Below are 144,179 nucleotides of genomic sequence, written 5' to 3'. Positions count from 1 at the left end.
TGTCAAAGAGGGATGAAGCTATATTTAATTATGTCTTTCTTATGAAATATTATAAATTTAGGAAATTAATTCGAAAATCTCAAACTTTTAAATAATGAGCATTCGGATTTGGCGGAAGTTTGGCAATTTGGAGAGTAATAAATATTAAGATTTTATGAAGTAGAAGCCTTTCTGGCCGCTCGCTCTCCTAACTTACGAAGTTGAGGTTTCGACGACAGGATGTGATTGTTTCACACCACGCTGACGAAGCCAACGCTAAGATATATTTTTGTTAATTATTTAAGAGCTCGGAAACTTTGATATTTTTGTCAAACTAGCTGCGTAGAAAAGAAATTAATACAACCCCTAATATCAATGACATGATAGATTGTAGTGATTGCCTTTTCCAAATGCTCTAATCTTTAGCAACTTACCTATATAATAAAACATCTGAAAATTATCACAAAGATTTTTACTAAACACAATCTTAAGGCAATACGTCTTAAATTTCTAATAATGCTAACATATGATGATACTGCAAAGAAGTTTGAACTACCTGTTTAACAAACCATCTTAAAAAGACATATTTACCTTTTTACTATTACATACACAAAAACGAACTAGCGCACGCACGCATTGATACACATATACATACCTACATACATAATACCTATATAATATTAATTTCATATGAAATCAAAATAAATACTATACTGTACTGTATTACAAGAACGACAATCGATGGAGCGTGTAAATTTGGCATACATTTTATATCAGCGACCATTTGAGGGAGTTTATCAAGAAATAATAACCAAAATAATTATCTTCTAATTGTCTTACTGCACTCTGACAAAAACAATGATGGATGGATTGTGATGTCCAACAGAGAAGTATGGAAGACATGCTGCGCGGACACCAAATAAAATTGGGATAAGGGCAGGAGGATGATGATGATGTAGCATAACGATATTCGGTACCAGAAGCAAGGTAGTTCCTAACTTTTTTATTAAATACTTTAATAAAGTCTTAATGCACTTGGTGGTAGGGCTTTGTGCAAGCTCGTCTGGGTAGTTACCACCCACTCATTAGTTATTCTACCGCCAAATAACAGTACTCAGTATTGTTATGTTCCGGTTTGAAGGGTGTGTGAGCCAGTGTAACTACAGACACAAGGGACATAACATCTTAGTTTCCAAGGTTGGTGGCACGTTAACGATGTAAGGAATAGTTAATATTTCTTACAGCTTAATTGTCAGCCTCTGTGCTCGTCCTCCAACCTATACCATAAAAAAAGACATAGCATCCCATCGCCTCGCCTCCTCAGGACCATAAGCTGACACCATAAAGCCGTCCAATTACAAAATTGTTTATAAAACTTTTAACTTCGCACAAACTCTTTTGAATTAATTAATATAGAAATTCCCCGACCCTCGCTAGTGGACAGTAATTTTCAAAAGGCGTTTCACTCTGCCGCTTTAATAAGGCACTTTATTTTAAAGTTCAATTCGTATGCATGAAGTTACTATTTGATTATCTTGACAAGGTTTCAACTAGACATGTTTTGTGTGATGTTAATTACGCCGATAGTATATCTGATATTACTTCATAAATGTTTAAAGTTGACACGCTGTCACACCAGTTCCCGTGACATTTTATCTTAATCTATAAAAGATAAGCAGACTTTCCTTTGCAATTAAATATAATTTAGTTGGAATTATATGTTAAATACAAATTACAGTTCGTGACTTTGTAAAATCAACCAGTCACCAAAAACTGCACCAAATAGATAGCTCTATACTTTATTGTACACCACACAGAGATATTAAATACATCAATTACTTCTACCTTGATACAGAACCAGGAAGAGAATAGTAAAGAGAAGAACCTATCTGGCGGATCTTTGAGCTAAGATTTGGTATTGACAACATCATAAAAGCCCTGATGAGCCAGATGTTCGGGACAAAAATCTTAACCTTGGATTCTGAGATCAATCCAGGGGCAAGCACATTTGTGTTTATAATTCACCAGGCTCACTGATGAAGAAATATATCATTAAAAAACCTGATGACACTCTGTTACGTGAGGGCTTGAACTTTTTCCTTTTTTTATGGTATAGGTTGGCGGACGAGCATATGGGCCACCTGATGGTAAGTGGTCACCATCACCCATAGTAAATGACGCTGTAAGAAATATTAAATATTCTTTACAATGTCAATGTGCCACCAACCTTGGGAACTAAGATGGTATGTCCCTTGTGCCTGCAGTTACACTGGCGCACTCACCCTTCAAACCGAAACACAACAATACTCAGTACTGTTATTTGACGGAAGAATAACTGATGAGTGGGTGATACCTACCCAGACGGGCTAGCACAAAGCCCTACCAAGTGAAAATGTTGAATGTTACCACTTAAAATATTTGACATCGATTATTTTTTTTTAATTCAAATATGCTCGTCAAATTATTATCGATGTTAATTATATATAAATTTCGACACTTAGCAAACACTATTATTTATAAATGGGCAGGCATCCTTACAATTTCATTTAATATCGAAATATGCTTAACCGTGTTGTATTAAGTATCAAGTTTTAATCGTACAAAATTTGTGATTTAATGCGAGAAATACAACCCCATTGAGCTTCAAATTCCCTTAAAATATAAACAGTGAAATAATCAAAACATATTAATCATTAAACAATGTTTCAAACAAAATAAATAATGCGTTTTCACACGATACGCGTTACACATTCCCTGCACTCGGATTAAAACAAACAAATTTTGACAGATTTATTATATACGATGCCAGCGTATGACTTTGTTCACATGGACGGATTATATGAAGACCACATATAATCCTTGAGGTAAATATCATTCATATATGGTCTGTCCTTCTTTAACGCAACCTAAATATAGTATATAGACCTAAAAGTGACATATCTGTTATATTCATTCGAAATATAAACTATCAACACAGATACGCGATACCCGATTTCTGAATCGCGCTATCGTTGCGATCTCTGTAAAATGATATATATCACGCCCGACAATGAAATATTTATTTTATTTTTATTTGTAAATGACGAGCTCGGTGGTCGAGTCCTGTGTACACCGGTTTTCATGGGTATACAACGCTGAGGTCCCGGGTTCAATTCCCGGCCGAGTCGATGTAGGAAATGTTCATTAGTTTTCTTACTGTCTTGGGTCTTGGTGTTTGTGGTACCATTGTTACTACTAATTTTCTAAAACACAAGTGCTTTAGCTACTTACATTGGGATCAGAGTAATGTACCTATGTCCAATATTTCTATCAGATATTTTATGTATTTAAAATACGAATCAGCCTAAAATATATCCGTTACTGTTTTTACGAAACTAGAAAGACTTTTAGAATTTTCTCATAAAGTACATATTGAAAAATTCCAATTTCATTATACATATATAATAATATAGTAACCTATTACATAGATTCTCTGAGAATAACCAGCTGTTTATCGATGCACGTGTCGTTAAAATCTTTTGAAACTTTAAAGGCGTGTTGGAACATTAAACAGGAAATGGCTGCAGAATGTTTAACAACTAATATCCAACTAAATAGCCGTACGGCGTAAAAATATAAATATTCTAACTCGGGCTTAATTTTGTTCCGGAAAAAAAATATACTTAGATATTAATTGCAGCACCTAGATGTCCGAAAATCTATAACAGCACGATTTTTAAAACATTTTCTGCCTCGCACAACCATTCTGTTGAACCAGCTTTCGACAGCGGTTTATTCGAACCGATATAACTCGCGAACCTACAAGAAAAGAACGTAGGCTTTCCTTAAAGGCCAGCAATGCAGTTGCAAGCACTGGTATTGCAGATGTCCATGGGCGGTGGTGGTCACTTTCCATTAAATGAGCCTCCTGCTCGTTTGCCACCTATCACATAAAAAGGGACCGAATCTAATCCTTCCAGGTACTAACGCACAACCAAACCAAAAGGACATGAAGATTCCTTCATGTCTCAATTTATTTTAAGTTGAATCCAGTCCATATCAGGATAAGCTTGTAAATTCAATGTGAAATAAGTGAAATAAACTCATCACGATATCATGGAAACAGTAAGTATAGCTGGCTTGAAATTTAGCATAGCCTTTCTTAGGTTTGGAACATATTCCACCTCGCTGTTCCAATACAGGTTGGTAGAATACACATGTGGCAGAATTTCTATGAAATTTGTCACGTGCAGGTTTCCTCACGATGTTTTCCTTCACCGCTGAGCACGAGATGAATTATAAAGACAAATTAAGCACATGAATCAGCGGTGCTTGCCTGGGTTTGAACCCGCAATCATCGGTTAAGATGCACGCGTTCTAACCACCAGGCCATCTCGACTCGTTGTCATGTATCAGGCAAAAGTAGTAAAATTTTGTCAAATTCGGTTCAGCTGTTTGGTAGTTACTTTCACATTTATAATATTAATATAAATATGTCGTAATTTACTATTTTATTTTATGAAATGATTCTGATAATTGTTTTTGCATTCGAATCAAAGTTATATCTCAATTTGAATGATTTACAGCCCCTCTAGCGATGTAAGTCAGGATCGATCCTGACCCCTTGGGCTATTGTCGTACCCATTTCTAACACAAGTGATAAGCTTAAAAGGAGGGATAAATAGGAATAAATTTTGGATATTACTAATATTGCCTTTAAAAAAAAACTGTTACGTTTTTTATCGAAAATGTAGATTCAGGAAAATTGTTAAAGAAGATCTCTTTAATTATACTCTGTAATACTTTTACGTTTAAAATTGTAAACACAACTTTGTTCTATGGTAATGATATTGTTAGTCAACGCCATATTGTTATCTCCGTTACTAAATGCATATTCATTTGTCATACAAGTATAGTACGACACAACTTAGATGTAGCATCGGCAATATTCGTAAAACCGATTACTGACGATTTACACAACCAATAGAAATAGCTCTCTATCGCGCCATTCGACGCTATTCGTCGCTATAGACTCCCGCGTCAGTTCAATCCGAGAAAGCAAGTGCATGTAAATCGACGAATATATTAGGTCATATGATATTACAAGTTATTGCGTTTTTACAAAGATGATATTCGCATAACAAATAATTATTGATAATTTGAGACAGCGAACTTAATTCGGATGTGTTCGGTTTTACGAATTTTGCCAATGCTACATCTAAGTTTTGTCGTACTATACGCTATCTCAAATTATCAATATTTATTTCTTATGTGAATATGATCTTTATACAAAAGTAATTAACTTGTAATGTCATATTTGTTAATTTGACACGTCACTGACGCGAGAATCTATAGCGACGAATAACATCGAATGGCGCGATAGGGAGCTATTTATATTGGTTGTATAAATCGGCAGTAATCAGTTTTACTGCATTTGCCGATGCTACGTCTAAGTTGTGTCGTACTACACTTGTGAAATGTTCCAGACAAAACAAAGATAAAACTGTCTAGCTCAGAACAATTATAACAGACGAATACATTACCGATGTACGCGAGTAAGTAACCGTATAATTATGCGGCTCGTGTTCTGTTACTCAGATGTTACTCAACATTTGTGTGTTTGTTTAATTAGGAACAGAATATGCTGATCTTGGAAATCGCTGAGAAGAAACTGTGAATCAAAATAATCTTTATTATATACTTATAGAGGCACTTGAATGTAAACCGAACTAAAGTTCGGTATGTTAATCATACATTAAAGACCTCTGCACTTACTCTTATTCAGCAATTTAGATAGCTATGATAATTAAATTCATTATTCGTTCCGAATAAATTTATTATTTTATACAAAACATAACACACTCTCCGCTTTTTGCCAGCTGTATAGTATTGTACTTAAAAATAGGACTTATTCGTAATTCCCTACGTATAATCTCGTAATTAAAAACTTTTGACACCTAGGTTAATAGATCTTATGGTAACAACTTAATCGGCATAACACAGAGATATATATTTTAGAGAAACAACGAAAACAACATGTTGAAATCACACACACAAAATAAAATTGAATGTTGCCACCGCTTGGCAAAGCTTCCTATCCTAGCCCCTGTAAAATGGCTCAGAGCTTATTCCACAACATTAAACACGTGGAAGAATTTCATACGATATGTGCAGGTCACGACCATCAGATTAATTATACACACAAGATAGGCTCGTGACAACTCAGTGTGCTTGCCTGCTATACTGCTACATCTTATCTTAATATTAAGATGAATCTAACACTTGGACAGTCACTGAACTTGGTCACTAAGTTTCAAAATAAATCAAAACAAAAGATTCAAATACTGGTCACTAATCATGGTCACTAATCACGGTTTTTATATTCAAGATGACCCAGTGGATGTGCACTTCATTTTTATCGTAAAGGTCATCGGTTTGAATCTTGATAAGAATCACTCACTTTATTTCTGTTTATTATTCATCTCGTGCTCAGCGGGGAAGGATAACTTCGTGAGACGATCAGTCGTGCATCCATTATGCTGCACTGAATTATGATATTGATGCAGACTTGTCTGGATCCAGAGTGCAGAGGGTCATAAATCTAGGGTGTCTTAACAATGATACTACTTTTCCAAGACTTGACCAAGAAAAACTTGGAAAAGTAGTAAGGAGTCCGACAAAGTCACTTGGAACGTTTTTCAAACCTTTTTGGGGAATGGAGATTGCCAGAATACTTGCACCTGGACGTTTTTTTTGCTAAAAATGAGGTGGGACTATTGCCTATTGACACTATTTTTATTTCATTCTCACCCAATTAATTGGTATGTCCAATTATTATCGAGAAGTAACTGCATCAAATATTACAAGTAATGTAAACAATAATCTGTTCTAAACTAACATTTCATCAAGTATCGGGTTCCGTTAGCATAATGAAAAATTCAAGACGGTTCCATAATAACATCTAGTAACCCAAAGCATCCTGGGTCTATCCTGAATATTTCATAGCGTCTTGGGAATCGAGAACTCCAAAAGGCTGGCAACTTTTACATATTGACATAAATTTGCACTTTCATCTTCAATGGTCTGCCAACCTTAACTGACAGCATTACATTATGAACCTTAAAACATTACCACAAAGTTTAATTTACAACTGAGTCATTGTTAATTCCTCTTACCAGTTAATCTCTGGCCAATTAATAAAAGAAACATAACTCAGGTACTGCTACTGCAAATCTAATATAAGGAATGATTACTGTATATACACATGTTTTGGGTTTAATTCATTAAATCATAGTCCAAATTTGGATTAAATAAGCATTTCAAAACATTTAAAATGTTTTAATTTTTAACTCAGACTTAGGAGGAACCGGTAAGAGAAAATTACTGGCCTTTTTATCGTAGCACGTTATTTTACATTATATAAGGCTCCATTGATTGATAATATAAAAAAAGGTTTTAATGATATCTTCGAAGATATTTAATTTTGATAAGATTAACATCACGATATTTTTATTTGGAATGCTTTGAATGTCTCCATTTGCCATCATTTCAATCATTTCAAATGATATGACTTGCCTTTAAACTCAAGCATTATACTTTCAAACCTCAAACAAATATAAAAAAAAAACATTTAAACAATAATAAAGTCAAAGAGATAAGAAACACAACATCGCCACTTGTTCCTATCGTGTTAAAACTCGCAACAATGTAAAATGAAAGATATAATTGAACAAATGAATCAACAATACACGTGGACTTGTGACCATATTACGCAACTGGCACACGTGTGGCCTTGTACCATTATGATACACAATACTGGGATGTACAGAATAAGATGTATAGCACGGCGTAGGGGAACGTGTAATCCACGATAAGCCAGCATAACTAATTAACGATTACAATAATATAAAAATACATCGTTGGAAAGGAAGAACAGCTTAAGCGCCAAAATGATACTTTTGGAAAATGATGTTTAAAGTTTGTGAATTAATTCTTATTTTTCAAACGTAGCATTTCGGCGCTTTAGCATTTCTTTTCCACTGATAATATACAGAGACTCCTTTCATTTTATGATTTCATCAAAGATATTTTTGTGTATATGTGACAGTTGTTGTTTGGCCCCTCATTCTGCGATAATAACATATTTTTCTTATGATATCGATTAATTATGAATCAACGCGCATTACATTTCATCCCTCAGTTAAAAGTGTTTTACGTATACCATGATAGCCGAGATAGCCCAGTGGTTAGAACGCATGCATCTTAACCGATGATTGCGGGTTCAAAAAAAATAACGAGAAATGAAAGAAAACATCGTGAGGAAACCTGCACGTGTTTAATTTCATAGAAATTCGGCCAGATGTGTATTACACTAACCCGCATTGGAACAGCGTGGTGGAACATGTTCCAAACCTTCTTCTCAAAGGGAGAAGAGCCTTACCGTGAGAAATTTACAGGCTGCTGTTGTTGTTGTACGTATACCAAAAAATCAGGCAATATATTCGCAAACATTTTCCTTAATTTTCAACAGTGTAAGCATACATCTTGAGATAAAATTTCTGTTAATCCTAAAATAAATAACACGATATTTGTCCATGGATCTGTATGCATTCGTTTCGATTACACGTGTGGCCTTGAACGGAAACGTCACAACATTAGTATGCATCGCACAGCGTCAATAATAAGAGATATTTCGCGATAAACCGAACATGTTACAAATATTTCTAACTTGTTTTGAACTGCGACGTGTTTTAGGCCCCGTTCTCACTTTAATCAGATCTTTTTATGCAAAAATGTAACCATTCCTATGTAAAAAAGCTCTTATAATATCTAGTATCCAACAGTTATGTCGAATGCGTATTCACATGACAACTTAAACCATTTCTGCCGGTTTTTCTCAGGTTTCTTTAACCGAACAAGCAGTAGTGTTTAATTTGACCATCAAGAAGTAAGTGTAATGCTTCTATATTGAATAAAGATTTTGAGTTTGAGTTGAGTATTGTCATATCAATCAATCAATCAATCAAAATAAACTTTATTCAAGTAGGCTTTTACAAGCACTTTTGAATCATCATTTAACAATTAAGTGAAGCTACCACCGGTTCGGAAAGTAGATTCCACCGAGAAAAACCGGCAAGGAAATCAGTAGTTACTCTTTTTTAACATTTAAAGTCATGTTAGTTAAATACAATTATTTAAATTAATATCTCCTGCTTGGAAGTCAACGGGTATTAACTCATAATTTTAAAATGTGCTTTATACCTCTATATACATACATTTAATACAAATCCAAGATCATCATAAGCTACTCTTGATCGTGCCCGTAAAAGTACTTTGAAAGTAATTAATTGACAAATAAAGACAATGATTGACTGTCCACCAAACCCGTAGAACCTTAAGAATAACATTTGATCAGAAGCATTACTTATTCTTTGCATTACGAAGGATCTCCTAACTAAAATATCTGATCTAAATCCTTGCGCCTCAACTTATAGACTATCTATTCGTATATGAAAATTTGATTACCTTATGTTAATTCAAAAATGTAACCTTGTGTATTTTAATTTTTTATTAATAAAACAATCATTATATATATTCACACATGAGGGCGCGATTATTTATTATAAAATATACGTAACCAATATAATCTTTAGTCGCAAGTACTATGCGACTTTCATATATTGTAAGCACGTGTGACACTCACACTAATGCAAACCGATATTAATTTCAAGTGAAAGGGCGCATCATAATTGAATAGATTTAAACCTTCTGCCCGTACATAAATAAACATATAACACTTGATGCACAGCTGACACAGAAGCCAGTTCATACATATGTATATTGTACTTTTTAAACTAGACCTCCAACCATTTAGATATTAAGTTAAACTAATTGTTTGGCCGTAGAGTGCACCATACTACCATCAGCGTAGATAATATATAAAAAAAAATTGGTCAATTCATTCTTTTATATATAATTTTATGATATAATATTAAATATCTTATATGTAATGTATATGTATATTGAAATTCCTTTATGTATTGAATACATGTTACCAGTGTGGATACTGACGAATTATATGCAAAGTAATCGCCTTGTTGCATCTTCCCGAGCCTTATTTATAACTAGCTGTCGCCCGCAGCTTTTCTCGCGTTTTAGACAGTTGATTGTCATGTGTTAGGAAAAAAGTACCCTATGTCGTGTGTTATTTGAGTTCAAATTTTCTTCACACCAAATGTCATCAATGCGATCTGGACACATTCCATTTGGAACATTTGCGCATCTGATGGGAGTGGTTCCGCATCCTTATTGTTCGATTTGTGGAATTGTGGAGTATGCCTATCATGTTCTGATGGAGTGTATCAAGAACGAAACTATAAGACGCCAAATCTTTTGTGATAAGCTATTTTTTTCATACCTGATTTATCCATACCTTGATTCTATCCCGGCAAAGAAATTGTACAAATTGTTTGAAAGTGTACAAAGAAGCTGAATTAATATAAATGCTTAATAACAGAGCGACATAGTCGCATTAGCGACAAAGCTCTCATTAAAGAAAAAAAAATATTAAAAAAAAATGTCGTCAAATTCGGTTCAGTGTTTTGGTCGTAAAAGAACAACAGACAGACTGGCAGAATTACTTTCACATTTATAGTAGTAGTATAGATTAATATAGATTACAATAATGCGTATTTAAATTCAATTAATATAACATATGATAGATAATAGAGTACTATAAACAATTACAAAATAAGATAACACTAATTAATTTAGTTTAATGAAGTATAAAAAGTGTCTGTGTGGTTGTACATTCGAGATTTGTGATAAGAAATTAATACGTCATGTCTGTTTCTGATAGACTGCCTCGTGTGACCGTTCGTGTTATCTGGTATATAAGGATCTCTTGTACATGAATGACTTCTTTAATTCCACTCTTTACAAATACAATTCGCTCTGTGATAATCTAATTTTACATCATATTAGCAATTGTAACAAAGTGTATGTTCACGATATTTATTTTTTTAATTTACTTGTATTAGCAAATCGCAAATCGTCAGCTATTGGGTATGCTACTTATTTCCATCGAGCAATGCGCATGGTGTTAGTTCCCCATGCCCTATTGAGGTCCGCGATTATTTAAAAAAAAAACATAGTTCATTGCAGTCGGATTGAAAGGTGTTCTACAAATGAAAAGATCCAATTTCAATCTAAGAACAGAATATAATGATGGTTATCATTATATTCTCATCATAGATATAAATAATCAGAATAAGTTGTCAGTTGCGATTTCTTGGTGGTGGGGCTTCGTGCTAGCTCGTCTGGGTAAAAACCAACCACTCAAATGTTCTACCGCTAAACAGTAGTACCCAATATTGTTATGTTCCGGTTTGAAGGGTGAGTGAGCCAGTGAGCCAGCCACTACAGGCACAAGGGACAAAACATCTGATTTCTCGAGGTTGTTTGTCAATGTAGGGTTTGCCTTATATTACTTACAGCGCCATTGTATATGTGCGGTGGTGACCATCAGGTGGCCCATTTGCTCAATCATCATACGACAAAGTAAGCTCAAGTAAATTGTTGATAGGAATAGGTATAAATTGGACCGGAATCGAATCGGAAACATATGATAACTGTTATTAGAACTTACCCAGATACTTACAAGACGTGTATATAAAATGTCATAATGATCAGTTTTATTTATTGTAGTAGATAGGATTTATGAAGATATTAAGAGAACCACCACGCTTCGCCACAGATTATATACACGTGTTGCAAGATTATACGGTGATGGTGGTGAATTCAACACGTTTAATCAAAAAAAATCAAAAGTTGCTTCAATCAAGTTGGTTTTTACAAGCACTTTTGAATCGGCATTTTACAATTAAGTGAAGCTACCACCGGTTCGAAAAGTAGATTCTACCGAAAAGAACCGGTATAGAAATTCAGTTGTTACTCTTTTTACAACATTTTAAACAACAGTCATTTTAATTAAATGCCAATAATTATATATGTATATAATATAACCTTCCCTGGAATTCCATTGTTTTGATTCCATGCTTTATCGTCTCTATAATCTTGTATTGAATATATGCCTTCTTCACCATTAAAATATATTTCCCAGATTCGCTGCTTTGCATAAATCTATATCAGATTTTAATCTTTACATTAGAAAGAATTCTTTATACAACTATCACATGTTTCACCACGAGCTTACAATAAAACAAGTTACATAAATATTGCATACCATTTTAACATTTACGTTTACGCAATAAGGATCAAAATGGGTCGATATCATTGATCGATAATAATTTTTCTACTTATTTCGAATTGTACATATATTACGATAACCGCGCACGTTCGCAAACATGTTTGATAATATTATATAAAATATAAATACTTCATTATATTAATGTAATATGAAATGATAAGGTATAATTAATATTGAATCATTATTAAGACAAAATAATGCTTTTTGTTGACGATGTACAATATTATCTATAATACTATTTAATTATACTATTTGCTTATACACATTTGGGTAGGTACCACCCACTCATCGGATAATCTACCATCATCATCAGCCTGAGTTTGTCCACTGCTGGACATAGGCCTCTCCAAGTGCACGCCACTGTGGTCTTTCTATCGCCAAACAGCAACACATAACTTAGTATTGATATGTGCTTCTTTTAAGGGTAAGTGAGCCATGTCTTAGCTCCTAATATCTTTGTCGGTGATCACTAATAATCAAGTAAAATAAAAGTAAAAGAAATGACTCTTTGCGTTAGTGGCCTTTTAAAAGATGCTGAGCCTAAACCTCAATTCAATGGAATCACTATTATAGATGCTTTGGTTCTTTTTGGTTATTTGTCTGAAACGATGGTCTTATGTTTATTGTCCCATCACATAATGAGAGAAAGGGGAGTAGAGTGCACTTCAGTTTGAGCACTTGAGCACTATAATAATATAACAAGCTGTATATTTGGTTAGTATTCTTTGATCATGACCACCACAGACGATATCGGTCACTGTACGAAACATCATCAGTAGCTTATTACCGAAAAATTAAGTAAAATACAAAAAACTAATCAAAGTAATTTAAAAAAATGTTTCACCTATTGTTGTTTTGTTACACCTGTGTAAACCCTTAGACTATGAAAAAAGAAAGAAAGTCTTCGATAATATAACTCTAGTATTAGGTAAATAGGTTTATATTAACGAACTATTCGTTATTTTTTTGCGGAGGAGTACCTTTGGTATCACTCTAATAGATCTGTTATAACCCTAAAGAATGTGTATAATTGAACGCAATCAAGATACAGATAGTCCGCTTAAATTATTTTTACAATTCTAATGAAGAAGACTAGATTCTGATAACAAGGAAGTTAGAACTGCAACGATAAACGTGATAGATACTTTATTATTACGTGACACATTCAAAAAAATATCAGAAAAAAGTATAAGTTCAAAATTTACAAAATGAACATTTAATAAATTTACAAATTTTCAAGTTATACTTCTTTTGGCGCAAGTGAATTTTATGATTTGCGTGCACAGGGCGACATAAAAACTACCATATGAAGTTTATTACTGAACCGCCTAATAAGTATCAAGTCACTCGGAATAAACAACTTACACACCTTACCTTACCGCTTGAAATTTGATACGTTTATAAGTGTTATATTAATGGTGAAAAGAGACATATTACATTATTTTGAAATTAATTAGCAGACGCACCCTTAAGTGAAAATTAATCAATAAATCTTAATACTCATTACAATAATATCTTTGTACAAATTATTTGTCAATATAGTTTGTTTTAAAAGATAGTTAGAATATCGAGATGCCCCAGTGGCTAGAACGCGTGCATCTTAACCGATGATTGCGGGTTCAAACCCAGGCAAGTACCGCTGATTCATGTGCTTAATTTATCTTTATAATTCATCTCTTGCTCAGCGGTGAAGGAAAACGTCGTGAGGAAACTTGCATGTGACAAATTTCATAGAAATTCTGCCACATATGTATTCCACCAACCCGCATTGGAACAGCGTGGTGGAATATGTTCCAAAACCTTTTCCTCAAAGGGAGAGGAGGCTTTTAGTCCAGCAGTGGGAATTTACAGGCTGTTGTTGTTGTTTGTTGTTGTAGAGTAGAAACTCTCATATGTATTTTACATAAGAGAGTTTCTTGCACTTTTCTTTCAGCTTCCTGTAACGGTAGTAGAATTGGAATATTGACTATTTAAAATACTCATTTGTAAACTTGAATTGAATTATAAACTGTGAATTCATTTATATATCATTTAAGCTGTCGAAACTCTTGGCCCTTGGAGTAGTGGTGAAAAAAGCTTTATCAAAAGCATAACACCTCGCCTCATTGCCTCCACTGGTAACAGGAGGGCTGGTTCGTTTTTTGCCCAGAGGATCGGAATTGAGATTCAACGGGGAAATGCTGCTAGCATTCTTGCCACCATTCCACGCGGTCAAGATTTATACAGTAACTAATTTTAGTTCATATTTGTATATATTTAAGCACTTAATGTTATTAATTCTTATGTTAATAAATTATATTTATTTATAATGTAATTAGAAACAAAAACACTAATATTTTAGTAAACACATTTGATTGTACCATAAGTGCACTATTGACAGTTTAAGCAAGTGCGTGGGCGACTGTGGCGCTTCTTATTATGACGACATGTGACCCGGCCCACGAGGTACTATTGAGCAGAAAATTCACAGAAGTTAATAAATACTTATTTAACTAGCGACCCGCCCTGACTTTGCACTGCAATGCGGATACTAAGTATACTACAGATTTTTACTTGTTTCTTTATTATATGGTCCATGTCTTCTGTGCAAAAAGCTTCCTCTTGAATCACTCTATCTATTAAAAAAACCACATCAAAATTAGTTGTGTAATTTTAAAGATCTTAGCATACATAGGTACAGACAGCGGTGAGCGACATTATTTTATACTATGTAATAATGATGATAAAAATGAAATATATTACACACTTATTAAACAATTCTTTGACATTTCAAAGAATAAGATGGGATTGTTTTACTAAACATGATGCTTTTATCAGTTATTGAGTCTCCGTTAATATTACCATGATATGCAATCGTTGATACTTAAAAATAAGCCGAGTTAGACGATGTAAAACCTAACCAAGGATTCCGAGCTGGAACCCGGTACACTACTGAGTTTCCATAAACTTGATTTTATCTTGTTCGGTAACTTACATCGGAGCAGCGTTGTAAAGTAAGTCCCTAATATTTTCCTAATAGTCGTCTTTAACCCAGCTGTAAGACAGTCACAGGCCAGTGCCGTAAATAGCCTTTCCTGCGCCCTGTGCGAGCTTCTATAAGTGCGCCCTATTTAAGGAGACCCTTTTCCTATTTTACTGTCTCACTCACTGAAACTTAACCGCAGCTTCACTACTGCATTAAAGATAAACACTAAACACAAATACGCTCGTGAACTGCCAAAAAAATGAGCGCGATATTTGTTTTTAATGATACTAGTACGTTTGTATTGGAATCGAGTACTAGGGGCTCAGCGGAATCTTAACAAGAGCAAAAGGAAAAAACAATAGTCCTGCCCAGTCTATTCTTGCGCCCCCGAGAGTCTGCGCCCTGTGCCTGGGCACCGTGGCACCGCCCTATTTACGCCACTGTCACAGGCTGTTTGTTTTTTAACGTCATGATAGCCAACAAAAAAAGAACCTGCTTAAAATATTTGTATGTATTATAATTTATATGTGTTGTATTATTATTTATATAAATTAATAAAATAAATCAAAAGGCATATGTATTATTTAACTACAAGGTTGTATAAAATAAATATTAACATGATTGAATATTACGTAAATGGCTAACCATAGGAAATGAATTTTAAATCGAAACAAAGATTACTTGCTTTAAAAATATTTAATACTGAATTGGATTTTGTGGAATAAATAAATCCGTTACGTTGAAATGAGAATCTTAATTAAACCTTTAAATTACTGTTAATGATATATTTGTTCAAAACAAAGTCGCTAACAGCTGTCTGGCTCAATGTATTGCTTAGACTTTTTTTAAATTACGCAACGAATTTTGATGCGGTTTTTTTTAATAGGGAGATTGATTCAAAATGAAGGTTTATATGGATAATACTCGCACAATATAGTTAACACTGAAAATTTTAATGGTTTCTGAAGTGATGTCGTAAGTAAACACATTTTTTGAGCATACATTGCAAACACTGTCTGAACCCCACGAAATACAAAATAATGTATTACAGAATCGTACAACTTATTTAAATAAAAATATATTTTATACGTATTTCTCTTAAGGATAACCTATAGTAAACATTTTTTATCCTTCATTACATACTTCTATAGTATATTTTATATCAGTATTGCAGCCGGGAGCCGGGACTGGTTAGGACGCGTGCATCTTAACCGATGATTTCGGGTTCAAACCCAGGCAAGCACCGCTGAATATTCATGTGCTTAATTTGTCTTCATAATTCATCTCGTGCTCGGCGATAAAGGAAAACATCGTGAGGAAACCAGCACGTGTTCAATTTCATAGAAATTATGCCACGTGTGTAGTTCATCAACCCGCATTAAGACAGTGTGGTGGAATATGTTCCAAACCTTCTCTTCAAGGGGAGAGGAGGCCTTATCCCAGCAGTGGGAAATTTACAGGCTGATGTTGTTGTTGTTGTTGTAATACATCCGTGCCGAGCGGATCGCTAGTGTCTTTATAAATAGTTTTGCTTGTTCTACACGATGTTACATCGAGTTTGTGGCTGCGTCTATGGTAATATTTTTATGATGTCGAGAATGTAATATTGTCTTCGTTTTTGGAAACGCGTTACGTCTTCCGGATCTTTAAGTTTTTATGACGTAATAACCGTTAATGAAAATATTACATATAATAAACAAAGTTATGATATCAAATCTTTAGCAACAATTCGTTTGGAGGCTTTAAAAGCGATTTAAATAAATGAAATAGTTTTACGTAAACACAATTTCGTTATCATCGTAGTTCCTCCTATTTGGAAGGCGTGTTATTAATCCCTATTGCATATTCCCTAGAGGTTAAGCTTTAGCTTATATGGTAGTTGATCCCAGAAGAGTCCAACAGTGTTCAAGTTATAAGATCAAGAAAGTATGCCACTAAAATTAATTGAATATTGTGAATCTCTATTTGAGCACTAATAAGGTTCACTTTAAAAATGTTCTGCGTAGTTTAATTGTTAAAATTGAATTAATTATGAAGACAACAATGTACTGTGATTAAAGTACCTCTTAAGACCCAGCATGAAACGTAATTAATTGACTTTGATTAAAGTAAAGTAAAGTAACAGCCTGTAAATTTCCCACTGCTGGGTTAAGGCCTCCTCTTCCATTAATGAGAGGTTTTGGAACATATTTAACCACGCTGTTCCAATCATAGACTTTCATTGAAACTAAAATAAAAGTATGCAAATGTCCCACTTTTGGGCTTAGGCCTTCTTTATACCAGGAGAACATACAATCCAATCCAAATACCAATCGACCTATAAGATCCCATAAAACAATACGCAGAAAGCGATTTAAACGTTTTTCAAATCATTCGCGTTTGAAGTGTCTAACAATCCATGAAATAACACAAATGTTTCTTTGATCTCGTGTGTTTGTATTGGGGGCGCTGTTTACTGAAGGAAGTAGGCCGAAGGTAGGAAGTATACTAATTTTATTGAAAAAATATATAATGTCTACATCTGTTCATTGAGTGTTTAGAACACGTGCATCTTAACCGATGATTGCGGGCTCAAACCTGGGTTTGGTGCTTGCCTTGCTTTGTTTTTTTTTTGTTTTTGGAATAGGTTGGCGGACGAGCATATGGGCCACCATCACCTATAGACAATGACGCTGTAAGAAATATTAACTATTCCTTACATCGTCAATGTGCCACCAACCTTGGGAACTAAGATGTTATGTCCCCTTGTGCCTGTAGTTACACTGGCTCACTCACTCTTCAAACCGGAACACAACAATACTGAGTACTGTTATTTGGCGGTAGAATAACTGGTGAGTGGGTGGTACCTAACCAGACGGGCTTGCACAGAGCCCTACCACCAAGCGCCTGAGCAAGCACCACTGAATATTCATGCGCTTAACTTCTGTTTATAATTCATCTCGTTCTCGGTGGTGAAGGAAAATCATCGCGAGGAAATCATCATAAAAATTATGCCACATGTGTATTCTACTAACCCGAATTGGAATAGTGTGGTGTTACATGTTCCAAATCTTCTCCTCAAAGGGATAGGAGACTTTAGCCCGGCAGTGCGAAATACAGACTGTTGTTGTTGTTGTTTTTTTCACTTGATATACAATGATAATTACACTTTTTTATTATAGATAGGACTGACAAATAGCCATCACCTCTATTAGACATTAGCTCTGTAAGAACTATTCACCATTAATTACATCGCTAGCGCCACCAAACTTCGGAACTAAGGTGTTATATCTCTAGCCTCTTTAGTTATACTAGCTCAAAAGTATACTGTAATTAATACATTTGAATGCCAAAATAACATTTTTTTTACAGTTCGTCGTATCATCTCATAGAAAACTCTTCTACATCGACTCCAATTGAACCCGGGACCTCGGAGTGGCTGGCCCAATTCACCAAACTTTTCAGAACGTAGAAACTCAATAAGTACTCATATAAAATACACAGTCTTATATCGTATCCATTATCAATAGTAGAGCTTTTTCATTTATAACGTGCTTCTTTGGTATATTTTAAATACTTGGCTATTTAAATGCCATTTTCTTTTAATTAATGATTTAATTAAGAATCAGGCAAGTTGAAAATGATTTATTTATATTTTATCATATTGTGACGCATGGAAAGCCATTTCCCTCTTTTTGTAGACCGCTTTGTCTATCTATACTAATATTTTAAGGCTGAAGAGTTCGTTTGAACGCGATTACCCAAGTACAGTCATGGTAAGAAAAAGTTCGTCACCTTAAGATCTATTTACGTGTGCTCAGTATGAGCGATAATCTGCTTTACAGATCGAGAATGACATATTGCGTCGCAGTGATTTGATGTTTATATTTAAAAGGTACTAAGACTTTGACGCTTGATAGAAGAATGAATTTGAAAACTGATGGAGGTTTTCTTACTCTGACTATTCATTTCCTTTGCAAGTCTACCCTTATTAGCTCTCGGTGTAACCACCTGCTGCAATTTCATCACGCACGAAATTTGGCAACACCTTTCTTTGTTGTACCGCTAATAATAGAATTGGAACCAGCTCAATCCCATCCTCTTGTAAAAAAGGATCTTAAGGAATCTAGTAACGAAGCGTGAAGACCAAGGCAAGGGCTGCTAGCCCAGTTCATTCTTCCTGATTTTACTGGCAAGCTTCGCGTTTGCACTACCGCACTACTATCAGTGGAGGAGGAGGAAAGTCATTTGCCAGCCCGGAAAAAAGCATACCAGTCTGAAAACAATAATTACATTTATCACCATTTCATTGTAGGAGATTATATCAGATGAATATACAAACTAAAAATAAAAATATTGAAACAGCAATGTTTAACGTTGGAATCTCCCCTTCATAAGCCAAGGCTTCTTTTGTAGGCGGTCTTTGTTTAAGCCTAGCAGGTAACTAATTACCAAACCAAGTTCCCATTTGGAGTATGATGAAGCCAGTGCTACAAGCATAAGTAACATAATATATTAGTTCCCAAGGTAAATAGTTTATTGACGATATAAAAGATGGTCATCATTTCTTATGGTGCCAATGTCTCTGATTATGATCGCTTACCATTAAGCTCATTTGCCAGTCGTGTCAATTTAAAATTTAAATTCAAGGCTTAGAAAATGTGTGTCTAATGTCTGTTCCTCTTACAATCATTTGTGGAAATTAAATATCATTCCGATGGTCGAGTAGCATTGACGATGTGAAGGCAGCACGGAGGGGCGGCGCGGTCGAGTGAAAGTTTTCTTGTCTCGAGAAAACAGAATTTTTACTCTAAGTAATTTATATCGTATTTTAACACCAATCCCGCTGTTTGTCAAAGTATCCTTGGGAGGAAATAGACCGACGTAATGGCGGTACGACAGATAGATTGTAAATATTATTCCTTTGAAAGTAAAATTTTAACGTGAAAACGTTTGTTGTTGTGAATAACACAGTTTATTTTCGGTATCGTATGCCTATACAAAATAAACGCGTAAGAAAAAGAGATGAAAATTTTATAAAGAAATATACTAAGATGTTTTAAAAATAACAGACTAAATACTGACGCATAAACAATGAAACTATTATATATTATTGAGACAGAATAAAGTTTTATTAATATTATTGCATTATATTATTAGCCTATGATAAAAATATTCAACCGTAAAAGAAAACATACTGATCATCTTTCAAATGACTACTTGAGTTCTAGTTGAGTTTCATAAGTTCTAAGCCCTATTGGAACTTTTATATAGAACCAATAATGGAAAACAAAGCTTTATTATCGTATGGCCTTAATATAATTTTGTAAAACAGTAACGGAAAATATACTGATCAACTTATGCAAGTGTACAATCTGAATAAAGCTGATTTTTATAAGATCTAAGCCTTAATAATAAATTACAAATTATTTATATAACCAAATCGCTTCTTTTAAATACATTTCATAAAGGGAGGAGAGGTCTTGTGGGATACGACCAGTTACAAGATTATTGACGTGAAAATAAACGGATGCACATCTCAGTCTACCGTTATAAGGGTCACTGACCTTTATTGACATCACCGATGCAATATTGATCAGGGCCGAAGACCTTTAAAGAGCTTAACTTTATATCCCAACATTGGCCCTTATATCAAATTTTAATGCTATAGTATTTTTGTCGTCAGTGATCACATAAATAGCGTTGGATAGTACCAGCAAAGGTTTACCAGCATTTAGGCATTTTTTAGTTTTTAAATATATAATTATTTGTGAAATTCTATCCAAATATTATAAATACGAAATGGACTGATTATCTGTTGTTTTTTTTTTTCAAGGCAAAACTGCTGAACCGAATTTGATAAAATTAGATATGAAACAAACTTAAAGGAAGGAAATTTTTAATGGCTAACATTGAACAACCAATCCCCTAAAACGTATAAAACACAAGCTAAGTTTCCATTGATAATAATAACAAAGTTAAAAAAGATATACTAGATATAAATTTAACGAAGATATCTTATGTGTTCATGGCGTATGTCGATTTTTAGCCCTGTGATTATTATAGGTCTTAGTTTGAAGTTATCCTGCAGTAGGTGTGCAGAAAATGAAAGAGGTGTCTTAATTGTAATTTATCAAACTATTAAAATTTAGTAAAAATTTAATTTTAGAGCACGGTAAGCAATTACTGGCCGCTTATAGAAAACTAATGTTATAAAGAATAATAATATCATTTAAAAAATGTTACACCAGTTCCCAATGACATTAAATCAAAACCAAACATGTCTTAAGGTTTGAAATACCTAAAAAAATAATTTGACAAAACGCGAAGTTTCGCGGAGTCCCGCATATTATTACTCGTATATACTTAAATCACATGGGTTAAGATGTTATTTCTATTAACGTACTTAGGTACCGACTGACAGCGGTGATGTCATAAGTTATATCAATACAAAAATCTTCATTACTCAATTCATTTAATAATTAAATGCATTGATTGAATAATATTCACTTGTCACAGATTGTGTATTTATGGATATTCGTAGGCGTAAATAGACAATAAATTATATGAAATTAACATAAGAGGTATGTCGTAACAAACAAAACAATCAACGATGAACGTGGCCTATAAATCTAGAGGAACGATACAATCTACACAATGTTTTTTAGGGTTCCGTAAACAAAGAGTAAAACGGACGCTATTAAGACTCCGCTCTCCGTCCGTCCGGTCGTCTGTCACCATACTCTTATCTCAGATGATGAAAACAACATAAATATGATTGATGATGATGATGTCCGAAAATACACAACAGCGCGATTTCTTAGACATTTTCTACCTCGCACAACCACTTTGTGGATCCAGCTTTCGCCGGCGGTTTTTCCGAACCGATACGACATGGGAACCTTCAAGAAAAGAGTGTAGGGGGAAGTCCCGTAACGTCGGACGGCACCTAGCGCCGGACACTCGTACTATTTAAGCGAATATAAATCTGTTCGATTCAAATTACAAGTGAAAGGGGTGCGGGGGTCACACAGGTACGGGATCATGCGACGCACCTCGCCAGTGACGCACACGGCCACGGCTGGAGCAACCATTTGCTGTTTTAGGCGCGAAATCACGGCGTCACCTAAATATCATTGTAAGTAATTCTAGTATATTTATGCATTTACATTTGAGTAGTATTCAAAGATAAAAGTAGTACTTGATTGTGATCCGTAAAATTGTAGAATATTATTAGATTTTTTAAGCAATTTTAGTAGGTACCACCTAATGAACGAAAATGTCTGTCCCTTAGCACCGGACACTAAGTCGTCCCTTAGCGCCGGACAGTAAACATATTTATATTTCTAATGAGAATTCAAGGCATTTATTCTAATTATTTAATTTTGTTTTAGTATATAAAAGAAAGAAGAGAATTAAAATAGAAGAGAAGAAAAAGAAAGGATCCTGGGAGCCACAGAGCTTACAAACTGCTATTGATAAGGTTATGTCAAAAGAACTGAGTGTAAGACAAGCTGCAATGCAATACAATATTCCTAAAAGCACTATACATGATAAAATAAAGGCTCTAAATCGGGGAGAAGAAGTAACAATGAAACCAAAGTTAGGTAGGTTCACTAGCACCTTTTCAGCAGAGTATGAACAAGTCTTGGTGGACCACATTAAAGATTTGTCGAATAGATGCATGCCGCTCATGAAAAAGGAGTTTCTAAAATTAGCATACGACTTAGCTGAAGCCATGAAGATACCTCATAAATTTAATAAAGAAAAAGGCAGTGCTGGTAAACATTTTTACTTCATGAAAAGGCATTCTGACATTTCGTTGAGAGCACCGGAATCGACAAGCATGATGCGCGCCATAGGATTTAACAAACCACAAATGTAAAGAACATGAAACATAAAAAAAAGGAAATAGATTCTAAGTTTGAAGTAGCAATTGAAGGTAAAGGAAAGCAAACCAAAGGAATTAAAACCAAACGAAAGAGCGTAGACAAAGTAAAAGAAGCGACAAATGTGAAACCTAAAGCAAAGAAAGGAAGTGAAATAGAACCATTAACTGAAACATCTAACACAAACATAACAATTTGCGTAGTTTGCTTAGAAGACACTGACGAAGACTGGATCCAGTGCTCATCCTGTCGTGGGTGGGTACATGAAGCATGTGCAGACATTCCAGAGTGTGGAGATGGCTACATATGTGATCGATGCAGGTTATTTTGAAATGTCCGGTGCTAGGGGTATGGCGCAAATATTCGTCCGGTACTAGGTGCCACTTTTTAAAATTATATTTTTTGTTACCAAAGTTTGATTGATGGTATTAATTATTTTTTAGCAGAAGTTGCATTTTTGTTAATTTAATTTGATTTTTAACATTGTTATCTAATATAAGTCATAATTTAATAAACATTTCTTAAAATATTTGTTGTTTTATTTATAAATAACCTTAGGTGTCCGCCACTAGGGGACTTCCCCCTACTCCTTTCGTAAAGGCCGGCAACGCACCTGCAAGTCCCCTGGTGCTGCAGATGTCTATAGGCGGTGGCAATCGCTTTCCATCAGGTGAGCCTCCTGCTCGTTTACCACCTATCACATAAAAATTAAAATATATATATATATATATATATTATTTTGTTTAACGGGGATTCATACCACTAAAATGATTATTTTTTGCTCTTTTTCGGAACGTACAGAACACTTCATGGGCTATTCCTTCTCGCACTTGGCTTATTATTTTTATATACTTGGTTAGCGATCCGGCTTTATTGTATAACACGGAGGTAGAATTTAAAAGTATTATTTACAAAAATACAAATGACATAAGCTTAGTTTACACCATACTCGATTGTATGACTTCATATAATATTTGCGCTTTATTTATGAGGTTAGTGCAAGCTCGTTTGGATAGATAATACTGTCAAATATTCTACTGCCAATCTTCAATCCTTTGTTCTGATGTTATCCAGTTTGAAAGTTGAGTAAGCCAGTGTAACTACAAATACAAGGGACACAACATCTTTGTTTCCAGGATCGTTATTGTGTGTTATGTTTTATACAATATGCCAATGTCTATGGCTGTGATCGCTTACCATTAAATGGCCAATTTGTCAGTTCAACTAAGTATTTGATATACAAAACTGTCTCCTTGGTCTAGAGAATGTCTAACAAAGTGTATATGCGAAGGTCGTGGTTTGACATCCAGGGTTCCACAGTAAGAAAGTTAACAGACACACAATATTTTTATGTTCATCAATTCTCAATAACAGCTGATATCTAGTTGAAGACTATTTTGTTGTTTGTTACTGTTATTACTACATTCTAGTATTCTGGAATACACTTTCGGATTACTCCAACGTATAATAAATAATAAACAAAAATTTTAAGATAAAAAAAAACGACTTAAAAATATATATATTATTTCAAAACAAATTAATATGCACCAAAAATTAATAAAAATAATGGCTTGTTCAAAACATTTTTAGAGTTCACCTACGTAAAAATGAATAGAAAAATATGAGACTACTTGAAAGTCGATTAACGATTATATAATGTAGTTAAAATTATTGTTATATTTGGAGCCGGTGTCAGCCAAGAAAATACTAAAATATATCTAGCAAAAATAATACGAGAATAATCTAAGGATGCACAAGGGAAGCACTAGCTTTCAAATATATATATATATCAAAATACATTAGAATACAGTCGAATTGAGAACCTTCTCCCTAATAATAAAATAGGGATGTATGTACAAAAACTTGTTCACCGTATAAGCTTCTACGCTTCTGGTCCTCAGTTTGTGGCATCGTTTGGTCAGAACGAATTAATTTCACTCAGCATACAAAACATTGCACCTCGATTCGAACCTTTGATATTTGAAATCGTTCAAAATTGTTAATTGGACTGTGAATAAGTGTCTACGAGAAATTTCCGTCGAGATAGCCTTAAGCGACAGTGGCGCCATCATTAGTGAAAACTGAACGACTATAAGATGTATCCATTAACTAGCTGATATCCGCGAATTCGTTTCGTATGATATTAGTATTCTTGTTTTATTCATTGGTCAGGCTTTCTATAGATGGTAAGGAATCCATCTCATACCCAATAATTTTAGAGCTCAACTATTTTAAGCCTACGTTTGATCTCCATATAAAAAATATCAAATCGGTTAGGCAGTTTCGTAGTCAAAACGTAACAAATAGACAGACGCTTTCATATTAATTAATGAGTAAGAATCGCACAGACAGAGGTGTGCAGGCTCAACCGCATGAGATTATAGTTATTGTTATATATATATATATTACCGGTCATTGAACGATTTAAATGCTTTTTGAGTTACATAACTCACAGGAATTAAGAAAATATAATAAATAATTCGTCTCTTACTGTCTAATCTTAACTCTGGGTCAAAGGATTGCTTTTATTAATGATGATACATTAAAGTAGGCGGACGAGCAAAGAGTCATCTGATGGTAAGTTACCACCATCGCTCGAAATATTAACGATTCCTTGCATCATCAAAACGCCACCATGAGAACTAATATGTTATGTCCCTTATGCCCGTAGTTACGCTGGATCACTCATCCTTCGAACACTACAATACTGAGTACTATTATTTGGCATTGGTATATCTGATGAGTGGTACCTACCCAGACGGGTTTATACAAAGGCCTTCCACCAATTAAAGGATCCTCTTTATAAATAGATAGGCTTAAATGAAGAGCAACGTAGAAGTTCTCTTGTGTGATTTGACACTGATTTCGCCAACTCCCCCGAGTTTGTTCATTTGATTTCCCTATCAATTTCATTCTAGATTCATATGCTCTAACTACTGGCCTATCACGACTTTTTAATTATATAACAACAAAGAAAATTAAAAAAAAAATAACACAACTGCATATCATTAATTTGAAATTGACTTACAATATTCTAATCATTACACCAATCATAAATGACTATCACAGAAAAGCATAGCCTCAGGCTGCGCATGCACATCATAACGGCACATGTCCAAATTTATTAAATTCAAATCTCTACTTTATTACAGATGAATGAAGTTTATATTTGCGTGTAACAAGACAACATTAACGGTTATAAATACCGAAAACCTTTCAGTCAGCGTAAGAACCGGCGCCTAGAAAGGTCACAGCACGAGAACGTAAATTGTATCTATTATAAAATATAGATAAAGATAATATGTTAATGAAAATATAGTAGGGCCGTGTCGGTGCACAAAAGTGTTTTCAATAAATATAATATTAAACCACAACCCAGAAACTGATATCGAATTTGTACGATTATTTGTGGACTATACTTTTCATCTATATTAATATTATAAATGTGAAAGAAGCTCTGTCTGTCCGTCGCTCTTTCATGACCAAACCAACGAACCGAATCCGATGAAATTTGCTGTGAAGCAAATTGGAACTCCAAGAAAGAACATTTCTTTGGCCTAACATATTTTATAGATGATACAAAAGCGTGGAGTTAATAATTGTTGATTTCCAAGCAGGATATATTAATTTAAATAATTGTATCACTAACATGACTTTGTACTTTTTAAAAGTTAAAAAAAGGGTAACTACTGAGTTTCTTGCCGGTTCTTCTCGGTAGAATCTACTTTCCGAACCGGTGGTAGCTTCACTTAATTGTTAAATGACGATTCAAAAGTGCTTGTAAAAGCCTACTTGAATAAAGTTTATTTTGATTTGATTTGATTTCAACTCTTATAAACCTAAATATATCAGAAATACAAGAGTCTATAACAAATACCAATGTACACGTGCTGAAGTGAAACCATCATCAAACCAAAAAGTGTAAATAAACGTTATTTTACTAAAAATTCAAAAAAAGTTTAGTAAATATATATACAGATAATAATAATAATCGAACACATTTTTCACGTAACTGTACAAGCCGCGTTAGAGAATGGTGGGTTAAATTACTCTCTTAATATTAATTTGAATATTTGTGTCAAAACATTTAATGATATAACACAACGAGTTTACACAGCCAGCCCTCGCTTTCTTCGCGGCGCCATTGCATCGTTAGAAAGGCTCTATCTGCGCGTGCGCTGATTAACCGCCACTCGTGCCGCCTGTAGCGCTCTAAAGTTCCGTAACGTTTGATGCAGTCGTTTCTACCAAAATGTTAACCAACAAGGTTGATCTTGTTAATTGTTAACAAAAAACGTCATGTAGATAGATGTGTATATCGTCATTCTTACGCAACTTAATAAGTGATTCTAATTGCAAAATAGAGTTTTCATTGCATGTTCATAAGTCTTTCATGAAAATAATAAAATAATGTATTTTATGCTTGCCACCTCCCGACCTCTTGAGGATGCTTTCCTGTAATGGTACTTAGCTATAATACCTTCGTCGGTACAATACCCAAGGTTGATATCGGTTGGCTCAATCTACCGGAGCCTCACGAATCATGGAAAATAAAAATGTTACAAATAGTCGCAATACGTGTCATTTCAAATCACGATTCACGTGAAACAAAGCATAGTCTGCAACTACAAGTTTAGCTTATATATTTCTTTATCATGAGAAGCGGTGTGTTCAAGGGAGAAATACAACTATAATTATATATCTGGTATAAAAAAGCATAAGCATAAGCAAGCAAGAATATACAAATGTTATAAATAACCCATACATCTTACATCACCAACACGCCACCTTGGAAACTAAGAATATTCTCTGTGCCTACATTTAGTCAGCCTCCAAATCAGAAAACCAATATATAGGATTACAATTCAGCGTCAAAGAAATTCTGACGACTCACGCAAGGCGGCAGGCAGGAGCTGAATGCGAGTAGCCGGAGAAAGACCACAGTGGCGTGCACTTGCAGAGGCCTATGTGCAGCAGTGGGCAAAAACGGGCTGATGATGTGATGATGATGATGTCAAAGATATGCGCAAAGTCTTACCACCAACCCGCATTAGAACAGCGTGGTGGAATATGTTCCAAAACCCTCTCCTTAATGGAAGAGGACTTTACTTTACTTTACTACTTACCACTGTGTCAAAATATAAGTACTTTCGAAGATACCAAAATATCTACATTTCGTTGTAGTATAGGCATTAAAGACCTCAAAAAATATCAAATTTTCTCTTCAGAGCGAACGCCTCGTTTTCCAATGTATTATTGGTGTCTAATATGATGACAAATACAATTCCGTGGTCTATACGAATGAATTTTGATATTCGCATATCTAAATCAAAGCGAGCGAATATTTTTAGGTCACGACTACTTGTTTTGTATCGAATTAATTCGAATATCAAAGGCAGGTGTATTAGACGCAAGGTGTAACACGGGCGCCGGTCCAGTTTGCGGTCGTTTTCTATTCGATTTCAACGAGATAACGACGAATCGATTACAAGTCCACCGAGTGATTTATTACCTAGAATAATAGTAGGTTTCTGTAAATAATAGCTCATAAGATTTTACATAGACGGCTGGAATATTATTGAAACTTAATGCCTTTAATAAATTGAGAAATAAAAATATTAAAACTTCCAATTCATCAACTATGTAAATCAATCATAAGGTCTTAATTGAAGGTTTATTTTATAACGCAACAATAAGTACACGAACTTATTAAAAAAGCAATAATAACTCAAAAATGTGACGTCACTTATGAAACGCACAAATATTTAACTTTAATAACTAAAGAATAAAGTACTATATTACTCATATTACGATTGCGCCACCAATCTTGGGAATAAAGACGTAATATCCCTTGTACCTTTAACAAGCTCACTTACCCTTGAAACGAGAACCCAACAAAAGCTGTTTTTCTGTTAGCCAAACCCTAGCAAGTATATGTGACCAATGTTTGGCTTGGTTTGGTCTTGGCTTTCTCTCGATACCTTAAAAAAAAACAATAAACAAGTGTGTCGATTCCATCTATATCAATAATAATAAATTGTCTCCCATTTGAGAAGACGCGACACGAAACTCAGTAGTTACTCTTTTTCAACCTTTAAAAATACAATTAATATATTCGGCCTGGAAATCAAGAAGTATTAATTTTAATTATGACATAATTACTGGTTCGTCTATTCATGCTTAATTTTAATTCTTCCAACTAAGGCTTCATACATCTTGATATTAATTTATAATAGCTGTATAATTTCAAAGAATGAATATTCTAAAATTAATCGCAAATTGAACTAAGTGAGACCTGACTATCACGGGTTCTGATCAGTTTATAAATTATAGTCAATTAAGTATCACCTGATTCTACAAATTTTGCGACAACGTTTATGAATTCATGAAAATATTTTCGTTATTGCTTTGCCTGCGAATGTAATATAATATGGCCGGTAGTAAATGGGTATATTTACTACCGGCGGCCTGTTTGCACGTATTTAATTGTTTTTATAATTAAGAACAAGTACTTTTTTGTTATTTATTAATATTAGTGGGTCACAGTGAAACTTCGCGTTTATTCAAAATATCAATAAATTAATATAAATTTGTTTACGTTTTTCTTAATTTTTATTATACTCTCCGGCCAGAAGCATTCTTCCGTCCTTTTTTAAAATTGCAATCAAGAGTCCCTTTTAATTTTTCTGAAACAAAATTTGCTTACGCTATTAATTTAAGAGATATTTATACATAAGATGAACAGAATTGTGATATAGAGAGAAAATAATTATCGTAGATAATGCTAGGAATTATATTAAGGAGAGTTATAACGTCTGCCCAAGATCATTATACTGCCAAAAATTAATGTATAGTGTTGTGTTTCCGTGAGTGACATAGCTAGCCAGTATTATTTTATCTGTTATTAGGTTTGGGACACAGCATCTCAATTCCCAAGCTTGGTGACGCGTGTAAGGGGTGGTTAATATATCTGACAGCGCCAGTCTCACAGCGGTGACCACTTACCCTTATCTGACCCAAACAAAGTCTTAATATTTAAAACTTATCCATCCCTACCTCGAGGGACCATAATACGATTTATGCTAACGTCAATATGCCTAAACTTCGTAGAGTGTGAAGTTTAAAAAAAAAATAACAATATAATTTCCGGCACCACTCATCAATGATTCAAGTATAATTTAGTGCAGAGCCCGCATCACCGAACAACTCAACTTTCATCTCGGAAGTGCTTGTGAGCAGAGATCTTGTGAATAATGTAGCACTACATCTAAAACTTTGTTTTTATCAACCGCCTATCACACCGAACACATACATAGACTTTACTTATATTAAGCAATCCAAAAAATAACATTTCAACGTACTTTCAATTAGAACTTTAATCAAAAAAATTTTAATAGATTCAGTCTTACTTTTTCTGAAATATTATTTCGAATAAATGTTTTTTATAATCATTTGTTTTATAGATTACGTTAATCAATAATAAACCTACAATATACAAGCTGTTCTCATTTTAAACTACTGTGTTTAAAAAAGATAAAATATCTGCTAATATAACTGTAAAAGAATACGGTGTGACATATATCCATAGTAAAGAAAGTGTATGATAATGAGTTAACCTCATTCAAGAACAGATGTTTTTATCTATGGCGCCTTCAACGCTTAACCGACCGCTGCTAAACAATGGCCATGTGTTTGTAAAACAAATTCATAATTCATTTATTCAATAACGAATAATTACACATACTTATAGGGCGCCGGCCTATATTCTGATCTTTTGCCCGAGATATTTTCCAATCGTATACATGTATAAGAACTGCTTGATTGTATAATAATACACAAAATTGATTTATTTGATGGTAGGACTTCAATCCTTTCAGAATATATACCAGGGTACCTTATCATCAAATATACTACAGTCTAAAAACAGTGTATGGTATTGTTGTGTTCAGGTTTGAAGGGTGTGTGCAATTATAAGCATAAGGAATATAAAATTTTAGGTCCTAATTAAAGAAAAGGTGGCGTATTGTATATGCAAGAGTTTTGTTAATATTTTTAACCGTCCAAATGACTACGTGTGGTAGAAATCCCTTACTATCATTTGCAAGTCTGCCAAAAACTCTATTACTTTTTACATTTACCAACAGAGACAGTATATTTTTGATAACCCTCTTATAAAACCGCAGTTACTGGTTATATGCAGTTTTCACCAGATTGCTCTGAACCAAACCGCTTTGATGTTTGGCAGAAGAATAATCAAAATTATCTGTACTCACGAAATTTGAGTTTGAGTTGTACAAAATAATAATTAAATTAATATGATTAATTAATATTGAATCTTTTAAATTTTTTTTTGTGTTATTTATTACAAATAACACAAATATAAAGTTATATATTTGTGTTATTTGTAAGTAGTTCAGTATTTTTTTTATATTAAAAAAAAATATTATAATAGTTGACGCCTTACATATTTTAAAGAGCAATGTTGAATAAAATATAATTTGCATGAATTAAATAACATCTACCCATTTCAGATAGGTATTCAGAATAGAATTATTATTTGAATGAAATTTTGATACATATACAGCAATCATTAAAATGACATGTTGGGAACCCTCTAAGCCCAGATGTGGGATAATTACAAGCTTTCGTTTTATTATATTAAACTAGAGGCAATTGGAATAACCATTCTTAAATGCAATAACATTTTTATACAATTTTCTAACAACCGTTTTACCCCATTAGGGAACTCTACATCCTATAAAAACCTATATGACTCTATGATTTTGAGTAGTATTTTGCTTTTATATACATACTTTATTTCTTTAGTTTAAAAGTAAGTTCTAGAATTATTATACAACAGGTTAAAATAGAAAGTTTGTTCTAAAGGTAGTTAATATTTTCATAAAGGAAGTACATAATGATTTTACTTTCTCGCCAGTATTTTCTATACTTGTAAATCTTTGGAAGTAAACGTTACTAGTATTGGAGGAAACGAGAGCTGCCGGTGCGGGACATTAATGGGCGCCATTTTATAATTTTCTAGCTTTAACGACGTGTATCGAACGTTTTCTAAATCTTAATAGGTTATCACTACATATAGTCTGTCTGTATGTTCGCGATAAGCTCCAAAACTACTGAGCGCATTTTCATGCAGTTTTCATAGACAGAAGGATTCGTAAAGAAGGTTTTGTATTTTAAAAAGAAGGGGAAATGGAACGGCAATTGTTATACACGACGGAAAAAAGCACCAAAAAATATAAATAAAAGGTAAACCAGCCGCCGCTTTATATATTTAATAAGTTCGGTTACGAAAATAGTTCAGTACCTCTTCTGTCTATAGATTTAATTGTTTTGTTCCGTAGATACAGACGAATTTAAGTGTTACCAATTTAAAATAAATTGAATTTATAATATTTATAATATATATAAGAAATATTTGTCGAATTTGCATAGTCTACATGTTTCCAATTTATCAATAATGATTGTTGTTTTTGAATTTAGATCTATTTTTAAATGCTACATTTAAAAAAGGTTGCTGGTATATTCATATGACCTTTGACTGTGTCTTAAAAGAAAGTTAACTTCTGTAATATTTTATTCATGAAAGAAAGAGATTTGTATACTACTCTTTTTCTTAAACTTTAGGTTAGGTTATGAGCAATTATAATTGATCTTTCATGCTTTATACGAATCTAAATTTTATCTCTTGGCAATCATCAATTACGTCGTAATGGACGGCTGTTTTTGAATTAAATCATCAGTTATTTATATACAAATTCATATGGCTTATAACTTAATTTCAAGAGAGAAGATCTTTACTCGGGAAGGGGGGCATTTAATTTTAAAAAAATCTTACTTGCACAAAAAATAAAACCAAATAATTCCGAATAGGACTCGCTCAATAAGGGTTCCAAAAGTTATTTTACATCACACTAAACATAGACATTTTGTAGATAGATAAGAATCGTCAAGGTAATATTGTTTTAAAAAGATATGGATAGACTGTTTAATCAAAATCAAAAATCAAAATCTATAAATAAACTTTATTCGAGTGGGCTTTTACAAGCACTTTTGAATCGTCATTTAACAATTAAGTGAAGCTACCACCGGGTCGGAAAGTAGATTCTACCGAGAAGAACCGGCAAGAAACTCAGTAGTTACTCTTTTTCAACATTTAAAAAAAATACAGTCATGTTAGTTACTACAATTATTTAAATTAATATATCCTGCCTGGATGTCAACAGGTATTAATTCCACGCCTTTTTATCATCTACAAAATCTTGTATCGAATAATACGCCTTTTTTACCAATGTATTTTTTATAAGCGATTTGAATTGACGAAACGGCAAAGTTAAAAATGTCTGCGGATATGTCCATGTGAGTTCGGAAACCTAAAAAATGTATTTTAATAATAATCAAAATAATTTATTTCAATTCCTTAAACAAAACGTAACTTTTGTCACAATAACGAGTTATTAATAATTTATTAAATAAAGATATTTATAATGCATATTTTCAATCTTTAAAATCCCAAAGACCCCTCATATAGAAATACTCGTTGTATGTTAAAGTCTGTATGTACATACATATAGCCATCACTTGGATAAATACACTACTTCCATTGGCAGCGGTCGGTTATTTACTGTCTAGTAATTTATTAGTGTTAAGGCTCCGTATTTCGTCGGTCTTTTGGATAGTTTGTACAGCTGCTGATTATAAGATCTTAGGTTCAAATATTAAAGTGGGCCATTATTTCTGTGTCGTTTTTCTTATGCCATAAGGATGTATACACGTTTATTGGCTACATGGCTGCACAAAATCTTGGCTTTATCAAGCGAAACACCCATGGATTTTCTAAAGACACTAAAATACTTCTATACAATGCCTTGGTACACAGCAATCTTGAGTACGCCAGTATCATCTGGAAACCTTTTTACACTGTTCATTCTCAGCGCATTGAGAGTATACAGCGAGCATTTACCAAACATCTTGCTTACCTTGAAAAAGATTTTTCGCATAGACAATTATATAAGGACCGTTTGGCAAAATTTAATATGGTTTCACTACGGAGTAGGCGCGAAATTATTGATCTAAAATTTTTACATAATATTATAAACAATAAAGTAACAAATTCAGAAATTATTGAAAGACTACTTATATCTGTTCCTTCTAGAACACCCAGAAATACTCACAAAATATTCTACACTCCTTGTTTAAGAACGCATGTTGGCAATCAAGCCCCCTTGATACGAATATGCAACGAGTATAATAATATCCTTAAATCAATCCCTGGCATTGACATTTTTAACGACTCCCCCTCTATCTTCAGAAATAAGTTATTTAATTACTATAAAACGCATGATTAGTTTTAGTTTTAATTTATTTTGATTTAATTTTTAATTCAATTTTGATTTATTTAATTTTTAATTAATTAAATAATATAAATATTTTTTAAATTTACACTGTAACTGTAACTATCATTACTTATAAAATAAATATACATACTCAATGAATGTTATGTACACTTGTAATTGACGTACATATCAAACTTTAATATAACTTTTAAATTTCAATAAAAATGTTTGTAATATGTATGTTGTAAGTGTGTCACCACCAGTATGTGGTCACCACCAGCTAATTGCAACTGTAAGAATCATTAACCATTCACAACATCCATGAACTCTGGGAGAGGGAGAGAGAAGGTATTAAGTAACTTGTATCTGCAATTACACTGACTCACTCAGTCATCCAGCCAGTTGCCACTTGAAAATATGATGAATGGGTGGGTAACCCAAACGGGCTTGTATAAAGTCGTACCGCCAAGAAAGATTTATTCCGATAGCGTTGTATTACTTTTATATCGCAATTTATATTAAGGAAATAGGAAGCACATTAAAACGACTTCTGTATCGGCCTTGGACTCGGTAATTAGGCGCGTCCTCAATAACTCTTGATAAATATAAATGACTCTTTGTCCAATTTGCGACACTATATAACACACACAATTATAGAAGTCACACTAGTAATTGTTTACGTAGGTGTGTGTGACCTTAAAGAGTTTTGACACAGGACAAACTTTGAAACTTGGTACTAAAAATTTGACAAAAGAACTAAATTACTTTTTATTGGGGCCTATAAGTTAAGTCCAGGACTATAGAAATCTGTTGTATTACGAGGTCCCAAGTCTTGGGAAGCTGCTGGTCCTACAGCTAAAAAGCTTCTGTACGTATCAATATTAAGTTAGAGGAAATTAAAAATATTTGCAGATTTACAACTAATAATTCTATCCAACTATTATTATAAATTCGAAATGAGAATGGATGAATGTATGTTTGTTACTCTTTCACGAAAAAACTACTGAACGCATTTGGATGATATTTGGCAATAACATAGGTTATATATCTGAATACTACGTAGACTACCATTTATGATTATGATCATATGTAATTCGGTTATAAATTAACGATAAATACCAAGTACCCGTGCGAAGCCGAGGCGGGTCGCTAGTATTTAGTATATTGATCAGCGGAAGTCGGTCAGGATGGCACTGGTGATTTTACTGATGTTTCTCCGTAAATATAAAGCTACGGAACCTTCTTGTTAAATAATACATCAGTTGTTGCTTTTTGATCTTCAATTTCAGCATCTTAATATCTATCTCGAGATCGTCTCATGAATAATTTATGAAATTTTGTTTTCGCTGGGAACGTTAAATATTTATGGGCAAATAATTAAAAATATAAATGTTCGATACAAAAATTGTGAAAATGTTTTGACGTTTGTATATTTTTTTCTACCCTAAAGGATATATATATATGTATAACACTGCAGGGAATTTTGACATTTTGAGAATAATGTAAATAAATTTATCGAAAACAGTTGATATCAGCCAAAACACAAAGAAATCAGTGGTACTTGCTCGGGATTGAACCCTTAATCTTCGGCTTAGACACCCACACTATGTAACGACTGAATCCTCACGGCTTTATAAACATAGTTATATTTTACAAACATCTTCGATTACTATTCACATTGTATCATTCGCTCATAAATTTATACATATTAGTAGAGTTACCCCAGCTAACAAGTGATCCTTAGGGACCTACATTTACCACTATATATTATTAATATGTTACATATAATCTCCAACCTCTATCAGAAATGCAATATAGTTAAATGTTTATAAAGCCATAAACTTCTAGGCTGGACAAAGGGTGGTTGTGTCACGTCGCCAGCATAAATTTGCTTACAAAACGACTAAATTCCGTCCATGTAAAGGATATTTGTCACGCCATCGTGTCACGCTGACGGACAAAATGGTATAAGAACGTTTTAATATTTATTTCTTTTCAAACGTAATAGTACACTCTTACAACAGAATCCCAGAAAAGATTCAACGATTCTAATTTTAAAATAAAAATATAACTGAACCGCCGTTTAGATATTTATGTTGGATGGGAAAAACATAAATTAATATGTCAATGAAATATTCAGAACCAAAGGATTCGTATAACTTAAACGTGCAATTTTCGTATCATAAATAGAGAGATATTTTCCAAGATGACGGAAAAAAGTTATAGGAAATCATGGCCAACAATATCAAGTTATATACTTTACAAATCATGAAGTATAAGAGATTTAAATAATAAACAAAATATAAAATCAATTTTGTCACATTAAACACTATTCCCTTGAGTACCCAACATTCATTGACCCTTTAATATATATTCTATTACATTGGCATAAGGTTTGAATTGTATTAAAAACCATCTGAAAGCAAGGAGTATAGAATTCATCACGTATTATATTGACCACGTGTTTGAATGAAACAGGCCCAAACAGTTGATAGCAGCCTGTCTGACTTTTGTAAATTATGATACATTGTACATAGCCGTGTTTATTCAAAATAGTAACGCTTCATTCCTGTCACATTAACTTTATTTATATAATAATACATATATAATATATACTTTACTATATATTATATAAATGAAAAAGTAAAAAAGCAGGGCATGAAAAATTAAATCAAACAACAAAACCGAATATATATTTTGTTATTTCATTTGCTTGGTAAAATGTTTGACTATCTTGTTCATATGATCGCCAGATCCCGTGATTCTGGGTTCAGAACTCAGATCGACCTGGCACAAATTTATTAGGTTTATCTATCAAAAGATGCTCAGAAGCATTTTGGAGTTTAAACTAATGTACACTCTCGTGCTTCATCAATACATATTATAAAACAGATTCCCCCGATCATGTCTTTCTGGCCTTATATACAAAACAAGCTAAAAAACTGAACGCATTTTCATGCGGTTTTCACTAACAGACAGAAGAATTCATAAAGAAGGTTTAGGTATATAATTTAAAGCTTAGGAATATAATTTTAAACTTTTTGTGTAATAGAAAGATAATTGTTAAAAATCTCGGAAAAAAAGCAACATATAAAAAAAAGTAAAAATAAACATAAAAACTTTTGTCCACCCGTGCGAAGTCGGGACGGGCCGCTAGTAGCACATAAAGCCATGAGCCCTGCACCTGAACTCTTGGTGAATTTATTATGTCATTGGATAATTAGAGTAGGAGAAAATAAATGGCAAATGTCTTTGAAAATACATTTCGATAATCTAGTCTTTTTAGGCCACTAGGTCATCGTCATAATGTGGGACAATTTTCTTATTTTTTGCCATTGATTCTTTCACATGTGTATCCAAATCTGTTTAGAGGAAATTATATTAAATACTCTCTTCCGCTACCGAGAAATGTATTTACAACAATTTTAATAAAAAGATAAGGACGGAACAGTTGAGTCTCTTATGTTTGTCAAAATTTTCTTTTCTAGAATATCTATCCTCTCGTTTGTCTATAATATCAATCAATACTTTCTACAATATTTTTATTTTTTAAACGTTGAATTAGAGTAACTACTGAGTTTCTTGACAGTTCTTCTCAGTTGAATCTACTTTCCGAACCGGTGGTAATTTCACTAAATTGTAAAATGACGATTCAAAAGTGCTTGTAAAAGCCTACTTAAATAAATTTTATTTTGATTTTGTCAGTGAGTGACTTTGTAAAAAGGGAGGTAAGTGTGTAACAGGAACACTTACGGCGCTAGAGTTGGTCTTCAGACGGTATCATTTTACACAAAATTCCACAGCATACACCATTTTCCGAGAGCACCATAGCATATCCGATAGTTACCAAGTGAGATACATATATTGCCTAGTGTAAGAGTAGCTCATTATTTTCTTTATTATGGGTAACATAGAAGCAGTTATAACAATGACAAAAATAAATGCAAACAAGAAAAGAAATAGAATACAAATAGGTCATACATGCTTAAAGTAATATGTTTATCAAGTTTTCACAAAATTAAAATCAAATTATCCTTAATTCAAGTAGACTTTTACAAGCACTTTTGAATCGTCAATCTACAAACTATATTAACTGAAGCTACCACCGATTCGAAATCTAATGTACCCCTTTTTAATATTTAAAATACAAAGTCATGTTAACCACCCATCTACAGAAAATAGTTACAACATTAATCAATTAAAAATTTACTTTAATCGAAAACGCCGTAATAACTAGTTACCCAAATGTGTTGTGAAAATTTCCAAGGTCCCAGTTTGTCAAAATGTTGAACGTAATTACAGAACAAGTGACTTTTAATTACAAACTGACCCTCGCGCCAAATCTAATTTTAATAGGATTATGGTTTGAGAACTAAAATGTTGTCAGCAATTATAGTTTCAATGAGAGGCTGTGTTACCATTCTCACGACATTCATATTTAGTCGCTTATTACTATTATGATGGGTATGAAAGGCGAATAATTAAACATATTACATTATACGAGTGAATTCTAATTCTATTTAATTTTCTGAAAGAAAATATGGAATAATTATCGCCCGACACGTCGCCTGTATCCAAGATTTTGTTTTTTTTTTTTTTAGTTATTTACGCCCGCAAATTATCTCGTATTTTATGGTTAAGAGAGTAAATAGTAACAACCTGAATATTTCCCACTGCCGGACTAAAGCCTCCTCTCCCTTTGAGGAGGAGTTAAGGAGCATATTCGACCACACTACTCCAATGCGGGTTGGTCGATTCATATGAGGCAGAATTTCGTTGAAATTATACACATGCAGGTTTCCTCACGATGTTTTCCTACACCGCCGAGCACGGGCTCTTCCAACCCTAATCAAAGCTTAAGATGTACGCGATCTAACCACTGGGCCATCTTGGCTCTTTTGGAGTGTTTGCATGTGTGTTAGTAATGATAAGACGACTAGATTGGAAAGTATTGGATTGACTTGTTTTTTTTTATTATTTAAATAGTAAGTAAGTTTTTTTTTAATATAAGTAATACGCTTAAAAAATTGGGTTGCCTTATGAACAATATTAACATTAAAATTATAAAATAAATAAGTTTTCTAATGTAAAACTGCCATAGGTTTCTAATGTACTGCAAAGAACCACATAATGTTGTAAATTCTATTTATATGTTATTTTGTTGTTGTTGTTGATGTTTTTTTTTTTATTTACTATAGTCATTTAAAATTAAGATTCAATTGGGATAAAATAATGTGTTAGACTGCCTGGCGAGTAAATGATGACACACAAATCGAACAAATAGCAATAAATTTTTTTGGTGTAATACCTTCACAAACTTCACCAGTGCTCTTGGTAGGAAACTGGTAGCTCTTGGTAAGGTTATCTGGGATACATTCTAATAAACCAGGAAATGGAGATTATGCCAATATAACGAATTCATGGCCCCCACTGACATGCCTTCTGCAACCAACGTCAATACTCGTATTTTATTAAAGAATAGTATTACTGTTATATCATAGAATTACTAATAATCATATTTCCCCCTAAAGTCAAGCTTCTGTTCGAAGGGAACAACCCCAAGGGATCAGGAATGAACCTACCATTCTCACGTCACTGAACAATCCTTATAATTTAAAGTTATTAAGGCATACAATATCAGAACTTATAAAACAAAAATATCACAAACTATTCCTATAATTATTAGCTACACTGTTTCTAAATGTTACCAGTCATTCCATCAAAGCTTAAGAAGGTGCAAAGCTATAATAAAAGCGTATTAAAACATTTGCATTCGTTACTTTAGATGATGGAGGGGTTCTATCGCGTGACTGCGAGCAATTGCAAAGTGGTTATTTTTGGAAAATTGACTTTAACACAATGAGCTATCGCACGCGAGTCACGATGTGAACGTCTTTGATATAAAATACGGATTTCTTATTAAGTGATGATGTTTTTTCAATCGAATATCGTTTCAGTAAAACTTTGCCTTGATGGTAGAACTTTGTGCTATCTAGGTACCCACTCATCAGTAATTCTATCGCCAAATATAAGTTCTCAGTATTGTGGACCAGCTTAACTACAGGCAAAAGGACAGAACATCTTAGTTCCCAAGGTTGGTGGCGAATTGGCGATGTAAGGAATGATTAATATTTCTTACAGTCAGGTTGCCCATTTGGTTGACCCAAACAAAAATTTGGAAATTAGCTACGAATATTTTTAAAGAGATTCTTTATAGCTGAGATAACATTATTGCTTAGCTCATGAAGTAGGAGTGAAGCAAAATATCAATGTACCGTTAATCATAAGATACAAAATGTTATGTCCCTTGTGCCTGTAATTAGCTCACTCCCCTTTAAATCCGGAACACAGTATCGCTGTTTGGGGGTCGATAAACTAATAAGTGCCCACCTACCCTAGCTGTAATTCCGGACGAATAGAATAAGTCCCCGTCTTAGTATGTTTGTGTGAAAGCCGACTAAGGGTGATGTTGTGAATACACATCCATCAATCGAGCACGTAAGCACCTCAGCCAATGTTTATGGCCACTGACACATTCAAAGCAATTTCAAAGTAGATCTTTATTTTCACTGCGATCTATACATATAATAAAATTGGAGCAACTGTTTGTAATATTAATCCAACCGCTGATTATAAAAAATTACTTTAAAACTAAGCCAGTATTTCGTAAAGTAAATGATAAAAAGTCGTTAATCTCCGACACCTTCTTTTTAGGTGTGCGATGCAGCACATTATGTATGAACCAGCCATAATTTGCAATGTAAGCGTAAAAAATGTTTTTATTTATGACATCAAATTAGAAACCTCTTAAATTATCAGTGTGTTTTTTTCTACTTAAGTGTGCATGTTTCATACATATAAACCTTTCTCTTGAATCACTCTATCTGTTTAAATACACCGCATCAAAATCCGTCGTTTAAAAAAAACTAAGCATACATAGGAACAGACAGCGGTAAGCGACTTTGTTTTATACAATGATTATGTTAGAATTCGTACAAATTAAAAATTGTAATCATTTTCAACGTAAAACTAGTTTAAAAGATTTTTTATTGCGTCGCCATAAAATAAATGACATATATGACTGTATGTATATACTCTCGCACATAACACTCAACGGAAAGCGTTCAGGAATGTTCAATTATTTCGTTCCACTACCGAAGTGAAATATAGGAATAATATTAGGATTTTTATGGTCCACATATTGTGAGGGCATGTCAGCGAATATGCAGCGGATATTTTGGATACGAGGGGCGGAATTCCAACTTTATGGACGCTAAGTTTTACCGGCAATATCGCTTGTTTTATGAAGAATAAATTTGTGGTTTTCGCTTCTGGTGTCTGTGTATCCGGAGCGATTTAAGTAGATTTATTCGTATTAACGTTGGTTTATGTGTAGTCGCGCGAGGGACGAGTACTCTGCGATGATAAGGGGAATTTATTAATATGCACTGGTGTTTTTGTAGAGACTGTAATGTCACACTTTATTATTTATTCTTTATTATTATGTATAGAACACCGTGTATAAAACATATACCGAAAATGAAGTCATATCGATAAAATTTATAATTAGATCAGTAAATACGTAGATTACTAACACCGCCCATAGACAATGACGCTGTAAGAAATATTACCAATGCGCAATCAATTATGAGAAGTTTTTCTGTTTCTTTGTTCTGTTCTTTTGTCTTCTTGTTACACTGGCTCACTCACCTTTCAAACTGGAACACGACAACATTGAGTACTGCTATTTGACGGCAGATTGTCCTATGAATGGGTGGTACCAACGATAGGCTTGCTCAATCAACAAGGAAATTGTTTATCTATTTTTAATATAAGTGCAGATAAACTTTCTTTTTTAATCTGTAATAATAAAAGGAAGATCTGCAGTTGATAAAGATTAAGATGCTTTACTAGTTACTACAATAGATACTGCAATAGTAACTCAGATGGACTCTCTTACAGAGATGGCTGATTATCCATAAGTCCGCTCATCGTTATTGATCATTATTTCTCTTTTATTAATTATTTTTTCAATTTATGTTTAAATCTATGTTTTCTGTATTTCTGTTTGTGGTGTAGAATAAGTATATTAATATTATAAAGTAAAGTAAGTACGTCTCTCTGTCTGAATATGATAAAGTCAAACGACTGAAAGCATTTTCATATGATTTCTAACAACGTGTGTGATTCATGAGGATGGTTTCGTCATAATGATTCATTAATTTTTTAAAAAATCATGCTGACTGTAGCTTCACTGGCGCGCGTTGTGATAATACACTTATTACCGTGTATTACGATATTTTATCCTTTGTACACCCTTATTTAACCCGTGCCAAGCAGGGACAGGATACCAGCCCTTTTTATAAAACTTGCAAAAGTACATTTACATTTTTATTTATATTTAACGAAAAACCTTATTAAGGAAAGTAATAATGGACGAAGGAACCCTAAAAACACATTTCCCTATAGCCGAGATGTCGTAAAACTGTCGAGTAATAAAGATATTCTAATGAAATGCTAGCGTTACTTTTCAAGGCTGAAAAACAAATAACGTGACGTCATGCTAAGTGTTTCAACTCTTTATATTTTTTGTTATATACTTTACAGTTTTCCAAACGAGCCGAGATGGCCCAGTGGTTAGAACACGTGCATCTTAACCGATGATTTCGGGTTCAAACCCAGGTAAGCACCACTATATACATATATGTGCTTAATTTGTGTTTATAATACATCTCGTGCTAGCTGTGAAAAACATCGTGAGGAAACCTGCATGTGTCTAATTTCATTAAAATTCTGCCACATGTGCATTCCACCAACCCGCATTGGAACAGCGTGGTGGAATATGTTCCAAGCCCTCTCCTTAATAGGGGAGAAGGTCATGAGCCCAGGAAAATTTACAGGCTGTTACTTTACTTACTTCACAGTTGACTTAATGATAAGTTAGAATGAAAACATCCTTTTAAATGTCACGATTTCATACGGGAAAAATAATTAAAAATTACACCTGACATTTCGATTTTAAATTATTTTCTAAAAGACCAGGTCAAACAAATGGGTCTCGTGAAGATCTTTACTGGATATAAACATTGGTTCCGTAAGAAATTTAATCACCAATGATTTTCTAACTCTTGAAACTAAGACGATGCCCCTTGTACCTTTTGTTACATTGGATTATTCACCCTTCAAACCGAAACACAACGGTATATAATTATAACAAGTATATTGTTTTAAAAACAGCAACTACTGAGTTTCTTGTCGGTTCTTCTCGGTAGAATCAATATTTTGAAATAACATTTTTTTTTTCAATTATATTCAAAAGTGATTGTACTACGTATTACTTATATAATCATAATTTATGAAGTATTTAAGTAAACACTAATTTCTCTTTTTTTTTTAATCGATTTAACGCTCGATAGAATAATGTAATTTATGTAGCGATATTTTATTTAACAATTGTCGGTTTGTTTCAACTTATTTATACAAAAACCTTTATAAATTATATATCTAAACCTTCCTTATGAATACACCTATCTGTTTGTACAAACCTCATGAAAATCCGTTCAGCAGTATTGGAGTTTATCGCGAATATAGAGACAAATAGACGCTATTATTTTTAAACATAATCAATACCTACTGATATGTTTAATCCAAATGTCAATTCACGAATATTCCCCTTTAAACTCAACCCTTTAGTGTTTAGTGACTACACACACATACATACACAGTGACACAGTGCTTAATAGCACATCAATTATTCTATAAAGCTGGAGGGGCCGGAGTTCGAGTTTTAATTAATTGATGACCGATATCGTCGTTTATCATCGTTTGTTTTTATTGAGAAAGTTTTCTGTTTCGCGTTCGAAGAGTATTACTTAAGTATCTTTAATAATCCGTAACCTATTAATCTTTATCTTATATTTTTCTTTTTTTATGCAATAGCTATGAGAGCCGAGATGGCCCGGTGGTTGGAGCGCGTGCATTCTGACCGATGATTGCTGGTTCAAACCGAGGCAAGCACCAATGAATATTCATCTGCTCAATTTGTGTTTATAATTAATCTAGCGAAGGAAAACATCGTGAGCCTGCATGTGTCTAATTTCATCGAAATTCTGCAACACATGCATATTTTCCAAATCTTCTCCTCAAAGGGAGAGGAGCCTCAGCCCAGAAGAAGGAAATTTATAGGTTATGAATGTACTGTAAAGCTGTAAGTCTTCTTATGGTAAGTGGTAACCACCACACGTAGACAAATTTACTTACATCACCAATGTGTTACCAGCTTGAAATAAAAATGTTACGTGCCTTGTACCTGTAGTCTCACCAGTTCAGTCACCTTTCAAACGGAAAACAACAATGCTAATTATTACCCTTTGGTTGGTTTGCCCGATTAAATAGTAACTGGACAACTATGTTTATTTTATATATGATTGTTTTATCACAACGTGAAGGAAGGAAACCGCTCCTTACTTTCACCGAGTCGCTTAGTAGTTAAACCCCAATATTGATTTCGAATATATTTGTTATTCTATAGGAACGCATCAACATGAGGTCTCTACTACTCGGAATAAAAAAAAACATCAAATCGCAAATCTGAAATTTATTGAGATATACCATGCTTTATTTGTTAATGTTTTTACTTAACATAAGCGTTCGTGGTCACGGGCAGTCTACCCGTGACCACGAACGCTGTAAAGTGCTCGAAACGCCGGGATGTTAAAAATAATTAATATACGCGATTCAAATCCGTTATAGCTAGTTTTATTTCGATGTGTAATCGCGAAAATTTAAGACAACATTATATGACAAATCGACTAAGTTAAAAATACAATAAGTTATATAGTGTTGCTGTAAATAAAAATAAGAGGATTGTTTGTGGGGAAAATTTATCAAATTCGTCTGATATATATTTTCATTCCCGGAAAAATCGTCCCGGTCATTGCTGAATTCGTCCTCAATCTCGAACCTTTTTAGAACCCGTTATCAATCTCGAAATAGTCCACTTTCTTTTACCGAAAAACATTCGTCTATTTCCCGAATCTTTTTTCATAAAGCTATCGTGATTTCTATAAGAATCTAATGTTTATATCAATACGACGTTATATTTGTATTACTTTGCTTTTACCAGTGAATAGAAAAATCGTATTCAAAGATCGCAGGACAAAACAAGAAGAACTCAAAAAAAATTGGATTATTTTTTTTTGAAAAATGGTAAAAAACGTCAACACTTATTTTATTTTTAATTAAAGTTAGCTGACTTTGATCAACTTTTCTAAAACCGAAAACCTTCGTGTATCAGATGTTTTAAGTAAAATATAATACTTATAGATTGACAAATAAATAAAACACAAAACTAATATTAACTAAGCCTATATAGAAAAGAAAAAGCAACTACTGAGTTTCTTGCCGGTTCTTCTCGGTAGAATCTACTTTCCAAACCGGTGGTAACTTCATTTAATTGTAAAATGACAATTCAAAAGTGCTTGTAAAAGCCTACTTGAATAAAGTTTATTTTGATTTGATTTGATTTGATACATAGGTATAGTACGACACAACTTAGATGTCGCATCGGCAAAATTCGTAAAACCGATCACATCCGAATTAAGTACGCTATCCCAAATTATCAATATTTATTTCTCACGCGAATATGATCTTTGCACAAACGTAATAACTTGTAATATCATATGACCTAATATATTCGTCAATTTGACGCGTCGATTTACATGCACATGCTTTCTCTGACGCGTGAATCTATAGCGACGAATAGCGTCGAATGGCGCGATAGGAAGCTATTTCTATTGGTTGTGTAAATCGGCAGTAATCGGTTTTATTTTCATTCCATTGCATTTTCCGATGCTACATCTAATTTTTGTCTTATTATAATTTAGGTATCATCGAAAAAAAAACTAAAATGCAAAAATATCCAAAAGCCTAACATAAAACTCAGTATGACAATTCTAATCTGTAATCTTTGATTTCGGGAGCTTATCTCTGACGGCTATCATTGTACGTGTATGTGAGCTGTATAATTAAAATTTAAGACACATAGTCCTCTGTTCAGCCAGTTGTGTTAACAGGCCAATGTGAGCGTACAAGCTACCATTTCACCAACATGCATGTGTTTAACTGCGCGTATTGCTCACTAAAAATTTAAGCATAAAGATGGACTTAACGAGTGATAAATCATTTCATTAAAAAACATACCATTTAATGTAGTCACCAGAAATAATACTTAATGCCATTCTAGTCAATCTATAGTTCCACAATAGGTGACTGCTCGATCATAGCCATGATCTGAAGGGATGGAAATGCAACAAGAATGAGGTAAATTCTGCCTACCTAATGCGTAATATTGAGTCACAAGATTGTTCATTTTTAAAGTTCAGACTAGGAAGAGTTTCTATGTAGAATAAAATATCCCAAAATATGTTATTGACTGCTTTAAAGACTTGAGGATCTCAGTCTCATCGGTTAAACACAATCAACAAAGCAGTAAAAAGAGCCTAGATTTCTTCATGAGAGAAATATTTTATCGTTAGCTATTAAATATTATTTAAAGAGTTTTTTTGTAATGAAGGATTGAAGACAGAGAGATACATGATAGTGGTATGTGGTCACAACTGGGGTAGTTGTTAGGTACTTCGCCAGATCAAGGCTGCTTGATGGGGGAATACTAGTGACAGGGTTTTTCATAAACAGACGACTCTTTCGAATGAATCAGAATGGAAAAAATGAACAGATATCGTTCGTTAATTTAAGTTTTAGTTATTTCATTTGCAAATATTAAATGAATGTATTTTTATTTATTACTCGTAATCCGCCCCGGCTTCGCACAGGTGCAATGCTGATACTAAACATACTACAGGATTCTGCTTGTTTCTTTACTATATTGTGTTTGAAGTTGTATCTGTCTTTTTTCTGTATTCTTGTTTTAAGTGTTATATTTCAAATACTGTGGTGTATCGATTAAATAAATAAATAAATAAATAAATAAATAAATAAATAAATAAATAAATAAATAAATAAATAAATAAATAAATAAATAAATATTGTCCGTGTATTAGGTATATAAAAACCTCTATTAAAAAACCGCATCAAAATCAGTTGCGTAATTTTAAAGATCTAAGCATACATAGAGACACAGCGGTAATCGACTTTGTTTTATACTATGTAATGATAATGATAAAGATTGAATAAACTTCATTATTGAACTAACCTTCATCGAGGGGCGGCGAGTCTTAATAAAATTTCTTCTATCGCTCCAAGATTATTTTCCGCATTTACCTTATAAAATCCGCCCTTTTCTATTGCAAATTCTCTTATCTTTTATTATTAAACATAAAACATCCGTTTTATCTTATTCCGGATCTTCCGTTAATATGCTTGTGAATGGAAAGCTTTAATTATGCATACGTTCCAAAATGTTTTACATAGATGTAATTGCTGCTCTTTCATGGCCGAACCACTGGACAGAATTTGTTTAAATTCAGCATAAAGCAAACTTGGACCCCAAGAAAGACTACCTTTTTTCCTAAGACATGACAACGAACTCCTAGAAAGCGAGGGAAGCTGCCGGTCACAGATAATTTTTAGTATTAGTAATTTTATCAATAACATTACTCAGGAAAACCTCGCATTTTTACAAAAAAATGTAGTGACGTGAAAAAAAGGAAAATGAAATAATACCACTTCTTCTACGATACAAATCAAGTTAGCAATAAAAATACAGAAATCTAAGCCTCGGGGTAGTTTTATATGCAATAGCGCAGAAACTGCTTGGATCAGCGATCACGTGCGGCGTTGATAGAACGTCCGTGACGTCATCGCTATTGTACACAGGGTGACCATAAAGAGCACATTTATTTTCCTTCTACAATAATGTCTATTTTTTGTTTAGAAAATAGAATTCGTTTCATATATAAAAGTAGAATATGTAATAGCCTTAGCTTGTTAAGTATGAAATTATTTTCGTATTGTTGTTTTATGACTTCATATAGGACATATCATATATGATTTAATACCTACGTCTCTTGGCATATTATGTGTTACATATTTTGTGGTTTATATTAAAACTAACTACCCGACCCGGCTTCGCACGGGTGCAATGCTGATACTAAATATAGTAGAGAATGTCCAAATTATTAGTGTTTCCACGCAAAGGCCTTCTTCTCAAATCACTCTATAAAAAAACCGCAAGTATAGGGTATCAAAGGGTAATTTTAAAGATCTAAGCATACATAGGGACAGACAGCGGTAAGCGACTTTGTTTTATAATATGTAATGATAATGATATCTTATTTTGTTAGACTCGATAAAGCATAAGTTATATATATATAATAGTGTTCTGGTTTCAAAGTAGAAGCTCTATGTAGAAAGATATGGTATCATAAACTTTACTCTACAATTTACCTGAGCGGATTTCCATAAAAAATATTCATTTAAGAAATGCACGTGTTAGATATTTTATTATTGATAATATATAATGTCAGGATAAGTGAAAAATAACATCTATTTCTTTATTATTTCATAATATTTTAAGGTTTAAGGCAATAAAAGATGATATCAAACTCAAACTCAAATTCCTTTATTCAATATAGAAGCATTACACTTACTTATTGATTGTCAAATAAACACTACCACCGGTTCGGAAAAAGGAACACCCTGACCTGAGAAGAACCGGCGAAAGAAACTCAGCGGGTCTTTTTTTTTGTTATTTTTTTTTTGTCAAATTAATAAGATACATAGTAGTATATGATTAGAAATAGCCAGGAGGCGATCGTTTCATTCCCAAGGTGTGCTATCAAACATAAACTCGCTAATTGTATAGTAACCTTTTGCACACAAGCGTTCCTTAACAATTTTTTTAAATTTGGCAACAGAAGCATTTTGAACGCTTTCTGGGATCCTGTTGTAGAAGCGTATACATTGCCCCACAAAAGAGCTACTGACTCTATGCAGTCGAGTAACAGGAGTAACAAGATTGTGTTTGTTCCTTGTACCAATGTTATGAGAATCACATTTTCTCATAAAAACATTAATATTATTCCGTACATACAAAACATTACAAAATATGTATTGAGAAGCAACAGTCAATATCTTAATTTCTTTAAATCTATACCTTAATGATTCCTTGGCTCCTAGGTTATAGATTGCGCGAATAGCCCTCTTCTGCAGCACAAATATAGTTTGGATAGCGGCTGCGTTACCCCAGAGCATAATACCGTAGGACATTATACTGTGAAAGTAACTAAAATATACTAGTCGAGCCGTATCAACATCAGTAATATGAATAAGAAAATGTATTTCAAAATCAATAATATACTTTATTCAAATACCCTTTTAAAAGCACTTTGAATCGTCATTTAACAACTATTTTAAGTAAGCTACAACCGGTTTGGAAAGTAGATTCTACCGAGAAGATCCGGCAAGAAACTCAGTAGTTACTCTTTTCAACATTTAAAAATACAATCATATTAGTTAATTACAATTATAATATAATTACATAACTTATTCAACCATTATAGTATCTGTAGAAATCTAATATAATTTTATTTAATATCTACAACCAAACTAATTATCTCAAGACTAACTTTGTATCTTCATAATTACAATTTAATTACAATAGACAATTCATATATCTTATCAATCATTTAACAAGCAACAACAATTATAATTTAATACAAAGATATTTCGTACCTTAATTGTCAACACCTCGCTGGTCCAGGGAAAAGAGTGTCTTGGTATTAGGAGCTTCCCTCACTTATATTAACCTCACTACAAATCACGTGATTCACAATAATGAACAGAAAAGTCAATGTACCCTCTTATTGAATATAAAGTATCAATACAATTCAAAAATACTTTAAATCTAATTATTATTATTACATATTTAATTAAACCATATAATAAATAATGTAAACATTTTCATCTAGAAGGTGCCTTAATTACCAAGCTCAGTGGTGAATTTTTAATGCTGATGAGCTGTGATAACCATCCTATCAGGTTGCCTATGTGCCAGACTATTCTCGTTTTGCAAATAAATCCTTGTCATCCTACAGTTATCCCCTATCCAAAAATATTTTACCTGACATCTCTAAGGCCTGTGTAGGAACGCCTCTACCCATTACAGCATTACGTGTGCAAATAACAAATACACGAGGATATGGAAGAGGCATACATACATATATGTACCTATATATGTATGTATGTTGATGTTCATATATCTGTTGGGATCATAGATTTCGACACTATTTGACTAAATAGTATAAATGGCACATAAATGCAATTTTATGATACATACACATCTGTGCTGTGCCCGCGACTTTACTTTCGATAGAATTTAACAAAAAAAATATCGTTCTAGCCTAAGCTACTACTTATTACATCAGCTTTCTGCACTAAAGTGAAAGAAAATCGTAGTATAGAATCAGTGGTATCAAAGAATAGCTAGAACAAACAGACAGACAAACTAAAAATTGAAAAAATGTTATTTTGTTATCACATATATGTATACAAATACATACATAATTTTTATGCATTTAGAAAAAGCTGTTATTTTCATATTATACATTGAGTATCTCACGTTAAAAATGAATTAAAACAAACGACAAAACTTTATTATCTTGGTGTGCGTGTCAGCTAACAAAGTTTGACACTCACCAAACATACTCAAATCATAGTACGTCATACTACTTTAATAGTGTGCGTGTACTTAGCACCCAACTTTTGGCCATTATATACACGCTCACTAATAATAAAAATACATATAATTAATATATTTTTTGGTTATTTTGTTTCTCTGTCAATATGTTGTCTGCTTGGTAGCACATCTTTAATATTTATGTTTATTTCAGTATCCCTAAATATATTTTGTTATGAGACATCAAAATATTTTCATGCCATCTAATGTGTTGCCAGGCCACTAGAATGTATACCATTTAATCGTCAACACGGATATCAAATTTTAATGGGTAAGAATCCCACTTGATTCGGATCCCCCATTTCCAAGCGCCCGTGTACCTTTATAGAAAATTCCCAATTTTACAATAAAAAGTATAAATATAGATATATTAAATTTATTATATCATAGAGATAGATTATAGTCTATAATACCAAAAAGGTTACTTTTTATCCGATAAATTTAACATGTACAAACCACTCGTGGGCAAACGGTCTGAAATTAGTAGTATTGTAATTGCCAATTTTTTATGATAAGAAAGTCGCACTTTTGGCAGTATAGTGATAGCAATTACAGACGAATGGACAATTTTCTTTCCGTTTACATCATATCTAAAACAATAATGTATTAAATGAATCAAACATTGGCGCCCTAAGAAATGTAACCAATGCTTAAAACTCCAAATCGCCACCAAACCATGACAGCTAAGATATTGAGTCCTTTACGCTTCAGTGTGGTTCACTCACCCTTCAAACCGGAACGATACTATAATTTCTGTTTGCTTGTAACTATACAGATTTATAATACATAACCACCAAGTAAAGTAAACATACTAACACAATATAAAAGTTCCATATCAAGCAAACTAGTAGTTTCTACGTGATTCCGAGAATAACAAACAACCTTACCTCTTATAATATTCGGCCTCGTTTAAGCAAACTTACTGTATAGCAACATAATCATTACCGTACAACTTTATCCAAGTAAGTGAGGAAAAATACATAAAAAATAAAGCGAGCGATGACAACGTAATATACATAAATATGTGCATCTGCGATGAGACACAGGCATGAGCCGACGTATTATAATATCACGGCAAGGCCATAATATTCCTCGGGTGTGGTGACATTGACGTTTCGGAATATACTTACGTGTCGACGCTGCACTTTTGAACCTATTTATAAAAACCACGTGGAGTCAATTTCGGGTGCGATTTCACAGCGTCGAGAATATTGAAACACTGATCGTTTTCCGCGACTACACTTGTATATTATTGAAATTTTATTAACACACTTCATTACAAAAATAACTTTGCGTGACCATCAATTATTTATCCATTTTTTTATGTGATAGGGGGCAAACGTGCAGGAGGCTTACCTGATGGAAAGTGACTACCACCGCCCATGGACATCTGCAGCTGTCTAGCCCAGGGGGCTTGCAGGTGCGTTACCAGATTACGCTCTTTTCTTAAAGGTTCCCCCGTATCGTATCGGTTCGGAAAAACCGTCGGCGAAAGCTGGTTGCACAAAGTAGTTGTGCGAGACAGACATCCATATGGTGGTGGACCATGAAACAGTGAGATTGCTATTACGTAATCCATTAATACATCTTCATTTACATCTACTAGTTTTAAACATTTTTTTGGTATAATTTATATTTTTTTCTCGTTATACCCACTGTATTTTGATTCCAAATTAAAAAAAAAACACGTATCACACAATATTTATTAAATCAAAACAAAGAATAAATACTAAATTTAATTTCAATACCATGATCACAAGAAAATTCCAATTAATAACGAAAACAAGAAGAAAAGTAAAATGGTATTAAACATTTTATTAGACTATTTCCGCCTCACGACCTCGCCCGGCGGCGTGTCGATTTTTTCAGATGTTATCTCGTATTGCGTGTCCAGTCTGTGAAACAGAACAATCTTGATTAGTCAATTAAATCGTTCGTGTTCTAATAAATATATCAAAAATAATGACTTTTTTGTTGATTGAACACTTTGGTAATCCAGTCGCCTGCAGGCTATTTCAACAACAACAACAACAGCCTGTAAATTTCCCACAGCTGGGCTAATGCCTCTTCTCCCTTTTTTAGGAAGAAGGTTTGAACATTTCCAATTCCAAGTTCCAATATAACTGATTTAGGTATTTTAGGTATACCCAAAATATATCAGTTCATATATATTTTGAACCCAATTTTATTTTTATTATTTTTACAGTTGTAGGAGAAAAATTCTATTAAGAATTTCAATATTTAAACATTTTTAAACCAAAGCTAAACCTGCGCTTAGTGAATTTTTAATTAATAATCTCGCGCCATTCTATGCTCATACCTACTGTTTTTTTACTGAGCTATATTCAATGTAAGCATTATTAAATTCAGAGAGATTTCGAAGTCAATGCCACCAGGTGATCGACCTTTCACACCCGGGTCGTCAGTTCGATTCCCAACTTGACCTGTATAATTTCACTGCCTTTATACGACAATACGTGTAGATGGGACTCACTTAAATAACTTATGAATTTTTAATAGCAATCGTGAACAATGATTCACGGACCCGAATCTTATAATATTTATAAATATATTTAAATTGTTAAGACGCCATTATGACGTAGGTTGCCTTTTTGGTTAATTTTTTATATGACATTTAACGTGTGGCGTCAAACTCAAATAACTTTATTCAATGTGGAAGCATTACACTTTCTTATTGATGGTCAAATTAAACTTTGATATTATAACATTTAATCAAATCTTGTAAGCCAGTATTTAATCTATATATGTATATGAAAGCGAAATACCTCTGGTTAATTACAAAATCTCAGAAACAACACCTACAAATTTGATATTTTTCAGGTAGGGTCCTTACAACTCCACCCCAGAGGGGTAAAACGGACTTAGAAAGTCCATTTTAACCTTTGGGGCTTGTGTTTTATAAATTTCGCGTGGATAAAGCCAAGTTAATCTAGTAACTGTATATATTATTCTAAATTATTTTCGTTTTAGTTTAAGGTAAAAATATAAGTGAATACAAGAATGTTTTTTACTTTGTTTAACTTTTTGCATAAACATAGTCCACATAACAGAGCTGCCTGCAATGACATGTTTAACTTTAAACCCATAAAGTACAATACACGTGAATCTAAAAGCTACATAAACACTAGTAACTGACAAAACGAAAATTTGTTTTTATTTTTTTATTTATAAATAGTAAAGTAGAGTAACAGCCTGTAAATTTCTCGTTGCTGAGATAAGGCCTCCTCTTCCATTAAGAGGAGAGAGCTTAGAACATATTCCACAACGCTGTTCCTATGCGGGTTGGTGGAATGCACATGTGGCTGAATTTTGATGAAATTAGACACATGCAGGTTTCCTCACGATGTTTTCCTTCACTGTCGAACACGAGATGAATTATAAACACAAATGAAGCACATATATACATTGATGCTTGCCTGGGTTTGAACCCGCAAACATCGGCTAAGTTGCACGCGTTCTAACCACTGGGCCATCTCAGCTCTATAGCATATAAGCAACAATTTAATAGCAGCGGCACCAACCAGCGCCATCTAGTTAAATTTCCTCGTACCATATTACACTTAAGAGCATAGTATATTCCGATTAAATACAAACTTTATACTGCTCATAGAAACAGTTGCAATGAAATTCAACGAATTGTCGGAATGAGTTGAATACTCAATACGTTCCACATCGTATTATGCATACGCTGTGATATATCTACAAGTCACCTTTGAAGGCGGTCAATCGCCGCTGGAATAGGATCATTTCATATCAGGGCATACATCAAATCGACAATATACTTCACGAAAGTAAAATTCTAAATCAATTTTACACAACCATATCACTCTTTTTACTTGGTGGTAAGGCTTCGTGCAAGCCCGTCTGGGTAGGTGCCACGCACTCATCAGTTATTCTACCGCCAAATAACAGTACTCAGTATTGTTGTGTTCCGGTTTGAAGGGTGAGTGAGCCAGTGTAACTACAGGCACAAGGGACATAACATCTTAGTTCCCAAGGTTGGTGGCACATTGACGATGTAAGGAATAGTTAATATTTCTTACAGCGTCATTGTCTATGGGTGATGGTGACCAATTACCACCAGGTGGCCCATATGCTCATCCGCCAACCTATACTATAAAAAAAAAAACTGTCATATTTGTCCCTATATCCATGTATTCTTAAATCTTTAAAACTACGCAACGGATTTAGATGCGGTTTTTTTCAATAGATAGAGTGATTCGAGAGGAAGGTTTACGTACATAATAACTGGAAAATATAGTAAAGAAACACTGATATTTTTTAAGTTTGTAATGTGATGTCGTAAAAAAAAACAAATTATGTAGTATATTTGTGCGAAGCCGCGGCAGGTCGCTAGTTAAACATAAAGTTAACACCGGTTCGGAATGTAGATTCTACAGAAAAGAAACTCAATAATTACTCTCTTCAAATGTATGCTGAAACATTATGACTCTTTGCTAGTGACAGTACTGGCGATAAGGCTATCACGAATTGTGCTAGCTAGTCTGCTAGCTCTCGATGATGATAATATCGATCTGACAAATTAAGGCGTCTGCGGTAAATGCAACCGAGCTATAGGTGTATGAAGTTATAACTGTGCACAAATGTGTGTGCGTCCACGTTCTCTTATGTACCGATGAAGATGGTTGTATATATCAATGTTTTAAAGAAAGAAAGAGGGCAATTAAAGTTTATGACAGTTAGTCATGATCATAGAGGTATGTGAAAGTATAACATTATTTTTTTCGTTGTCTATGATTTTGTATTTCATGTAAAAACTGAACCAAACGAATAAAAATATGACTAAATATTTTATTACATTAATAAATATAAATCCAATCATAATGACCTTAAGAACACAACTACTGTTCTAATACTAACAGCCTGTAAATTTCTCACTGGTAAAAGAGACGACGACGAAATAGTTTAGTAAAAAAAAATACACAACAATATCACCAGGAACTAAAATATTTGAGACAAAACATAATCATGTATCTTGACTACATTTTCCAGCGAGTCATTGTGAAAGACCATAATTGTTAAAACAAGACTACCCTACGGCTATCGCTAGTCAATAAATAACCATAATGTGCGTTTAGCAATTCTGAACATTCCAAGGTTTTATCGTATGTCAACGTACAAGTTATCAATTCCATATTTTGTTGATTCCCACACGAAATTTGGATAACATTAGAAGCATTTTTATGGGCAGTGTCCCTCATTTTTCTTATCTATTTCAATACATGTTTATATGAAAGATGGATGAGCAAATAAACATCTTAAGTACTTCGCTTTAGGGCAGCTCCAATCCTTCTTTGCAAAAGGAGGCCTCGGGTTACCAGTAAAGTAAATTAACAGCCTGTAAATGTTACTGACATTTATAGGCTATTAATTTACTGGGCTAAAGTCTCCTCTCTTAACCACGGGAATGATATTGATTTTATGTTTCAAGCTTATGATCACACTTAAATAAAATAAATATATATTTATTATTGTACTATGATGACCGAAGATGTAGGACGAAAGGTACAAACGTGCGAACGATGTTCGCACTGATATACCAAAACCAATATATGTACATACATGAGCTCAGGTTTCAAGTATTTTAAATGAAAATCTGAAACACTTGCACTGGATACATTGAAAGTATCGCTGCAAAATGGCGTATCTAATATTACTATAATGGCGGGAGCTGATTACCTAAAAATACAATTCATTCTTAGAAAATTAAAAATTTAAATTTAATTTAAAAATCAATCTTAGTAAAGTACACTCAGAGTAAGAAAATCTTGAACAGTTTTCAAATTCATTCCTTTATCAAGTCTTAGCTCTTAGTGTTTGAATCTAAACATCGAATCATTGCGACGAAATATGTCATTCTCAATTAGTAAAGCAGATTATCGCTAATACTGAGCACACGAAAAAAGATCTTAAGGACGAACCCTTTCTTACCCGGACTATATATCTGTACATTTACGAAAACAAATTAAATTTCAGAACATATTACAAGCATATTAGTATTCGCTGCGTACCAAAATTTCGTAATGTAAAGGAACTTCACAAACAAACTATCATAATACACTAAATTTAAACTAACCGACTAAGTTATGTACGATCACATATCCTCAACTTACTTTAATAACATATCATCGTATTTTAACCCTTAAATACACGTGTATAAGAGTTATAATCAGTGAAAGTTGTATTGGAGATTATAGAAATTAGGGCGGTGTGAATGGGGTCACTTGGACCCGCACTCGTACCTCTTTGATTAGAACTCATTTGTAGTCCTTGAAGCGAGTAGATTGGAAGGGTATCGGACAGGGTTATAATCTAATGATCTCTCTAATGCTATGTGAATAGGGTGGTTTACAAATGACATCATTTCAAAGCAATTTAAAACTATCTATTGTATATATAATACTAGTTGAACCTGCGGCTTCACCCTAAAGAAATTTATAAAACACAACCGACCGTTTTAAAGAGATAAAGTTTCATGAAATCCATTCTTAGAAGATGTCGATACCCTATAAAGAACCAGCCACATTTCAAATTTTTACGTGTTATTGTTTCTTAGAATTCGTGATTGATCAATGAGTAGTATTTATCTAGTTTAAATCCTTCTTTTTCCCCTCATGTCGTGTCTGCCCAATAAGAGATATCTCTAAAAATACAAGAGGCTACGTTCGAGGTATCTAACCGATTCATTAAAAACAAAAATCTTAGAGAGCCAAAATCGGTATAGAATGGACAATAGCATAACCTCCTTTTTAAATTCCAGGCGACCGATGAAGTATATACAGAGTATATTTATATTTACATGATAGAGGTATTAACCCCTTCGACTCAAGTATATCTGGGTTACATGAGGCGCCGTCTTGACCACATCCCGACATTATCAATAACGAAGTCACATTATTGCACTCAACACTCCGGTAAATGAGACTTACACAAACCATTCATCAAACGAACAAAAGCTTTTAGCGGTACAAAGGACCGGCACCGTGATCGACCGGGTTATGGCAGGGATGCTGTAAACAAGGGTTGTATTTCTTGAAAACAGTATTAATATATAATATATTGTTAACAACATCCTTGTGTGTACAATATAATTTCAAATAACAATAAAAATATCTACGAGTATATTAATATTATAAGTGTGAAAGTAACTTTGTGTGTGTCTCTTTTTCACGACCAAACCGCTGAAACGAATTTGATGAAATTTGGTATGAAGCAAACTTGAACACCAAGAATCCTTTCTTGCTACTTTTTTGCCTAATACGTGACAACCAATACCCTAACACGCCGTGTGCGATACACACTTAACAAGATACTTTTATACACACGCTAATGAACTATTGACTTTCTTGCCGATTCCGATATTTAGAAGCCTTACAATAGTTCTTCACTAACATGATAATTCAAAATTGCTTTTATGAGCCTATTCGATAGATAATATTTTGTTTTAGACGTTGTGACGTCGTGACAAAGTGACTTGTACATTTTGAGCGGTAGAAACTAAATCACTCTGCAGAGCACAGAGCCATCTCAAGCTATTCCAGAGTATGGGTACACATGAATCTGGGAACCTTTAACAAGATATTAACTATACTTAAATACCTCATAATGGTTAACAAAAAACACTGAAACAATTTATTAACAAAGTTTTAGAGAAATCGTTGGTTCCTCAGGGCACTCACTGGCCTTGGATGGGCCCTGGGTGTGTCCTTTGTGTCCTTATCGTAAAGACGGTAATAGTAGCGCATAATCTATGTCCATGGAAAAAATCACATTGATTGGTCAATCCTTTCAAGTGTATATTCATGTAGACTGTTACAATCAATTTTGAATTGTCATTTTATATGATACATTAAATTAACTTTCGATAAATATTCTGTGGTTACTTTTTCCATTTTGAAAATCGACCAACGATAAATTGCGATAATTACGAAATTACAACTGAAACCTGTCATATATCTGCTAGTTTAGATTGTATGACTTTGAACTGAATTACATATCAATAAATAATTATTAAGAGCGATGATTAGATGTGTAAAGGCAGGCACCACTATATTTTTATCTGCTTAATTATTGTTTATAATTCATCTCGAGGTCGGCTGTAAAGGATCGTGAGGAAACCTGCATGACGTGTCTAATTTGAACGAAATAATACAGTTGTCTTAAATTTTCGCGATTATTACACATTTGAATAAAACTAGTTATTACGGAATTTTAATCGCGTATATTAATTATTTTGGACATCCCGACGTTTCGAGCACTTTACAGCGTTCGTGGTCACGGGTAGACCCGTTGATGTCCAAAATAATTAATATACGCGATTAAAATCCGTAATAACTAGTTTTATTCGAAATAATACAGCATGTGTATCCACTAAACCGCATTGGAGCAGTGTATTGGGATATGCTCTTCTCGTCATAAGGTGAGGAGGCCTTAGCCCAACAGCAGCAAATGTACAGACTGTTGATGTTGTTCGTATGTTATAAATAATGATGTCGTGTAGACCGATTTCGGCCACCGTGACCAATTTAAAGGGAAACCAGACAATTACGTGTGACATGGTATACTCTACAAATATGTGCACAAACAGAGGTGCACATTCTATACCCTCACTATAATAATCCGAACGAATCCCATAGGACAAGAAAGAGATCAAGCGCAAGACCAATAGCTTTAGTGTTCACACTCTCCGTGCCTCAAAAAGCAAGCAAAGCTAACACCAACTTCCACACTCCGGGCTGGTATATTTTTTTTTCGATAAAGAACCCAATAACTATTATCAGCCTGACCTGGTTTGAACCCAAGACCTAAATTTCTGCAATAAATAAACTAAATACTCTTAAAGGTGTTATTAAAGTTTTAGAGCAAAATAATATGCGACTACTATCCTCTGAACCTCATTATATCTACGTGTTAAATTCATATATATAGGTTAGTTAACAAATAATTAAATAGTGGATGTATATAATAACTTCTGAATTTGTTTTTTTTTTGTATCGTACTTAAAGATCGTGTCTTTTTCCGATTAACTAAATTTATTACTTACAAATAACGTTACGAATCACCAAATAAGTAATTTGCTGATTTTTGACTATCTGTGTCAAATGAACACAGATTATACGATAGCGAAAGTTAATGATAAATAGGAAATGTTTATCCCATTAATAACAAAAGCTTTGTCTCCTAGTAATTTGACATTTGAAAGACAAATGTCAAATTACAGCTGATAGAAAGAGAAATCAATCTCGACCGTACCGTTCAATCTCCACCGTATTTTCGCACGTGACATTGACGAAATAATCTGTGTACAAATTAAACTTGGTGGTAGGGTTTGTGCAAGCCCGTCTGGGTAGGTAACACCCACTCATCAGTTATTCTCCCGCCAAATAACAGTACTCAGTATTGTTGTGTTCCGGTTTGAAGGGTGAGTGAGCCAGTGTAACTACAGGCACAAGGGACATAATATCTTAGTTCCCATGGTTAGTGGCGCATTGATGATTTAAGGAATAGTTTATATTTCTTACAGCGTCATTGTCTATGGGTAATGGGTCGGGTGGTGACCACTTACCATCAGGTAGCCCATATCCTCGTCCGCCAACCTATACCATAAAAAAATACCCCACATAAAAAATAACATTGATAAATACCGGTTCATTTATTACTTAACATTTTATTATTTACTAGATTTACCTATTAGAGTCGTAGTCGTCATTTAAAAAAAAAACAATTGTTTATTATTTACCACAGAATACAAAGCATATTTAAAGTTAGGTCTCTCTAGTGAGCATAATACATACTCGTGTCAAAGAGGCTCAGATTTAAAAAAAAATCATTTAATTTAAATCAAGTGACGAATAAAGTAACTAAATGTTAAACTCTCCAGCGTCTATAATTATGCAAAGTTCCATTATTGCTATAAAGTGCCATTTATAGAATGTATTCATAAAAAAGTGAATTGTATTGATTCCTCTTGTTACCAGCCTGCATGTTGTGGACAATCAGCGGTCGACGAACTTTGTACACCTGGGGTGTATAACCTATGCAGGGTTGGTACCAAAGATTCAAAATACCAATGGTTTTTTTTTCAACATGATCTTATCAATACTTCATTAAATTCTATAAAAAGGAGATTTAGTTCTTTGTACAGTCCCCAATTAATATTAAATTTAAACAATTTAACATTAAAAAAAGTAATTGTGATATTAAGCTTTCAATCTTAAAAAAAGGTTAAAATAAAAAAAAAAACGTGTAATCTATGGTCACGGTGCGATATTAAATTTCAGTCAACCCTGTATAAAATTTCACAAGTGTTCACATTAAATGCATAAGGATAATACGTTGTATTGATAAAATACGAGTTTTTTATACTTCTCTCCAATTTATACGCTTTTCATTTGAATACACTAGAACAGGGGTCAATGGACGGCTAACTCCGTATTTAAAAGTTCAGGCGTTGACATCTTTTGTCAGAATGCACGTGCGCCTTGTCTTAAATTCCCACGGAATATGGCTTTTTATAATTCCACACCGCCATTATGGAATTGTATTAAAAGCAATAGAATTACAATGAATCTTTTATGCATATCAAGGGGTTCTATTGTTGTAATCATTTTGAACTTTTGTTATTAAAGTATTTCAGGTGACTGTGTTTGAAAAAATCTCTCTATTTACTGTACAAGTTTGAACTTTTCTTTCTCTTTTAACAACCCCATTTGCTATGAAGATATAAAAAGTAGATTTGGTTTCTTTTTACGACTAATAGCTGCAGAACACGAATTTAGTTTTGGGGTTCAAAGGAAACATTGTCATGAAAGAATGCGGCGCAAGGTGGAAGAATTTTTAGTACAAATATAAATAAAGCATTAAATTCTACAGTATGTATTACTGTGAAGGCCTTGTTAGACTTGTTAAATAAAAAATGAACAAAAATGACTAAAAAGTTATTGAGTTCTCTTTGGAAATTATCTGTAATAGCCAGGAGTTTAGAAGTTGGCAATGTTTACACCCACGGGGGTGTAAACATTGAAAACTTCTAAAGGCCTCGGAGTAAAGAAGTCCTTCCTTTTGCATACACACACACATACAATATATTACTTACTAGCGACCCGCCCCGGCTTCGCACTGGTGCAATACTGATACGAAATATACTACAGACTTTGTTTATTTACGACATCACATTACAAACTTGTAAAATATTTAGTGTTTCTTTACTATATTGTCCATGTTTTATATAAAAAAAAAACCTTCCTCTCAAACTCAACAAAAAACACTATCTACTAAAAACAAACCGCATCAAAATCCGTTGCGTAGTTTTAAAGATTTAAGTATACATAGGGATACAGGGAAAGAGAAAGTGACTTTGTTTTATACTATGTAGTGATTGTTAAACACGAAATGCTAGCCATCTTTGTATGGTGTTATGAAATAATATCATCTATTAGTGTTTTACTGTACCAGATTTTGAGGAGCAGGAAGAAGGGACTGTTTCGGCAAAAGTTAATGAGACAAAAATGGCAGAAAGTTCTCAATTCGATTTTTTTTCTGAGTTGTATTCTACGTGCTAACTCATAATGGAAATAGATTTCGCACGTCGAAAACCAATCCAAAACCAAATTAGTCGTTATAGAGCCATTTTCATTTGTAGTTAATCATTATTATACCTTAAATATTTTGATAAACATAAAATGATGTTTTCTTTAAACTGAAACGAGACCAAGCAGCATACTCTTTCAAACTCGAAAATAATTTTCCATATAATAGAACAATAAAATTGAAGTGTCTGTTTGTAATATTAAAAAAAAAACTTTTTCGTAAATCCATATGTATGTACACATGGTACATTTTTTACAATTTTTGTCTGTCTGTGTGTCTGTTTGTTTCGGCTAATCTCTGGAACGGTTGGACGGATTTTGACGGGACTTTCACTGTCAGATAACTGATACAATAAAGAGTAACTTAAGCTACAATTTTTTTTTTGTTGGTACAGCTAGTAAATGATAAAGTTCTGAGGTGACAAAGAAATTTGCAGTGTTTTTATTTATTTTTCTAACTCTAGGATAAAAAAAATGTTACTAAAAAATGGGCTATTAGTCTGAAATAAATATTATAATGAACGATAAATGATGAAATGCTGAAAATGACATTATTTTTACCTTGAAAAAAACATTATTTTGTTATCTTTTAATAGAAAAATAAAATAATTTACCTCAAATTTCTAAGACGACAATCGGAGATGATGCTAATCCTTGACCTGGAGCCATCCAACGGTGGAAGAGCACCTTTCGATCTTCCCAGCATACTGACAAATGTAACGAAATAAAATTAACTTTGTTCAATTTGGACAAATACAAAATAGACCGGGAGATGATAATGACAAAATATTTGGTCATTTGTACCAGTATGGCGGTTCTTCAGGGGTCTAATTACGTAAAGGCAAAAAGGAAAATGATGGTCATACCGCTCGCACCGGCGGCCCAATCGCGTAGGCTTTAATCGAACGTGTCGGAAAAATAACGAGTGTCGAACGACTTGTTCCACAAAAATGCTTGTATTTTCAGATAGTCAAAAAAAACAAAGTAGGCGGTAGCGTAATGCCATACTTCTCGGGTGTGGCTTACAGCCCGCCATACCGACGCGAATACATTAATTTTAATAGAACAATTGAACCATTTGTACCAGGCTAATTTTTGGATAGCTAATTATCGTCGAGTTGCCATTCACGAAAATCACCTTGCCATACTTTTCCGACAGTTCCCAGTGGCCGCCATACCACTGCAAAGGAGTAATTTATTTTTTTTGGCCAAACGATTTGTACCACTCTGAAACTTTTTTTAACAGTTCCCTATACGATCATAAATAGAAGTCTGATAATGCCATACCTGTGGGAGGCGGCGAATGGGAACAATATTTTTTCAAAATCCTAAGATTTTATTCATAATTCGAACGATTTGTACCGGTATGGCACTAATTTTTCCTGTAAGTTTGAGGTATAACGAATATAAATACAAAGTTTCAAACACCTAGGTGGCGGCAATCTCGTCTTATAAGCAGATATTATCTTGTATAATATAGTTATGGTAGGGGATTATTTTTTTTTTATGTTAAATTTTATCCAAATGAACCGAATACGATGATGCCATACTGTAATAAATGATTTTATGTCTTGTACCTTGAAAACATGTCGCAAGATAAAAACCTGATCTTTGATGAAGTAATGCGCCACTTTTTCCCTCTACTACAAGTATGGCAAATATAATAATGGTCACATTGTAACGTATAATTTCCAAAAATCCAAATGCCATACTGGTACAAATCATCCAATTTTGTTTTTCTTTTTCACCTTTTAGCTAAAGTCCGACACTCATCCGTCCCATGTTTACAATCTGTAATAAGTTTTTTTACGTACAGTTGCATCCATATGATGAGAATATAATGATGCTATGATGTAAAAAATATTTTTACGTGTTTTACAGTCGTATTTTAAAAAGGTGTTAAAAAAATAAGTATTTCAAGTATGGCAGCACTTTTTCCCCCTACTAGAAGTATGGGAAAAATAAAAACGGTCACATTTTGCCAAATACTTTCCAAAAATTCAAATGCAATACTGGTACAAATCGTATGGCCAAAAAAACAAAAATTACTCCTTTGCAGTGGTATGGCGGCCACTGGGAACTGTCGGAAAAGTATGGCAAGGTGATTTTCGTGAATGGCAACTCGACGACAATTAGCTATCCAAAAATTAGCCTGGTACAAATGGTTCTATTGTTCTATTAAAATTAATGTATTCGCGTCGGTATGGCGGGCTGTAAGCCACACTCGAGAAGTATGGCATTACGCTACCGCCTACTTCGTTTTTTTTCGACTATCTGAAAATACAAGCATTTTTGTGGAACAAATCGTTCGACACTCGTTATTTTTCCGACACGTTCGATTAAAGCCCACGCGATTGGGCCGCCGGTGCGAGCGATATGACCATTATTTTCCTTTTTACCTTTACGTAATTAGACCCCTGAAGAACCGTCATACTGGTACAAATGACCAAATATTTTGTCATTATCATCTCCCGGTCTAAAAGGCATTATCTTTACTATTTAAAATGGGTAAGCTGACTAAGGTTAGTCGTCTTTACCGAACGATATACGAACCATTCCTTACACTGTGAATTCGAAAAACTTTGGATCTAATATGTTATGTTCTTTGTGCAAAGGCAATACTCTCATTTAGATTAATATTATAAGAATTTAGGCTAATATTATAAATGTAAAAGTATGTCTATCTCGCTTTCACGGCTAAAACATTTAAAAATAATTTATGATTATTACGCAAGCTAAACCACGTAAAAGGTACTTCGTATATCGAAAACTATAGAGTACTTTTTTATCAAAACCCTAGGACCGCCACTGAGGTAATACGAGCAAATATTAGTTTACAAATCTGCCGCGGTATAGGTATCTATAATAATGCCGTTATCTACCAGAAGTCAATTATGAGCTATGCGCAAAAAACGCTGTAAAAATGGAAGCAACTTGTTGATAATAATACCGCAAAATTATCTCAAACACTAATTAAAATATGGAAAATAGGTATGTATAGATATTATTTTTCTTTTTTTATGTTATAGGTTGGCGGACGAGCATATAGGCCACCTGATGGTAAGTGGACACCATCACCCATAGACAATGACGCTGTAAGAAATATTAACTATTCCTTACGTCGTCAATGTTCCACCAACCTTGGGAACTAAAATGTTATGTCCCTTGTGCCTATAGTTTTGTTGTAGTTGTTTGGAAATCATCAGATGTCACTTAACCGCATTATAGTTATACCTAACACGGCAGAATTGCCTACTCTTGGTCGGTCTACGATACCGGGGGACATAAGTTGGCGTATGTGATGTGTCTTTTATTATTGCTAAATATATTATGTATCATATGGCTTAATAATATCGATTCAGCCGACCGTACTAAAAATCTGTACAAAGTTACTTAATTTCTTCGTAATCATATCTATATTACAAATTATGGTGAACCAAATTAATACAGCAAATCATAAGTAAGTTTATACCCAATATAGAAAACCAACTCTTTACATATATTCTTTGTTGTTATTCTTTGTATGTTGTCTGTTTGTAAGTACGTGTTTGCGTGTGTGAACGCTTACCCTACATTGTTGGTAAATATTGTTTTCACCCAAGTCCAATGTAAGTAATCAAGTAATAAGTATGTAATAAGTATTCGAGAAGTAGCAAGCCATTGTATAACTTACTGTTTATTTTGACGATATATTGTTAATATTGGTGTTGATGTGATGGAAGCAGTCATTTTTAACTTTGCCGTATCGTAAATTCAAATACTTTGTAAAAAATAAATTGGTAAAAAAGGCATATTTATTTATTTATTTTTATTTATTTTATTTGGTTCTTCAACAATGTGTACACTGTTTATAATAATAAAATATAACAAAAATAACATTCTATTCTAAGTGTCAAAATTACCTTAAAGAAGAACACAGCATATTATTCGATACAAGATTTTACAGATGATAAAAAAGCGTGGAGTTAATACATGTTGACTTCCAAGAAGGAGATATTAATTCAAATAATTGTATTTAACTAACATGACTTTGTATTTTTCAAATGTTGAAAAAGAGTAACTATAGAGTTTCTTGCCGGTTCTTCTCAGTAGAATCTACTTTCCGAACCGGTGGTAGCTTCACTTAATTGTACCATAAAATGACGATTCAAAAGTGCTTGTAAAAGCCTACTTGAATAAAGTTTATTTTGATTTTAAAGTGGGAGAGTAATGAGATGAAATGATACGATGTATATAATGATAATTATCATTTATGTGTCACCTTCCTTTACTGAATAGCTTGCTCTTCTCAATAGTTCTACGTTTCGGTCGGAGTTTGTCAACGGTCGAATCACCGGCGCCTTGTAGGGAACCGTTCACTGGCGTTGTAGTTTTGAGATCACATAACAGTGATTCCTGTAAATATCCACATATTTATAATTTTTTCCTGTCTGTGTGTACAGCACCCCTTTCTCCATAAATGTAGAGGCGACTGCGATCGATTGGAGTGAAGACATTATGCTATCGTGTGCCTGTAATAGGCTAATTCACAATGCGAAAAATAAATTGTGAATTATTGTAATCAGTGTATATTATGATTTCAATAATACTTAATTTATTCAAAAACCCATAAATAAAAATGCAAATTTTCAAACGTTTGTCACGTGACACAAAACGCTCCTGATTGACCGGGCTTATGATGAAGTCACTTTCTTGTAAACCTTACTTTTCTACTATATATACCACAGATTAAAAATACAGGAAAGTGACGTCACCGACCCCATTGCAGCGCCATATTGTCCAAGTAGCGATTTTGCGCGCTATTTAAATGTGGAATTTTTAATATGATATTTTTCGACAAATATGTACTAGAAATAAAAAACACAACTTTTACTGGGTTCCTTAACTTCTACTAAATAATATAAAATGGATTTTAAAAACCAGTCAAATAGCCTATTACGCTGACTCAGAAACGAATCTCAATTAGTCAGTAGATGATAGATTCTTGGATAAAGACATTGCACAAACCCCAGTTACATTACCCTGTTATACTTTACTTATTAACCCAGAATTTGTCACAAACGCAAACCTACGCAAAAAATGTTGTTAAAACACAACGTGGATATTGAAATTTAAATTAAAAAAATTGATTTAATTTCTGTGATATTATGTTTAAAGCCTCTATTCTGGGTGCGAGTGAATGATTCCGATGACAAAAAATTGTTGCAAAAATACCTGCATATCATCAGCAGCCTGTAAATTTCCCACTGCTTTGCTAAGACCTCCTCTCCCTTTGAGGAGAAGGTTTGGAACATATGCCACCACGCTGTCCCAATGTGTGTTAGTGGAATACAGGTGTGGCAAAATTCTATGAATTTAGACACACGCATGTTACCTCACAATGTTTTCCTTCACCGCCGTGCACGAGATGAATTATAAACGCAAATTGATCACATGAATATTCAGAGGTGCTTGCCTGGGTTTGAACCCGTAATCGGTAAAGTATCGGTTAAGATGCGATCTTACCACTGTGCCATCTCGGCTCTTACTTTCACTTACACAAACCCGATGAAATTCAGGTACAAATAGCTAAACCAACGCAGTGGTATATGAGAGGAGATCTCTAGCCCAGCAGATAAATATTTACGAGCGGTGACAAACTATTAATCAGCCATTTAAGATTAATTACTAGACACACACCTAATGGACTTTATCTGACTGTGATTTACTGCAGTCTTTTCTATATCATCGACTGATCCAGGGCGTGGGATATATCGAGCAATTTTTCCAAATCGTTCTATAACTTATTAATTATTCATTTACACTACTATTTCGTACTCTATTCCAATCAGAAGAGGTGAAAACCCAATTAAAATAACATGGCAAATTAACGCAATATCATTGGTCGAAAGCCTATGGATTTGCGTAAATATGACGTTTTGAACGTCGTATAAATAAATATACATTAATTATACTCTTAGTTGTGCACAATATAGCCAAGTCATTAGCAAATCGTATGAAAAACTTAAATCTAAAGTTTATTTATTTTTATTCCTACTTCCATCTAAAAAGGTTATATGTACTTTATAATCCACTAATGAATATTAAAAAAAAAATTAAGAATTTAAATTTAGAATAATCAACCTTAGCCGATATCTCGCCATTATTATAATCCGTGACTTTCTCCAAGACCTCGCTCTCAGTGCCGATGTTGCCAGGTGAACTAGTTGATTCTGTTTCCTGTACAAAAATCCTCGAAATACAAGTCCAATTAACTAAAATCGCATGACATGTGCGATAGCATTCCTCTATTATAGAAGATAAAATCTTTATCTGATAAGCCGAACCCAATTATCGCAGGTTAAATCAATGGACAAAGTACTGCGTGTTCCAAACCACTAATACTATCTGGGTTATTATGGACACTTATTATATGAATTTTGTCAACGCGTATTAGTTACGAAATTACTGCTTATTTGAAAATTGGGAAAAATATATTTGCTATCGAATGGTCAAACAAGTTATTAATTTAAAGATGGTATTAAATAATTTCGAAAAGAAAATCATTTTAAGAAAAATCAACACCTCAAAATTTTAAAAGGACATTAAGATTTTAAATAATTAGTTATGAAAGCTCTACCTTAATTAAGCTCATAGCAGTAACATTAAAAATAAAACTCACGTAAGTAATCGTCTTTGAAGTATCGTCTGACATTTCAGTTTGGTCATTTGGAAGATTGACTTTACCGGGAAACCTAAAAATAATAACAGCTGTTTACTGATTTCGGTCGCGTCGGCAAAACAGACTACCAATCTATATATTTAGTTAGTCACAATAGCATGTAGAAGCTATCCTGTAGCCCATAGTTTAAATTAATAAGTGATTGTTTGTTTTTAGCTAATGATCGCTAGTTCGCTTTTATATAGCTCACAAATTCGTTACGACCGTTTTAGTGTACCTACGTATATAAACAAACACAGTACATAGTACACAGGAACATGCAAATATAATGTTTATGAAAATTTTACTATTAAAATGTTAAAAAAAAGTATAAAAGAAATGCCACTGCAAGGTTTATATTTGATATAATGCTGTTTTTCAAGAACAAATACAAATTAAAGTAACTTGAAACGGAACGTATTTCAAAACACTAATTAGAGTTCAGTGACGTCACTCCTGTTATAAGTACTTATTTGAGGTTATATATTTAAAAAAGTGAATATTGATACGAAAATTAATGCGTATTTCGAATAAAAATAGAAGTTGGGTTTGTCAAAGTAGACTCCAGACTCCTCTTTTCAGATTGAAACCACTTTTTTCTCAGTTTTGTGTCAGAAGGACCACCACAAAAATCATCTTTTTGAGAACTTTGTTGAAGTATATGAACACATTGGCACAAAACATACATCAATACGGCTTTTTCGGAGTATCGAGTTGTCCGTTTTAAATTTTTACAAAAAATGTATCTCGAAAGTCGAGAAAAAATGCATAAGTATGAAAGCCAGTGAGGATAAGTATGATCAATGGACCAGTGACAGACAGGAGTGACGTCATACGAAATATAGATCCGTTTCCGCGAGCAAATTGAAATTGACATTTTGAAACCGCATTTTTGCAATAAATTAGAGTGTTTTAGATTTTCTATATACTTGTGGTCTATCATAGGAATATAGAGTTCTTTAAAATAAGCACAAAAATAAAAATATTGCATCTTCCCTATTGGAGTATACTTTAGTCATTTCCAAATACCTACGCTAATATGACCATTTGCTAGTTACCATATTTTTATCATTGCATGTATGCATGTGCTTAAGTTTTGTTGTCAAACTATTAAATTTTTTTTTCTTTTTCTGATATAGGTTGGCGGACGAGCATATGGGCCACCTAATGCTAAGTGGTCACCATCACCCATAGACAATGAAGCTGTAAGAAATATTAACTATTCCTTACATCGTCAATGCGCCACCAACCTTGGGAACTAAGATGCTATGTCCCTTGTGTCTGTAGTTACACTGGCTCACTCACCCTTCAAACCGGAACACAACAATACTGAGTACTGTTATTTGGCGGTAGAATAACTGATGAGTGGGTGGTACCTACCCAGACGGGCTTTCACAAAGCCCTACCACCAAGTAAATATTAAAGTTAATAACCAGTATTCCTTTGGTATATCTTCAATGACCGGCACGTCTACGGACGAAGAGCTTGGCCATTTCCTCAATGCTTCATCTTGTATCTCTTCCTGGACTTCTAACTCCTGTTTACACCAAGTATCCTTAGGCGATGGATCGGGGAGATCGTCTGGCTGCCAGGACTCTTTTCGTTTTGGGATGTGACAAGGTGGATAGGCGCTTGGATCTTCACCGGGGTCATGAGGGAAGAAATACCTTTTGAAAATCATTGTTTTTTAAAATTATGCACATATAAAAAAATGATTAATTATTAAAGTAGGTAAGCGAACTGAAAAATGGGCCCCTATCGATAAGCGGTCAGTACCAATCATAGACATTGGTGCTCTAAGAAATATAAACCGTTCTTTAAAACACCAATGCGCTATATACTTTGGGAAAGATTTGATGTCCCTCTTACCTTTCAGTCAAACTAAAACACACTAATTCTGAATATTACTGTTTGGTGGTAGGATATGAGTGAGTAATAACTAAATTGAATAATAATTATTATTATTTCGTACCATAAAAAAGGTCGCGAGTGATCATAAATAAAATAGAATATTAAAAAAGAATTCATGCTGGGCGGTTAAAAAAAATTCGTGTACAAATCTGCCTGCGTTGAATAAAATTCTGCCTCAGGTTTCACTTTTCTGATTGACTTTATACTTAAAAGCTGACATTACGTTAAACGTCAACAAACAAGTGTAAGAAATGATATGGCTTGTATATTCTATAAACATTAAGTATTATAGGATTATTATGGCTGTTTTACCAGTTGATTAGTTTAAACCATGCCTCCGATGCACAGTAAGCTGTAAATAATACGTTCTGTTTCGCCATATACTTCTTGTAACAGATCTTTAGCGCCTCTTCAATGATTTCCTCGCGTATTTCGTAGATCATCAAGTCATTTTCTTCTTTTTCAAGAATTTCCGCCCTTTTAAATTGGTGACATTATATTATACATATAACATAATACCTATATCTTAGTTACCATTTTTTTTAAAGTGTATAGGCTAGCGCTTGACTGTATCACACCTGATGGAAAGTGAGATACAGTCTAAGATGGAGCGCGCTTGCCTAGAAGGTGCCTATTCACTCGGAACTTGAAGGTACCCATATTGTAGGTGGTGGGGAATACGGAGGTCGGGAGGGTATTCCAGATCTTGGCGGTGCGTATCAGAAACGAGGAAGCAAAACGTTAGGTACCACTCAAATTCTAAATGTTTTTATTCAAATAGGCTTTCAAGAGTCGAGATGGCCCAGTGGTTAAAACGCGCGCATCTTAACCGATGATTGCGAGTTCAAACCCAGGCAAGCACCTCTGTTTCATGTGCTTAATTTGTCTTTATAATTCATCTCGTACTCTGCGGTGAAGGAAAACATCGTGAGGAAACCTGCATGTGACAAATGTCATAGAAATTCTGCCACATGTGTATTCCACCAACCCGCATTGGAACAGCGTGGTGGAAAATGTTCCAAACCTTCTCCTCAAAGGGAGAGGAGGTCTTTAGCCCAGCAGTGGGAATTTACAGGCTGTTGTTGGTAGGCTTTTAAGAGATCTCTTAAATCATAAATTTTAAATGTAAATCTACCACCGATGAGTAATGTATATTCTGTCGAGAAAAGCCAGCAAGTAAAGTAGTTACGTTCTTCCGACATTATCCTGTCTGAAAATCAATGAATATTAGCTCCATGCTTTTAAATTATATTTAATATGTTGTGTAGAATGTACATTTATTAACAATCCTCTTGGATTTATGAATTGACAGATTTAAACAAATCTCCTGAGTTTTGTTACAGAAACAAATAACTTGACTCAGGGATAATTAATGTTGTATGTATAAAAATAGATTTACTGAATTAAGATTTATTAATAAGCTGTAAAATTAACAATAAAAAATAAACTATTAGGTAGTTTACGTTAAAGAGACTCTTAACTGATATCCTTAGTACAAAAGCATTCAAAACGTAGTTGCATTTGTTTTTGACTAATGATTGTTATTTAATTTACTTTTACATTATCAAAAAAAACGATTGGTTAATGTCAATTAAAGGTTATATTATTGATAAAAAATGTTAACTTCGTATTATCAAACAGCAAGTTCATTCTACGTTACCATGTACGTTCAGCGACATCTTTTGGTAATGCAACCAAAGTTCTTTGATCATCAGAAAGCTGCAATTTCTTTCCTCTTCGTGATAATTTAAATTTTCCAATATTTGACGACGCCTTTATGGAGCTAGTAGTCATGCTATGACTCACAAAATCATACCTCTATTTTAAATTACGTATAATAATTATATAAAATGTTGATTTGATAATAAAACAGATATATAATTGTTTGACACTTAAAGACAAACTTCAATTCTATAACTATAATGAAAATAGATACTTTTTTAATAACATAATGTTCAATATTATTATTGTCATTACGGATTTTTATCAATGACGGCTTTTATCTAGCCTCCATGTTTTATCTATTCAGGGCTTAATCTCCTAGGTAATAACTTTGTCAACAATAAGTAAATATTTATTCAGTAACGCTAAAATAACAGGGTAAAACAAAATATGTTCTAATAATTTTATTATTTTCGCCAAAATGGCCAGAAACAATTTTGTCTATGAGACAGCCATTTAAATATTGACAGTTGTTTAAAAACTTAAAAAGTAAAGTGACAAAAACGGAACGAAAACTAAAAGATACCCCGAACTTATTTTTCTTGAAATATTTATAATTCAGTATGGACAAATATCAATTCATTTAAAAAGCGTATTGTTTGATTGAACACTAAATGATGAGTGTATATTTTATTTTCATAGTATTTGTTATTGTTTGATAACATGTATACTTTAAAAGGAATATTTCCGGAACCGAGTAAGTTGACATATATTCGTTACATTTAAATATATATATGTTTTTAAAGTTTATATAATATAAGTTAAATTTACTGAGTTTGATAGAGTCATATTATTATCCTCAGAAAAGGAACAAAAAAAGAATTTCATAAAAGAAAATATGAAACAGCTGAAGTTAATTCAAAATAAGTCACCTAAAGAGCCTAAGTTAACATTGAAGTCTGCCCAACCGTCGCGTCTCACCACACCGATAACTGCAAATGCCCTCGCACAAGTCAAATCTTCACCATCGAGCAAAAGCGGTAAGGGTACGTTAAATGTCGGTAAAACGAGCTTATCAAATCGAAAGAAACTCAGTGATGTTCGGATAAAGAAGGGTGATATGGCCGAGTTCCTACGAAGGAAAGAGATGAGGCTGACGAAGCAACCTGAAGAATCGTCAGGTGATGAAGCACAGTCGTCGGGGTCCTCGAGTCGATTACGAGATATTGGCTGCCAAACTATAGAGTCAAATTTAGCACAGAGATTAACCGAGAGCACCAAACTAACTATGTTATATCCAATGAAGGAAAGTGATGACAACGAAGCTAAGATGAAAGCTAGTGGAGATTCAAGGAGTCAAAGAAGTCCACCTCGGGTTGCTCTTTCACCGCGTCGAACTGGTGATGATATGATGGAGGAAAAGCACCGGAGTCGTCTTAATGCCATTCTAGATAGAAAGGATAAAGATCCATATTTACCTCCAGGTAAAACTGAAAACAGTATTATTAAAATCTGTTTGATCTATGCATTCAATATACATGAAAAGATTACGCTTATTTGTATGAGTAGGACATTTATATATATCAAACAAAGTCCTTGTAATAATAATAAGTGAACATGACCTACTTGATTTTGTATTGATTGTTAATTTATGACAAGCAGTACGATTTTAATAAGGGAAACTTTAAATTAAGAAATTTATTCTGTAACAGTTGTGATGTTAATAATGAAGGATACTCATTCTGAAATACTTGTTTGATTGCTATCATCAAATAATTCTGAAGATTGAGATATCATTCTGTTTTTATTAGGTTACCAAAAAGGTGTGTTGCCAAAGTATCTCCGAGATAGAAAGGATAGCACTAAAGAAGTGGAAGATTCAAAAGCTGATGATGATAATACCATGTCCCCCCCTCCTGGCCATGTGACTCTACCCGACAATGAAAGGAAAGAAACATTGCGCATGCTTCGAAATAGTATGTTATTACTTTATATATTTTTTATAATTTAGCCTATCTCCTTGTTACTCTTAGACATATATTGTAAATGATAATGCCAAATTTATTGAACAATTGGTGATAGCCCTCTAAAGAGTTCAACAGGTGTTTGTGGATAGATAACACAAACTAATCAGATAATCAGACTTCCAAATAGCAACAGTATTGTTGTGTTTTCATCTGAAGGATAACTACAAAAGTAATGTCAATATCTCATCAACATCTCAGTTGCCAAGGTTTATGGCACATTGGTTATGTAAAGAATGGTCAATTATTTCCATTTGGCCAATTTAACTGTCTTTTCACCTATAACAGAAAATGATTTAATATCAACTTGTTACATCTATGTGATCATCATAATTTTATTGATTAATGTTTTTGTTTAAGGTTTTGCAGAGTTAGTAAGTGAATTAAACAAAATGCCAGTGAAAACTGACACATTAAGAATGAGAAATAGAAAAATGGAACTAGAAAAGCAACTAGCGAAACTAGAGGAAGGCATCAAAGTATTTTCTCGACCAAAAGTGTTTGTTAAGATAGGAGAGTGAATTGATATACCAAATATTTGACATATTTAAATTTAAATAATTTAAAATTACTTGTAAGACATTAAATATATTCTATCTATAATACTTAGCTTTGTAACTGGAAAGAAGAATGAATGAATTTTATGTATATCTATATAAACATGCCTTTTATATCCGTCCATATAAATTTGAAAGTTACCCTAAATAAAATGTGAAATTGTTGTGATAACTTAACTTTAATTTAGATTAATTGTATGATTCTTGTAATTATATATTTGTATGGTTTACAGTGATTCTATCTTTTGAAAATTTAAATATATGCATATATTACATTTAACCATTTCATTTTCTAAAACAAATTTGTAGTTATGAAAATTGAATTAATCCCTTAAACTTGTTAATAAAAAATTGTAGATTGCTCTCAGTAAAGTTAAAAGAAACTTTTAGACAAATCTCCCTGCTTTTATCTCTTGCCACATGCTCAAATTGTTTATGATTCATTACCATAACAAGTTGTTGATATAAATTATGATTTGCACTCATTGGTTGTAAACATTTAAGTGACTTGATGTGATACAATAATTAAAATGCACTTGGAATGTAATATATTTTTTAATAATGTTTTGCGCTATATTTGAGCTTTATTAACTACCTATAATAACTTAAATAAAAATGTAACTATTTAAATTTATTACATTACAAAAAAATGTAATACTATGGTAACCAATATATTTTATTAAATATTTAAATTTTAATAATTAACTAAACCCTTTGGCTTCTATTTATAATTTTCTAACATGTTGGAATAGATGATGATTAAATATTATGGGTCCTTTTCTATATGTAATTTCATCGTGAGTGTGCCAGTCATAGAAAGAAAATTCAGGGAAGAAAAATTTTATCTCCCGCTCTGCTGATGCTACAGAATCTGAAAATAAATAATTTGCACTGTAATACACAATTCTAAATTTAATTCTAATGAAAAGTCTTAAAAGTGCTCTAGAAGGGCTACAGAAAAATTTAATTTTTTTTGGTATTTATCTAAAATTGTAAGGCACAAAATATTGTGCCAATGTTACATATAAAAGATTTACTGATTATGATAAATGATAGTTATCAAAGATATATATTTTGTATTTACCAGAACCATGTGCAACATTTCTTGTATCTGATATACCGAACATTCCTCTCAAGCAGTTTGGTTCTTCAAATTGTGCCTTATATACCTTTGTGGGACCAAGCATTTTTCTCCAAAGTTTGACTGCATTAGTATGACTTATAATATGCAAGTCAATACTGCCACTGATAAAAAAAGATTATCTTAGAAATGGCAAGATTAATTTCAAAAGCTATCTCGTAAAGTTATATTTTATTATTTTAATAGTACTTTTGTTCAACTGTGAATATAAAATTTTGCATTAATGGTATAGGAATACAGAACCAGAATATTCATGAGGCAGTAGGCAACTGCCTTGGGACCCCACAATAGGCAAAAGGAATAAAAATAGGTAAAGGAAAGGAATAAAGAATTCTATATAATTTAAACTAAGCAAGTATTTCATGTATTCGAAATTTTTTGTAAGAAGTTTTTACTGCCTCATCGAATATATATATTTTTTTAACGAAAACAGTAGTGTATTGTAAACAATAACATCAAATATAAAAGGGTATCGTAGGTTATGTATTGCAATACCTGGTCATAAAGGTAATTAAACGATTAAAAAAGAACTTTTGAATATGTTCTTTATAGAAATCCTCAGCAGTTTCTTTTTCTAAAGATATTCTTTTTGTTTTTACGACGATAAAACTGTTTCTAATAACATTTCTAATGTATGAAAGAGCGACCGGATTCTTTACAGCGTGTGGCTTTATTATTGCCAACGATAATTGTAATTTCTGCATTTTGAGAAATTATACATATATAATTAATAATTTTTCATTCATGTTTTATTAACAAATTATTTGAAATTCACGTAACTTTTATTTTAAGGTTGACAGGAATTGAGATTTCTGACAATGATCATTGACAATAATATTATGGTATTAATTTCGCGCAAAATGTATTGTTTGTATATTCTAATATAGAGGAATTCTTAAAATATTGTTATAATATTCTTTACTTTCAGTAACTAGTAATCGTTAATTTTTATTTTGAATAATACATTAATTTAGGCCCTCAAGAGTAGCCAGTTGTTTAAGCTGTATTTAGCGCTTGAGATAATTTATCTGTGTCTACGTCAAAAGCATTAAAAAAATTTGATGCCTAAAAGTCAAAACAATTCCCATTACGCGTGAGCCGTGAGGTTCTTGATCCATTATTATTTGAAATCCACATAAACCCAATCAAAATGCCGGAAATGGAAATAAAAAGGAAAGGGGAAGAATATTCTGTAGTACCCGCTAAAAAAACCCGTCATGAAATATCAGTAGTTGGGACGAGAGAAAAGGCGGTCGTTACTTCTACGGTAAGATAGTTAAAATCATTTTTTAAGTTGTTTTATCTTATAAGTGTTATTAGTAGCCTCTGTGATGTTGTTTTCTAGGTACCAAGGACTTCAAACCTCTACGCGCCGATAATGTTACTGGAAGGACATCAAGGAGAGATATTCACAGCTAAATTTCACCCTGAAGGCAAACACTTAGCATCTGCAGGCTTTGATAGACAAATATGTGAGTATATTATTATAAAAACAGAAAAGTCTTATAAAGTTAACTAGTTATTTATTTTATATAATAATAGCAGTAATTATATTTTAAACTCTGAAGTACTTCGTACAGTCAATATTTTGCCCATCAATATAATAATTGCAAAAAATATAACATCATAGGTTCTTTTTTTTTCACACTGTAAAAATTATTTTATACTTTTTCCTATATGAATCAGGAATGTATGTAGGATCCACCAGTGCATAGAACGCCTGGTGTGACCAAGCACACAGGAATACAACATAAAACAAACATTGGCTAAAAGTTCACTTGTTTTCAAAAACTATAGACTAACACTTGCTGGATTGGCAAGACACAACATCAGATAACAAATTTTCCAAACTTATGATTAGTATAAATATTTCAGATCTTTGGAATGTCTATGGCCAATGTGATAATATCATGGTAATGAAAGGCCACACAGGTGCCATAATGGAGCTTTGTTTCTCCCCTGACGGTGCCCACATGTATACATGTGCGACAGACAATACAGTTGCAGTATGGGATGTACCAACTGGAACAAGGATTAAAAAGTTAAAAGGACATGCAAGTTTTGTAAACTCTGTCTCAGGTAGGTACTGTATAGTAAAAGTAGGTTGCATCTAATAACTTATCTATTCTAAAGTTTTTTTAAGATAAGATTTTTGTCTATCATAGCAGTACTTGGTGCCAAGCAATTTATTTATTTACTATTTAAAATATTAAGCATTATTAATTAATCAATAAATTCAAACTGAATTAATTGATTAATATATTACATATACTAATGCATGTATGACATACATATTATGCCTATAATTTATTTAGATAAAATATATTTTTTTTTGTATCATGTTACAAATCTTAATTTTCCACAAATGATTGGATGAATGGCCCTGCTGCACTTAAAAGAAGGCTCCAACCTTTACTGTTTAGACATCATAAGTTGAATAAATATATTTTCATTTTTTTTTTTAAATGTAAACTTAACTGTGTAATTAGAAAAGGGTAAAAAATAGTCTATACTTAGAAATGAAACAGAAATTTCTAAATTAACATAAAGATTAATTATACTAGTCACTGTTGATGTCACATGTAAATTTCATGTTATTTCTATATATTAAAATAGATGTTTTATGCAATTTTAGGAGCAAGAAGAGGTCCAGAACTACTGGTATCTGCCTCAGATGATAACACAATAAAATTATGGGATGCAAGGAAAAGAAACCCAATAGCATCATTTGATAGCTCCTACCCTGTCACATCTGTACTATTCAATGATACAGCTGAGAAAATTATATCCGGTGGCATAGACAATGTGATCAAAGTATGGGACATAAGAAATAATCAAATATCTTATAAGATTAAAGGACACACAGATACTGTTACCGGTAAATGCATTTTTTGGCTAAAATTGAAATTGATACTGCTACCAATATCTAATTTGTGTTGTAGATTTGGGTACTACTCATATATTAATATTATTATATTATAATTTAATTAAAATAGAAATGATATTGATATTTGAATAGTAACAAAACATCAAATAAACTTTACAACTTAGTCACTTTAAAAGTGTCATCAATTATTTCTATTGTAACTAGGAATGGCCCTGTCATATGATGGCTCTTATCTGCTGTCAAATTCAATGGACAATACACTGAGGATATGGGATGTGAGACCATTCGCCCCATCCGAAAGATGTGTCAAGTTGATGTCTGGACACCAACATAACTTTGAGAAGAATCTTCTTCGATGTGCATGGTCTCCTGATGGATCAAAGGTAACTACTATACACAGAATATGTATATTTATGTATGAAATGTTAAATATGGATATGTATATCATATGTTTTACTTATGATACCCACATATAATGTAATTTGGATTGAAATTATCTATTTTAATACTCTCTGGTCGACTGTAATAAAACTGAACAACATAGTTTGTTAAATTATCATTTCATCAATTACTCTGCAAATTAAAATATCAAATAAATTTTAACATTGTATTGAACCAGTTGTACAGGTACAAATTTTCTAATTTATATCCCAGGTTTGTCATTGCATTGTAGATAAAATCAGTTAGAAGTAGTTACTTATTCTATTACTGTAAAACCTAAATAACCTTCTGCTTTTATATATTTGCTATGTGTAATTATATATATAACAAAATATATGTTTATGTTTACTGATGAAATTAATTAAAAAAATATGTAATTTTCAGGTTGCAGCAGGTTCATCAGATAGATTCTTGTATATCTGGGACACCACTTCACGTCGGGTGCTGTACAAACTGCCTGGTCACAATGGTTCAGTCAATGACGTCCATTTCCACAAATCTGAGCCGATCATGCTATCAGCATCCAGCGATAAACAAATATATTTAGGAGAAATAGATAACTGAAATAAATTTATTAATAAAGTTTTAATTTTAATCCTTCTCATTTTACTCATAATTCTCCTTTTTTTCTGTTCATAAAATGTGATACCGATTTTTAAATTAAAAAAAAAACATGTTTTCTGAGCCATAACCCTAGCTGAGTTATTAAAACTAAGATTTAATGATATCTTTATTCCTTCTTCTTTAGGTATAGACTAAAGTTAGTTTTATTTTGATAAGAAATGTGGTTATATATAACATTAAAACTATTTGAGAATGCAGAAAATCTGAGGAAACATCTTAGTAATGATATTAAAAAATAAATAAAATAGTTCTAATTTATTATTATGATTATTAACTGGTTTTATAATCTGTTAAAATAAATAATACTTTAATGTAGAATCTATATACAGAGACTCTTAGGAGGAGGTAGCTCTGGTATGGAACCTAAACTAAACTCTAAGCTTTCAAAAGCTTCAAGGTCACTTCTTGATAAATCTTCCAAGTTGCTATAAATTCCTTCGTCATTGTTGCTTTGATCATATGTATTCCCAACCACACCAAACACATTTGTTGCTGGTTTCTCAGATATTTGAAAAATATTTTGTGCAGTATTGTTGAAAGGAGAACTCATTTGTTGGTCGAAGGGAGTGTTATGTAAACTTTGGGCTGCACGGGCAAATACACTAGCTGCGGTATCTGTAGTCTGATTAAAAGTGTTCCCAGTTTGTGCGGGGCCAAATATGTTTTGTGACGCTTGAGCGAATATTGATTTAGCTGCCTCTTGATTATGTGTTTGAAAAACATTTCGAGCTGGGACTGGTTGTCCAAAGGTGCTCTGATTGGCTTGAGCAAATATTGATTTAGCTTGATTATTTTGAAAAACTGATGATGGATTTTGTGGTGGCCCCAATCTATTAAAAACGGATCCTCTTGATGTGGAATTTTGTTCATAATTAGGCACAGTATTGAAAACTGAATTATTTTGAACAGCACTTCGGAATATTGATGATGCAGCATTGTTTGAGTTTCCTTGTCTCATGTTATTGTCAAACATTTCTTCATTTTGTCCCTCATTATGTGATTGTGATGCTGTAAACATTAAAACTTCAATATTAAAAAAAATCTCATTCAATACTAAAATTAAGAAGTAAATGAATTGAACATTGAATATTACAAGTGCTAAATGAAACAATCAATTATTTTATAGCTACTAATCAGTACTCCTTGAGATGATGTAAGGATTGTACCAAATCCCTATACACACAAATCTTCAGGCATTTAAAATTTATGGTGAAATAACTAAACTAACATGTACATAATGGACAATAAAAGTACAGTGTAAACTCTATATAACGACACTGAAGGGACTGTGCATTTTATGGCGTTATAAAGAGTGGTCGTTAAATGAAGAGAAGAAAAATCAGAATTCGAAAAAAAAGTTTATTTTAGTCTATTGTTAGTAGTTATGTACAAAAAATATATATATCTTATTTGAACGCTATTGCGTATACTCTGATATTTTTGTCTGACGCCTTTTGCTGCACGACCAATTTTGTTGTATATTTTTAATTTTTTTATTTATATCTTATATAAAGGAAGTAATTTAGCTGCTTTCAGAACTTCTTTAACGCTTGGCGGAGGCTCAAGCTCATCCGTCTCATCTTCTTCATCTCTTTATTCTTGAACCTCAGTTTTTTCTCACTGAATCCAAAATTTCTATGTCTGTGAGTGAAGCCGTTGTAAGCAGGCAGTTGTCTACTTCGATGTAGGTTTGAAAATTTACCGTATTTCCTGCCATGTTGACCTGCTGAATCCATTCAGTTAATGGAAGGTCGTCGTCGCTATCAAACTCAAGTTCTGTTTCCACCTCATCAATCGTAGAATACATATGATAACGTTGTAATCCATGACTCATACTTATTAGGCATGGTCACAGTCTACACGTGCAAGCAAACCCAATTTGTAAACAAATTAACGAATTTCTTAGAAAGTTCCTAATGCGTGGTGCCGACATTCGAGTTTATTGAGGGCTAGAATAATAAAGCGACAAAAGAACGTACACAGATGCGCAGTTTTTTCTAATTTTAGCAACTTAAAAGGAAAAAAATTAATTTTTATTTCTCAATTTTTGTCGTTATTGAGAGTGGGTGTGATGCTATGTAGAGTGTATCATTGTATGGAATACAAGCTAAACCAACTAAAACCAATTGATTTCGACGCTTTAGAGAGTTTGCCGTTAAATCGAGTGACGTTACATGGAGTTTACACTGTATTATATTTATTTTTGGGCGTTTGGTAATATTCAAATGTTTGATTATCTTGCTATTACTTAATGATTGTAGTCATTGTTATCAGTGTTTAACACTAAAACTACCGATGGAAATTAGTAACTTGTGTATGTTAGAGATAAATAAATCTTTATTTATTTATATAATAATATATTAAGGTACTTTTTGTTCTTATATTTTGAATATGTTTGTAAGTGAAAATTATTCTGCTTATATTCCTTACTTGGCAAGCTTAACGTGCAGGTAACTTCTACCAGGTGTTATACATAAAAAAATTATGATTACTTTTCCCATTCCACTCACTTCAACTCACCTCGATAAGAATATTTGCTGCCGTAAATATGTTCGAATCTACAACTCTGCCCATAACGGCAGTATCCTTGTTGAAAAAATTTACAAACAACCATTTTTTAGATATTGAAATAAACTATTATCTGGGGCTTAGTTCAAATGTATCAGTTAGATCGAAATATTCCTTTAGTAACTTTCTGTTAAAATTTCTATTTTTTGGACTAAGTAACCAAATATGTCAATAAATTAATTAATTTAAAGAATTAATTACGTATTTTCTTAATTTTACTGCAGAATAATGTAATAGTTGGTATTTTATTAAGTATCAATATCAAGTTATCAACTGTTGACTGAATATTGACAATAAATTCAAAATTTGATTTGTCAATGTCAATTAAAATATTCTCCAGATACACCCATATCAATTTTCAGTTACTTCGCACTTATTCGTATTCTCCTTTTATGATTTAATGAAATATGATTCTTTGCGTAGCTTATAATTTTAGTTAGTTTTTTTTCTGCTATACAAAAATCATCTATTAGTCAATTCAATTCAATTCTTGGTTTAATGGCTTTTAGTTGTGCCGACAGGGCACAGATTATTTCGCCAATGTCACGTAGGATGGAGAAGACACGAAAGAGATTGATCGGAACAGTTGAGGAAACAAACTCAATTAAATTTATAAGACTAGCATAGTAGTAGTAATTTCCTTGTTAATCCTCAACCTAGAACAACACAAACATTAAGGGTTAATAATATGTTACAATAAAAATAATTGTTAGTAGTCTAAACTATATATACTAAAATAGAACACTCAATGGGGCTATTCACAACTTAATTTTATCACATTTAATATATTTACATAGAAAAGATGGATGTAAGGGGGCGCAGGGATGTAAGGGGGCGTTAAACCACACCTTAGTGCCCCAAGCCAACCTCACCTGCCCGTGGTGAATTCTGCCGACCAGCAAACGAGGCTCTGGCGACCGACTGATGGCGGTATAACCATCAACAAAATAGGCGTAGCTAAATACCACAGGTCGATGACGGGCAGCAGCGTCACCGGTGCGAAAAGCTACGTCCTGCGATCGCCAACCCGCCTGCCCAGCGTGGTGATTATGGGCACGCTGATAATATTGCTAATATCCTCCATATGCAGCACTCACGCAAGCCACTGCCCCCAGTTCCCGGCAGCCCCAGTATTCCTCGTCATGTTGGCGACGATGGTAACGGCGGGACGGGGAGTGCTAAGAATCACCGGGCTACGGGAGGCCACCACAACCGACTGACCCTGGCGACGTACAACGGACGCACGCTACGGCTTGACTCGCATCTAGCGCAACTTGAAGTAGAACTTGGGAAAATTAGGTGGCACATATTAGGGCTATGTGAAGTCCGTAGAGAGGGAGAGGACACCGTAACCCTCGATTCGGGCCACCTAATGTATTTCCGAAAGGGAGACCAACAATCCCAAGGTGGCGTTGGGTTTCTGGTAAATAAGTCCCTAGTTGACAACGTTGTGGAAATCTCCAGTGTGTCGAACAGGGTTGCGTACCTTATAATAAAGCTTACCGAGAGGTACAGCCTCAAGGTGGTGCAAGCGTACGCACCGACCTCGACACACTCGGACGTTGAAGTGGAAGAATTGTTCGACGACATATCGAGGGCCCTCCACTTCACCACGAAAACCCACTACAACGTTGTCATGGGGGACTTTAACGCTAAAGTGGGAGTACAGAATTGCAGCGAATCGGTAGTAGGACCCCATGGATTTGGAAGCAGGAATCATAGGGGGCAAAAGCTTGTCAACTTCCTCGAACGAGAGGGGCTCTTCTTAATGAACTCCTTCTTTAAGAAGCAGCCGCAAAGGAAGTGGACGTGGCAAAGCCCCGACACTATGACAAAAAATGAGATCGACTTCATAATGACGGACAAGAGGCATATATTCAGAGACGTCTCAGTGATAAACAGGTTTAATACCGGTAGTGATCACCGATTTTTCCGAGGCTCTCTGAATATCAATTTTAAGGCCGAGCGCGTCCGTCTGATGAAGTCCACGCTCCGACCAAAGCTGCTAAAAACCATTGCGGGATCTGAAACATTCCAGTCAATCCTGGAGAACCGATTCGCTGCTGTGGAAACCACAACTGACGTAAACCAGAACCTCGAAAATGTAGTTCGAATTCTTAGGGAAGAAGGCACGAGATATTGTGGCATGCAGCGTAAGGGCAGGAAGTCCAACCTTTCGGAAGAGACTTTAGGGCTCATGAAGAAACGACGTGAAAACCCACCTCTCACTTCGTCAGAGAAACGGCAATTAAACAAGAGATCAGCAGGCGCGTACGACACGACCTCCGGTGCTCCAATACTCTTGCAATTGCAAGAGCGATTGAGCAGAATCGGGGGTCTAAGGTGTTCTTACAATCTCTTGGAAGGAGCCACCTGGCGAAGTTGACCACAGCAAGGGGAGAAGTCGTTTCTTCCAAGCCGGCAGTACTTTCGGAAGTAGAGGACTTCTACGGCCGGTTATACGCATCGCATGCATCTCGACCTGATCCCGAAAATGAAGATTCTAGAGCTACATTAACACGCCATTTCTCCGAAGACCTGCCTGAAGTCAGTATTGGCGAAATCGAGATTGCTCTTAAACAGCTTAATAATGGAAAAGCTCCTGGAGAGGACGGCGTTACCACGGAGTTATTAAAAGCAGGAGGTAAACCGGTATTCAGGGAACTCCAGAAGCTTTTTAATTATGTCCTCTTCGAAGGGAGAACTCCAGAGGCGTGGAGTAGGAGTGTGGTCGTCCTGTTCTTCAAAAAGGGAGACAAAACCCTGCTGAAGAACTATCGTCCCATATCCCTACTGAGCCACGTCTATAAGCTGTTTTCAAGAGTGATCACGAACCGTCTTGCGCGAAGATTCGACGAATTCCAACCCCCGGAACAGGCCGGGTTTCGGACCGGATACGGCACCATAGACCACATCCACACAGTGCGGCAGATTATACAGAAGTCTCAAGAGTATAATCGGCCCCTGTGTCTCGCATTCGTGGACTATGAGAAGGCCTTTGACTCGGTTGAAATCTGTCGTATAAATATTGTATAATCGTAATATCGGCTGTTCTAGAGTCCCTGTAGCGTTGATAAGTTGATTGGCGATACATCCAAGAGATGAGATGTCTCTATGAAGCTGCCACCATGTCTGTCCGAGTACAGAATCAGCAAACAAATCCCATACCATTGCATCGAGGAGTGAGACAAGGGGACGTTATTTCCCCCAAATTGTTCACTAATGCAATGGAGGATATGTTCAAGACGCTGAACTGGAAAGGACGTGGCATCAACATCAATGGCGAATACATCTCTCACTTGAGATTCGCAGACGACATCGTCATCGTGGCAGAAACGCTGCAGGACCTACAACAAATGCTGAACGAGCTGGCTGATTCTTCTATGCGTATCGGCCTACGGATGAACTTGGGTAAAACCAAGGTCATGTTCAATGAACATGTGCTACCGGAACCGACTGCGATACACGGCACCGTCCTCGAAGTTGTTCAAAAATATGTCTACCTCGGGCAGACATTGCGATTAGGTAGAAACAACCTTGAGGACGAGGTGAATAGAAGAATTCAGCTAGGTTAGGCAGCGTTTGGGAAGTTACGTCGGATCTTTACATCGTCAATCCCGCAGTGCCTTAAGACGAAAGTCTTTAACCGGTGCGTCCTACCCGTCATGACATACGGAGCCGAAACGTGGACACTCACGACAAGGCTAGTCCACCAGTTTAAAGTCGCTCAGCGTGCTATGGAAAGGGCTATGCTCGGCGTTTCTCTGAGGGATCGCATCAGAAATGAGGTGATCCGTCAAAGAACCAAAGTCATCGACATAGCCCACCGGATTAGTAAGCTGAAGTGGCAGTGGGCTGGTCATATTTGTTGTAGAACCGACAACCGTTGGGGAAAACGTGTTCTAGAGTGAAGACCATGTCTCGGCAAACGTAGTGTAGGACGTCCTCAGACACGGTGGAGTGACGATATACGCAAGGCGGAAGGCAGGAGCTGGATGCGAGTAGCCGGAGAAAGACCACAGTGGCGTGCGCTTGGAGAGGCCTATATCCAGCAGTGGACAACAACAGGCTGATGATGTGATGATGTGATGTGACATAGAAAAGAACAAATCTATTAGTCTTCGTCCAACTACTCACTGATATTCACTCGATTTTTGACGTTAATTCTACTATCACAAGTAGGTAGTGAAAGCATTAATTATTATTGTCTGACACCATACACTAAGCCATTTCAAAAATTCCAAACGAGGTTTCAGATCATAATATTATTTATTCGATCACTAAAGAATTTGAAAATATGTAACTGATTATGACTTATTTTTTAATGCAAAAAAACAACTTTATTAACATAAGAATTAACAACATTAAATGCTTAAATATATATATACAAATATGAACTAAAACTAGTTACTGTATAAATCTTGACCGCGTGGAATGGTGGCAAGAATGCTAGCAGCATTTCCCCGTTAAATCGCAATTCCGATCCTCTGGGCAAAAAACGAACCAGCCCTCCTGTCAACAGTGGAGGCAATGAGGCGAGATAAACTTTTGATGAAGCTTTTTGCACCACTACTCCAAGGGCCAAGCGTTTCGACAGCAAATGGAACAAAAAAGTAATTAGATATAATATACGAATGTTTAGTTACTTTTTTTTGGCTTCAGCTTTTTCCGCAGCGGCACCGGCTCTTAACATTGTTTCTCGGATATGAGATGGGGCCAACGTGTCAACACATGTAGCGTCCCACACATGGGCCCGGCCTCGTTCCCAGGGAACCAATGTTAATCCATCAGGTCTCTTACCATCATCACGACTAATTATTATTATGCATAATAGGGATACGACAACTTACCTCGACCTAGAACTCCTATAGTAGCAGACTTCAGCGTTATAAAATAACACCTGCTTATACCAAACATTATATAATCCTAAAAATCGAGGGTTTTTCTAGATTGTAAATACATTTTGTAAAATTTTCATACCAGATATAAAAACCAAACATGAATATATTTTTTTAGTATTTATGATTTAAATAACTCTTTGATCATTATTAATACATACCTAACTGCCTACTCTTCGCTCCGAATATAGATTCTACGGAGAAGAACCGACTAGAAACTCAGTAGTTTGATAGTTTTTGTTTTTTTTTAACCGAGCATATATTGTTGAGCTGTCTTCCAATATATTCTGTCAAGTCAGAAATTCAATAGAGGTTTGAGCTTCAACCAAAAAACATAGCAGTTTTTAGTCTATTTCGACTTTTGTTCAGATTTAACAATCGAAAGAAACGATTTATATTTTTAACCGACTTTAAAAAGGAGGAGGCTATCAATTTTTTTTTGTCTGGGTGATAATTTTTTTTGTTTGTGAAAGCTATTGCTGCCCATGTGGTCACATTTTAATTTAGTCCAGTTCTGATGATGGTATCCATATGAAAAACATTAAATTTGCATTATGTGCGTAATAAATAGTTGAATAACTCAAAATCACACTATGTACCAATTATGATGATTCATTTTATTGGAAAGGATATTCTTCAAGGGTAGTTTAGTGAATGTTTGGTTCGGTTCTGAGCATTAGATCCAAAGTAACAGAACTCTTCAATTCTCAGGAGCACGTTAGTGATACGCGGCCGAATCTTTTATAGGTCATTTGGATATTTGAGTGACCTTCCGTAACGTGGTTTTGGTCAAGAAATTGTCATAGTTGAATATGATAATCAATGGAACTCATTAACGGCTTACAGTAAGGGTGCGATATGTAGCAGAATTTTTTACTGTCTTTAATCAAATTTGAATATGCTTCCGTTCATTGCTGCATTGCAACATGATGTGATCCTTGTGACATGATAATAATTGTAACTACATTATATAATCGTAAATCGACTTTTAAGTAGTCAAAAATTTTTCATTTCATTTTGCTTAGGACAACTCTTAAAAAATATTTTGAATACGTAATTATTTTTTATTATCTTTTTAGTGCATATTAATTTGTTTTGAAATAGTGTTTTGTTTGAAGACGGTTTTTCTTTTTGTTAAAATTATTAATATAAATAATTAATTATTTTTATTTATTCATTGATCGGCCATCCATTATCGCTGTTAATATTAATACTGCAATCTACACACATGTCAATTATCAAAACTCAATGTCAAATAATTGTCAATTGACTATATTATTTGTTATCATTAATAATATTTTAGGTTGTTTAATACATAAATCGAAATATTTTATAAAATGTTTCGAAGTTTATAATGACCATTTTCAATCTGTAAATTAAACTGAAATTTATTTTAAATCGTCCAAAGTGAGATGTTTAATTTTATTAAATTTAAAGATGTTTTGCATAAGTAGAAAATATATAAAAAAACTATTTTATTTTTTAGAATGAGTAAGAAGAATGATAAGCTGTATGTCTATGCCTTAGAGATCTTTTTTGCCTGTGGAATATCTTTTGGTATGTTATTACTTTTTGGTATGTTATAATAATTAATACATATTATCGTTAAGGTTACTGTGCTATGCTACCAGTTATGGTTACTTTGTACTTACTTTGTTTGTGGAAGAGGAGGCCTTATCTCAGCAGTGGGAAATTTACAGGCTGTTACTTTACTTTACTTTACTGAAGTTTGCAGTAGGTAGATTCTTATCCAATTTTGTGAAATTGTCATCATTAATTGTGAAATTTTTGAAAATATGGTTTGTTTTATATTATAATTCAAACTCAAACTCAAATAACTTTATTCAATATAGAAGTATTACACTTTCTTATTGATGGCTAATTGACACAGTACCACCGGTTCGGAAAAGAAAATACCCTGATAATGTGTTCCATATATTTGAATACCTAGGGGTGCTTAGAAACTACATGCACTTTCCTTGTCAATATTTATGTCAAGATTTGAACTCATTTATTTATCAGTCTCTAGGGTGCGCTAGATTTGAGTTAAAAGGATAGCTTAAACATTTAGAATTTTAGACAACTTTGGTTGTAAGTATAAATATTATTAGGAATATTGGAATATAACAATTAGTAAACTACATATAATAGTAATAATAGTTAATAAATTAAAATAATAGTAGTAAAATGTAATATAGTAATTATTACTATTATGATAAATGTAAAAAAAAATCCTCACTACCAAAAGACTTCTAACAAATTAAATATTCACAATTTAAATTTGTAATTCAATAAACATTGTAAAATAAGGCTTGATCTTGTCTATTTCCATTGTTTTGACATTTAATTAGCGGTTTAGTGAGCAACTGCATTATAGACCATTCCAATTCCCAAAAAAGATTAAATAAAACCTTAGTTTTACGTAAGGGTCGGCAATAGAAATTCGCATCCCGAATTTGATGATAGTAGGGGTTGTTTCTTAAAGGGGTTGTTCCCCTCTCTCGAAATTTACCACTCCCAACCCGTGGAACCCCATAGTTTTTTTTTAATGTGCGTTTAAAGTTACGTGTAACGGATCGATATTTTACATTATAATTAACCTTAAATCATTATTTTTATGTTTGTTAGCTTTTTTCTGTATTATATTTTAACAAATACTATATTAATTTATAGTAAAAATAAACGTGTAAAAATTTAATTAAATTTTCTATTGTAGTGATTCTTTTGTAAAGAAAATAATAATCACCCAGAAGATTTTACGAACATGATAATAGAATACAATATAACATAAAATATAAAAAAGATCCATTTATCGCATTATTAAATGTAATCAAGTATATATACAGATAAATGGTTCTTATAAATTTCTAAAATATACCTATTTTTGTTTCTATTTTTCACCCAAGATTAACAGCTGTGAGGGGCACAGGAGTGGCGAAGCCACTCCGGCAACAAAAATAGTAGATAGTTATAGTAGCTAAGGATAGGTTAGGTTAGGTTAGATTTTATGACCAAACGCTGCGCAAGCCGAGCGAGCGAAGCGAGCGTGCCGCGGGAGCGGCCGGCGCAGCGCCAGAAATCACATTAAATACCAATAATTGGAATTTTATATCTATCCCCTTCCAAAATTTAACTAACAGTATGAATTTTGAAGATTTTAGTATTGAAATTTAAAAATTGAAAAAAAAAACTAATGATTTCCGCGCGGGGGGAGTGGTGGTGTAGGTACTACACCACCCCCCCTTACCCCCCACCCCTTCCCCAACCTTAAATTCGGGATGCGAATTTCTAATGCAATCCCTTACGTAATTCATGCGATTTGCTACTAAATTATTTGCTAAATTAATATATCTTTATTTATATTACAATACTATTGCACTTAAGCACTTATTTCGTTATTTTCACTTTTCAGTTTTCACTTTAATTTCGTCGACGTTCGAAACGCCATTTTTTCGTAAATCCATAGTCAATATCATAGAGTAAGCAAGCTCTCGACCTATGATATCCTTTTAATTTGTTGTCAAATTTGTTTATTTGGCTTTCTCCTATCGTGTAGTTCAATGTAACTATGTGCGCGCGCATTATAAAAAATCACTCATATTTTTTCATAATGAACAAACACAAGTGTAACATCAAAAACAATGAATAAACGACCTTATAATAAGTTAACATTAGGTCACTACTAACAACACACCTACTTTTTAGTTACGTCACTTTCTAATCTGACAGGATGTTATTCATGAGTACGCTCTTTGATAATTATAAATAGTAATCAGAAATATGAATTAGATAAACTTCTCAGTAGTACTACTAGTAAAGTTTTATTAGTTTGTAACTGATATACATCCACTCTAAGTTATGTCTGTACTTAAACATTAAATTACACGCGTATATAGAAAAAGGTTTTATGTAGACCATTACACGCTTACTTAACTAGAGTTCCTAGGGTTTGCAAGGGATTTTCTGAAGACATTTTTAAGGTAGTAGTACATTATTTTGATCTATCTCGTAGGATTCCGTGAGCGTTTAATCGCAAAAAATGTTTTTATTTCTGACATAGCTTTAGAAAGCTTATAAATTATCAGTGTTTTTCTACTATATTGGGCATGATTTAAACATCCTGTTTAATTACTCTATCTACAAACTGCATCAAAGTCCATTATGTAATTTAAAGAACTAAGCATACACAGGGACAGACCGGCAGCGGTAACCGGCTTTGTTTTGTACTATTTAATAATAGTTAAAACATATAACGCTAATACGTCAGCATACATTTTGCAAGCGTAACATCATTATCATAACATAATATGAAACAATGTCGCTTACCGCTGTCTGTCCCTATGTACCTACATATGCTTAGATTTTTAAAATTACACAACGGATTCTGATGTGTTTTTTTTTAATAGATAGAGTAATACATAGACAATATGGTAATAACACTGAAAAATTTAGAAATTTCTAATGTTATGTCGTAAATATATTTTTTTGTAGTAGTTTATTTAGTATTAACATGGCATTCGTGTGAAGCCGCTCCATCTATTTTATTATATTTAAATGATATATATTTTATATACAACATTAATTAATTATACAAACAACAACAACAACAGCCTGTAAATTCCCACTGCTGGGCTAAAGGCCTCCTCTCCCTTAGACGAGAAGGTTTGGAACATATTCCACCACGCTGTTCCAATGCGGGTTGGTGGAATACACATGTGGCAGAATTTCTATGAAATTTGTCACATGCAGGTTTCCTCACGATGTTTTCCTTCACCGCTGAGCACGAGATGAATTATAAAGACAAATTAAGCACATGAATCAGCGGTGCTTGCCTGGGCTTGAACCCGCAATCATCGGTTAAGATGATGCCACTAAACACTGGTTCTAACCACTGGGCCATCTCGACTCTAGATAGAATTAATTATACATCTAAACCGATTTTCATATCTTCGATGAATGACTCTTTATTATGAATTGAGTAAGATCTAGGATTGTCGTTTTTCTGGTTCTCGACAAAGGCTCGCTAAAATTTTAATTAGTGGGGTATAGTAGTCACTTTCCATCAGATAAGCCTTCAGATCGTAAAGAAGAATAAAAAATGAATAATACTAACCAGGGCCGTATTTAGGGGAGGGCAACCGGGGCAACTGCCCTGGGGCTACATTAGTGGGGGCCAAAGTTTTCAGCAAGTTAACAAATACCGAGATATAGTCAAATTATAATAATGTTATTATTTAATATTTTAAAAGTTACCAATACAAGTAAATAAATCATAGCTTACTGATTGAAATAAAAAAGTAATTAATTCATGATAATATAATTATTAGGTTGTTCACGCTTCTGTTTGTCTAGGGCCCCCACTGCTTTGTGGCCCGGGGGCCTCCAGACCTTTAAATCCGGCTCTGATACTAACAAGTTAATTTCAAGCTTTGTCGCACTCACACTTTTGGGACGGCTTGAGCCCTAAGCCGTATATTTACGTATCGTGGCACAATGGTTGTGTTGTATTTCTTGGCACGTAGGGCCTATTTAAAAAACGTTGAATGTAAACAACATCTCATTTTTCATTAACATTTCTATTCGTGAACCCGTATCGGCGGGTTGTGAAAATGTTTCAATTATTTATTTCATATTTTTGTTCTGTTCTAGGCTCTCAAAGTGTACATTTTGACAATATACAGACATGGCTAGCGATTGTTGGTGAGTTTATTTTTATTTTCTTTCGTTAATTTTTTTAAATATTTTTATCGATATTATAAACGTAGACTTAAATCGGTTTGATTTTTATCTTGTGTCTTTTTATTTTGTTTTATTCACGGGAAACATACTATGCTGTATGTTTTATGCTATAATACAGAATAACCAATTAAAAAAAAAAAAGGAGGAGGTTCTCATTTCGACCTGTATGTTTTTTTTCTGTTTGTTACGCGATAACTCCGCCAATTATGAACCGATTTGAACAAATATTTTTAGGCGTATAGGTAATACCTCAAGGGTGGTCCCATTTAAATTTAATAATAAAAAAAACAACCCCCAAGGGTGGAAAATTGGGGATGAACTTTTTTATACGCAATATCTCCGCCGATTATAAACCAATTTGAACGATTTTTTTTTGTGTTCACGCAACTGAAGTCGGTTTTATTTTTTTTTAAAGTTAATTATTTTTATAATATCCGGGTAGGCATATGACTCCACTTCACCTGATGGTAACTGAATATCCTTTCTCTGTAGCGAAAAGAACAACATTGAAAAACTCGACAAGATTAGACTAAGATCTTTTAGTCGCGAATCCAGGTTATTGGGTAATGAGTAGAAACAGAGTATTATATATATTGTTTTCGAATAATTTGGGTATGATTGATAATATTGATATACCACTATATTATTTATTTATTTTTATTTTATGGTATAGGTTGGCGGACGAGCATATGGGCCACCTGATGGTAAGTGGTCACCATCACCCATAGACAATGACGCTGTAGTTAATATTTCTTAAATATTAACTATTCTTTACATCGTCAATGTGCCTGTAGTTACACTGTCTCACTCACCCTTCAAACCGGAACACAACAATACTAAGTACTGTTATTTGGCGGTAGAATAACTGATGAGTGGGTGGTACCTACCCAGGCGGGCTTGCACAAAGCCCTGCCACCAAGTAAATATATATAAATATATATATTTTTTAATATTATGCTTATATCAATTTTTAAAAATGGGAACAATAAGGATTGTACTGGTAATTTAATTACAAAAAAAATGAGTAGTATTATTATTAATTTCTTCCCTAGTTATATTATTTAACGAAAATGTATGCTGTTTCTTCGGAGTTTTCATTAAGTGTAAGAGATTATACTAATTATCGCTGTTTGGTGGTAGGAAACCAACCCAGAATCAATTTGTGTTGCCAGCTACGATAAAAAAAACCATTATTAAACATATTTACTGTTCATTTATTTATTTATCTATAATTAAGATAAAAATACATCTGATGTTCTGTAATGTATAAAATTTAATTTGTTAATTAGGCTTGTAATTAGTATGAAATGTTTTTGTCTTTCCAGCCCGCTATGTCGTCTACAATTTGATCGTAAAAGGCATACACGAATCCAGTGTTCTCGGTTTCAACCACTTTCAAACAAGGAGTAAATTGGATTTCAACAAAATATATAATCAGAGCAAAAATTTCCTCATAATATTCGCAGCATCTTTATGCTTCTTACTTTATTCGAAGCAAAGGATTTTTGACGAAGGATTTTTATTGTTTTTTATTGGACACCTCATAGCAAAATATCCTGAAATTGTAAGTATTACAAAGTTTTTACTCGTTTTTTTATGTTATAAGTTGGTGCACGAGTATATGAGACAACAGACAGACAGATCGCAGGTGGTCACCACCGCCTATAGATGATTGAACTAAGATGTTAAGTCCAACGAGGCTGTAGTTACACTGGCTCACTGACCCTTCAAACCGGAACTCAATACTGCTGTATATTTTACGGACAATATCCGATGAAATTTTTCTCAATGTTAAAATAATATAATTATAAATAATTTATATACAAAATATAAACCGACTTCAAAATTAGTAACAGCCTGTTAACTAAAATAAAAAATATATCGATGAAACTACTAGACCGATTTTAATGCAACTTACACCGTTCCTTCAATTGAAGTGTACTTAGCTTAGATTAGAAATGATCATATCGATACGACCTTTAGTTTTCGAGAAATTCGTGCTGGTAAGTCTAAACGGAACATCATAGTCAAATATTATTAAATTTTAACAATGCTACATACATACACGTCGAACTGATAACGTCCTGTTTTAGAAGTTTTAATATGTTATAGTTAAACATGTTTAAGTGCTGGCTACTACTTAGTAATCAGCGTCGACGGTTAGTCCTAGTAACTTATAACCGCCGATCATGATGTACTAAGTACGAATCTGGTCGGCAAAATCGGTACATTAAAAGGTTATTAGGTTATTCCCATGAGAAGACACTGTCATACGCTTTTAATTCCTCTAATGTCAATACCGCTGTGTCTAACCGCCACATCATATATATATAATATATATTTTTAGAACCAGAAGTAGGAAGTAGGTTAACCTCTAAAACAATTATCTTTAATTTATAATAACATTAATAACAATCAATCTACCACAAAAGAAAAACATTTAGTCTACAACACAAATAACTCAATGTGTCAACCACGAATTTTTTTTTTTTTAAAGGGAAATTGTGTGACTTGACGCAGATGTTGCTTGTTTATTCCAACAATATATATGTACACGTAACTAATGTAGCTTGTAGTTACTAGATGGCGTTAAGTCAAAATAAATAATTGTCTAAATCGCGATGTCAAGATTCGAAAACGATTATATATAATGTTATGATTTTTTTTTTGATCCAACATGATTATCAGTGGCACATATTAGTTTTACTGTAAAGCATCCTTAGGATCTTATTTCACATAGTTTTTTATTATTATCGTTTAATTAAGATTTAAATAATTTTCAAATTAGGTTAAGATGTTAATTGTTTTCGTAATTGTGACACTTATTATTATAATCAGTGTACACATTGTTGAACAACCAAATTCGGTTCAGTGGTTTGGCCGTAAAAGAGCGACAGACAGACAGACAGACAGAGTTACTTTCACATTAATAACATTGATATAGATATAACGTAACATATTTTATGTAATTTTTTTCTCGACCACGCCAGGAACAAAAGTCTTCGACGATAAACTATGGTTCGGGGATGGCGTGCAGTTTCTTCGAAGGGTACCTCGCGCACATCATTCCCAGCGATGGGGCTCGGTTCGTGGGCTTCGAAGATAACATCAACATTTACGAAGCGAAGCAAGGCGTTGTGTTTCCAGTGAAGAAGTTATTCATAGTCATCACCAAGTCGCTCTACTGTCCCCCGGATTTAAAACATTTCAATAAGAAAAACCAACCCCTTCCGTATCTAGAAGCGTGTCAGGTTAGTGCACCAGTTTGTTATGTTCTTTGTAAAAGCCTAACAATAATTAATAAGCCTTTTTTTTGTGGGTAGACTTACAAGTGTGTACATCTTCTCTACAAAGCTCCTAAACATAATTTATAATTTTATTTATTTTAAAAACTTTTATCACATGAATTAAAATTATAATAAAATCACCACTCCTTTAATTTTCACTTTTATTTTGCACAAGAAAAACCTTATTTACAACAAACATGGACCAATCACTCAAAATGTCCTCTAACTTTGATGAAATAGTGAAAATATTTGATTCTCGAATGAAGAACTACGAAGAGAGGCTGAAAAAACTTTCCCCGCCATCTGCTGCTCCCTCTATGGATTTGAAGTCATTGGCCAGTGAGTTTCTCGACTTCAAAGTCTTTGTTTGGAAGACTCTCACACTTATGAAATCACAAGTTGAGATGTTGACCCTTGGTCTTGAACGACACGAAGCTCACTTACGAAGAAAAGTCATCCTTATCCATGGTGTCCCTGAAGAAAAAAATGAAAAGCTTGACAACACTGTTCACAATATATTAACCGACCGATTAGAGTTGTCCGAGGTCAGACCTAGTGATTTGCAAGTGTGCCATCGCCTGGGAGTTCATCAAGGTAAACCGAGGCCTATTTTAGTCAGGTTTAACAATTATAACATGCGCCAACTTGTATGGAATTCTAAGACTTCACTTAAAGGGTCCGGCATTACTATATCAGAATTCCTTACGAAATCCAAACATCACGTTTTCATGGAAGCGCGAAAACATTTCGGCGTTAATAGCTGCTGGACTTCTGATAGCAAAATTATCATACTGCTCCCTGACAAGACGCGAAGAAAAATTGAAGTTATGTCCGATCTCCAAGCTATTATTTCAAAGTTCTCTTCCTCTTCGAAGCAAGACTTGCCCGATCGTCCGGTTATCAAGAGTGCCGACAAGGAAAAAGAAAAGCCGCTCGTGAAATCTCCTAGAAAAGTTAGGCGCAAACTGTAACTTAGGTATTGTTTTCGTACAGCCACTATATAAAATATTTTAAATACTTTAACGTAAACGTACCTCTTCACTTTGGTCGGGTTACATCGTTTGGTTTTTTTTATGTCTTTCGTTGTAGGGTAACTAAACTTTTTTTTGTAATTCCTTTATGTAATAAGTTATTTGTTATTATTAATTTACTTTTTAAATTGCTCCTTCGTAATTTGCACTAGTCATTGTCATTGTACGTGACATACGATATGGGGATGTCACTGTTACACATGACAGTGACAGCGCATTTATAAAGCTTATTACAAAAAATGTTTTCTATGCTTATTAAGTTATCTACTTATAAGTGCAAAATGCATTTCTTATTTATTTATTTTTTTTAATTTTGAGTGGTGTTATTGATATGTAAATTTTGTTGCATTTTTTTTTTTGTAAAATAAATTAAGTAAAGTAGATATAGTAACTTAGTCATTTTAAATTTATTTATTTCTTATTTTTTTTTTTTTTTAATATTTTATATATTATTTTCTTTTTTTTTTATATTATATTATATATATTTTTTTTTTTAAATTTTTAATATGGATTATGCCGATCTACTCAACATTAGTTCAGATTCTTACTCTTCTTCTTGTGATGAATTTTTTAGTGCCGAAAGCGATGGTTCCCCTGACATTTTGTTACATGACCAATTAAACGCTATTTTTTCTCCTTTTCCTCTTAACCTTAATATCGTCCACATTAACGCTCAGAGTATCCCTGCACATCTCTCTGATATTTCAATGTCCTTCAGTAACAGTCAAGTAGACGCTATCTTGATTTCGGAATCATTCTTAAAACCTTCACTTCCCTCCGTTCAATTCTCCTTACCCGGCTACAAGTTAATAAGAAACGATAGAACGGGAAAGGGTGGGGGTGGGGTTGCTATCTATCTAAGAACGGGAATCCCATACACGATTGTACTGTCCTCTCCTAACCAATACTCCGAATCCGCTGAATTCCTTTTCCTTGAAATTATCCTTGGCCACTCCAAAGTACTCCTAGGTGTCCTGTATAGTCCCTCAATTCACATTGATTATTTCTCCTCCCTAGACAATATCCTAAACAACCTTTGTCCTTTGTACCAACATCTTCTATTGTTAGGAGATTTTAATACATGTTTAATAAAAAATGATTCTCGTTCGAATAAGCTTCTATCTATTCTGTCGTCCTTAAACTTACATTCCCTCCCTCTGTCTACTACACATCACTTTCCTAATACTACACCTTCTCTTCTCGACCTGATTATTGTTTCTCTTCCTGATCATGTTGCCACCCACGGTCAATTACCCTCCTGCTTCTCCTATCACGACCTCATATTTGTCTCCTATAATGTCCGCCATTCCAAACGAAAATCTTTATATACCTTTCGTCGTAGCTTCAATCAAATCGACAATGACGTGCTAAAGCGTGATGCTGGTAACATCGACTGGACACCTATCTTAGACGAAGATTGCATTGAGAAGAAGGTCAGCCTTTTTAACACCAAATTGAAGGACCTGTATGATTGCCATGCTCCTATTAAGCGAGTTAAGTTGAAGCACCGACCAGCTCCCTGGATCACTTCCGAAATAAAGGAAATGATGTCAAAGCGTGATAAAGCTAAAGCTCGCCTTAGAAAATGGTCGTCTGATGATAACTTGGACCGGTACAGATTACTGCGAAACCGATGCAACAAATTATGTCGTGAAGCGAAGCGTAGATACATCCACGACACTATTCATAATTCTGACAGTAAACAGGTCTGGAATTTCCTAAAAACTTTCGGTGTTGGTAAAGTTCCCGTTTCTGGTGACAATTTAGTGGATCTCAATGCTTTAAATTCACATTTTTCTACATCTCCTATTGTTTTGGACGATGTAATTAAATCAAATACTATTTCGGACTTGTCCAAACATGTATTACCGCAATGTTCTTCTTTCTCTCTTCAGCCAGTTACCGAAGATGATGTAAAGAAACATGTATCATCGATTAAATCAGCTGCAGTTGGTAGTGATTCGATTTGTTCCAGAATGATTCTCCCTATTCTCTCTGAGCTCCTTCCTGTCCTGACGCATCTGTATAATTACTCCATTTATACCTGCACTTTTCCATCAGTATGGAAAAATGCTCACATTATCCCTCTACCTAAAATACCTAACCCTAGTTCTCCTTCACACTATAGACCAATTTCAATCCTCCCTTTCCTTTCTAAAGTTTTGGAACATATCATTCACGAACAGTTGGCGTTTTACCTCGTGTCTAATCGTCTCCTGAGCCCTTGGCAGTCTGGTTTTCGAGCTGGTCACAGCACGGTTACAGCGCTTCTAAGGGTTACGGAGGACATTCGATACGCTATGGAGAATCGTCAACTTACTGTAGTTGTATTGCTTGATTTTAGCAATGCATTTAACTCGGTAGATCATGATGTTCTTTTATGCGTTTTACGATCTTTAAACGTGTCATCCTCTGCGTGTATCTGGTTTGAATCATATCTTCGAGGACGCTCGCAGTGCATTCAGTTGGGTGAATTAAGCTCAAATTGGAGCGCGCTTAATTCGGGCGTTCCTCAAGGCAGTGTGCTATCCCCTCTTTTATTTTCTGTCTTCATTAATACTATATCAGCGGTAATTTCTTCTAAGTTTCACCTTTATGCAGATGATCTACAATTGTATCGCCACTTTAGTGTTGTGGATGTTACTACGGCTATTACTGGTATAAACGAAGACCTCAAACGGATTCACAATTGGGCTAACAGTTTTGGCCTTGTCGTGAATCCCGCAAAATCGCAGGCATTAATTGTTGGAAGTCGGTATATGCATAAATGTCTCTCTTTAAATAGCATTCCTCCTTTGGCATATAACGGCATACCAATTAATTATACCGAGCATGCCAAAAATTTGGGTCTTCTTTTCAGTAGTGACCTGTCCTGGTCCAAGCATATCAATGAGGTAAGTAAAAAGATTAATTTCTCCTTTCACTCCCTTAAACCTCTTCAATATTTCCTTCCTACAAAAACAAAAACTCTTCTTGTTCAATCTCTTTTGCTTCCTCTGATAGATTTTGCTGATTCCTGTTTTCTCGACGCTACTGAAGAACTGCTTGATAAACTTGAGAGAACTACAAAATTTATGCATCCGCTTCATTTTTGGTCTACGCAAATTTGATCATGTCTCTAGATTTCGAGCTGAACTCAAGTGGCTTCCTATACGTCTTCGCAGGGATACTCACGTTCTATGTCTCCTTTATAATATACTTTTTAATCCCTTATATCCCAATTACCTTCGAGAACGTTTCAAGTTCTTGCATCCTCCTGGTTCTCCTTGCCGTCCTAATGTCCAGCTCCTACTACAAATCCCTTCTCATAATTCTAATTTTTACACCTCCGCTTTCACAGTGCACGCAGCGCGTTTGTGGAACGCTCTGCCGTGCACGATTCGCACTTCTAATTCAATTCACATTTTTAAAAAGAAGTTAAAAGAGCATTTCTTATCAGTCTCCTAATTTTGGCATATTAAGTAGTGTATATGTATTTATATGTATGTATATTATAAGCATTTATATATGTAAACTTTAATGTATTATATATTTATATATTTCTCATTTTTAGTTTAGTATCTGTTTTAGTTTTATTTTGTAATTGTAAACTCTTGCCTGTCTACCTTTCACTGTTCTGTCTATTCTCACTCTTCTGGGTATGCTGGAAGAAATCTCTTATAGGGATAAGCATACCTTTTAAATTTTGCTTTCCTGTGACTTATATATTTGTATCTGTACTGTATCTGGCAAATTTTAATAAACTGTTAAATAAATAAATAAAATAAATAATACCACGTACCCACAGCTTCACACATTTTGTACTTATTCATTTACTCAAGTTATCCGTGTCATTTTGTATTTTAATTGGGATGTATTTCCCGTCCCAAGGTATCCTGTTATAAGCGATCGCATCACAGGATCGATCAATTAATTATTATTGGCGTCCAAACAGACGAAAATCATAAAAGCTCATTATTATTCCAAAATACCAGTCTCTTAACTGTTTCCGCCGCCGCACCGCACGTCAGTCTGGACGGATCGACTCGCAACTCGGGAGGTTTCTATTTCATATAAAGGAGCACCACTTTTTCAGTCGCTGGAGGATGTGGAAAAGGACGTCGCCGGCGTCAAGAATCGCACGTACCGCAACTCCGCCTACAAGATCTACCGGCCCGGCCTCCCGCCCGTCTACCTCGCCGCCGAGTGCGCCACCCCGCTGCACACGCTGCACCGCGTGCTCGAGCGCCGCGCGCTCTACCCCGGTCGGTCCCGCGCACACTCACACACACGCACACGCCGCACCGCGTGCTCTACCCCGGTCGGTCCCGCGCACACTCACACACACGCACACGCCGCACCGCGTGCTCGAGCGCCGCGCCCTCTACCCCGGTCGGTCCCGCGCACACTCACACACACGCACACGCCGCACCGCGTGCTCTACCCCGGTCGGTCCCGCGCACACTCACACACACGCACACGCCGCACCGCGTGCTCGAGCGCCGCGCCCTCTACCCCGGTCGGTCCCGCGCACACTCACACACACGCACACGCCGCACCGCGTGCTCGAGCGCCGCGCGCTCTACCCCGGTCGGTCCCGCGCACACTCACACACACGCACACGCCGCACCGCGTGCTCTACCCCGGTCGGTCCCGCGCACACTCACACACACGCACACGCCGCACCGCGTGCTCGAGCGCCGCGCCCTCTACCCCGGTCGGTCCCGCGCACACTCACACACACGCACACGCCGCACCGCGTGCTCTACCCCGGTCGGTCCCGCGCACACTCACACACACGCACACGCCGCACCGCGTGCTCGAGCGCCGCGCCCTCTACCCCGGTCGGTCCCGCGCACACTCACACACACGCACACGCCGCACCGCGTGCTCGAGCGCCGCGCGCTCTACCCCGGTCGGTCCCGCGCACACTCACACACACGCACACGCCGCACCGCGTGCTCTACCCCGGTCGGTCCCGCGCACACTCACACACACGCACACGCCGCACCGCGTGCTCGAGCGCCGCGCCCTCTACCCCGGTCGGTCCCGCGCACACTCACACACACGCACACGCCGCACCGCGTGCTCGAGCGCCGCGCGCTCTACCCCGGTCGGTCCCGCGCACACTCACACACACGCACACGCCGCACCGCGTGCTCTACCCCGGTCGGTCCCGCGCACACTCACACACACGCACACGCCGCACCGCGTGCTCGAGCGCCGCGCCCTCTACCCCGGTCGGTCCCGCGCACACTCACACACACGCACACGCCGCACCGCGTGCTCGAGCGCCGCGCGCTCTACCCCGGTCGGTCCCGCGCACACTCACACACACGCACACGCCGCACCGCGTGCTCTACCCCGGTCGGCCCCGCGCACACTCACACACACGCACACGCCGCACCGCGTGCTCTACCCCGGTCGGTCCCGCGCACACTCACACACACGCACACGCCGCACCGCGTGCTCTACCCCGGTCGGTCCCGCGCACACTCACACACACGCACACGCCGCACCGCGTGCTCTACCCCGGTCGGTCCCGCGCACACTCACACACACGCACACGCCGCACCGCGTGCTCGAGCGCCGCGCCCTCTACCCCGGTCGGTCCCGCGCACACTCACACACACGCACACGCCGCACCGCGTGCTCGAGCGCCGCGCGCTCTACCCCGGTCGGTCCCGCGCACACTCACACACACGCACACGCCGCACCGCGTGCTCTACCCCGGTCGGTCCCGCGCACACTCACACACACGCACACGCCGCACCGCGTGCTCGAGCGCCGCGCCCTCTACCCCGGTCGGTCCCGCGCACACTCACACACACGCACACGCCGCACCGCGTGCTCGAGCGCCGCGCGCTCTACCCCGGTCGGTCCCGCGCACACTCACACACACGCACACGCCGCACCGCGTGCTCTACCCCGGTCGGTCCCGCGCACACTCACACACACGCACACGCCGCACCGCGTGCTCTACCCCGGTCGGTCCCGCGCACACTCACACACACGCACACGCCGCACCGCGTGCTCTACCCCGGTCGGTCCCGCGCACACTCACACACACGCACACGCCGCACCGCGTGCTCTACCCCGGTCGGTCCCGCGCACACTCACACACACGCACACGCCGCACCGCGTGCTCTACCCCGGTCGGTCCCGCGCACACTCACACACACGCACACGCCGCACCGCGCGCTCTACCCCGGTCGGTCCCGCGCACACTCACACACACGCACACGCCGCACCGCGTGCTCTACCCCGGTCGGTCCCGCGCACACTCACACACACGCACACGCCGCACCGCGTGCTCTACCCCGGTCGGTCCCGCGCACACTCACACACACGCACACGCCGCACCGCGTGTAAACATACATTGAATTATATTTTATAGAACAAATTAAATTACTTTAACAAACACAAATACGTATTATATAAATATGTTTTTCGGTGAAAAGTCGTTGATTATTTGCTGAAATTTAGAGTTTCAATGCTCAGTATCCTACTCAGCATTGAAACTCTGAATGTCAAACTTTTGTTAGGCGTTTTTTTTTAGGATCTCGTAGAAAACTGCTTAACAGAATTAATAGTATTAGTTTAAGTAGATTGATTGAAATGTATTCACATTTTAATATTTATTTTTATATTCGGATTTCGAGCGTGATTGTACCATATTGTAACATTGAGACAAAACACAAAAAAGGTACGATCTCGATCAAAATCAGAATGTAATATTTGAAAAGTGATTTTTAATAACTTTTTCTACAGAACTCTTGAATATCGACACTGAAGAAGTAGTTTCCGACTTCTGCACGATGCTGCGTTCGATAATCAGCAGGAGTTCGGACTGTCGTGACAAATGCGAATTAGTTTTTTACGATGGTAATTTATTAAATCTTTATTTTAGATAACTTATAAGTCCAATAATTTAATTTCCAACTGCGTCAGTAGAAGAATTTTTGTTTTGTTGACTGTACAGTACCGGGGGCTTGCAGGTGCGTTGCCGGCTTTTAAGGAAGGAGTACGTCTCTTTTCTTGAAGGTTCCCAAGTCGTATCGGTTCGAAAGCGAAAGCGGATTCCACAGTGTGATTGTGTGCCGCAGAATATATGTGGCTTGGTAGTGTAAATAGATATAGTGACAATATTGGTGGAAAAATGAAAATCAAAATATACATTATTCAAGTGGGCTTTTATAAGCACTTTTGAATCGTCATTTAAGTGAAGCTACCACCGGTTCGGAAAGTAGATTCTACCGAGAAGAACCGGCAAGAAACTCAGTAGTTACTCTTTTTCAACATTTAAAAAAAATACAGTCATGTTAGTTAATGCAATTATTTAAATTAATATATCCTGTCTGGAAGTCAACAGGTAGAAAATATGGATAAAATGTTTATTTCTTACAGAGCCAATACGAGTAGTGATCACTCGGAAAGACCCTTCACTTGATATTTTTGTAATGTTTTTGATTTTACGTTATTTTCAGACAAAGATCCAAATCTGAATCTAGCGGACATCCTACTGGAGAAGATAAAGGAGTTGGAACCGGACTTTGAAAATATTATAACATCCGAACCTCGCTGAATCGATTTCATCGTTAACTGATTTTTTTTATATTTTCATTTACGTTTGTAACATTAATCTAATTTTTTTTTCAAGCTGTACGCAACGGTCCAAAAAGGAACGGTCCAAAATGGTTACCAAGATTCATCAATGTACGTGTGTTTGAATATCCCGCCATTAGTTTTAAACATATTAGCATGTAAAGGGTATCATAAGAATATTTATATCATCGAGTGATACTAGCTTTAAATTAATTAATTCGTTCTAATGATCGAACGATTTTTGTATAATTTTTTTTTTTTTTATTATAAATATTTCATTCTAGTATAGTACGACACAACTTAGATGTCGCATCGGCAAAATCCGTAAAACCGATCACATACGAATTGAGTACGCTATCCCAAATTATCAATATTTATTTCTCACGCGAATATGATCTTTTCACAAACGTAATAACTTGTAATATCACATGACCTATTATATTCGTCAATTTGACGCATCGATTTACACGCACTTGCTTTCTCTGACGCGCGAATCTATAGCGACGAATAGCGTCGAATGGCGCGATAGGGCGCTATTTCTATTGGTCGTGTAAATAGGCAGTAATCGGTTTTATTTTCATTCCATTGCGTTTTCCGATGCTACATCTAATTTGTGTCGTACTATAAGTCTCTTTGTAGTATATTTTAACATTGAATATGTCTGGGAGCTGATTATATTGCCGTCCTATTCTCTCATTCGAAGTTCGTAGAGACAGCGAGTTTATTAATCCTGTCTAAATAATGTACAGTTGTATTTCAAAGAGAGATGTTTGACAATATTATAATAAGGGCATATGATACTTTTCTGAGGTTGGTGTCGCATTGGCGATGTTGGGAATGGTTAATATATCCTACAGCGCGTGATGGTGCCACTCACCATCAGACCCATTTGCGTATTGCCTATAATGACTATTATTACATACTTGTATTAAAATGTCTATTTTTATAATCGTTACGAACTTACCAAATATAATGATAAGTGAATTTCGTTTAAGAAACAAGATGTTAAATTATTGAGTGATCAAATCACATGTTGGCTATATTTTTTTTATATTAATTATAAAGTGATAATTGAATCTGGACAAATACTACTGAGCTGAGTTGTTTGAGAATAATCATCTCGTCTAACAGGTTGAGGGAGAGTGTCTCGGATAAAATATTATATGTGTTTATTCTTTGCATTTTTTATTGCTACATTATACAATATGTGATTTAGTTAAGTACTGAATATCTCTCTAAAAAATTGTAACATATTTGTAATACAGACTTGCATTTATTATTATTAAATCAAAGTCAAAAATGTTTATTCAAAATAAAGCGTTTCTTATTTATTGATGGTCAAGAAAATAAGTCTACCACTGGTTCGCAAAGAAAGTGGCGCAGTGGCGTCGCAACATCGAATCTTAATGTGGGCAAGATACAGTTTGCGAGGCCCTTTTTTTCACAGTACTCTGATCCCAATGTTAAGTTGTACTTATTAAAATTTCGGGCGCGAGGAAAGACGCTCAGCAACTCAGAAATAATAATTATTTACTTTTTGTTAAGTAATTCTTAGTATGTTTTTTTTTTTTTTAATGTTCATTCGTGCTTGCCAGTTTTAATTATTTATATCTACGCTATTACATGACTATTTTATATTAAGTATGACAACTCTGGAGACTAGTCGTGGGTGTTTTCAGAGTTTTATAAGGTTTATTGTAGTCAGTGGTGTCGTTTTGTGTACACTGACTGCAGTCATGTTTGACGAGGTACCAAAGACGCGATACTGTACTTAGGTTTTATCTGCTATCGTAAATATCCTACGGTTTAGGGCAAACAGTGATTGGACGGGTTTTGGTCACAACAGAAGCAGACGTACGTGAGATAAGGGACCATTAAATTGTTACGTAAGACTATTTTTTGCTAGTTTTTGACCCCATAAATCATATAAGAATAGGCCGACCTCTCTCCCCCTATTTCGTATTTTTTATGTAAAGAATTGAACACGCGTTTGGTTTATCTTAATGTTTATTTTTCAGAGTAACATTTTTTGAAGCGAAATTTTTAATTGCGATGCAATCGCACTGTTTCCCGCGCTTTTTCGAATAATATGAACTTTGCGCATTTTTTTTATCTTATATAAGAACTATCGAAACTCCATCTTACCCGTGCTAGAAAACATTAGATACCTCCCCCTCTAAATGGTCTTACGTAATAAATGAATGGCCCCTAGCCCCCAAAGCAAGGGACTGCAGGGAGACTCAAATATTGCAATGAATATTTGATTTTCAGCTTCCATTTTCAGACTGGCTATTTGCATTTCAGTTTAATATACTACTTATTGATAATATAGAAATTTGTAAGAGTAACAACTGTGGAGCTAATTACACAGTTAAATTTAAGTTCAGCGTCTTCTTTTTTAGAAATATTGTAATTTATAAACATTTTATTTTAGTGATATTTTTTATAATTTTACATATAGTACGACATGGTAAGTTTTAAGATTATTATTTTTTATCAAATTTGATTAGCTATAAATAGTTTAAGCAAATATTTCGGAATATTTTATGATGTAATATTTTTGTTTCTTGTTCAATACGTTCTAAACAAAATAAAACACTGTTGTAAAATACTTTTTTGTCCAATTTATTATATTTTATTATGATAGCAACATTTGTGATAAATTTGTAATTAAACTTTTTTTACCTGTATTTTTATTGTTTTATTACATACCAAAATTTATGATATATTTACAGAATCATTTGCTAATTTTGACCAGTAAACAGTTTTATAGAATTAACTTAATTATTTTAAATAATTGTATTTAACTAAAATGACTTTGTATTTTTTAAATGTTGAAAAAGAGTAAATAATGAGTTTCTTGCCGGTTCTTCTCGGTAGTATCTACTTTCCGAACCGGTGGTAGCTTCACTTAAATGTTTCAAAAAAATGATTCAAAAGTGCTTGTAACAGCCTTGAATAAAATTTATTTTGATTTGGATTCTTTGATTATAACGACACTAAAATAAGAGTACAGTGAAAATATATAGGATTTTTTTTAAACCGCACTTGCTTTTAACTATTTTATTAAACTTAAATACTAAATTATTTGAAGGCGGTTATTGTATTATCTTTGAATGATCGGACCTATATACAATTTGTTTATTGTGAGAAGTTAGAAGTAGGAAGTTGTTTCATGAAAGGGGACGGAATGATGTAACACGAAGCGTGCTATTTGATTTTACCAATGAGCGAGCGCGGTACTAGAGTTGGCTGTCAGATGATCAAACCCATTTTTGAAAGCACAATATAATGTTATGTTACTCATTACGCCTTAAGAGAATTATTTGGATTAAAAAAATATATGGGATATTAATCTGATTTAAAATGCAAATCAAAAAACAAAGATACAAAAAATAATTGTACAAAACTAAATTATATAAAAATATATAAATTTTAAGTTATTGCTATATAATAAAGTTCATTAATACTTAAAACAACTTACTTAAAACTTTAAATAAATATTTCGAAAGTAAAATGGCAATAAGTTACTTGTAAATTTTCGTAATTATAAATGAATCTCTCATCTATACGTCATTGTCACTTGCCAAAACAAACGCACGTGTGACAGCACATTTACAATATATAGTTTTACGGAAGCAATTTTATAATTAACAATAATAATGGGTAAAAGAAAGTACGATGACGAATCCAGCGATGTGACGAAAAAGAACAGAAGTGACAGTCATTCAGAAGAAAATGATAAAATGGATCTAGATTCAGAACAACCTCAAAATGAGGAGCATTCTGATAATGAAACCACTAACTCAACGAAATCTCAATTATTTGATGTTAAACACTTCAGAAAGGAACTAGTGGGAAAACAAGGACAAACTATGGGTGAGCTACTACTGTATATAATCAATATAAATAGAATATCTAAACTTATGTTATATTTTTTTTTGCCATGCATCTAATTTTATTATATATAAAACTACTATAAAGCATAAAGTATGTATTAAACATACATGATTTCATTTTATTATAAATTATTTGTTTTAAGAATAAGTTAGTCTAGTATATAAATGATAGTATTACAAATGTGTTTTGTTAATAAAAGCGAACTAAAAAAAGTAACCATTGTTTTAACATTTTAAGATAGTTTAATATAAATGATTTAAAGATCTTTAATGACCAGGTAATAATTAGAGTTCAATATATATTCAATATAATGAATAGTTCAAGTTAATTTGTGTTTTTGTTTTAAAATATTATTTATATAATAGTTAACAATACAAAAACAATAATGTTATATATTAAGCATATTAAAGAACCGTTCAGAAATGAATGGTATTTTTTTTTTATTTATCATATAAGTAGGCAGAGAGAGTAATGTAATAAACTTTCTGGTAAGAAGCACTGTAAGGAATATTCATCATATCTTACATCAACTTAGAAACAAAGATGTCATGGTCTTAGTGCCGGTAAGAATACTTGGCTGGATAAATATAGTATGGGTAAATCCAGACATGCTTCCTCATAACTCTACGACCAAGTAAATAGACTCAGTTATTTCAGATCACAGTTTACTATACTGTAGTCAGATTATTAGTTAATTTCTCTTAAAATTATGTTACTAATTTCTAAATTATTACTATAACACTTTGTTGGTTGGTCTTTGTGTAATCACTAAGTCATTACTTTTACTGCTAAATGTCAACTTTAACTGGCTTACTCAGTTTGTGAGTGCACAGACACACATCTTAGGTCCTAATGCTCAGAAGAGATTTGTATTAATTTTCTTGTCAATGGTTGGATGAAGGTTACCACTTATGTCTGTTATATCTGTTCTAAATGATCTTTATTTATAATTAATTTATTTTTTTATTAAATTTCAGCTTTAACGCAGTTTCTTCAAGTCTGCCTCAATCCAGACTGTGAAGTAGATTACATGTTTAAATACCTGAAGGCTGGAGGAAACTCTCATGAGATATTGAGACAGATAACACAAGACAATAAAAAGAATTTAACTCTGGCAACACCAGCTTTTCATCTCTTTCACTTAATCATACTAAAAGTGCAATCTTCACTTCCACACATGATAGCCATTACAGAGGAAGCTTGTCGGTACTTCTTAAATACATTTATTCCAACGATTGAAATCATGATAAGTGAAAATTCAGGTCCACGTCATAGAAAAATTGTCTTAAATCTACTCACATCCATGGTGACACTAAACTCTGAATTAGGTGTAGAAATTCTTAATCAAGTGCCTTTGACACCTAAAAATTTACAACATGTGGTTGAGAAGCCAAATTATAAAGAGAAAGACAATGTCAGAACGGCATTCGTACATTTTATGACGTCATTTCTTGTAGATGGTCATTTGCCTCTGATAAAAGCATTGCTTGAAAAACAAGGTTTACTGTCATTGGTCATTCCTGGATTGGTCCAAGATGAGGCAGATGCTGTACTGATGTTCCTGAATATATTAAAAAAGAATGTCATTGACAATACTTTCATTTCTAAAACCTTAAAATTAAAAACTTTCAGTCATCAAGTTTTACACAATTTGTTCAGATTGTTTACATGGAAAGGACCTCCGGAATCGAGTAGTGAAAACAAAGAGGAAGCTCGTAATGAGATAATGACATTATTATCTGATATAATACTCACATTGTTCACATCCCATAAGCTCGGAATTTATTTCATCGACCCGACATTGGGCACCAGTGATGCAAATAAAAATCAAAACCTTTACAAGGCTATGCAATCATTAAAAAGACCTTGGGAAAATGAATTTCAGTCGGAGGCTGTTCTTCAGATAGTGTACAAGTGTCCAGACCTTCACAGAGCACTAATTAATGTCATAGAACCAAGTTTCCAGCCTCAGCATTCAGTTATTTGGGAGAGAACTACAGATTTTATTTTAAAACTACTGGACAGACTAAAACCTGAAGACATGGTCACAAGATTAAACAATCTGAATCCTCACCAGACTGCAAATTTCGTAAGATTCGTAACAATGCCGGTACCTTTATTGAAATTAATAAACACAGGTATAGGAAAAGATCAGACAATATCTTTCTACTGCATTAAGGTACTTGTAAAAATGTTGCAAACATTAAAAAGGTATATGCAAATTATCGAATTAGATGACTCGAATGTTAAGATTCTAGAGCTTAAAAACAAGTTAGAAAATTTCCTTCCTAAACACATGCCAGCTCCAAATATCATAGTATCCTTGATTAACAATATTATTGATGGTAAAGTAAGTGAGGAAACACCACAAGACTACAAATTACCAGCACAGAATAAAGCAGATTCTCTGCTATCTTTACTAGAGCTGCTGTTGCTTTATAATTATCTGTATCCTGCATCCATCGAGACTATTGAAGGCACTATTAATATGAAGAAGATTTTAGATATTTCCACTACACTTACAACTGGTCACATTTCCCTTTTGAAATTCAAAATAGTTTCCCTATGGCTCGCGTTGGATAGTTCAGTGTTGACACTGCAAAATTCAATGTTTAAAGATTTGTTTTTAATAATGTTGGACATTTTTACGAACAATGAAGACGACACATGGATGGAGGCGAAAGATACATTGTACATGTTCTTTAAAAATACTGAAATATTCGAAGCCGATGAAGACGAAATACATTTGATTCTTTATACATTAAAAAACAGTGACGTAAATCTTATATCCTTGATAGGAGATGTTATTGAAAATGTATTAAAAAATAGGAATGAATTGTCGGAGTATATAAAAAATCAAATGGTTAATTTCGAGATTTCAGACGAAAATAGTATGACGAATTTAGACAAATTATTTAATGATTTGATGCACGGTAAAATGATCGAGGACAGTTTATTCTTAGAAAATAAAATGCCTTCGACATTCATTGTAGGTTGCATACAGTATATACAAAATAACAAGGACGCAAAAAATCAATTGAAATCATTTATATGCTTGTACATAGCTAATTTGCTACACAGTAACTATTCGCCCGAACTTACAGAAGTTCTAATGAGTGATTCTAAATTAGACATCAGAACTTATATAGCTGAATGGACAGTTAGACCGGTTTGTTTTCCAGAAACCAAAGGCAATGATGTTACATTAATAAATATATCAAAATCGGTAATTGGAAATGAAGATATACCTTTAACGAATATATTTCCGTCATTAGTAGAATCATCAGATGAAATCGATTTGACTATAATGGGTGTGAACTACAAAATAGATGTAACAAAACAAATAAATAGTTCAGATTTATACATATGGTCGAAATATCTTATGTTTTGTATTGTAAGATTGACAAATATGGATAATCTTACACTGGAACAACAAGAGAAAATTTTAAATTATTTCGAAATTATTATTTCACTAGGAAAACGACACCTTATGGTGAATATTTGCAGGAGTATCGTTTTGCATATGTTTAAAAATGCCCATTTCCTTAAAATATTCCAACCAATCGATTTGAACAAGAAATCATCGAATATTTTGGCCACTGAACTACTTGTTAATATTATAGAAAAGAATAGAGATATTATTAACTATCTCAATAGAAAACATTTCCTTTTGAAGTCGTATCAACAAAAAACTTACAGCGAAATTGTAAAATGTTTCATTAAAATAAAGAAAAATAAGACAGTTAACAGTGACCTAACTATACGAGTTCTAGAAACCGTGGGCCTGTCTAAAGATGATGATTTAAAAGTTTTTGAGAGTATATTTTCTGCTGATACAGAAGTTTGCATCAAGGAGGACAAAGAACCAAGTCTTATACTGGAATTGCTCTGTGTATTGATTAATAAATATTCCGATTCGATTTCATTAGAATTGTCCAATGATGTTTTAACAAAATGTATGGATTTATATGGAAAATTGTTGTCCCTGAAAGAGATTATACCGAATTTAACAAGTTTAGAGGAGTCACTAGTTAAGTATTTTGAAAATAAACCACATCAAGCTCAAAGTGTGAATGAGGAACATTTTAAAAAGTTCTTCTACGCGAACACAGTGAGAAAAACAACATCGTTGTTAGCTTACACTATTCTGAAATTTAACAACAAATTTTGTGACATTTTTAAAGAAGAAATTAATAGACCTGAAATACTCAGCCAAAGGGAAATAACTTTACCATTAGGTAACGCTATTATAGATCATAATCAGTATCTAACAGATAACAAAGAAATTCTCACTATGATTTATAATGAATATAAATCAAATATCAACAAGTTCTTAGAGAAACCACATAAAGCTGGTCAAGTTTACTTAAACTCGTGGAAGTTTATAAGGAAATTGCTCGTTGAATGTATGGAGTTAAATGATTGCCAGAAACTATATACGAAGAGTCATAAATTTGAAACAGTTGAACTAAGTCATGTCCACTTAATGCAGACCGCGTTTTTGAAGTTATGCCTTTCGAAAGAAGGTCAAAAAAAGGAATATCTAATTAATTACTTGTTATCCATGCTAAATACAACAACATTAGCGGTAAAAGATAATAAAGATGCTCATGTTTTAACTGATTTAGTGTCCAGCGTCTCTCAAGCGATACAAATATGCAAAACAAATGAAAATTTCGAAGTGGACCAGAAGGAAGATTTTAAAAAGTTGATAGAGAGCGGAATTTGGCAAAACTTCTGTAAAGCCGTCCTTAAAGATTCATTGAAAATACGAACGGCCGTGCAAGAGAACACAACTGGGCCAAAACTTCTATCATTGCTTTCATCACTTGTGAAATTGTTTTATCCAAGCGATCATGAAGACATCGTGACGCTATTCGACATGGTGACGTCACATTCCGAGTTCCTAAACGTCATGTTAAGTAATTACAGCCCTGATATAAAGTCTCGTCTTTTAGAGTTTTTGTACGTTCTAATATCTACGAATAAGTCAGTTATGAAAACACCACAAATACCAGTATATTTGAGCGCATACCGCGCCACGCGGAGTCCGAGTGATAGATTGATATTGACGATACTAAAGTTTTACGAAAGTAATGACTTGCCTGTCAATGAATATAAGCCCTACCTGTGGGGCGATTCGGCTGCAAACCATTATGCAATCAGGAAGAGCAGAACTGCAACATTATGGAGTCATCCAACACCGAACCAAGTTATAAATTTACTCGATAAAGATATCATTGAAAAGACGGTCAGGCTTTTCCCTGTAAACCAAAAATTGGCATATAATTACGAGTTACCTTCGCGAAACTCGAATAGTTTAATGAAGAGTTATCTAGACGGAGCTTTACGCGATGTCAAATCTAAATCAAATGTTAAAGATACAGAAGAGGCTATCAAAAATTTATTGTTAAAAGACGATTACCGTAATATTTTAGCTGAGGCACAAACAGACATCGTTTCCATCTCACACGAAGGAAATGATGAAGGGATATACGATCCTGCCTTTTTGTTTCCTCTTCTGAGTCATCTCCTGGCTCCGGGCTCCGTGGCTTCATGTTTTAAGCTGCTAAGAACGGGTCTGCTGTCCGTGCCCGTGATGGGTCTCAGTTCACACTGTCCGCTGATGCGTGCGGCAGCTTATCATGTTCTGCACAGATTCTGTTTGTTGCTGGAAACTGAAACGTAAGTTACCTATTAGTTTTTATTAACTTACTAAAATACCTTTTTTTATCTTTATATAATTTCTAAGCCACGTGATGTCATTGGTTGAAATCTAAAACAAAACACAGTATTCATCATGGATTCTTGAATAAAAGGCGTTTTTGGAGATTAAATTTAACTTAATGTAAATAGGTGTGTAAATATAAAAATCAAAAAGAATTTGTATTGCTTAATATAGCATTATGTGTCATTACATTTTAGGACTTAAATGTGCTGTAATAAAATGAAATTAACCATTTTATAATAACTTTTTCAGAAGACACAAAAACGACAAGCTACTTCTCATGGATTTCATTACAACGTTGCGTCAAAGCTTGACAACCGCGATCAAAGATGCAGCCGCTGAAGGCGAATTGAAGGATATTAAAAATCCAAAACTACCTGCAACCGGTGCTCTATACTTAGCCAAAGCCCTTCTAGTAGTCACTTCACCGTCTGAGCCACTCTACAAACCAGTTAACAATTTCCTAATCGCGAAACAGTTTGTTGACCTAACCGTTGTTCCAGATTTCCTAAGCCTCTTTCATGATAGCAATGTAGAAGCGATGGACAGAAGAAATTGGATTCTTGACGTCATAAGAGACGGAACGAAATCCATGACAGATGTCAACGTGGTGTTCAAAACGATGTGTCTAAAGATGATATTGGATTTCTATAACACAGTCATGGCGGACAGGAAGACGAAGACGAAAATATTGGGCGCGCTGAACTCGATCGTTTCGATACCCAGAGCTTTCGAGATATTGGTCGAGGGTTACGGGTTCATGTCCTGGTTGCATTACGTGGTTCGTAATATAAAGAAAGAGGATAAAGTTATCGTGAAAGAAACGCTCGCTTTGATCGGTAACATGGTTCACAGTTTGGGTATCAATATTTTTGCTAAATATTGTGCAAAGTTCGGTGTTAATAGTGGCGTTGAGGGTTTATACGATTTTAAAATCAAAAGCGACATAGAATATGAGATTTTAAGCATCGTTAATGATTTGCTGCCTCACACTGATTTGTTAGAATTTGACGATATAGTTTCCTATGTTAAACTATACAACTCAATTACCAAAAGGTCGATTAAGTTTTTAACGAAAAAGCAAATAACTAATATTGTGACGAAGTGTAGTGAGCGTTGTAAGAAATCTGAGAGCGTAAAGTTAATAAATCAGGCGGTACTTTTGAATAATCCCATCTTGTTAAGTAGTAAGAATCTTACAAACTCAATTACACCAGAATCGAGTTTAATAAATGAACTAGTGCAGCTTGTACACACTTACGTCGTTTCATAAACTGTGTTTAGTTTAAGACTACATTGAAAATATAAATGATTATTGATTGCTTGTGTGTTTTATTGAAATTGCGAGACAAACATACATTTTAAAATACCTTTAGTACTCATACAATATGAATAACCATTTACACCCAAATTGTTTCTTTTTTGCTGACGCTACTCTTTGTCATCACACGCACACTAACGATTTTTGTAAGCATACACTTATATAAATGCATGGCAAAAATTTAATTTAGAGGGAAAAGCCTTCGTGTGTGGATAGATCTGTACTATACTAAACATTGTTTAATGTTTGTAGTTTCTTTATATTAACATTCAATGACAAAGATACAACAATTTAAAAAATCATCCTGTAAATTACATTTATAAGCAATTGACTCCAATTTAGATCATAATTTAATATTATCATTACTTACTATAAAACAAAGTCGCTTACCGCTGTCTGTTCCTATGTAGTATGTATGTTTAGATCATTAAAATTACGCAACGGATTTTGATGCGATTTTATTTAATAGATAGAGTGATTTGAGAGTAAGGGTTTTGTATATAATACATGGACAATACAGTAAAGGAATACTGATAATTGTAGAAGTTTCGAATATGATGTCATAAATACACCAATCCAGAGATGGCCCAGTGGTTAGAACGCGTGCATCTTCACTAATGATTACGGGTTCAAACCCAGGCAGGTACCACTGAATATTTATGTGCATATTTGTGTTTATAATTTATCTCTCGTTCGGCGTCGAAGTAAAATATCGTGAGGAAACCTGCTTGTTTCTAATTTCATCGAAATTCTGTCATATGTGCGTTCCACCAACCCGCATTGGAACAGCGTAGTGGAATATTTTCCAAACCATCTCCTCAAAGAGAGAGGACGCCTTAGCCCAACGTTGAATGCGGGCTGTTACTTTTTTTTTAAATAATCCAATGCTATAGTATCATTATTAGCGACCATACATTATTAGCGACCCGAAATTGTCGCTAAACGGTCAAAAACGTGCTCCACTTCCCTCCCCAAGCTTTCAATCGGTCTACTCGCGTCATAATCATACAACAGAATTGTATTTTTCTACAATAATGGTAGCCAAACCTATCGGAACCTTGGTATTTCCTTTACAATTTTGCAGTATTGATTAAGAGTTCGCTAGTACACGGTAACCGCAATAGTTGTTGGACATAATAAACATTGTCGGTTTTCGGTAAATGGATTAGATTGGATTCATTTTAAACGACTAACCGTGGGAGATCTTTTCGTTCCCACAGTTATTTTGTGCAAAACTATTGAATTAATATAATACGTAATATTTGGGTGGTAGACCTATTTTTAAATAATGTCCTATTAATATTATAAATGCGAAAGTTTGTGAGGATGAATGTATGTATGATTGCTGCTCTGTGAATAACACATAGGCTACAATTTATAATGATTTTGTGTAATTTGGTCGTATAACGATCGGTTAAGATTCACACGTTCTAACCACTGATCCACCTGTAATAAAACTACTCAACATTTATTTATGTCACTATATTATTTATCCGCTTATTGTATATTCATTATATCCTTTTACCTCTCAACCTCGAATCTCATTTACTCCTCCACTTCAAAATTCATCAAATCCGGTTCAAAATCAACCGTCTTTTGTTTTTCTCGTGCCAGTCAGTACCAGCTCGCCGCACCACGCCACGAGAGGAGGTGACGGGAGTCCCACTATACGGTGTCGATAACCGAATCAATAACCATACTAATAAATATTATTTCAATTAAAAAAAAGTATTTAAAAATCTAAACCGTACTAAATATTATTATTTCAATTAAAATTATATAAGTATATTTAAAAAATCATGACGCATCTCGGATGAATTTTATTTGGATGATCATCTCACATATTTGGCAACCAAATTACAGAATATCAGTGGAAAGGTACTCTACCAGGCCTACCCAGCCACGCTCTTGTATACTAAGCCTAATGTGGAAGTGATCTATGTGTATTCGTATTAATTAAATAAGGATAAAATATTATTAACAATGATTAATAATAAAATATATTATCTTATATATAAATAGCGTAATCAGATTTTTCCCAGTCATTGTGGGATGTTGTACGTAAGCAATGGTCAGGATCTCAGTTTGAAGAGCTCTGGCCGTATATGAGCATGTCAAAGGATTCTTATTGTTATTTACTAAATTGTTAAAAAAATAAATATCAACGTAAACCAAACTGAAGTAAATTACTCTGTTCTAATTGAACTAATGTATACCTACTATTTCACATTACAAGCACATTAAAAAACCATCTAAATTAGATCTCATAATTTTGGCGCCAAATGTTGATGAGTAACTTAGTTTACAATGAATAAAAAGAAAACCTATCATAGGTTACGAAATTACCAAAAATCTTTTGAATAAGCGAAGTTTCGCGTTCCATTATTTAATAGTTTATGCGGTAAATAGATTTATAAAATGCTATTGGAGAAACCATCACAGTATGTACCAGTACAATATAAAAATTAGCTTGAATTTAATGCATAGGTATATGTTTTATATTTAATTCAACATGTAATATAAATTATAATGGTATTTACCATAAATACCATAAATAAATTAATTTCATTTCCGTTCGATTAAGAACAAATATCTTTTTCTTTCAAGGTGAAATAGAAAGAGAGCAAACACAAAAGCACGCTGTCTTTGTCTCTCAAATATTGTTAAGTGCACATGTCCAGAGGTAACCGGAATTCGACAACGTTTACCGAGATTTTCCGAAACGGAAAATTAAAAATGTTTTCATTGTGTGTGTACGTTAACATTTTATATTGTTTGTGGTTAAAATAAATAAGTTTACATGTATCTGTTGTTATGTGCTTGTTGCCATAGCGACGAAAACATTAGGTGAGTACTCTATTTTATATTTACGAAATTGTGTTCGCGATTTTGTAATTTTTTTTGTGTTGTGATACAAACTGCATATTATAAAATCAGTTTGAATCTGCCTTATATTTATAGTATATGTTCGTGCTATATTTATAGTATTTCAATTCAGTAATTATTTTCATATATTGCACGCTATGTTAGGCGCACATTGAAACAAATATGCAAATGTAACTTTTACTACCTGCTTTTAAATTTTGGACATATAATACAATATTTCCGGCGCAATGATTCTTTCCAAAATTCTAAATTAAAAAAAAATCAAATATTAAATCAATATTGTATTGAGGATCTTGAATTATTTTACAACTTTAAATTAAATGCAAAATTACCTACATATACGAATCCCCATTTAATCTGTACTAATATTACTTAAACATTTTATTAATGTATAACATCAATATTTATATGAGTATTTTCTTTTATAGTTTTTTTTTTTTATATAAGAATGTTTATTGTCATTTATTCATTACCGTATTCATAGTTTTGTGTTTGACTTAAAGATTGACTGGCAGAGATGCTCTAAAAAAAAATCAAAATCAAAATAAACTTTATTCAAGTGGGCTTTTACAAGCACTTTTGAATCGTCATTTAACAATTAAGTAAAGTTACCACCGGTTCGGAAAGTAGATTCTACCGAGAAGAACCGACAAGAAACTCAGTAGTTTCTCTTTTTCAACATTTAAAAAAATACAGTCATGTTAGTTAATACAATTATTTAAATTAATATATCCTGCCTGGAAATCAACAGGTATTAATTCCACGCTTTTTTATCATCTACAAAATCTTGTATAATGTCAGGCATTAAGACCGCCTTTTGTCCCCATTTACTTTGTAGTCGTCATTAAGTATTATATAAGTATATACGTCATAAAGTATTAAATTATTATAGATAAATAAAATAAAATATACTAATATTATATTTGCTGTCGAATCGCTTGGCCCTTGGAGTAGTGGTGCAAAAAGCTTTATCAAAAGTATAACACCTCGCCTCATTGCCTCCACTGGTGACAGGAGGGTTGGATCGTTTTTTGCCCAGAGGATCGGAATTGCGATTCAACGGGGAAATGCTGCTAGCATTCTTGCCACCATTCCACGCGGTCAAGATTTATACAGTAACTAGTTTTAGTTCATATTTGTATATATTATTATTTAAGCATTTAATGTTGTTAATTCTTATGTTAATAAAGAATTTAATTATTATATTATACATGTGAATGTTAATTCGTCTGTTTGTCTATTGCGCTTTCACAGCTAAATTACTAAATCAAATTCTATAAAAAAAATTATGTGGCAAGTTTGAACTCAAAGGAAGTCTATATGTTATCAAGTGATATGCATAAAAATATTGGCTATATTTTTATGCATATCACGTGATAACCAACCTATTTACAACTTATTTACAATATGATATAATTGATGAAAACTAACTGAAACGAATTCCATGCTTTATTATTTATTAATTATCATTGTGTATTGATTTAATTATCTTGATTTTGTCATCAAGTTACTGAGCTTTTATGTCTTAACAGTTTAACAGACCATCATGGTATTTTGTATAAACGTTGAGAACCCGTAGATCTATTTTCGTGTGCTCAGTATGAGCGATAATCTCGTTTACCGATCGAGATTGACATATTGCGTTGCAATGATTTGATGTTTAGATTGAAAAGGTACTAAGAGCTTAAGACTTGATAAAGGTTTGAATTTGAAAACTGACGAAGGTTTTCTTACCCTGACTGTACTATGTACGTAACAACGAAAGCGCCCCCTCCCTTTCCACAATCATTGATAATTTTAAGTTAATTTTCCAACTCGGTACGTTTAAAGTAATTTCAAAGTAGCGTCACGCTATCGTCTATTATCACATATCTGTTTACTAGAACATCATTGCATACTAATAAATATTATTTCAATTAAAAAAAAGTATTTAAAAATCAAAACCGTACTAAATATTTTTATTTCAATTAAAATTATATAAGTATATTTAAAAAATCATGACGCATCTCGGATGAATGTTCTTTGGATGAACATCTCACATATTTGGCAACCAAATTACAGAATATCAGTGGAAAGGTACTCTACCAGGCCTACCCAGCCACGCTCTTGTATACTAAGCCTAATGTGGAAGTGATCTATGTGTATTCGTATTAATTAAATAAGGATAAAATATTATTAACAATGATTAATAATAAAATATATTATCTTATATATAAATAGCGTAATCAGATTTTTCCCAGTCATTGTGGGATGTTGTACGTAAGCAATGGTCAGGATCTCAGTTTGAAGAGCTCTGGCCGTATATGAGCATGTCAAAGGATTCTTATTGTTATTTACTAAATTGTTAAAAAAATAAATATCAACGTAAACCAAACTGAAGTAAATTACTCTGTTCTAATTGAACTAATGTATACCTACTATTTCACATTACAAGCACATTAAAAAACCATCTAAATTAGATCTCATAATTTTGGCGCCAAATGTTGATGAGTAACTTAGTTTACAATGAATAAAAAGAAAACCTATCATAGGTTACGAAATTACCAAAAATCTTTTGAATAAGCGAAGTTTCGCGTTCCATTAGTTAATAGTTTATGCGGTAAATAGATTTATAAAATGCTATTGGAGAAACCATCACAGTATGTACCAGTACAATATAAAAATTAGCTTGAATTTAATGCATAGGTATATGTTTTATATTTAATTCAACATGTAATATAAATTATAATGGTATTTACCATAAATACCATAAATAAATTAATTTCATTTCCGTTCGATTAAGAACAAATATCTTTTTCTTTCAAGGTGAAATAGAAAGAGAGCAAACACAAAAGCACGCTGTCTTTGTCTCTCAAATATTGTTAAGTGCACATGTCCAGAGGTAACCGGAATTCGACAACGTTTACCGAGATTTTCCGAAACGGAAAATTAAAAATGTTTTCATTGTGTGTGTACGTTAACATTTTATATTGTTTGTGGTTAAAATAAATAAGTTTACATGTATCTGTTGTTATGTGCTTGTTGCCATAGCGACGAAAACATTAGGTGAGTACTCTATTTTATATTTACGAAATTGTGTTCGCGATTTTGTAATTTTTTTTGTGTTGTGATACAAACTGCATATTATAAAATCAGTTTGAATCTGCCTTATATTTATAGTATATGTTCGTGCTATATTTATAGTATTTCAATTCAGTAATTATTTTCATATATTGCACGCTATGTTAGGCGCACATTGAAACAAATATGCAAATGTAACTTTTACTACCTGCTTTTAAATTTTGGACATATAATACAATATTTCCGACGCAATGATTCTTTCCAAAATTCTAAATTAAAAAAAAATCAAATATTAAATCAATATTGTATTGAGGATCTTGAATTATTTTACAACTTTAAATTAAATGCAAAATTACCTACATATACGAATCCCCATTTAATCTATACTAATATTACTTAAACATTTTATTAATGTATAACATCAATATTTATATGAGTATTTTCTTTTATAGTTTTTTTTTTTTTATATAAGAATGTTTATTGTCATTTATTCATTACCGTATTCATAGTTTTGTGTTTGACTTAAAGATTGACTGGCAGAGATGCTCTAAAAAAAAATCAAAATCAAAATAAACTTTATTCAAGTGGGCTTTTACAAGCACTTTTGAATCGTCATTTAACAATTAAGTAAAGTTACCACCGGTTCGGAAAGTAGATTCTACCGAGAAGAACCGACAAGAAACTCAGTAGTTTCTCTTTTTCAACATTTAAAAAAATACAGTCATGTTAGTTAATACAATTATTTAAATTAATATATCCTGCCTGGAAATCAACAGGTATTAATTCCACGCTTTTTTATCATCTACAAAATCTTGTATAATGTCAGGCATTAAGACCGCCTTTTGTCCCCATTTACTTTGTAGTCGTCATTAAGTATTATATAAGTATATACGTCATAAAGTATTAAATTATTATAGATAAATAAAATAAAATATACTAATATTATATTTGCTATCGAATCGCTTGGCCCTTGGAGTAGTGGTGCAAAAAGCTTTATCAAAAGTATAACACCTCGCCTCATTGCCTCCACTGGTGACAGGAGGGTTGGATCGTTTTTTGCCCAGAGGATCGGAATTGCGATTCAACGGGGAAATGCTGCTAGCATTCTTGCCACCATTCCACGCGGTCAAGATTTATACAGTAACTAGTTTTAGTTCATATTTGTATATATTATTATTTAAGCATTTAATGTTGTTAATTCTTATGTTAATAAAGAATTTAATTATTATATTATACATGTGAATGTTAATTCGTCTGTTTGTCTATTGCGCTTTCACAGCTAAATTACTAAATCAAATTCTATAAAAAAAATTATGTGGCAAGTTTGAACTCAAAGGAAGTCTATATGTTATCAAGTGATATGCATAAAAATATTGGCTATATTTTTATGCATATCACGTGATAACCAACCTATTTACAACTTATTTACAATATGATATAATTGATGAAAACTAACTGAAACGAATTCCATGCTTTATTATTTATTAATTATCATTGTGTATTGATTTAATTATCTTGATTTTGTCATCAAGTTACTGAGCTTTTATGTCTTAACAGTTTAACAGACCATCATGGTATTTTGTATAAACGTTGAGAACCCGTAGATCTATTTTCGTGTGCTCAGTATGAGCGATAATCTCGTTTACCGATCGAGATTGACATATTGCGTTGCAATGATTTGATGTTTAGATTGAAAAGGTACTAAGAGCTTAAGACTTGATAAAGGTTTGAATTTGAAAACTGACGAAGGTTTTCTTACCCTGACTGTACTATGTACGTAACAACGAAAGCGCCCCCTCCCTTTCCACAATCATTGATAATTTTAAGTTAATTTTCCAACTCGGTACGTTTAAAGTAATTTCAAAGTAGCGTCACGCTATCGTCTATTATCATTACTGTGATACCAGAGCGTGACGTAGCGCCGCAGTGCTCATGGCGATATTTCGTCACGATTCCGTGGTAGCCCCGCGGGCTCAGGCGAAATGCATTTGTTAAGGAAACAATTCGTATCTTCGTCTTATTTAAGGAATTTAAGTAATTGACAATAAGGCTAACAAGCCTATAATATAAAAAAAACACAGTCAAGGGTAAATCGACGGATGTTTTGTAAAGCATTTCTGCATAATTATTTTGGAAGATATAAGATTTTAAAATAACATGGTTATTTTATATTACTAAAGGTATTAATTTCGGGATATTTACCATGTTTTTTATTTTTGTTCGGTGGAGCTCGATATTTCGACATTATCTACGTTTGCTGCGTAAACACGGTACGAGAAGGTAGTCCGATATGGGCACTTCTAACATTATCAACATCTACCCGCAAACTACAGTCTCGTGAACAAGACATTTAGTAATTTTGGAAGATTTTTTCCGAATATGATGCTTTACATAGAATAAAACAAAGTCGCGTTCACTGTCCCTATATTCCTATGTATGCTTAAATCTTTAAAACTACGCAACGGTGCGGTGTTTTTTAAAAGATAGAGTGATTCGAAGAGACGGCTTTTATACATGGACAATTTAGTAAAAAAATACTGATAATTTTAGAAGATCCCAGTCATATCATTGCACCCGGGTGAAGCCGATTTTTATAATAACAATTTTTGATATAGTCCTATGACTCATGAGGTGTTAAAATGTCAATAATGATGAGTTATCTCTCACACCTCTCCAGATGTACTACACAAGTCGGACTGCCTAACGAATAAGTATTAAAGTATCACATCTTCTTTGATAACGTTTATATTACAGCCTGTTAAAATGATAATGCTTCGTTAAGACCTTCTCCTCTTGCGATCATTTGGTAGTAAGCGACGGATTGCTCCCCCAATATTGGTGTTCTTATCTTTGTTGAAACCAGAGTCATTGACCGAGATTGAAGGTTTTTGATCACAGTGGCAGCATAGCCATATCAGCTGTAACAAACATGAACAACCTTTAAATTTCCCACTGCTGGGCCAAGGCCTCCTCTTCTTATATGGAGACGGTTTGGAACATATTCTACCACTCTGTTCCAATGTGGGTTGATGGAATACACATGTGGGAGAATTTCAATGAAATCAGACACATGCAGGTTAACTAACAATTTTTTTCTTCACTGCAGAGCACGAGATGAATTATAAATACAAATTAAGCACATTCAACAACAACAAGCAATTCAGTGGTGCTTGCCTGGGTTTGAACCCGCAATCATCGGTTAAGATACACGCGTTCTAACCACTGGGCCATCTCGGCTTTGAATCTTATTATTCCAAATAATAATAACTACAAGAGAATATAAATCCACGAAGGGTATACAATTTCCTTAACAAAATTTTATTGAAACACCCATAACATAAAATTCACGAAGGTACATTGAATAATCGATTCCGTGACGCTGAAGATATATTTTAAAACAATAATAAACAAGCGGCCGCCATCGAATCTGACATCGTTTTCGTCACGATTTTGTTCAATCCTCGCGTCACGAACGATAAATGTATCGTGGAGGAAACTGTTTCAAGGTTCGAGAATTCATGTTCAAAATAAAACACAAACAATTTAAGGTTCTCGAAATCGTAAAAAAAATTGAACAATGTTTGTTTTGAAATCATTTTTTAAGATTCAATTATCAACTGTTTATAATGGAATAATTAATAATGAATAATGGAAATTTAGAAAATGGAATCGTTAATATTGGAATTCTAGATGGTTTGATTTTAGATAAGGAATTGTATTTATACATTCGTTTTTATTTCATATTTTAACGCTATTATAACACAACGGATACTATTTTATAAAATATCCTTGTCGAAAAAAGGTTAAAGATTTTTTTAAACATTTGTAACGTTATCTAACGTAGTCAGAGTCGGATTTAAAGGTCTGGAGGCCCCCGGGCCACAAAGCAATGGAGGCCCTAGATCAACAGAAGCATGAACACCCTAATCATTATATTATTATGAATTAATTATTTATTTTTTTTTATTTCAATCAGTAAGCTATGATTTATTTACTTGTATCAGTAACTTTTAAAATATTTAGTAGTAATATTGTTATAATTTGACTATATCTCGGTATTTGTTAATTTGCTGAAAACTGTGGCCCCCACTAATGTGGAGGCCCCAGGGCAGTTGCCCCAGTTGCCCTCCCCTAAATACGGCCCTGAACGTAGTGGCAAGTACCAAACTTGGCTCAAACTCAAATAGATGGATGTATGTATGGCTAGATGGTTTGGCAAAATACAAAAGAAGAAGAATCATAGACAAGGAATCTACTACGACTAGTAGTAACTTAGATGACTGTCTTTGGACTCGCTTGTCTATTGAAATATCATTTGCACAGAAGGCTAATGTATTAATGAGAATATCACCTAAGACCAATATCGGAAAGAACATTACCGACAATATGATAATTTATCCTTTTTCAACGCACTCGAGATAATATTTTTGTCTTATTTTATTAACATCCAAAGGCATCCACATCACTAAGCATCCGTTGATCCAAAGTGAGTATAAAAATAAAATTCCCGCGTTGCCATCTGATCCGTTAAAACCGTGAAGGAGCTGTCCATTGGCTTTATTATGGCCGCAAGTTCGCGTTTCATATATCAGTTTCGACAGGTTTGCAACCGGCAACCCACACTTCATCAGGTGTAAACGATATGTGATTATCACTACAGGAAAAATCATGATACTTAAGCTTATCGCCTTGGAGTATCGATTAATTATTTTACATTATTAACGTACTTTTTACATGAGATTAAAGGAATTAAAGTTCTCTCTGGTATTTTATGAAATGATTATGTATTAGATGCCATTATTTGTATTATCTTGTTAGAAATGATTCTGTTTTTAATAACTGTCCAAAACATAATTGTTAAGTTTAATGATTTCTTTTATAGTTATAAATTTAAAGTAAGCGACACGATTGGATTCAACTAGATATGACTAACTAAATTTCAAAAATGGAATGTCTTAAAAAACATATTTGAGTATTATACAAAGTTCGTTTGTTGACGTGATTGCAGTATTCGGAGCGGATCGTTAACCAATCGGAATTCATTTTGGCAGATTAGACCAATAGTAATCCTTTCTGCTGCTATACTATAAACCAATCGCAGACATAGAAACGATTAGCGTACCATACATTTACATATTCAATGTGATTTGCTAACACCTGTCTTATATTATATAAATAATTAATTTATTTCTTAATGTATCTTTATTTATATCAAAATTTACTTAAAAATGATATATTTTTTATTTATTATTTATAGGCTTTTTGCCTTATTGTCAATTACTTTAATTCCTTAAATTTTATTCAAGTTTTTTTTAACAGGTACATTTGAATCGACATTTTATGGGATTATATTAAACTTGAAGCTGTCACCGGATCAGAACCTAGATCCGAAGAAAACTGGCACAAAACTCATTACTTACTCTTTTCTAAATTATGAGGTATAAAATTATGCCAGTTAAATACAATCAAATTTATACGTCATTTCTTGAAAGTTCATCACATAATTTCAATTAAAACTTATATTCCCTTTTATATTGCTATCACTGTTCAAAGCCACATTAAAATCATTCAAAATACATTTTTTTACGATTTCATAAGGAATGCCATAGATTATTTTAAAGTTTGACCTAAGGTGTCATATTAACTCAAGGTCAATTAAAGTTCTTTATTTATATTACACCTGCCAGTACAATCGCATACTATGTATATGTGTGTGTATATTTTCTATAAACAAGGACGGTCCAGTATATTTAAATTTCATTTCTGTACTAATATTATAAATGCGAAAGTAACTCTGCCTATCTGTCTATTGCTCTGTCAAGGTCGAACTACTGAACCGAATTTAATGGAATTTTTAAACGAAACAAGTTTAAACTCTAAGGAAGGACACAGCCTACTTTTTCACCAACTTCTGAAAAAGGAGGTTATCAGTTCGACATGTATGTATGTTGTTACATACATACATGTCGAATATTATTATATTATTAGGATTGAATTATATATGAGTATGATGATCCATTACGGCTTCCAAACACGTGTGCTTATTTTCGTAATTGTATTTAAATTTTCCACAAATTTCTCGAAAACTAAAAGTTGTATTAAGACAACCATTTAATCTAGATTAGGTACACTTCAACTGCAACAGTGAAATTTTCATAATAATTGGTCAAGTAGTTTCGTAGATATATTTTTTTATGTTTTACTAGCTGTTTCTAATCTTGAAGTCGATTTATTTTTAATTAACTATTACGCCCAGTACTTGACCGATCCTAGACGCGAGCAAAACCGCGGGCGACTATTATATAAACGGAATACAATAAATTCCAGAAAACCCATTCTATTAAAAGTTTTATTAGCTCTGTATTTTAGAGCCATGTAAAGTTAGAACGAGAGCGTGTGGGTCTTTTATTTCGTAGCTAGCACTAAACCGGGTTAGTGTTTTCTTATCTTCGTAATCTAGACTGCTTTACACCCTACCCGCGTAGGCTTTTAACCACAATCATAAAAGATAACTTCACTCTTGTCCTTATCGAATGTAAGGCAGATTCGCCGAACATTGTTTTAAACTATATCTTTGTGCAACGAAATAAGGGAATTTAAGATTGTATATCGTGTTAATCTATTTGGATTTTTTTTATTTGATATAGATAGAAAGATAAAATTTGCTTTATTGACGTAAAAAATATATATGTCGGCGCGAAACCACGAATTTAAGAAAAACACCGTGTCCAGAAATGATTATTTTAATAATTTAAAACTGTTTGATTGTTAAATTAATAATTTTTAGTGAATTTTGAAATGTCAAAGTAGTCTGAAATATTTTAGTGTTTGTAAACAGCTGTTATGTTGAGTGAATAAGTCTACCCACCTATTTTTGTCATAAAAGATCAAGCGCCGACCGGTATTGACAGGCTTGGTCGAGCCGTCGGAGCGATCGGACCGTCTCATATTGGAATAAATCAGAGAAGCATATTCCCTGAGTTTAATTTCAAACCTCCGAGGATGGATAAAGATCGAAACCCTGACGCTCGTGATGATCGTGATGTGATGTTTTTTTAAAACTGGGTCGGACATGCTGCTCCTTTATATATATTGTCTACGGTATTATCGTTGTATTAATTATTGATAGGATGTATATTTGAGTCTATGCCAGAAGACCATATAATATGTCTATGCCCTTATTATGTTTAATTCAGCCTAAAATTTTTAATATAAAACTTATAATAATAAAAAATATTATATCACTTATTTTCATTACTTTTTATTGATAACACTTAAATTTGTTAAATCTGCCAAATAAAATAAATCTTACCAAACTTAAAAACATATAATAAGATATATTTTTATCATAATTATTAAAAAAAATAAAGTTTAATTTTATTTAATGTTATATAGCTTTCAAATAATATTTCCTTTAGATATAGATATCGTTATTTACTTTCAGAAAATTAAAATTGATATCGAAAACCGAGCGACGCGGTTCAATGATCGATGAAAGCTGACCGCAAACCCATTACTGGACTCAGTGAAAGATTGACACTCTTTACATAATTGCTTTCTTTAAACTTTTGCGACAATTTTAAGACTGCGAATATTTATGGTTTTTAAAAAGTAAAAATCGCCCGTGACTTTTGCGAAATAATCTGTGCCCTCTTGGCATAAATAAAAGCCAAAACAACAAAAAAAGGTAAAAATAACCACAGATGGGATAAGCTGTTCCACAAACCAGATGTTGTTCTAATGTAAATCAGAGAATACATATAGTAGCAAATTTAATTTGACACACGCAAACTCTGATTTGACCGCAAGTGATTTGTAAACACAAGTTAAATAAATGAAAAATTAAGTGACATTCCCTGAATCTTAAGAATACAGTTGAACTCTATAGCGAAAATAATATAGGAGCATAAATCCTCTTTCGATTTCGACTCAAGAGCTCTATTAGCTTTGCGAGATAAAAGAGTTTGCAGGAGAAAACACTGTTTCATTGAAACAAAATATTTATATTTAAAATGTATTCAGTAGATACATCTTATATATTATTTCTTTTTAAATTGTAATGTTATCACACAAGACAACGTTATATGGATCGTAACTGGCTAGGTTAAGTCACGGGCCAAGCCGATATTTAGGCAATAAAAATATAATCATACCAGTTATTCCCCTCGGCGTCGCTCGCGTTTTTGGGATCGGTTGTCATGTGTTATGTAAAAAAAGGAGTCTGTTTTCTTTCTGGGAGTTTAAGTCTGCTTCATACCAAATTTCATCTTTGGTTCAGTGGTTTGGTAGTGAAAGAGCGAGAGATAGACGGACAGACAGAGTTACTTTCACATTTATAATATTAGTAAAAATAATTTTAATATATGAAACGATGGCCTCCTGGCTATTTCATCTCATATTTAATTATTTATTTATACAATATATGAGACAAACAAAAAAAACCCGCTGAGTTTCTTTCGCCGGTTCTTCTCAGGTCAGGGTATTTTCTTTTCCGGACCGGTGGTAGTGTTTCAATTGACCATCAATAAGAAAGTGTAATGCTTCTATATTGAATAAAGTTATTTGAGTTTGAGTTTGAGTATGGCTCACAAAAAAAATCCTGATTCCAGCCAGTTACTAAGAATTACTCGATCGAAGACTTAGTAATTTTTTATTGGACCTGACTTTTATTGGACCTCTTTGCTAGCAGTGAATATCAATTTATCTGACTTACAAATGAATAGCGACAGCTAGTGAAGATGTTCCTTAGAAATAACTGAAAAGATAGGTCAATAAATAGGCAGGATGCCTACAATGTAATCAAAGTATCAAGACATCATGCCCTCGTATACAAATAGAGGCATAATGGCGGAATATCACGCGATGTCACTCGTCCACTCGTAGCTGATGAATTGAACTTAGACACGTAATCATTATCCAATCTCGCTTGATTTTGTAATCAGTTTATGTAAGCTGATCAGGAATTATTGGTCGTCTGACGAAATTTAGTTGGTGACAGGGCTCCGTGCTAGCCTGTCTCGGTAATTATCACCCACTCATTATATATTCTACCAAATAATAGTAATAATATTATGGTGCTCTCAAAATTTTTATTATTGGTAAGTGTGGTAAACAAACAAGGTTTGCATACATTTGTACCACCATTCTGTCTGCGATTAATGTTGTTTTTTAACGCCTAAGTTACTCCTTATTACATAGGTTATCTGCCAATGAAAATCAGTTCAACTATTCCAGACATTAGCCATAACAAACAGACAGTCAGACATAAAGAAAGACAAAAATGTTATTTGGTATATGAGCCGTGTGTAACTGTTCATTTAGTAAAAAGCGGTTATTTTAATATTACAAATAGACACTCCCAATTTTATAGTAAGCATCAGGTTTAAAAATATTTTGCAAATGGCTGAAATATCCCGACGTTTTACTTAAAACACTTTTCGTAAGCTTACATTACGGGGTTAACACTGGGTAAAGTTTTTACTAATAAATTGCACCCGTGTGAAGTCAGGGCAAATCAATACCTGATGTAGAAACGATGAATATTGGGTAAACAAGTTTAATATTTAACAAATAACGGGAGTAGACGATTTTGAAGTCTAGATTGCTATAATATCAAATATCACAGCAACACAATAATAATATTTTTTTAAGTATTGGACAACATCACATTCAATACTCAGATCCCAATGTAAGTAGCTAAAGCTGTGTTATGGAAAATCAGAAGCAATGACAGCACGACAAACGGCCAGACCTAAGACAACAAACTCTTCCTACATCAACTCAGAAATCGAACCCGGGACCTCGGAGTGGCGTCCTCATGAAAAGCGGTGTGCACACTACTCGACCACAGAGATCGTCAAAATATAATACAACATAAATTGCTGTTAAGTAATGTGTAGTAATACAAGCTGACAAACTTTCTATATGCGTATAAATTAAAAAAAAATACATATGTATACATTTAATAAAATTATCTATCAAATTAATTACATATAGAATTTTCAACACGTTATCATAAACTTTAAATTCCATCGTACCGAATATATTCGATTAATCGAGAGATTAATATGTGCCGATAAATAACTATCGATTTACGGCTAATCGAGACGATCGATGACTCGTGATGCGCCTTTTAAGGCAGCGAGCTTCGGCGGACTATTCAACTCGTTACTCAAGTAAATAGACTCAAGTCGAAGATTGAATTATATCGTAATTAAGTTTCGTGTAAATTAATGTATTTAATTACTAATCATTTTATACAATAATTTTAAATGGATATCAATCATTCCAAACTGATAAATCAATTAAAAAACTTGTTGTATACATGTACAGTAAATCGTTTAAACTTATAAATCACTAAAAAATATAAACCTATAAATGTTTCTCAGCTTGTCAAGGCCTTGACTAAATAATGTTTGGAATATATACCATCACACTGTTTCAAGTCAAGTTAGTACCTTGGTAGGAAATCATCCGCCCTATGGACTTGTTTTAAGTTAGCACGTCAAGTTGCGATTAAGTACCAACTACTAAATGTGATGTAACTGGTTGGCACTTGATCATCTTGGTTACATATTCGATAAAAGTCTCATGTTGTGAAAAGGTCAAAGATCTATAGGCTTGTGAAGTTGTCACGTTGTCTAATAGATAAACTTTGTACATAATTAATGGACAATTTATACCGAAACCTTATAATACATATGATAACTATTAGACAGGTAATCTGTCCATCGCTGTACATCAGCCGCATGTCTGTTAACAGATTAGTAAACGGCTTCGGGGTTGAGTTACAGGGGGGAGGCAAACGGATCCCTATTAGGCAACACGATACACATGTTGCCATGTTGCATACACATGAATTAGGGAATTCGAATACAGAATATCTATAAATATTAATTTCGTTTTAGGGTCTCGTATTTATTTTTTAAACTAATTAAAGCATTGAATAAATCCTTTATTTAGAACTAAGTATGTTTATATTTCATGTAAAAGGAAACATAAGGAAATCACTTGGGTGGAATGAAAATCTGCCACCTGAATTTTACAATCTTGTATAAGTATCAAATCTTCTCAAGAGCAGTAGAACTCTTTGCCTAGCAGTGTGATATTTAAGGACTTTACTCATTTACAGATTATTTTAGGCATACTACCTACAAAGCAAAACAAAGTAATACAAAGAATTGCGACTTTATCCGGAAAAACAATTTTTTTTTCTTTATACGTTTTTATTATATAAAGTTGTATGTAGAGCGTTTATGTACCCTTGAGAAGTCGGAATGGGTAGCGAGTATGTTTTAACACATTTTTTTTTTCTATTTGGCATTAAATCTATATAAAAAATGGCATCGTAATTAGATCGCGTAACGAACATGAATTAGAGATTATCTTATAAATTACAAGCAACAATTTGTCCGTGATAACCGATTCAATAAATTAATTAAACGCTACCCAAATGATTTCTTATCATTCAGAAACAAATTGCAAATTGAACGGCCGATTGAAATATCTTATAGAATTAATTGCTTAATCGTAACTGTTAATTAGTTGCTCTGATAGTACATATACGAGTACTACACGATTTATTTACGTATTAGGAAGTTTTTAGGGTTGCCATCTTCTAAAAAACGAAACGAAACTTTATTTTACAATAACATTTACTTAAATTTCAATAATTATTCTATTTTTGAAATGGGATATGTTTACATTTTTTTTTCGATAAATCTTGACTAAGGCTTATTACAGATTAACCGTAACGACCAGGAGTCTCTGTAGGAGATATTTAAGTGACATTATAATGAAGTGTTTACGTAATATCAGGTGTAATATCTAGTTCTTATAATGGGATGCTATCCGACGCATTGGAGAGTTAAGACACTTGATCAACGACTTAATGCATTTACAGGTAATTTAAATTGTTAATGCCAATGTCCTTAGTCTGGACGGTTAATAAGCATTTCTTGACACTTGACATTATGCTCAACCATCGGTAACTTTCAATCCAGCTCTCTGGATTTAAAATTGTAAAAACATTAAATTATCTGTTAAAAATCCACAAGTTATAATTCATTTTTATATCAACCCTTACAGTGCGAGCGTGTTTTGATGTTTGTATTGTTTGCAGAAGAAACAATTTCTATATCAGATTTTTAAATCACTTCAAAACTTATAACATGTTAATAGTCTTATCTAATGGTATGTAAACATACATACATACACACACACATATTTAGATATGTAAGATGTCTATTTAACGTATGATGTTGCTGCAAAACCGTACCTTACAAATAACGATTAATTCGGAATAAATGCATTACCAACCCTAGGACTTGTTACTGGTGAAAGCAGCGTGCTTAGATCTTGTAGTTTTTTACTCCTTCAATTGAATTATAATTGATGATAACACTTTGTAATATCGGTCACGGGTACAAGTCTCGATAAGCACTTAAATGCAATGAACCAAACCGATTTCTGTTTAGGTAGCGATGATGATCCGGTTCTTTACAAGTTTCTAAAGCTCGATTTGTCGGCCGGCTTAAATGAAAATAGGTAGCCTTTCATAGTTTAAAAAGTATAAAGGGGTTTGAAGGTTTAATCCATACGAAGAAAAAAAAATATTTTGTACTTAAGACTTTTTCCGCAAATCTAAAATAAGTATCATAGATTATTCAAGCTCTTTATTTTGTTTATTTCTTTTTTGTTGTGGTTATAAGAGGCTATTATAATATAGGATTTATCTGTATCTTGCGCCTTTATGGTCAAACCACTTAGCTGAATTTGATGAAATTTGATATGAAGGAAGCTTACATTCCAAAGATGTACATTTTAATAACTATCACAAGCCATGACTAATAGTATTTAGTATACTTGCAAATATCATTAAATATTTATTTGAGGAATACTCTCTAAGCTCACTTCAATTAAATAGTATAAAAATATTAACGTATTTAGATTATAAAAGTCGGAAAATAAGTTTTAAAATTTACATGTATCCAATACAGTAATCTAATCGATTTTGAATTATTGTCGATGTCATTATAGTGATGGTCGCTTGACTTTACCGCCCCCGACACAAGCATATGGCTTAGGACGCATATCTTACGCATAAATCTATTTCTAAAACTAATAATAATTCTTACTACCAACATCAACACGGAATGCCTTTGAAGAATTATGTTTGAAAAGAGCTTTATTTATTACTTACCCGCCCGGCTTCGCACGGGTGCAACGCGGTTACTAAATACTATAGATATTTTCTTGTATCTTTACTATATTGTCCATGTATTATATACAAAAACCTTCCTATCGAATCAATCTATCTATTAAAAGTAACTGCATCAAAATTCGTTACATCATTTTAAAGAGCATAAGCATACACTAGGAATATAGGGACAGAGAGCGGTAAGCCTCTTTGTTTTATACTATGTAATGATAAATACAATCAATATTTCATAATCGATAATATAACTTTAAATCGTGGAATTTGTCCACAGCTGTCACTCGTTAATGGCGGCCATGATGGCACCATACATGTCGCTGTGACGAATTGCGTGTATTGACCCCGGGCACCATTGAATTACTTTTTGCGTAACATTCGCAACATTTTTGCCTCATAATTCTTGAACACTTAATTATTCAATTGATTGTCGTTTCTTTGGTTTCAAATTATCCTATACAAGAAAATTCATCACTCATATCATTTGTCTTGTCAAGTTAATAAAAAGCTGGTGAAACCGCGAAGCACAGGAATTCATATGGAATGGTAAACGTTTTAGGAATTCATATAGAATTCCTAAAACGTTTACCATTTTTTTTATGTATATTGGTTCCACAAGTTTTGTAGTTAATTAAATTTAATTCGAATATTAAACAAAAAAGATATTATTACTATTACTAGAACATCGTGTATTGGCCATGAATAAAATCAACAACCAAAAATATTATAAGTACTAATTAAGTCAAACTCTTATTTCTTATTAAAGTTATTTTACGAGCTCGATATTTCAACATTCGTGAACAAGACATTCGTGGTAAATATCCCGAAAATAATAACTTTAACAATAAAAATAACCATGTTAATTTAAAATCTCTTATTTCTTGTCTCAATCAGCCAAGTCGGTAAGATTTTACGTGATCGCTGTGATGTAGCAATAATTTTATATATCCTTCATTTAATTAGATAAAAATGTACTTCATCAATCATTTACAACACACGCTAAGAACTGTAAGAGTAACTGCGTTTGTCTGACTGCGTTTTCTTTGAAAGCTGAAACACTCTTGTGCAATCGTAACAGCGTGCCTATAATTTTCTTTCATATGAACTTATCCGTAGTCTCCAGCGTGCTAGCTTCTACATCGATAATTGTGGGTTCGATATCCGCTCGAGGCGAATTTGTGTTAAGGCCAAATGTGCTGGTAGCTTCGATGTTATAGTTCGTTTTTTTCTGTTTTCTTGCCCTATTTGGCTTTTTATTTCGATAAGGTAATAAGTGAATAGAGTCAAGATACTACCATAGTTAAAACACTCACGCAGCAAGACACAATAAATATTCATAATTAATTTGTGTTTATAATTTATTTCGTAATGTTGTCTTAAATTTTCGCGATTACACATTGAAATAAAACTAGCTATAACGGATTTGAATCGCGTATATTAATTATTTTTAACATCCCGACGTTTCCATTACTTTACAGCGTTCGTGGTCACGGGTAGACTAAGGTGACATTTGTCTATTTGAAGAACGCAAACATTATTATTAATATATTTAATTTATTATTCTACTTCGCTATTATTTCATGTGTATGAAATATATATACTATAAAGGTATTGAATACTGCTTCAATTAAATGTCCTGACTAATTTCGATCACAAAGGCCAAACTTAAGGGAACATTGGCGGCAGATATTAAAGACCTCAAATGTGACCTTCACTACCATAACTCAATGGCTTTACGCGCTTTCCGAGATACGAGAGTGTTTACACTGGCAACTGCAAATTTCAGAACTGCTACTTCTTACTGGTAATTTCTTGACAGATGATCTTTATAACCCTAAAGTTATAGAGTTCATCTCTCTTTCATTACTGGTGTTCAGGGCCTCGTTATCCAAGAACTGGTGACAATTAGTGACAGATACGAGGAAGAAAAATAAAAATATCACCTAGGTTCGTTTAAGAACGAATAAGATTCCACGGTTATTTTTAAGTTAGTCTATTAACAAAAATATGTCAAAATATATTGATAAATAAAGCATACTGAATACAATATTATATTAGTGATAGATTTTAATAAATTATTTTTGATTTCTGGGCAGGGTGAGCCCATTTGAATAAAGAATATTTTAATTTAGATTCTTCGATTATTGTGGCTAATCTCATCAGATCAGCGATTCTATAGTATCGTAACACAAGCACAAAAGCCATACCACTTCCAAATGACTTGTTCTGAGGCGCGTGACGGGGATGTGTTAGTATTCCGCGTTGCAGTCGCAGACAAACTGCCACTCGAGGACGGACAGACGTCAAAACGACAGGAATTTACAATACAAGCCGAGAGCGGTGAATATAAATACAGTAATAAACCTGTCCTGTATGCTACTAAAATTGAAGGTAGATAGACGCTTGTTTTTTATTCTCTGACATACTCTTCACTACCGACTCTTGCATTATATGAAAAATTAATTAATGTAAATGCGAAAGCAACTTTGTCTATCTGTCTGATGTTCATTCGCGGCTAAACTGATGCAATGTTGGTTTGAAGCAAGCTTAAACTCTAATAAGGACAGGTTTTATGCCTTCCACATGACGACCAACGCCTATATAAACAATAATGTTCCACAAAATATCGAAATGGAAGCCTTGTTCTTTCTTAATTATTATTTGACGAGCATCAAGTTGTATATTTTTTTACTAAACATGTTTAGGTTCAATTAAAGAAAAATCTAGAATTCTTATAACTTTTATATTTTTTTTCTTATAAACTAAAACTATAAATATACGTATTTTGTCTTTCAGTTAAAGTGTGCCGGTTTTTTAATATAATAGAAATAAGTTTTTTTTTTATCTAAAACTTTATCTAAATCGGTTGAAATAAGTTTCAGTTGTAAGATATCTTTCAAGGGTTGAAGTAGGGATTTGTGCAGCACCTGTCATCACAAATTCTTCCGTCAAGCAGCATTTCAAAAAATGGTTACATTCTGGTTCAAGAATGCGAGGCAAAAGGGACATATCATCTTAGCTCCCAACTGTGGTGACGCTTGACCAAACAGTGTTGGTTTGGATAATACTTCTTACAGTCCCAATGCGTAATTACAAATCTATCTTTATTTGTCGGTTTGAGGGGCAAAATGAGACGAAGTAAAAACAGTTATATAATGAGATACATACAACTGGTGTAACCAGTTCTAAATGTACCCATTGTTTAACATTTCTTCCTTGACATCCAATTATTGGAAAATACAGACTCGATTTACCAACATTAATCATTGCCAGTTTGATAGCATTCACTTGTTTTTAATGTTGTGTATAATCAGCAATGTATTATAAATGATAGAAATGCTTGGAATTTAAAAATAACTCGAGGATTAAGTGGTGGAGGAGAGCCTGAGGCGATGTGCCTTGGTTTATAAAGTCGAACCAGAAAGAGATCCTATCAAGTTACAAGCGGTAGCGATTGTATATCTAAATAATTATTGTATTTCGTATTTTTGGTTTTTTATATCTGTATTAAATTAAACAGGCTCATCTAATCAATAATTATTATTGTATATTCTAAACTGAATACTTCGTTTGCTGTATTCCAATTCAAAATGTGAATGAGCGCGTGTATAAAGACACAAATTATATTATTTTATATTCCGTGGTTGTCAGAGCATTAAAGGTTCAAGAAGTGTTTAATGCATCTTTCAGTGTTTATGGTGAATATAACTTAATGTCAGGTTACTCATTTGGTTGTCCGTCTACCTAAAACGAATTTAAATAAAAGCTTTTCAATATGATTTTAAATCACAACCGTTTTCATAGGCCGACTATCCTACACTATTTTAACTTTTGTATACTTTATCATTTAAGTTGAATCATTTGCACTAAAATTATATTAGTCCTCCAAAAAAATAATAAAGGAAAGTAGCATTAACAGCCTGTAAGTGTCTCAATGATGAGCTAAAGCCTTCTCTCCTTTTAAGAAGAAGATGTGTTTGGAAATAATTTCAAATATATGGGATTGAGCAATTATATGTGCTTGATAAATATAACTTATGCTATCAAATAAATCTGAAAAAGTTACTTGATCATATGCACTAATGTCAGATATAGATAGATACTTTTGTTAGATAGCCCATTTATTAAAAAATGCTGTAGATAAGTAAAATTTCTCTCACGTCGAAGCACTTACGTTTAACTGTGAAACCGTAAACTTTTACTTCTTAATAAACTTAACCAGCTTGTAACTAAGACCACACAATAATAGGCTATTAGTACGATCCAAGGATATTTGCCGATGGACACATTAAAGGGGAGGGAAGGGGGGATAAGGAATGTGATTATTGCATACCCCTACTTTACTCTTAACAGTCACTCTTCTCCCTGTTGCTACACTGGTTTAATAGAGATATTAGTATATTACTGTGAAATGTAACTTAACTATTAAACTTGCTGATCTGAGAGATTATAGTTATATAAATAGATGGACTATTTATAGATATAGTTTATATCGTATTTAAATGAACGTTAAAATGCTGTTTATATGATGAACTAACTATTGAATAATCTACTAGGATCTTAGGGAATAGCCCATAGCACATAGTATCACCACACGAGTATAGAAATGTTTTTTTTTTTTATATCAACACATTCAATGCTATATATAATATTATATCTGAGTATAATATATCTCGTACGTCTCCTAAGAATAACAAAGATTTCTCTGTCGTGCGCAGGCCGTAACATCTATTTGACATATATAACAATATAAAAGTGATAAATATATTTATATGATGCCTATTGAAAAAGCTATAGTGTGCCTAAACTAATACGGAGTCTCTTCAACCACGTGCTGCACTGTAGATATAAAATTTGATCGCTTCACATCATCATCACATCGATTTTTAGTTTCGTAAAGGTTACGGGGTCTAATGAGCCTCGTATTGGTATTATGATAGTTTTCATACGAGGTCTTAAACGCCCCGTACCAACGGAATGAAAATATAAAGCTCAGTAAAAACAAAGCCAGCATTATTATATTTAAGGATTAGCATTTTACAGTTATTTTATAGATGTTTCTGAGACGTGATAGAACTGTGAAGCTATACATGTAAGATGATATATAAAAAAAGAAACTTGTCGTCATTTGTTATCACTATGACAGTTACAGAGACTTAAATATGAATCCGTTACGGGAAAAACAGTTGCACGATGTGAAATACTTTAGAAAATTATACCAACACTTGCTAAGGCATAATTATCTTGGCATGAGTTTTTATCGCAGCAGATACCGACTGGAGTCTAAGTGAGGAACCGGTTCAGATGTCAGGGGCGTGGTTGACTTCGACACATGTCAAACATGGAGTAGACGGTGAACGGTAGACTGCCTGGTACGTTGCACACTGGTCAACGAATCAGGCTTCACGACCTCATCTATCATGTTTAATCATCTGCAAAACTTGGATAACGGCTCACATAATAAACTACAAACATCAAATTAACGACCTCCATGGTCGAGTGATGTGTACACCGGTTTTCATAGGTACGCTCTGAGGTCCCGGGTTCGATTCCCGGCCGAGTCGATGTAGATTACCATTAGTTTTCTATGTTCTTGGGTCTGGGTGTTTGTGGTACCGTCGTTTCTGCTGATTTCCATAACACAAGTGCTCCAGCTACTTACATTGGGATCAGAGTAATGTATGTGATGTTGTCTCATATTTATTTATTTAATTAAACACTTTGTCGATCTTATTATCAAGGTTTTCCAGCTCAAATTTTGATTATCTAAATTACTACATAGTATAAACAAGTTGCTTCCCTCTGACTATCTGTCCCTGTGTATGCTCAATATCTTATAATATATTTAGATAGATATAAAGATAAAGTCTTTATTAATATTATTAAAGAAATGACAAAAGTAACACAGAATTTAAGTTAATTTATAACATAATAAAGAAAAAATAAATAAACAAAAAAAATAACTAACTTACAAAAATATTTTGCAACTAATTTTATTTAATCTATATTTAAAACTACAAAACGGATTGCTTGATTGAATTGATTTGATGCGATTTTTTTATTAGATAGAATGACTAAAGAGAAAGGTTTATATGTATAGCACAATTCATAATATATTCGAAAAACACTGATGATTTTAAAGGTTCCTAAGATAATGTCGTAAATAAATACATTTTTTTTGCTCGCATTGCAAACGCTGGCTGAATACTGATAGGTCAAAATCATTTAGTACAATAGTGTACGCCTTAAAAAGGTCTACATAAAGTTCATGATGGTACATATATGTCTATCTCTTAGACGTTTAGCTCAGAATAACCATTTATTATCCTTCACTTTTTTACGAGAAATGTATCGTAAATGGTTTATTAACGAAAAGATTTTAAGCTTTTGATACTGTAGTATCAATACTTATTCAATTAGGTCCCATAAATATATTGTTAACATAATTAATATGGCTCTTTACAGAATGTAATTTAAATAAATATTATCGAAGACATTTCAGATTTGCCTTGTCTAATGTCAAAAAACTTGTATACGTTGTATATAAAGACATTTTATAGTATGTTTAGTAACAGCATTGCACCCGTCCGAAGCCTGGGCAGTCGTTAGTAAATGTCATTTTATGAAATTAGGCTAACAATAGCCTGACGAAATCTTGCTCGAAATAAACTGCATACCATTAACAACCTGCCCAACATCAGCTCAATTATTGGCAATTACCTCGTACTGAATTATGCATTTAAGCTCGTCACCGGTATTTTAGGCTGAACTGCAGTAAATGTAATGATATTTCTCTGGAACCGATTCACATTCGTTGTGAAGACATGCGAACTAAAAATAGTTTACGACGTATTATATGACAACTTTTTAAATTATTGCCGTCGCCTTTGATTATGCCTGACATAAGGTACATACACAAACTTGTTACGTCTGTTGTCTGTTTGTACAGGATCAGTAGCTCTTTTATGGGACAATTATTGGACAACATATTTACGTACAACTTTACTTTGTGGTAGGGCTTTGTGCAAGTCTGCCTGGGTAGGTACCACCCACTGATCAGATATTAGATGTTTTGACCGCAAAATAATAATGAGTACTATATAATTGTACTACTACTACTGTTTTTGTGTTTTAAGGGTTAATGAGCTAGGTGTGTAATGCGTTGGCGATGTTAGGAATGGTTTATATTTCTTTCAGTGCCTTTGTGGTGGTCATCATGGAACACTTACCATCAGCTAGTCCATTTGCCTGCTACTCTCGGAACTAAACAAACAAACCTTAATTGAAACCTTCTTGGTTTAAAGGATAAAACAATATAATATATATAATGAAATGTCAATTGAAAGTAATAATAAAATATCATTAATTTTGATGATTAATCTTGATCTCTTTGAACGAATAAAAATTTTACAAATTCCATTGTACATACAATATTTGAATACAATTTATCAAACAAATAATACCCAAAAGTTGATTTTAACGAATATTTTCTTATTTTATTTTGTTGAGTTCGATTGTAAAGCAATAATATTTTCTGTAATGCCGCCTTTGGCACAAATAATACTGCTAGCTAGCTATAGTTTACTTGTTAGCACCTTTACACTTACACAAACGTATTCTTGAACGAGGGTCGAAATCGTGACCACGCATGGCGTGGGCGCAGTTAGCCCAATCAGCCGCCGAATATATCCTATTTGAATTTGTTTACGAGAAGCTAATTATTTTGTAATATGCAAAAATTGTTTGAATCTTATTTTTGTACAGTGAATGATAATTAATGAGCACATTAAACCAAAAATGTAGTTTAAGAATTTATTCTTAAGATTGATTATGCAGTAAACGATCATTTGTCAATCTATCAATGCTGCACAAATAAGAGTACTAATTCAAAATCAAAATATAGGTACTTTATCCAAGTAGGCTTTTACAAGCACTTTGGACTCGTCATTTCAATGTCAACTATATTAAGTAAAGCTACCACTGGTTCTGAAAGTAGATTATACCAAGAAAGACTGGCAAGAAACTCAGTGGTTACTCTTTTTGTTAATCTTTGTGTAAATTATTATAATAGTAAATTATCAATCATAGCTAAAATATAAAAAAAATGTGTATTTTCTAAAAGTAAGAAGCAAAGGTTTTTCAATTTAAATTATTGGAATCTGCGAACAACATAATCTTATAGGACAACTGATTAGCGTAGTTGTAACTGGTAACAAAACTTACGTTAAGTTTGATTTCCAGTTCGAGAGGGAGGTTTTTGTATGTAATATATGGACAA

At 33.8% G+C, this 144,179-nt stretch overlaps 8 protein-coding genes and 1 long non-coding RNA gene across 10 annotated transcripts; 5 read left to right on the top strand and 4 right to left on the bottom strand.

The window, feature by feature from the left end:
- The first annotated feature begins 22,123 nt into the window (after positions 1 to 22,123).
- Positions 22,124 to 23,515, top strand: LOC124536791. The gene is made up of 2 exons (XM_047113392.1): positions 22,124 to 22,308; positions 22,565 to 23,515. Exons 1-2 carry the CDS (start codon positions 22,215 to 22,217, stop codon positions 23,053 to 23,055), a joined length of 585 nt encoding a protein of 194 aa, XP_046969348.1. The 5' UTR covers positions 22,124 to 22,214; the 3' UTR covers positions 23,056 to 23,515.
- Positions 23,516 to 52,910: 29,395 nt separating this feature from the next.
- Positions 52,911 to 73,235, bottom strand: LOC124536857. The gene is made up of 8 exons (XM_047113498.1): positions 73,011 to 73,235; positions 71,663 to 71,827; positions 70,873 to 71,106; positions 69,401 to 69,473; positions 68,863 to 68,958; positions 67,001 to 67,134; positions 63,354 to 63,446; positions 52,911 to 53,004 (listed from the first exon to the last, which is right to left on the bottom strand). The coding sequence occupies exons 1-8, from the start codon at positions 73,142 to 73,144 to the stop codon at positions 52,932 to 52,934; spliced, it is 1,002 nt and encodes a 333-aa protein (XP_046969454.1). The 5' UTR covers positions 73,145 to 73,235; the 3' UTR covers positions 52,911 to 52,931.
- Positions 73,236 to 73,349: 114 nt separating this feature from the next.
- Positions 73,350 to 75,998, top strand: LOC124537060 (enkurin domain-containing protein 1-like). Its single transcript, XM_047113772.1, has 4 exons — positions 73,350 to 73,769; positions 73,876 to 74,496; positions 74,824 to 74,988; positions 75,397 to 75,998. Exons 1-4 carry the CDS (start codon positions 73,736 to 73,738, stop codon positions 75,555 to 75,557), a joined length of 981 nt encoding a protein of 326 aa, XP_046969728.1. The 5' UTR covers positions 73,350 to 73,735; the 3' UTR covers positions 75,558 to 75,998.
- Positions 75,999 to 76,132: 134 nt separating this feature from the next.
- LOC124537061 (nucleoside diphosphate kinase 6-like) lies at positions 76,133 to 77,543 on the bottom strand. Its single transcript, XM_047113774.1, has 3 exons — positions 77,230 to 77,543; positions 76,678 to 76,838; positions 76,133 to 76,464 (listed from the first exon to the last, which is right to left on the bottom strand). Exons 1-3 carry the CDS (start codon positions 77,436 to 77,438, stop codon positions 76,319 to 76,321), a joined length of 516 nt encoding a protein of 171 aa, XP_046969730.1. The 5' UTR covers positions 77,439 to 77,543; the 3' UTR covers positions 76,133 to 76,318.
- A 224-nt stretch (positions 77,544 to 77,767) lies between these two features.
- On the top strand, positions 77,768 to 80,657 carry LOC124536830 (U5 small nuclear ribonucleoprotein 40 kDa protein). The gene is made up of 6 exons (XM_047113454.1): positions 77,768 to 78,001; positions 78,080 to 78,206; positions 78,610 to 78,813; positions 79,370 to 79,612; positions 79,826 to 80,004; positions 80,447 to 80,657. The coding sequence occupies exons 1-6, from the start codon at positions 77,885 to 77,887 to the stop codon at positions 80,624 to 80,626; spliced, it is 1,050 nt and encodes a 349-aa protein (XP_046969410.1). The 5' UTR covers positions 77,768 to 77,884; the 3' UTR covers positions 80,627 to 80,657.
- Positions 80,658 to 80,922: 265 nt separating this feature from the next.
- On the bottom strand, positions 80,923 to 83,788 carry LOC124536831 (nucleoporin NUP42-like). 2 transcript variants are annotated; one of them, XM_047113455.1, is made up of 2 exons: positions 83,207 to 83,788; positions 80,923 to 81,694 (listed from the first exon to the last, which is right to left on the bottom strand). In XM_047113455.1, exons 1-2 carry the CDS (start codon positions 83,298 to 83,300, stop codon positions 81,006 to 81,008), a joined length of 783 nt encoding a protein of 260 aa, XP_046969411.1. In that variant the 5' UTR covers positions 83,301 to 83,788; the 3' UTR covers positions 80,923 to 81,005. The 2 variants fall into 2 exon arrangements, with proteins under 2 accessions (XP_046969411.1, XP_046969412.1); XM_047113456.1 differs by lacking the exon at positions 83,207 to 83,788 and adding an exon at positions 81,780 to 81,911.
- A 5,610-nt stretch (positions 83,789 to 89,398) lies between these two features.
- LOC124536862 (stimulator of interferon genes protein homolog) lies at positions 89,399 to 106,029 on the top strand. Its single transcript, XM_047113502.1, has 8 exons — positions 89,399 to 89,559; positions 89,639 to 89,709; positions 93,802 to 93,852; positions 95,217 to 95,455; positions 96,882 to 97,142; positions 102,285 to 102,453; positions 104,960 to 105,073; positions 105,676 to 106,029. Exons 2-8 carry the CDS (start codon positions 89,640 to 89,642, stop codon positions 105,771 to 105,773), a joined length of 1,002 nt encoding a protein of 333 aa, XP_046969458.1. The 5' UTR covers positions 89,399 to 89,559; position 89,639; the 3' UTR covers positions 105,774 to 106,029.
- Positions 97,615 to 98,391, bottom strand: LOC124536863. The gene is made up of 3 exons (XR_006966907.1): positions 98,213 to 98,391; positions 97,731 to 98,123; positions 97,615 to 97,652 (listed from the first exon to the last, which is right to left on the bottom strand). It is a non-coding gene; the product is annotated as an uncharacterized LOC124536863 (long non-coding RNA).
- A 3,331-nt stretch (positions 106,030 to 109,360) lies between the features above and the next one.
- Positions 109,361 to 116,743, top strand: LOC124536651 (nucleolar pre-ribosomal-associated protein 1). The gene is made up of 3 exons (XM_047113186.1): positions 109,361 to 109,672; positions 110,671 to 115,378; positions 115,674 to 116,743. Exons 1-3 carry the CDS (start codon positions 109,456 to 109,458, stop codon positions 116,692 to 116,694), a joined length of 5,946 nt encoding a protein of 1,981 aa, XP_046969142.1. The 5' UTR covers positions 109,361 to 109,455; the 3' UTR covers positions 116,695 to 116,743.
- Positions 116,744 to 144,179: the final 27,436 nt, after the last annotated feature.

This window comes from Vanessa cardui, chromosome 17 (assembly GCF_905220365.1).
Source record: "Vanessa cardui chromosome 17, ilVanCard2.1, whole genome shotgun sequence".
In the NCBI taxonomy this organism is placed as follows: Eukaryota; Metazoa; Arthropoda; class Insecta; order Lepidoptera; family Nymphalidae; genus Vanessa; species Vanessa cardui.
Note: the sequence above shows the minus strand (reverse complement) of the source record. Positions and strands in the feature narration are given on the sequence as shown.

Coding starts and splice junctions, on each gene's coding strand:
- LOC124536791 (XM_047113392.1), top strand. CDS start 22,215: ATGCGACGCACCTCGCCAGTGACGCACACGGCCACGGCTGGAGCAACC. Junction 22,309..22,564: donor GGCGTCACCTAAATATCATT/GTAAGTAATTCT, acceptor ATTTTGTTTTAG/TATATAAAAGAAAGAAGAGA.
- LOC124536857 (XM_047113498.1), bottom strand. CDS start 73,144: ATGACTACTAGCTCCATAAAGGCGTCGTCAAATATTGGAAAATTTAAA. Junction 67,135..68,862: donor ATGGCGAGATATCGGCTAAG/GTTGATTATTCT, acceptor GGATATTTACAG/GAATCACTGTTATGTGATCT. Junction 63,447..67,000: donor AAGCTATTCAGTAAAGGAAG/GTGACACATAAA, acceptor TACATTTGTCAG/TATGCTGGGAAGATCGAAAG.
- LOC124537060 (XM_047113772.1), top strand. CDS start 73,736: ATGTATACTTTAAAAGGAATATTTCCGGAACCGA. Junction 74,497..74,823: donor AGATCCATATTTACCTCCAG/GTAAAACTGAAA, acceptor TGTTTTTATTAG/GTTACCAAAAAGGTGTGTTG. Junction 74,989..75,396: donor ATTGCGCATGCTTCGAAATA/GTATGTTATTAC, acceptor TTTTTGTTTAAG/GTTTTGCAGAGTTAGTAAGT.
- LOC124537061 (XM_047113774.1), bottom strand. CDS start 77,438: ATGCAGAAATTACAATTATCGTTGGCAATAATAAAGCCACACGCTGTA. Junction 76,839..77,229: donor TTAATTACCTTTATGACCAG/GTATTGCAATAC, acceptor TTTTTTTATCAG/TGGCAGTATTGACTTGCATA. Junction 76,465..76,677: donor AAATGTTGCACATGGTTCTG/GTAAATACAAAA, acceptor ATTTATTTTCAG/ATTCTGTAGCATCAGCAGAG.
- LOC124536830 (XM_047113454.1), top strand. CDS start 77,885: ATGCCGGAAATGGAAATAAAAAGGAAAGGGGAAGAATATTCTGTAGTA. Junction 78,814..79,369: donor TTTTGTAAACTCTGTCTCAG/GTAGGTACTGTA, acceptor ATGCAATTTTAG/GAGCAAGAAGAGGTCCAGAA. Junction 79,613..79,825: donor ACACACAGATACTGTTACCG/GTAAATGCATTT, acceptor TATTGTAACTAG/GAATGGCCCTGTCATATGAT.
- LOC124536831 (XM_047113455.1), bottom strand. CDS start 83,300: ATGGTTGTTTGTAAATTTTTTCAACAAGGATACTGCCGTTATGGGCAG. Junction 81,695..83,206: donor CAGCAAATATTCTTATCGAG/GTGAGTTGAAGT, acceptor TAATGTTTACAG/CATCACAATCACATAATGAG.
- LOC124536862 (XM_047113502.1), top strand. CDS start 89,640: ATGAGTAAGAAGAATGATAAGCTGTATGTCTATGCCTTAGAGATCTTT. Junction 89,710..93,801: donor TGCCTGTGGAATATCTTTTG/GTATGTTATTAC, acceptor GTTCTGTTCTAG/GCTCTCAAAGTGTACATTTT. Junction 97,143..102,284: donor CGTATCTAGAAGCGTGTCAG/GTTAGTGCACCA, acceptor CCACTTTTTCAG/TCGCTGGAGGATGTGGAAAA.
- LOC124536651 (XM_047113186.1), top strand. CDS start 109,456: ATGGGTAAAAGAAAGTACGATGACGAATCCAGCGATGTGACGAAAAAG. Junction 109,673..110,670: donor AAAACAAGGACAAACTATGG/GTGAGCTACTAC, acceptor ATTAAATTTCAG/CTTTAACGCAGTTTCTTCAA. Junction 115,379..115,673: donor TTGTTGCTGGAAACTGAAAC/GTAAGTTACCTA, acceptor TAACTTTTTCAG/AAGACACAAAAACGACAAGC.